This window comes from Alexandromys fortis, unplaced genomic scaffold (genome assembly GCF_014885135.2).
Source record: "Alexandromys fortis isolate MF-2015 unplaced genomic scaffold, M_Fortis_MF-2015_v1.1 scaffold_162, whole genome shotgun sequence".
NCBI classification, from domain to species: Eukaryota; Metazoa; Chordata; class Mammalia; order Rodentia; family Cricetidae; genus Alexandromys; species Alexandromys fortis.
The window spans coordinates 1,771,874-1,915,541 of record NW_026068033.1 but is presented as its reverse complement, the minus strand read 5'-3'; the positions used below and the strand labels follow the sequence as shown (position 1 = coordinate 1,915,541).

General features: G+C 47.1%; 2 protein-coding genes and 1 non-coding gene across 5 annotated transcripts; 1 reads left to right on the top strand and 2 right to left on the bottom strand.

Annotated features, from left to right (window-relative positions):
• Nucleotides 1-38,262: 38,262 nt before the first annotated feature.
• Nucleotides 38,263-59,599, bottom strand: Il10rb (interleukin 10 receptor subunit beta). Of its 2 annotated transcripts, XM_050164825.1 has the most exons (7): nucleotides 59,400-59,590; nucleotides 57,990-58,113; nucleotides 54,583-54,740; nucleotides 51,718-51,884; nucleotides 47,410-47,557; nucleotides 44,232-44,389; nucleotides 38,263-39,075 (listed from the first exon to the last, which is right to left on the bottom strand). In XM_050164825.1, exons 1-7 carry the CDS (start codon nucleotides 59,452-59,454, stop codon nucleotides 38,848-38,850), a joined length of 1,038 nt encoding a protein of 345 aa, XP_050020782.1. In that variant the 5' UTR covers nucleotides 59,455-59,590; the 3' UTR covers nucleotides 38,263-38,847. The 2 variants fall into 2 exon arrangements, with proteins under 2 accessions (XP_050020782.1, XP_050020783.1); XM_050164826.1 differs by lacking the exon at nucleotides 44,232-44,389 and having other exon boundaries at nucleotides 59,400-59,599.
• On the top strand, nucleotides 47,787-47,921 carry LOC126515292 (small nucleolar RNA SNORA70). Its single transcript, XR_007595814.1, has one exon. It is a non-coding gene; the product is annotated as a small nucleolar RNA SNORA70 (small nucleolar RNA).
• A 596-nt stretch (nucleotides 59,600-60,195) lies between the features above and the next one.
• Nucleotides 60,196-117,736, bottom strand: Ifnar2 (interferon alpha and beta receptor subunit 2). 2 transcript variants are annotated; one of them, XM_050164820.1, is made up of 10 exons: nucleotides 117,584-117,736; nucleotides 81,819-81,910; nucleotides 80,701-80,742; nucleotides 80,525-80,557; nucleotides 79,569-79,692; nucleotides 77,445-77,614; nucleotides 74,209-74,375; nucleotides 72,597-72,762; nucleotides 66,449-66,576; nucleotides 60,196-62,661 (listed from the first exon to the last, which is right to left on the bottom strand). In XM_050164820.1, exons 2-10 carry the CDS (start codon nucleotides 81,871-81,873, stop codon nucleotides 61,936-61,938), a joined length of 1,611 nt encoding a protein of 536 aa, XP_050020777.1. In that variant the 5' UTR covers nucleotides 81,874-81,910; nucleotides 117,584-117,736; the 3' UTR covers nucleotides 60,196-61,935. The 2 variants fall into 2 exon arrangements, with proteins under 2 accessions (XP_050020777.1, XP_050020776.1); XM_050164819.1 differs by lacking the exon at nucleotides 117,584-117,736 and adding an exon at nucleotides 99,111-99,408.
• Between the last annotated feature and the right edge of the window lie 25,932 nt (nucleotides 117,737-143,668).

Genomic DNA, 143,668 nt, shown 5'->3' with positions numbered 1-143,668 from the left:
AGCCCAGAGCACTTTGATCCACATGTTCCCTGCAGGAAAACATCACACCCCTGCAACTTCAGTCCTTATTCCGTGCTGTTTGCGGAGCCCAGTAATGTGAGATGTTCCAGGTGTGCCAGGATAGCCTTGTGACCAAAGTCATTTAAAGGAAGTAAAACAACCCTATGCACCATAGAAAACAATCGTGGTTCTCTACAATAATTTCTTCCAAGTCTAAGGACCTCCAACAAACAGATGTCACTTTCTAATGTTACCCTGGATACGGTGAAGCACAGCGATTTCATTCTAACGCTAACCCTGGATACAATGGTGGACTTGATTCCACTACAGTAGATCTCACGGACCCGGAGTGGCTCTCCCCTGGAGGATCCAAGTTTGAATCCCAACCCACATAGAAAGCTAAGCATAGCAGTGTATGCCTGTAACCTAGCCCTGGGGAATGGGTGTAGACAGATCCCAAGGGCTCACTGGCCCAGGCAGCTTCCCAGTCAGTAAAAGTTGACTCAAGACAGCCAGATGAAAGAGGACACTCCATGTCGTAGTCAGGGTTTCTATTGCTGCAATGAAACCCTGTGACCAAAATCAAGTTGGAGAGTATGGTGGTTTGAAAGAAAATGGCCAGGGGGCTGGAGAGATGGCTCATTGCCTGCTCTTCCAAAGGTCCTGAATTCAATTCCCAGCAACCACATGGTGGCTCACAACCATCTGTAATGAGGCCTAGTGCCCTCTTCAGGCATGCACACAGACAGAATATTGTATACATAATAAATAAATAAATAAATAAATAAATAAATAAATAAATAAATCTAAATGTCGGGGGGAAAAAAATGGCCCCCAAAGGGAGCAGCGCAACTAGGCAGTGTGGCCTTGTTATGGTTGGTGTGATTTCATTGGAGGAAGTGTGTCACTATGAAGGCGGGCTTTGAGATCTCATGCTCAAGATGCCACCCAGTGCTGGAGACCACTTCCTGTGGCCTGCAAGATGTAGAACTCTCAGCTCTGCTTCTCCAGCACCCTGTGTGCCCATGTGCCGCCATGCTCCCCACCATGAGTGAAATGGTTTCCTTTATAAGAGCTGCCATAGTCATGGTGTCTCTTCGCAGCAATAGAAACCCTCACTAAGACACAAGGGAAGGGTTTATTCAGCTGACACTTCGACACTGCTGTTCATCACCAGAGGAAGTCAGGACAGGAAATGAAGCAGGGTAGGAATCTGGAGGCAGGAGCTGATGCAGGGGCCATGGAGGAGTGCTGCTTACTGGCTTGCTTCCCATGGCTTCCTCAGCCGGCTTTCTGATGGTCCACCTGCCTAGGGATGACACTCCTTACACACAAAGGGCTGGGCCTTCCCCCATCAATCACTAATTAAGAAAATGCCCTGCAGCTGGATCTCATGGGGGGCATTTCTTAACTGAGGCTCCTTGCTCTCTGATGACTCTAGCTTGTGCCAGGTTGAGACACAAAACCAGCCAGTACACTCGATGTCCACAGGAAGTGGTCTCCAGCACTGGGTGGCATCTTGAGCATGGCCTCCTCCTGGAGGTGCCTGGGTGCGCACACCCACACAGTCATATGAAAGCAACATGCACATACACACGCCTACCCACATACAGAGTCATGTGAAAGCAACACACACACACACGCACACGCACGCACACACACACACAGTCAGATGAAAGCATCACACATGCACATACACAGTTGATATGAAAGCAACAGACCCCCCCCCCACCAAATTTGTGTCTATGGCTCCCAGGGCAGGAAACGTTAGCAGGTTGTAATTTGCACTATGTTGGTCAATTGTCATGTACTATTTGAGTTCACTGAGAAGATGGCTTTGGTAGTGAGCTTTCCCCTCACCATTTCAGACCAAACTATGTCTCCAGGTGTCCTTCAAGGCCCCTTGTGTGGAGGGGTCGCCGCCTAACCCTCCCATCCTCCTTGATGGTGAGCAAAGAGAATGGATGCTACAACAATTAGCCATTAAAATCGTGTGCCTTTTGAGGACAGCTAGAAGGCAAATCACTTCCAATAGAAGTTGCTATTGTAACCTATAATGTATATTGTATCCTATAATGCAGGATGCCCGCAGTGAGAGAGACCAGGGTTCAGCCTGGGAAAGCTGAGAACTCCAGATGGCTGCCTCAGTTTCCTCAGGCAGTTTCTGCGGGATGTTGCGGGGGCCCGATTTGGTAGCTATGGGTTGCTAGCTGTTCTTTTCCTTGGGAACCTCACCCGAAGAGACACCTGCTTCTGCCTGAGGTGCTGGTTGACTTAATGGGGTTTCTTTGGTTGGTTTCTGATGGATGTCTTATAAGCCCCCAGTATGATGACATTACCTTCTTACTGTTTTTTTCTCCTTTTTCTTTTCTTTTCTTTTCTTTTTTTTCTTTTTTGCTGATTGTTTTGTTTCTTTCAAAATAGGGGTTTTCTATGTAGCCCTGGCTGTCCTGGAACTCACTCTGTAGACCAGGCTGGCCTTGAACTCAGAGAACCACCGCCTCTGCCTCCCAAATGCTGGAATTTAGGGTTCGTGCTTGCACACCTGACTCTTGTTATTTATTCTTTTCCTTTGTCTTTTTATCTCCTTAATAATCTCACTTTGTTCAAACACTGAAAGTGTGGCTGTCAGATTATTCTCTGGACTCTACAGAACACTGTGGCTGTCAACTTTGGTTCTGAATGGACTCAGCTGTGCCAGGGGTCTGGGCTGACTGTCTTTGTGATTGTTGTAGTGTGGCATGGTCTTCCTGGGCTTGGGCTGCTGTGTGTCTGGCAGTTGGGCCAGCATAGGTGCCTGTGGGTATGATCAGCTACTGGCTCCACGGTGGGTGGGGTTGTTATCTGACTTACTGTCTGGGCTTGGGTGTGCCTGGGAGCTGAGGGCCGCGTGGCTGTGCAGCTGAGCGGCCACCTGGCTGACAGTTGGACGAGGTAGAGGAGGGCCAAGGTTGGTGTTCAGCTTGCTCTCCAAAGAGGAGGGAAGGTTACCCATTTTTAGGCTCTTCTGTCTCATTTGAGTGTGGTACATTGTGGTCTGGTCAGGTGTGTGATGGTTTCCTTGGGTAGGAGGCAGCGACTTCTGGCTAACTGTGGGGCTGGCCACAAAGACACATGGGCGTGTCAGGCTGCTGGCTGTGTGTCTGTCACCTTCCTTTCTGTGCAAGTCTGCTGAAGGCTAGGAGGCCACACTGTCAGTCTGAGGTTGCCTTCTTCCTGCTGGACGTGAGCTCTGAGCAGCCGGGATTGTGGTCCTCTGGTCACCTGTTTGAACATGGTGGAGTAACTGTGGAGTCTCCAGAAAAGAAAGCCACTGTGGGATCCCAGTCCTCAGGGCAGGACAGGTTCTACCTGGGTCTGGCTTCAAGATGGCACTGAACCATAGTGGCTTAGATATCAGTGGCTAAATGTGGGCTTCCACTCTGAGGCAGCTCTGCTGTGGACTCTGGGCAGCTCTCCCAAGTGTGGGGCCCATGAGGACTTCAGGGGCTCATTTGAATTGTCTCAAGTGGTCACGGAGGCCATTTGGGTATGGCAATGTCTTCAGCCCTCCTTTTTCTTGGAAGAAGGTTGTCTTGGGGCTGGGTGATCCTGGTAGGAGACCACAAAGGTGAGGCGAGGTGAACTGTCCCTTTGTGGTGCTGCCTTAGGTTTTTGTGTCTGCTGGGATCCCGCCACCTCCCTGGCACTCTCCAGCTGAGACTCTCTGTCAGTGGGGCTGCAATGTAGCTGTTTATAGAACACGATTCTCCCTTCTTTCGCCATGAAAGACCAGTGACTCTATTCAGATCTCGCTAACCTCATTCTCTTCAATTTCCCCACTATGTCACGGAAGAGCAAGCTCTCTTTCAGCTTGGCTCCTTGGACCTGCTGCCTGGAGTATGAGGCTCATTCCCTACCTGGAGCCTTCTGGGGGTTCCAGGTTCCCACAGGCGGCACTCCTTTAAAGGGCTTTCAGGGTCTCTACTCCAGGACTGGTTTTTTTAAGTTGACTTTTCAGAAGCCACATATATGCTGACATCTCTTGTCTGTTGCTCTCCCAGGAACATTGTATGTGTGGTTACATTTTGAATACCACTGTGATGTGAGCTGGGTGGCTTCCAATAGGACCTCGGGGTCTCATGATGGGTTAAGGCATTTCCTCAAGACAGCCAGTTGAAAGTTGAATCAGCTGAATTTGATTTGAGGGGGGAAAAGCACAAAAGGGTGAGGCAAAATAAAAAGGGGAAATTAAGGCAATACGGGCAGAAAAGGGAGCTACTCAGCCCAGAATGCTAGCAGAGTCAAGCAACTTTAGCAAATCTGGCAAGATCGGGACCGTGGGGAGGATGGTTAGCACAGAGGCTTCTGAGCAATGATTCAAGCGGGAATTAGACGGCCGAGAAGCTGCCCACAGCACAACACCCATGACCTTTCCATTTGATCTCATGGGCTTTTCTCTCTCGTCCCTGAAACTCACTCACGCCACCAACCGTTTCACAATTTCCTTTGCAAACAAGCTATTTCTGACAAGACTGTACCAACTATACCAACGTGCTGGCCCAACTAAACGCACAAGCCTGGCTTTGCCTCTTAGTGACTCTTACCTCAGCCTCTCCTTGAGCCCCTTTGAACAATGTAACTTCAAAAGCCATGAGCTGTGCTTGGGGTGCTTGGGGTGCTTGGGACTCCCCTTTCCTGCTCCCTCTCCTACATCTCCTGTCCTTCCTCTTCCCCTCCCTCCCCAGTCACACACAGCTCTACACAGATACATTTTCTTTTATCTCTCTTAGTGACTCAGCTTGTCTTCCTACCAGTGTGTCCTAAAATTCTTCTCTGTGGCGAAAGTCAAGATCATAGCCACCCTTCAGATGAAGTCCCTACGGCCACACAAGTCTGCTTGCCATGACGGCGGACCTGGAGCTGGACAAGGACATCTGTGGCCTCGATGTCACATGGGGCTTTGTACCACAATAGATCACTTCTTGTTTCCAGAGTGTTTTGTAGTCCAGATTGGTGTTCAAACTTGTCAAGTAGCTGAGACTGACTTTGAAACCCCTATCCTGCTGCCTCTGCATCCTAACTCCGGGGATTACAGGCATATGATTCCTTGCCTGCCTCTCCTCTTCTCAAAAACTATGAAGCATGACCTAAAGATACACAAGAGATAATCTAGTCATGGAGCAACTGCCTCTTACTAGCATACAACTTAAAGTCAGAAAACGGAGCATCCTGTGGAGGAGCTGAACTTCACAGCAACTGTTGGGTCCATGGAGTTGTGCAATCATGGCGACCGACCACCAAAGTCTAGAAAACCAGAAGCAAACTTTATTCCAGGAAAAAATTTAAAAAATCAATCTCCACGGGGCACCAAAAGATTATCAGCTAGCTGAGACCACAGCCAGAGATGAACTTGTAAGGCTGTTGCAATGGGCTGTTTTCTAACTCCCATTTTTATAGTAAGAAGCAAGCATTAGGCATGAACAAAAGAATATTTTACAATCTCGAGGTAAAACTCAGTTACAAATTGCCTTTTATACAATTTCCATTAACAGGTTTTTTGTTTTTTTTTTTGGTTAAACTAGTGTTTGTATTTAGGCTGTTGTCTTCGTCTGGCATTTCTGATGGTGTTTACCCTTCACTCCCCTGAGTCTGCCAGTTTCATGTAGCAAGGACAATGTTTAACTCAGCTCACATCAGTTGCCGGTCACAGTGGCCAGGGGGGTTTCTAAAAGCTGACCCTCAGTTTGCAGAGGGCCGCTTCAGCCTTGCAGACAGAGCTGTGGGTTGTAAAGCGAAGGAACCACTGTTAACAGTTAACTGTTTAGCTGTGGAGAAGCTGCTGACAGCCTGCTTCTGTTCTCCCAGGCTTACAACTTGTATTTCTTTATTTCTACATTCTTACTTCTGGAATCTGCATTTCTGTCACGGCAAAGGCACCACCATTGAGTACTTTAGAACTTGCCACTCCACCGAGAGTGCAATCCTTTGTATTTTTGCACATCGTCCTCTTTCAGCTCCTTCTGGCCTTCTGCTCAGATGTGTCCTTTTCACCTGGAAGGAAGCTGTGTCTGCAGACTGCTCGGGTGAGAAGGAATACAGTACTAGGGAGTACTAGAGAGACTGGACTGTCACAGGCCCAAAGGCCAATTACCTTAGCTGGGGCTTCTTCAAGGCAGCGGCCTCTCAGCCATTCCTTGCTCACCTCTGTGCCGATTCTGACATTCTGTGCCTGTCAGATTAAAAACTTTCGGAATCTATTAACTTAGATAGCATCTGATACGTATAGAAACATGTCCCCTATCTTGCTGTGCCTATTTCTCTGGTGTGGCCACTGACGTATTTTAAACCTGCCTTGATGTATGACTCCCTTTGTAATCTATAAAACTTCATGAGACTGCTTCCACATTGGAACGAGAAATTCAGGATAACTTAAATCCTTGTTCCTGGGCCATGGTCACTCAAAATGACTCTGGAATAAATTCTCTCTTGTTCCTTTTGAGGTGAGAACTGCGGCTTTTGAGTCAGTATTACCAAGTCATTGATGCTTTCTGCTTTCAGAATGTTGGAAAGTGTTTTTGCCTTTTCCATCTTTCATGTTTGTCATGTGCATGTTTTACATGTGTGTGGGCATGCATGTGTGTGTGTATCTGTGCGCATGCTACCCAGTTGTGCTGGTTAGTTTTTTTTTTTTTTTTTTATCAGCTTGACACAAGCTAGAGTCACTTGGGAGGAGGGAACTTAACTGAGGAACTGAGAAAATGCCTCCATCAGATTGGCCATAGGCATGTCTCTGTGGCACTTTCTTGAGTGCTGATTGATGTGGGAGGAGCCAGTTCACTGTGGGCGGTGCCACAAGCTGAATAGGAGCCTGGAGAGCAAGCCAGTCAGCAGCTTCCCCCATGGTTCTTGCCTCTGCTCCCCCTTGATCCTGCCCTGACCTCTCTCAATGATCAACTGAGTTTGGAGATTGCAATCCAAATAAACCCTTTCCTTCTCAAACTGGTTTTGGGCAGTGTTTAAGGTACCAGTGTTCCCCGGTGTCTTAACTTCAGGTATACCACTGTCTCCATTGAAGAGAGAATTCAGACATGTGTTGTGGATAACCTTTGTTCACTGTGAGGATGTGTCTCTGCCTAAGGCCCCTTCTGATTGGTTTAACAAAGAGCGGGATGGCTGGTAGTTAGGCAGGAGAGAATAAGCAGGACTCTGGGGAGAGAGAGGAACTCGAGAAGAATCTGAGGCCTGCAGGATTAAGCCAGCGAGACAGGGAAGGAGCAGACGTGCAGTAGAGAGGAGAGGTAATGAGCCACATGTCAGAATATAGATTAATATAAATGACTTAATGTAAGTTATCAGAGTTTGTTGGGAACAAGTCTAAGCTACGTCAAGCATTCATAATAAGTCTCCAAGTCATTATTTGGGAGTTGGTGGTTCAAAGAAAGTCTGACTCAGAGGTGAGACAAAATGGGAAAGGAAGTTTTATCAAAGCAAAAGCACGCACGAGGGATCACAGACGTCTGAAGAGGGTCCCGCCGTATGGACCTAAGAGGATCCCACCGTATGGATCTGTGTTGGTGGTTTTGTGCCAAAGCTGAGAGGTGTGGCACAGTGTTATAGAGGCTCTTTTTTTTAAATTTAATTTTTCCTTACATTTATTTATTGAGTCCGTACCCACTAAGCCATCTTTCCTCCCCAGTGTTGGTAATTTTCTATGAGGCCAATTTTCTAAGTAATAGTTCTTTTCTTAGTCATAGCACACATAGGTTAGAAGGGCTGACATGGTGTCTATCGTTGAAGTTGTTTTCCTTTAACACAAAGCTCAGCAGGATCCCCAGTCTAGACAGGGCACAATGCAGACTTCGTCCCTGTTTGTCCTTCAGTCCTCCCGTTGACTCCCTTCTTGCTACCTTGTCAGTGTCTGTGGTGGCAGTTCCCACCACAGTCTGATGTATGCTGTGTTTACATGCTGGCCTGCTTCTCCCTTCATTAAAATAAAGACCCCTGGGGACAAGCACTCTGCGTTCCACTCTCTGTTGCATCTAGGAAAAAAGGAAGAATGAAAGAAAAAGAGAGAAAGAAAGGGAAAAAGACACTCTCTAGAACCTTACCTTTCAGTAAACAGTGTTGAGCAATTGCATGGAACAAATCCATCTCTCACTTAACTAACGAAGGACTTGGGGTTCAGAGATGGTACTTGGTCATCAAGTCAGTGACCAGGCAGGGACTCATGCCAGTGGGGGAATGTATTAGTTTGGTGTTGGAGGTCCTTCTGTCTATGTGTTGCTTTCATTGGTTAATAAATAAACTGCCTTGACCTGTTGATAGGACAGAACATAAGTAGGCAGGGGAAACTAAATGGTGTGCTGGGAGAAAGGAGGCAGAGTTAGGAAGAAGCCATGGAGCCACAGGAGACAGATGCTGGGAATTTTACTCGGTAAGCCACAGCCATGTGGCGATATACAGAAATGGGTTAAATTAATATAAGAGTTAGTCAATAAGAAGTTAGAGCTAATGGGCTAAGCAGTGTTTCAATGGATACAATTTCTGTGTGGTTATTTCAGGGCTAATCTAGCTGGGTGGCTGGGATGAACAAGCGGGCCCGTCTCCTACATTAGTGTCTATTGCTGTGTAACCATTATCCCCAAACTTCTCTCAAACAGCAATTATTTATTAGCATTCAGCTCGGGGTGGGTGCAGGAATCCAGAGATGGTTAACTAGTTCCTCAGGTTTAAGTCTTACCCAAGGCTGTGATCAAGGCGCTGGCCAAGGTAAGGATGCCCCTATTTCTAAACTCCCATGCCTATTGGTAGAAGTCAGTTCCTTGAGGGTCAGACTGAGGACCTCAGTTCTTAGGCTCTTGACTGGAGGCATCTTCAAGTTCTTGCCCTGTGGGCCTCTTCAACATGGTTGCATGATTTGCTGGGGTATTATCTGAGGAGGGAATTGAGAGTTGTCTAGTGAGGTGAAATTCATAGTCATATGCACCCTAAATCAATACGTGGTGCCCCATCATGTTTGACTTAGTCCACAGGTGGGAGCAAGTTCAAGAGAGGGGATTACTTGAAAGTTGCACCTCTCAGGATGTAGAGATCTTGATGGTCATCTTTGAGTCTTCTTGTTGTATATTCTGTAGCATTGGCTCCATCATTCTTGCCTGTGTGATCCTTGGTAAAGTCCTTAGCCTTTCTGTGCCTTTATTTCCTTCTTTAAAAATCAATGAAAGCAATAGCATCTGCTCTTTCTGAGTTGATGTGAAAATAAGCAAAATTGCTTAGAATAATAATGGTTGACTATATTGCAAAGACTGCTTGTTCATTTTCCTGCTGCCTGGACATGAATAATCACACAGAAACTTTATTAATTACAACACTGTTTGGCCAATAGCTTAGGCATATTTCTAGCTAACTGACATTTTAAATTAACCCATTTCTACTAATCTGTGTATTGTCATGAGGCTGTGGTCTACTGGTAAGGTTCTGGCTGGCATCTTGTGTCTTTCTCTTGTAGAGGGGAATCCCACATCGGTTGACAATTGTCGTGCCCTTGCTCTCAACGACACAGAAACAAGTGTGCAAAGAATGGCTCAAGGACATATTCCTAGCATGGCAGACTCCATCAAAAGATAGACCCAGGAGTCTGTAGCTGCCTTATGCTTGCTGTTTTCATTGAGTGGTTTGCCGATTTAAAAACTGCCTTTCCAAGTTACCATGTAGCATGTCTATTGGTGGTGTCTTTGTGTAAACACACACACACACACACCACACACGCACACATACACACACACACACACACACACCCACGCACACCACCATCACCACCAAAAATTAAAGGAAAAGAGGCCAATTTGAATTTGAAAGAGAGCAAGGTGGGAGAGTTACATGAACAGTTTGGAGGAAGTAAATGGGAGGCGGAGAATAATGATTATATTATTATAGTAATATATATTATTATTATTGTTATTACCTCTTGTAGCCAGCCTGGTCTACAAGAGCTAGTTCCAGGACAGGCTCCAAAGCTACAGAGAAACCCCATCTTGCAAAACCAAATAAATAAATAAGTAAATAGTAGGCTGGGCAGTGGTGGTACACACCTTTAATCCATCACTCGGGAGACAGAGACATGTGGATCTCTCTGAGTCTGAGACCAGCCTGGTCTACAGAACGAGTTCCAGGACAGGCTCCAAAGCTATACAGAGAAACACTGTCTCACCAGGTGGTGGTGGCACATGCCTTTAATCCTAGCACTCAGGAGACAGAGGCAGGAGGATCTATCTCTGTGAGCTCGAGGCTAGCTTGGTCTGCAGGGAGAGTTCCAGGACAGGCTCCAAAGCTACACAGGAAAACCTGTGTCTTGAAAGAAAACAAATAATAAGGGGCTGGAGAGATGGCTCAGCGGTTAAGAGCACTGGCTGTTCTCACAGAGGTCCTGAGTTTAATTCCCAGCAACCACATGGTGGCTCTCAGCCATCTATAATGGGATCAGATTCCATCTTCTGTCATTCAGGTATACATGCAGACAGAATACACACACACACACATATAACATAAATAAATCTTTAAAAAAAGAACATTGATAGTAATAAAGTCTGTTTTTGTCATGCCCCCTCCCCCAGCTTATAAATACTATCCTTGTATGTCTATCTGGCAATGTTTTCATTTAACACCAACAGCAGCAAATCTGGCCTCATAAAATGCCAGCCTATTAGTTGGTGACTGCTTAAGACTGAGGAGCACGGAGACAAAAGCATGATGTCATGTCTGCTTGGCCCACCAAGTGGGTTAGGAGCCAGGACTCAGACCCGCGAACTTGACTGAAGCCTCTTTCATCTGTTTCATGATAGATTTAAAACAACAGCAGAAAACGCTGTGTTGTTTACAGACCTGGGTGGACTTGTGCATTCTCTGAAGCAGGAGTCAGGAAAAGAGACCAAGCCACACGCAGAGGACAGGATGGCTCGGGTTCCTGTCCAGGGGACGGAAACAATCACCCACCCCTTTCTTCTGTTTCAGACCCTCGGAAGAGGCTAGACCGGGCTGTGAGAACACAGAGAATGTTTTCATTGCTACTTAAGTTTCTCAGTGGTTTAAAACAACAGAAGTTCGTTCTATCAGCTTCCGATAGGAAGTCCCAAGTTTGGCAGGGCCTCAGTGTCACCATGCCATCCTGCTCCTACCCCAAGATGCCCTCAAACCCCTTTCACAGAAAGTCCTATTCTGAGGAACTGAATAGACAAGATGGTTTGGGGGTACAAATACCGAACATTTTCTCATTTTCACTTTTACTAATTGTTTTGTTTTTAACTGGTTATCATGCTGGATCTAAAGACCTTGGGAATGTGGAGCAGTAAGGAACATATTGTGACCAGTTCTAGCATGTATTTTTATTTTTATTTTATTTTTCAGATGAGGTTTCAGTATGTAGCACAGGATGAACTCAAATACGAAATCCCCCTGCCTCAGTCCTGGGGCCACATGGGTGTGCCACCACGCAAGGCTTGTGTTTCACTCTTGGACATGTTGGTCTGCAGCAGTGCGGCTGTCCCGTCACACCCCTGAGAATAGAGTTGGGAGCAGAGAGTGTGCCTGCCACCCTCTCCTTTTTCTTCTAAATCTGAAGCATAGCTCTAACTGGAAGATAGGAAAGGGGAGAAGGAAGAGAGGTACCACTCTAGGGCTGAGGCATGCTCTGAGGTGCACACCCCTGTTTCATGTCACTCCTAGTATGACGTTAAAGTCCCCAGAGATCCAGAGATGCGGACAACTATGTCCAAGGTCAAGTTCAAGTTCAATTTCTGTTAGAATTGTTACTTTTTAAGATTTGCCTTTATTTATGTGTATGTGAGTGTATGTTATGTGTTGTTGGAGGGAGCTGCTTATTGGTTTCCGGCTGCCCAGAACCAAAATAGCCACACAGAAACTATATTAATTAAATCACTGCTTGGCCCATTAGCTCTAGCTTCTTATTGTCTAACTCTTACATATTAATTTAACCCATTTCTATTAATCTATGTATTACCATGAGGTCGCAGCCTACCAGCAAAGTTTCAGCATTTTTATTTCTATTAGTGGCTCCATGGTGCCTCTCTCTGACTCTGCCCCTCTTCATCCCAGCAGACAGCCTAGCTTTCCCCGCCTAGTTCTGTTCTTCCCTGCCATAGGCTCAAAGCCGTTCTTTATTCATTAACCAATAAAAGCAACACATAGACAAAAGGACCTCACACACCAGTTATATGTGTGTTGCCCACGGAGGCCAGAAGAGGGCTTCAGAGCCCTTGGAACTGGAGTTAAAGATGGTTGTGGACTGCTTGATGTGGGCATGAGGAACTGAACTCAGGTCCTCGGGAAGAGCAGGAAGCATTCATAACTGCCAGCCGCTCCAGTCCAAGGGTTGCTCCTTGAGCAGAACAGAAGAATCTTGATTCTTCTCCAGTAATCTACTAGAAGAACCAGGAGAGTTCTGCCTTTTTTTGCTGTAGACTAATTCATCTAGCTCACCCCGTTTCTAGTATGTAGCACATTCCATGGTGACCCTGGGACCCTGCACATTCCGCAGTGGCCCTGGGACCCTGCACATTCCCCGGTGGCCCAAGGATCCTGCACACTCCATGGTGACCTGAGGACCCTGCACATTCCATGGTAATCTGAGAACCCTGCACATTCCACGGTGGCCTGAGGACCCTGCACATTCCTTGGTGGCCCAAGGATCCTGCACTCTCCACGGTGGCCCGAGGACCCTGCACCCTGCAAGGGTTTTGGTGCTTTTGCTCCTTTGCATTGTCAACTTTTCTGTTTTGAAATCATTTAAGTCTGCTTCAGGAAACCCCTTGACACCTTTCACACCCAGATGTGCCTGCATGCTCCTGGTATCTTAGAAACTAGACGGGGTCCATGCCCTCACATCCTGCAGGCAGACATACTGAAAACACAGGTTTGGCTCCCAGAGCTGGCCAGAAGAGCTGTCAGCCCAGGCACACCGTGGGGCTGGCTCATCTTCCACCACAGCGTCTCTGGCCTCCTGTCAACCTGTCTCATGTGACCTCAGTTCAGTGAGGAACATCTAAGACTATCTTGTTAGGTAGTCTACCATGGCCTCCCAAACTAAATATAACAAAGAGGGCAATAATAAGAGGAAATGTGTTCCTTTGTTTCATTGCTGTTCTTCCTCCTCCCTTCCTTGCTTTTTTTTTTTTTTGAGACAGTCTCACTCTGGAGCCCAGGTGGGCCTCGAACTCCCCAGAAACCCTGTATCTCGACCTCCTCGGTGCTCATATTGCAGGCATGCGCCACCCCGTCCAGTCTGACAGTATCTCTCCCAACAACATCTGTAAGCATTACTCAGAAAAGATGCATCCTAAAGATTGAAAGTGAGCACACGACCGTTGCTTCAGAACATCCAGAGTGGTCTATCAAAACCGCAGCCCAGATGAACCAGCAATTGTGTGTATCGTTTTATTTAGGTATTAGCTGTACGTATCAAGGGAGGTTCACTATGAGAGCTACGAATGTGCACACAGCGTGCTGAAGTGTTGCAAAGCCCGATTTCAGCCAGGAGAACAAAGGGCACAGGCCTTTTGCTTTGGGGAGGTGTTTTGAGAACTGGGAGCCAGGAGGAAACTCTTGACTTGCTGTTTTTGCTTCTGACTTCCTCTTCTAGGAGACAATTCAGAAAGAAACAGACAGCAAGAATAACCATGCTGATGGGTAGCTCACAGCCAAGGCATAAGAGAAGAAGCTGGTGGAAAAAGCCACCTCTGCCTGGGCCAGAAGACCTGGGCTGACCTGAGGAGTAAGGGCTGTGGTGCTGACGACCCCTGAAGAACCAGGAGGGCCAGAAAGGGGGGGCACCTCATCACTTCTCCTAGCTTGACTCTTGATGTGTAGACTGTATTAACCACAGCCCGGAAAATAATTTTAACTTAGAGATACAGGTGGGAGAGGGAGATTTGGGTTGAAAGAGCTACAGAGAACTTTATCAAACATTTGATATGCTGTGGTTTCAAACGGGCTGCTCAGCTTCTCTCTCTCTCTCTCTCTCTCTCTCTCTCTCTCTCTCTCTCTCTCTCCCTCCTCTCTCACATCACACTTACATACACTCCCAAGTGCTGGGGTGACAGGCTTGAGTCACCACACTCAGCCCTAGAAGTATATCTAGCTCTTGAATCTGCTGAGTTGGATCCTGGGCAGTTCCCTCCCTATTTGCCTGAGGAAGTCTGGACTCAGATACTCTGAATTTGGATCTCATACGTTTCTCAAAGACCCATGAGTCAAAGACCTGGTTCTAGCTTGGTACTTTCAGGAGCGGCGGGGCTTAGTGACGGGCTTTGAGTTTTAGTGACTTGCTCTCAAAGTGGACTGAGTCTCTTCGTTTCCTTCTCCCACTCACCCCAGACACGAGGTGAACATCCTGGTCCCCTTATATTTCCACTCCGCTCTGCTTGTAATGGGCCCAGTAGCAATGTGACTAATTGATCATGGGCTGGAGGAACTGAACTCTTCACAAGCATGAGCCAAAACAAGCCAGTTTTCTCTTTCATGCTAACTGTCCCAGGCATTTGTGATGGTCCCTGAAAACTGGCTACTTTTCAACCCCCACCTCCCACCTCTCTGCTCCTCATGTGAAAAGCAGGCAGGCGAAAATGCGTAGCCAGGCAGGGGACCCCTGACAGCCAAAGGCCTGTTTGCAGAGGGGGCTCACCAGGGAACTGGTAACCCAGTTTGGCTTGGGCAGGATTATCAGTTTCTCAGATCTTAACAAGGAATGTGCTTCTACTTTCCAGTGAGCATCCAGGTCATGAGCAGACTAAGGAAGAACGACGAACTTGAAAACAGAAGCCGTCTCAGCAAACGTATTAGCACCTTTGCTGTTTCCAGTTGGAGCAGACCCGGGCAAGACTGCCGTGAGCTCCGGCTGCTGTAAGGGGTAACCATGGGGAGAGGTCCTTGGAAGGACAGCGTTTGAAGGGCACAGCGGCTGTTGATAGTTCTTAAACTGCTAAGCATAAAATTATCACATGAGCCACACCTTCCAGTCCCAGATACACACATGCTCATGAGAAATGAGAACACGAATCTGCATATGGATCTATACACGGGCATGCTGGGGGTGTCGCTAGTGGTACAGCCCTTGCTGGGCACGGACGGAGACCGCCAGAATTCTTCCCCGGCTCATCATGACCTTTGTCAACATCCACCTAGCAGTCGGTCGATGAATGAAACAAGGTTTGTCCGCAAACTGTGATCAAGACAAATCATTTGAGACACGTTCCAGAGTCACAGAAGTCACACACAAAGGGGCACATTCTCCTTTGCTCCACTCGCATGAACTTTCCAGAAGTGAAATCACTGAAGCGGAAAGCAGCGTGGGGTTGCTGGAGCTGGGGAGGGCTGGGCAGGGTGTAGAGAGGGCTGGCAACGGCTAGGGGCTTCTTCTGGGGCTGGGAAAGTGGATTGCAGCAAGTGAAGTTAAAGCTTACTAACTAGATTAAAAACTTTGCATGGCTGAGACATAAGGTTTTTGGTCCATTTCCCATCAAAACTGATTTTTTTTTTTAAAAAAAGAAATGAAACTGTATTTGTTAGGGATGTACAGGCAGGTCTGAGGATGGTAACTAAGGTACCTTGAGGGTTGGTTTGCCGCGAGCTTCCTGAGTTCACAGTATTGTCACCTTGATTCTTTGAGTAGCTTCCTGGACACAGTGATGTCTGCCATGTGCAAGGGTATTTTGAGACATTGTGATCAGCTTCAAGGCTAGGTACCATACAAGGATGAGGGTTCCATCACTTGGTTTAACAAGAGCAATTTGTTGCTATTGTTTTAAATGATGTTTTCTAGCTAGGAGTTCTGTGAGTCTGGAAGAAAGGAAGGAATGGGCTGATTTTCAAAATCTCTCTGTAGGATTGGATCTGCCCGTGTGGCTTGCTTCCTCCTTCTTTGTCTTTGGTGGGAATGAAGCAGCAACAGATGCCTTTTCTGGGGCCTCTGAGGGACTCAGAACACTGTCTTTGCAAGAACTCTGAAAACTGTTATCTGAGCAGAAACCACATTGGGGACAGAGGAACTCCTTAATTTTGGAAGACATGGTCTCAAGAAGCTTAGGTCTACAGAGTTGAGAATGGCCCTGAACCTCTGATCTTCCTGCCTCTCTCTCCAATTGCTGGGATGCCAGGCATGCACCACCACGCCTAGTGTACGGGCTGCTAGGGATCAAATACAGGGTCTCAGACTTGGTGGGTGAGCACTCTGAGCTACACCACCCTTAATTCCTACATCCGTCTCTGACAGAGGTCAGACACCGCAAACTTCTGATCAAATACTGAGTCTAGAGTTATTTGAGGAGCCCAAATGCTAAACTTTTAAAGTTTATTTGTTACCAAGCTCCAAGATGGCTTTTAAGGATAAAACAAAGTTTGCCGCTATGGGTGTAATTTTAAAACTACTGTTCTGTTAACTAAGACAAGGACTATATTTTAGCAATATGAAAAGTATCAAAATATTTTTATATTTTCACATGCTATATTTTACATAGATGCTGCAAAATGCTGGATGTCTTGACACACACAATGGAAATTGAGAACCAGCTATAATGCAGCTTTGGGAAGTCAGGGGTCTGTATGCCCAGGGTATTATAACACAATACCATAGGCTGGGTCATTTTTTTTAATTAATTAATTTATTTATTGAAGATTTCTGTCTCTTCCCCACCACTGCCTCCCATTTCCCTCCCCCTCCCCAAACAAGTCCCCCTCCCTCGTCAGCCCAAAGATCAATCAGGGTCCCACTGCTTTGTGGGAGCCTAGGCAGTTTGGATGCTCACTTTACTAGACTTGGATGGAGGTGGGTGGTCCTAGGCTGGGTCATTTTTAAACAACAGAAATTTTTGGTCTCAGTGTTGCAGGCTTGGGTTGTCTTAAGATGGAGGTGCAAGCCTACTGGATGCCAGATGCGGACCTGTCCTATAGATGGCGCCTTCCGTTTGTCCTTGGATGGTTGGAGGAAGCGGTCCCTTGTTAGGAAGACTGGTCCCAGCAGGAGGGCTCCATCCCTTTGATTTAGTCACAGTTCACAGGTAAGCACCTCTTACTACACCGGACTGGATTTCAACACCTAGATCACAGCATCAAGATAACCTGCACAGACACAGTTTTCTTTTATCTGGAATAGTTTTTTTTTTAAAATTAGTTTTGTTTTTCTCTTGCACACATGTTTTGGTTAGCTATAGCTTTTTATTTGATCTGTATGAATCAGTGGCTCTACTCTGCATGCTGACTTGTGCCAAGAAGGCTTCAGTTTGCAAAAAAAAAAAAAATCCCTGATGAGTTGTCATTCTGAGTAATAGCTGTATACATCGGGCCATGCCAGGGGCTAGCACACAGGGAGGAGTTGCGACATGGAGAACCTCTTTCCAGGAAAAACTGAGGGGGCCCGGGGAGAAAGGCATTGCTCAGAGGTGATGATGATCCACTGAAACGAACCAGAACTGAGTATCCAGTGATTGCAGCTTGTAGCACGAATTCTAGTTGGTCTTAATAATAAAAACTCGAGTCAGATATCAGGGGGAGTTGAGAGATCAGAGAAGCAGATAGATGGTCACTGGTAGACATGCAGCTATTACTCAGAATGACAACTCATGAGGGATTTTTTTTGCATGGTTTATCTTAAGCCAATATCAGAGATGACGGCACATTCCTATATTGACCGTGCCAGGGTCAGTTGGTTGTAAAGCTCAGCCTATGCTCCCATGGTTTTTCATCTGTGGCTTATTGGGGAACTATGCAAGGAAAACTGACTGGGGTTTCTCTCATGTAGTCATGCTAGAATTGACCATGATGGCTGTGGTCAGACCAAACTGAACTTCTCCAGATCCCTTGAATACAATAAAGACATGCTGAAGTCCCCATGACCTACCATGTCTGTTCAGTACAGCTAGGGGTCTCCACCTTGGTTGCCTATTGGAATCATCTGGGGAACTTAAAAAACAAACAAAAAAAAAAACCCGGTGTTGAAATGGAAGCCAGCTGTGGTAGCACAGGCCTGGAGAAGCAGAGGCAGGAGAATTAGGAATTCAAGGGCAGCCTCAGCTCCATTAGGTCCTATTGCAGCAAACAAACCAACAACCGTAAAACAAAAACAAGAACCAGAGAGATGACTCTGTGGGAAGAGTGTGTGCAAGCGTTGGGAGCTTAGTTTGAAGCCCCAGTGCCCATGTTTAAAGCCACGCATGTGCATGCCTGCGCCTCCAGCACTGGGAGGCAGAGGCAGGCGGATCCCACGAGCTCACTGGCCAGCCAACATAGAAAGGGCAATCTTCTGTTTAGGTGAGAGACCTGTTCTCAAAGCAGGAAGGCAGAGAGTGATGGAAGACGAACTCCAGCATCCAGCTGTGGTCTTCACACAGGTGCACACAAGTACATTTACCCACACACTCCAGTGCACACATCACACATACATACAGACCACATACGCAAACATAATCCAGTACCTGTATCCTCCACATGTGCACAACCCTCGTGTACACATTCCAGTGCACACATCACACATACATACAGACCACATACGCAAACATACTCCAGTACCTGTATCCTCCACATGTGCACAACCCCCGTATACACATTCCAGTGCAAACATCACACAGACATACATAAACACACACACTTCCCACATACATATCACACATACATACACAAACACACACACACAACACTCAGTGCATATATCAAGCATAAGTACATACACACACACACAGCCCCCTGCCAACAACAGCAATAACCGAACAAAACAAACAGTGATGCTAGACGCCCACCCCAGAGACCAGAATGAACCGGTCATGGTAAGGGAGGGCATTTCCACGAACCCACCCCAAACCCCGTGGCTGCAAAGCTGAGACTCATAGTTGCAGAAGAACAGGGTTCTTTGAAGTGAATCCAGACACTGGAGCAGGGGCCTGTGAGGAAGTGCACTGAGAGCCTGCCAAGCCTGGGCTGGCAGGAAGAGCCAGCGTAGGAGGTGGAGGAAGAGAACGGTGGTATCTTGGGGGCCTTCTGCGAACAGGACACATGGTTTTGGACGTCATCTTACTGCTATCCTGGAAGACACCTGCTGAGGCTCCTCAGGCCCCAGGGTGCTCAGACATTGCTTTGATGACCAGTTTCTTCCTCCCTTCACTTCCGGGCTGTGTCTTGCCAGTTTTGACACCTGCTTGCCCACATCCTCTAAGCACAGCTATGCCGCTCATCAGCACAAACTCTGTGACTCCAAGGCCACCTCGCTGATTGGTGTAATATGTGGGGAATTCCTGTAGAAGGATAAACAAGATCATGTACGCAGCTTGTTTACCTCAAGGCTGGGCAAATAGCAAGTGTTCGGTACAGGTGCTTTTTATCAGTATCGTTAAACAATAAGGCAGGGTGTGATGGTCCAGGCCTTTTATTCCGGCTCTTAGGAGGCTGAGGCAGGAAGTAATGAGTTCAAGCCAACCTGTGCTACACGGCAAGACTCCGCCTCAAAAGGAAGAGAAGGAAGGAAAAAAAAAATCCAAACACATCTCTGAGGAAGGCAACCATTGCCTTCAATTCCCAGACCTTAGGGAGCCTCTTGGTGTGGAAAGAGATTTTGACTTTGAGAGGAGGCATCTGGGAAACCCCTGGGCAGAGTCAACAAAATACAGATGAAGGTGTCAGTGCACAGAAGGCTAGCTCAGGCTCCCAGTGGACCAGCTCTGACTAGGATTCTTCTCCATCCCCTGGTTCTGGAGACTTCGCTGGCTCACTCATTCTCTTGAATCTCTCCCTGTGAGCCCCACGGAGGCTCACCAGGGATTGTGGGCTCAGGCCACACATCAGCTATTGCAGATAACGTCTCAGTTGTTAGGGGCTGCCTCTCAGCACAGGCAGAGGTCCCCCCACCACTTGCCACTAAGTGGGTGACCCCCGATGGCACCCTTCCTGTCATCTGGACTGGAAATGTTACCCATCAGAAAAACACTGAGACAAAGAGATTGCTGAGACCATCTAGCAACACCAACTGGCAAAGCCTGAATATTTATTCCTGTTTTATCTGGATGCACGGATGGGCGCCACATGCATGCCTGGTGCCCAAGGAGCTCAGAAGAGGGCATCAGATCCCTGGGGCAGCTGGAGGCACAAGTAGTTGTGAGCTGCCGTGTGAGGGCTGGGAACTGGGCCTAAGTCCTCTGCATACGCGCTTAACTGCTGGGCCATCTCTCCAGGCCCAAGTTATCTAAAAGAATAAAAACCCACTGCATGCTTGGAATCCATGTAAGAATAAAACTCACTTTGGGATGAGATTATCTGAAAACATTTGTAGTTTGATTACATTTTTCTCCTAATTTTCATTTAAAAAAAATTTGTGTAGATCAACATTGGCACTCTGACATATTTCTCTGACATATTTGCTTTCTTTCTCTCTATTTGCACATGAGGGTTATATGTGTTCATGTACACACACACACACACACACCACTGATGTTTAGATGTATTTCCATGTTGGTGGTGAGGAATATATTAGCAACAGCCCTCACTCAGTGGTTCAAGCACTAATAACCTATTTTATCTTATTTTATTTTATTTTTTTTGGTTTTTCGAGACAGGGTTTCTCTGTGGTTTTGGAGCCTGTCCTGGAACTAGCTCTCGTACACCAGGCTGGTCTCGAACTCACAGAGATCCGCCTGCCTCTGCCTCCCAAGTGCTGGGATTAAAGGCGTGCGCCACCACCGCCCGGCTAATAACCTATTTTATAGTTGATAACTTTCACTCAAAAGACAACAGAACGCTCAGACAGGGCTGGGCTCATTGTTAGTGCCACACAAATTTCAGTTATTATTACCACAGTGATAATAGCTTTTTTCCTCATGATCTTTTATCCCTCTTTTATTTCCATTTTCTCTGTATCTTCTTGTATTGTGTGAGTCTTTTGAAAACTGTTAAAACTTTACCAACATTTAAAAGCCACGGTCTTGCTGGGAATTGGTGGCATGTGATTTTAATCCCAGCACTCAGGGGGCAGAGGCAGGCAGATCTCTGAGTCTGAGGCCAGGTTGGTCTACAGAGCTAATTCCAGGACAACCAGGGCTACACAAAGAAACCATGCCTCAAAAATAAAATAAATAAAATAAAAATAAAAGCCATGGACCCTGGGATGGAGAGATGGCTCAGTCTTAATAGCATGGGCTGCTCTTCTAGAGACCCAGCTTCAGTTCCCAGCACCCACGGTGGCTCACAACTCTCTAAAACTCCAGTTCCAGGGGACTGGATGCCCTCTTCGGAGATATTTGTAAGAACCACACAAGAAATTGGTGTGCAGAAATACATATAGTCAAAACACCCAGACACGTTAAGACAAACAAGCAAAAGTGGTCTGACAACTTCGTCTCTTGGCTCATATAGTCCTTTCGGTTTCAGACTTCCTGACATTGTGTGTGTTTTCCTTTGTCCTGCCTTTTTTAGGTTTACCGTTTCTCCCTTCACCGAATAATTATTTTTAGTCCACTTTCTCCTGTAGAACAGGGTTTCAACCTCTATGCTGTGGCCATCTCAGGCCTAGCAATGTGTGTGTGTGTGTGTGTGTGTGTGTGTGCGCGCGCGCGCGTGTGCGCGTGCATGTCGGGGAGCTGCTTGTATAATTTGGTAACTTGTGTGCATCAGGGGGCTGCTTGTATAATTTGGTAACTTATGTGTGTGTGTGGGGGGGAGATGCTTGTATAATTTGGTAATTTATAACATTGCCAGCTCTATTCTCTAGGTACCAGCAATGGTCTATTCAGCTGAAACAGTATGTTTCCAGACACTGCCAGATCAGACGTCCCCTGGAGACAAAGCCACCTCCCACTGAGGAACACTTCTCTGGTGGTGACCCTGCTCTAGAAATTTACCATATTTAACTCGTGTGCGTTTCACTGTAGAGAGACCACTGTAATTCTCCGTTCCTCCCGGACAACGAGAACACAAGAGATGCTTGGATTTCAGACTTTCCCCTTCTGAAAGCCTGTCAGGCCTCAGCCCACACAGAGCAGCCGAGGCCAGCTGACAGTGGGGGAAGTGGTTTTCCCCAGCAAGGAGCACACCAATGGCTACCCAGTACCCTGAAACCACACATTCACGTAACGTTATACAGACTGAGCAGGTTGTATTTAGGAATATATGTGCATACATATTTATATGCATACATAGATACATGCAACAACATTTTCTTTTTGAAAAAGAGACAATGAATTTGGAAGAGAGCAAGGTGAGGTATACAGGAGGGTTTAGAGAGAGGGAAAGGAAGGGAGAATAATCATAATCTCAAAAATAAAAGAAGAAAGGAGATGGGGTAATATGTAAAAAAAATCTTTCCCTGTTTTAGTTATTTTTAAAAACTATAGTTGTTTAAAAAACAAACTATTACTGTAGACAGGTGCCATTATGTAGCCCAGGCTGGCCTCAAGCTCACGGTGTAGCTCAGGCTGATCCGTAATCTTGTTTCACCTCCCTGAGTGTCTCCTGGGTAGGAATGGGTGAGCCACCATGCCTGGCTTTTATTTATATTTAATTGCAAAACTTGTTTCTATTGTGTAAAACATGACATTTTGAAATATGTTTGCATTGGGAAATGACTAACATATATAGACAAGATTTTTTTTTTAATGTTGAGATAACTTAAAGTTTTTTTTTTTTTTTTTTTCCGTTAGCTCCGGTTCCAGAAGTCTCTCCGCAGCTGTGTACAACAGAGAGCTTGTTTGAACTGGTGCTGTTTGATATGATAAGTCAGTATTTGCTTTGATTAACCAGTGTATGTCCCTGACTTTTCCTGCTTTTTAAAACGGTACCACTCCCCTCTGAGATCAGTTTCTTTTTTCCCAAAATAATCCCTAAGATCATGAAAAAGATCTCCCGATATCTAACTCTCTGACTTTGCCGAGTCGTTATTGTATCTCTCTTCCTGATACTTTGTGCAGTAAAGCTCCCGACAGATGACTGCGTATTCGTGTAAACAAGTCCAGGCAGAGCAGGCTTTGGTGCACCCGGAAGGCGTCCCACCCCTCCCGGCATCAGTTCGACCGGTTCCTCTCCGGAACACCTGCCATCCTGGTCTCCGCGTCCTGCAGCTTCGCTCTCATGCGGTTTCTCCACTTTTGGAGCAAATTGGGGTTTGAGATTTCTAACTTGTAGATGGAGTCTTTTATCGGCCGTCTTCTTTTTAGACATTCAGACGTGGCCTGTGCTGGACTATCCGACATATAACAGAGCGCTCCTCTCTTCCGTTATCGCTTACGGAAACTGCCCACACTCTCTGTCTCTTTGCTTTTCTCTACTCTGCTCTGGAAAACCATTTGTTTAAAAGTAAGATGTCCTCAGTGTCTGTGCTACTGGTGTTATATTTAGGAAGTGGTATGTAAAATGAAAAAAAGGTAGTTTTTTAAAAAAAATTTTAAAAATTAAAAGTAAAAAAAGTAAGATGCCGTTTTTACAGACAAGGTGCTTTTTGCCTAAAGAATTCTAAAATTTTACAATAAAGCTATTTAGCTTAACGAGGTTCTTAAGGTACAATCTTAGGAGAACTGCATTTCTCTAAATACACAGTCTAGGAAAAGCTAGTCCCTGATACTGTGAAAGTATTTTTTTTAAGGTAGGATTAAAACCATAAGATCTGGGCAGAGTAGTTTACTCTAGAATGTGATGGGCCTCGTCCGAATTAAAATGTAAAAGGAGGTATATTTAAGGGATTAGCGGCTCCGCCTGTTCCTACGGGAGCCAGAAGCCAGGTAGCAACATGATTGACGGGGTACTGGAGTATTGCCTGAGTCTGGGGGCCCGGTAGGTGTGGCTTGAGTCCAGTGGTCACTTTGGAATCCGGAACTAAGTGTCGCACAGGCTTTTGTAAGTACCGGTGCTGGTGGGAATCTTTGTCGGTTGAAGACTTCTACCCATACCAGCTTCTAGATGTGGGGCGGGGCTGGCTGATCTTTCTGTCCCCAAACCTCCAGCCAATAAGTAGGAGAAAAGATATGCGCTCCCCTGGCTCCCAGACTGCCTTCGGACTTGAATGGAAAAGTCTTCCAGGGAGAAGGCTCAGTGGGTAAAAGCACCTGTCACGGGAGCCTGACACCTTCAGCTCAATCCCCAGATCCCATGGTAGCATCCAACAACCATCTTTGTAAAGTGGTCCTCTGGCCTTCACACACAGGCTGTGGCACTCACAATCAACAAAAGTGGTGTTGACCACAATCACAAATACACACATTACACAGTACAACAACAACAACAGCAATGATAATTGTAAGTAGCAACAAAAGAAATTTGTTAAAAAAAAAAAACCCTCACCATCCAATCACGTAGTGGTGGCGCACACCTTTAATCCCAACTCTCAGGAAGCAGAGGAAGGTGGATCTCTGTGAGTTTGAGGACAGTCTGGTCTACAAAGCAAGTTCCAGGACAGCCAGGGCTGTTACACAGAGAGACCTTGTCTCAAAAAAACAACAACAACAAAGTGGAGGGTGAGGACAGACACCTGAGCTGTCCTCTGACTTTCACTCTTGTGCCATGACACGTCTGTACTCACATGTACACATCATATACACATTTACACACGCTCATAGCACAATGAAAAAATTACTCATTCCCACCTGGTCGCTGCACTATGAGCAGCTGTTGCCCAGGGAGGAATCCACTTCCTCATTTCCTTCACACTGGCCTTGGCCATTTCCTGCCCCCAGGGGCTCTGGGCAGAGGGCTGGACTGTCAGCAGAAGCAACCAGTTGCCGTGGGAACTGACTCAGCTTCCCTTTTGTGTCCTTCAGAGTAGATTTTGGCACCTGGCTGTAGAGACTGAGTCCTTTTCCAGCTGCTTGGAGCATGAGTGAGAAACAGCCTTTGCTGTAAAGCTCCATGGAAAATTGGGGTCCATGTCTGGGTCACCTCCTGGGCTCCCCTCACGCTGCCAGGGCCGTCTTCCGTGCGAATGAACCAAACACCCACATCAGCTGTTCTTATTCTGCTCTCCGTTGGCACCTTGCTGGGTCTGGCTTGGTAGCTGGTCATTGCTCCCGCTGGCTCTAGTTAGTTGGAGAACCCTTTTTGGGTTTTGTGATCTTCAGGGGTTGACCACCTAGATAGGGTGATTTGGGACTGCGACCCACCACGAGGACAGCTATGAGGTTAGAACTTCTCAGGAAAGATAGAGTTTGGCTTCATCACTCAGAAACCAAGCCAAACACCAAAGCAAACCAAAATGTTTTCCTCGTAGTTAAGGTAAGGTATGCAAACCAAAATGGTTTTCTTGTAGTTAAGACAGGTATGCAGGGCTGGAGAGATGGCTCAGTGGTTAAGAACACCGCCTGCTCTTCCAAAGGTCCTGAGTTCATTTCCCAGCAACCACATGGTGGCTCACAACCATCTGTAATGAGATCTGTGCCCTCTTCTGGCCTGCAGGCAGAGTACTGAGAATACTGTATACATAATAAATAAATAAATCTTTTAAAAAAAAAAAAGACAGGTATGCAATGGCCCCCAGTGATGAGCTCTGAGATCATCAGATCCTTGTCCTTGGCACTTGTGACTGTTGTCAGGGTGCCCTTTGCAAATGTGACTAGGAATATTGAGATGGGAGGTTGTCTTGGATTGCAAACCAGACTCAGCAGCTACAGAGCCCTTAGAAGACAGAGGGAAGGAACAGGTGTGGCCACCAGCCAAAGAATAATAAGGGTTGGAAGAGGCAAGGAATGGAGTCTCTTCAGAGCCATTGGAGGCTCTGATCTCATCCCAGTGATTCTGGAGTCTCTAACTCTGAAAACTAATTCTGCCGTCTGAACTACCGAGCGTGTGGGGATATTGCACTAGTCACGGGACACTGGCATGGAGGAGAAGGACTCATTCGTTCCCAGTTCACCAAGGGTCTCAGTCTTTGGGGCATTGCACAAATACTAGAAACCCAGAGATAGATATTGGGGTTCAAGTTGAAGATCAGAAAAGCAAAGCAGCCAACCACTAGAGAGACCTTTTACCTCTACCAAATCTGCAGACCAAAAAGGTGAGATCCTGTCTCCATGAGTCCTCAGACTCCACACTCCAGTGAGTTTCTTTCTCTTCCCCTTTATATTCCTCTCTCTGTCCAGCCTTATCGCTCCTGTCTTCACCTCCCTAGTGCTGGAGTAAAGGTGTGTGACTCCCAAATACTAAGATTAAAGGTGTGAGCCACCACCACCTGGATCTGTTTCTGGATTGATTTCACATAGCCCAGGGTAGCCTTGAACTCACAGAAATCCGTCTGCGCGTGTCTCCTGAGTCCTGGGATTAAAGGTGTGAGCCACCACTGACTGCCTGCTCTGTATGGCTGGCTAGTGTATGGCTTGTCCTCTGATCTTCAGGCAAGCTTGATTTATTAAAACACAAATAATAGACCACTATATTGGGGTCTCCTTTAGGCTCCATTCAGGTGATTGTGGGCTCCTCTATCATGGGAGCTCTTAGGAGAGGCTAAAACCTAAAATGCCTTTGAGGCGGGAGGTGGCATTGATGATCTCTTTGGGTTTTGTTGGCTTCTGAGTTTTCTTTCTGTCCTTGCTAAGGAACCCTTTAAAGGGTGTTTGTTGGGCTGGGAGGCAGCTCAGTTGGTAAAGGGCTTGCCTTGCTAGCACAAGCAACCCGAGTGCCTAGGACCCATATAAAAATTCAGGGTGTGGCTCGGCAGTGGTGGTGCACGCCTTTAATCCCAGCACTTGGGAGGCAGAGACAGGTGGACTGCAGCCTGTGAGCCATTCTAATAAATTCCCTCCTTTTCTTTCTTTCTTTCTTTCTTTCTTTCTTTCTTTCTTTCTTTCTTTCTTTCTTTCTTCCTTCCTTCCTTCCTTCCTTCCTTCCTTCCTTCCTTCTTTCCTTCCTTCCCTTTCTTTCTTTCTTTCTTTCTTTCTTTCTTTCTTTCTTTCTTTCTTTCTTTCTTTCTTTTTCTTTCCCTTCCTTCCTTCCTTCCTTTCTTCCTCCCTCCCTCCCTCCCTCCCTCCCTCCCTTCCTTCTTTCCTTTCCTTTCTTCCTGAAGGGACCAAGAATAAGAAAATAAAAATGTAGATTCCAGAAAGAGGAATGTAGAAATAGAGAAATGTAAAGTTGGAAGCCTAGGAGAATGAGAGCAGACTGTCAGCAGCTTTCTCAGCAGCTTGAGGATTAACTATTAACAGTGGGTTACTCCGCTTTACAACCCATAGCTCTGTTTACAAGGCCAAAGCATCTCTGCAAACTGAGAGCTAGCCTATGGATATGAGCTGAGCCAACTTTTAGGAGATAGATACATGACCTCTGGGTTATGCGTTTTCCCTGCTATGTGAAACTGGCAGCATCTAAGGGGAGACCACAGGGTTTCAGAAACACCTGGAAGTACCAAGAAAGACAATAGATTAAGTACAAACTCTAGTTTAACTGAAAAACTCTGTTAATGGAGATTGTAAAGTAAGGCAATCTGTATATTAGTTTTACCTTGAGATTGTAAAATTTCCTTTGTTCAGACCGAATGCTTAGTGCCCCTGCTATAAAAAGGTGGGTTCAGAAACCAGACTTTACCACAGCCTTAAAATCCATCTCTGGCTGTGGTCTCAGCTAGCCAATAAGCTTTTTGTGCTCCATGGAGATTTTATTTTATTTTTTCATGGAATCTGGTTTCTAGAATAAAGTTTGTTTCTGGTTTATTATACTTTGGTGGTCTGTCCTCATCTTTGCACGACACCCCTGGACCCAACACTTTCCTCTTTCTTTCTTTCTTTCTTTCTTTCTTTCTTTCTTTCTTTCTTTCTTTCTGTCTGTCTGTCTGTCTGTCTGTCTTTCTTTCTTCTCTCTCTCTCTCTTTCTCTCTCTCTTTCCTCTTTCCTTCCCTCCTTTTGTCCGTCCGTCCCTCTGTCCGTCCGTCCCTCTGTCCCTCCATCCCTCCGTCCCTCCCTCCGTCCCTCCGTCCCTTCCTTCTTTTCTTCCTCCTTTCTTTTCTGTTTATCTACTCATTACATAAGTTCTGTTCCTCTAGAGAACCCTAACTAATACAGCTTTTCAGTCACCCAGAGCCACTGAGAGATGGCATCCAGGAGCAACATGTAGGTCTGGACAAGATGCCAATCCCACCAACAAGGACTGGGTACTCCTCATGGGATTAAAGTTTTAGTGACCCTCACTGGGTCATTTGAGGTGGGGAGACCTGTTCTAAATCTGCGCCACACCTTTTAGAAGACATCTGATCATCAAGTGGCCTTCTCCACCAGAGGCTTCCTTAGGAGAGCCATCGAGAGCTTAGGGTCTCATTGGGGGCCTTTTCTGGAAGACCATCAGTCAGGTACCTCTCCGAGAGGCTAAGAAATGGGAGGGAAGCATAACGTCAGATAAACGTGCAGCCTGCTGTGGTACGGATGCTCTCCTTTGTAGCTCCATGGCTACGGTGCCCCTGAGGACCTCCTGTGGCTACAGAGTTCTCCAGGGCTTGTTTGAAATCCCGTGGTGAACATATATGACTTTAGGTTGGAACGAGAGGTTTCAAGCCACAGTTCAGATTTCATCATGAGTAAGCATTGCCAAGGGTCCTGCATGGGACACGACAGAGGGGATTCGAGTGTCCTCTTCCTCAGAGGACACGCCCCTTCCTTCTGGGCTTTGCTCCACAGTGCAGGGAGGCGTGTACACAAGCTGGGCACTCCGAGGGTAGATTCTGAATGTCTGCTGTAGTACTTAGGGAAAGTGTCCCCCAGGAGGTCAGCTGCCTGTCCTGTTAGACCCTCAGGGTGACACGCTTTACTGTGGACTCTGTTATCCCTGAAGCCCGCAGGCCTGGCAGCTGTCTCGTCCTTTCTCTTTGAGTATTTTATTTTTTAAAATATGCTTCTGTAGATCTATTTATTTTGTCTTATGTAGATGAGTATTTTGCCTGCATGTATGTGTGTGCACCATGTGTGTGCCTAGTGCCCTCTGAGGTCAGAAGAGGTCCATGGATTTCCCTGGACCTGGAGTCACAGGTGGCGGTGATCCACCATGTGGGTGCTGGGAACCAAACCCTGGTCCTCTGTAAGAGCAACAAGTGCTCTCAACCCCTGAGCTACCTCTCCAGCCCCTGAAAATACATTTTAAATGGAAATAGAATTCCGTCACTTTCCCTCCAACCCCTCCCACCCCCACTCTCAGTTGATAGTCTCTTTTTTCTTTGATTGGTGTGTGTGTGTGTGTTTCTATGTACACATCCACACAACACAACCTGCTGAGCTAGTCCACTTTTGCTTGTTTGTCCATGGGTGGCCATAAGAGGGCTCTTCCCTGGGATGGTCTAATTCTGCTTCTCCCCACTCTTGCCTGTAGTGCTTTGTCTAGGGAGGGACTCTGTGAGGCTTTCCTCCTTTGACACTGTCCCCTGATATCACCTTCTTTCCAGGCTGGACTCTGCAGCCATTTCTAGGAGAGCCTCTCTCTCGGCAGCCGTCCTGGTATTCCAGCCCTCACACCCTTTGTGTTCCCTCTTTCTTGATGTTCCCTGAGTCATAGATGCAGGATCTGTGATAGAGATGTATCTCCCGGGGCTGGCACCCTCGATTCATTGATCTTTGCAATGTGTTCAGCTGAGGTTTTCTATAATTTAACTCTTGAATAGCCCCAGGGACCATGTTACTCAGACATTATACTTAGTCATATGTTGTTTAACAACTATTTTTCACGGGTAATTCTCTTCCTGACAAAGAAAATACTACCTGGATATAGGACATCATATCTCTGTTTCAATTCAACATTGCAGGGCCTACCTGTACCCAAGAAGGCCAGGCTCTCGTGATAATTTTGATTGCTCCAGTATAAAGTGAGGACACGATCACTTCAAAATGTGGTTGAGGGGAAGGTTTTTTATTGTAGATATGAAGGAGAGCGTAGCCAGGAGCATCTGGAAGAGTCCAGAGCAGGGAGAGAAAGTAGTACACTAAACATGCCAGCAGAGTGAACTGGCTCATGGGGGGCAGGAGGAGAGCAAGAAGAGGGGGCCAAGAGGGCGCATGGAAGCCCATGAGCTAGAGAGCGCTAGGGTAGGGTGTAGGCAGAGGCTGTTTGTTCATTTCCTGCCTGCCCAGACCTGAAATAATCACACAGAAACAATATTAATTACAACACTGCTTGGCCAATAGCTTAGGCTTCTTGTTAACTAACTCTTACATCTTAAATTAACCCATTTCTATTATTCTGTGTATTGCCACAAGGCTGTGGCTTACTGGGTAAAGTTCCAGCATCTGTCTCCTCTGGCAGCTACATGGTGTCTCCCTGACTCCACCTTCTTTTCTCTATCTCTGTGTGGAATTACCGCCTTGCTCTATTCTGCCCTGCCATAGGCCCAAACAGCTTCTTTATCCACTAACCAATAAAAGCAGCACGTATACAGAAGGGCCTCCCACACCAGTAAGGGTGGGGTGAGAAGGGTGGAGCACCAAAGAGAAGGGTGGAGCACCAAAGAGAAGGGTGGAGCACCAAAGAGAAGGGTGGAGCACCAAAACTGAGTGAGCTGGAGGCCAGCAGACACTTTGCTATGCTGATAGGAACTGCAGTCAGCCACTTGTCCTGAGTTTCTTTTGGACCTGACATCTCCCAAGGCTGTTAAAGTTGAAGGTGGCTCTCTCTGGATTTGCCACACTGGGAGCTAGAAGGCAAAAGAGCCCCAAGAGTAAGAGACTTGGCCGGCTAGAGCTCTCCCAAGACAATGTTCTCTGGGTCACACTCCAGGGACAACAAGGAATGGTCCTCGGGGGCCCAAATAGGGGAACTCTGTGAACTTTTTTCTTTTTGTTTTTTTGAGACAGGGTTTCTCTGTAGCTTTGGAGCCTGTCCTGGAACTCGCTCAGTAGACCAGGCTGGCCTCGAACTCACAGAGATCCATCTACCTCTGCCTTCCAAGTGCTGGGATTAAAGGCGTGCACCTGCCCCCACCTGGCTTGACCTCTGTGAATTTTATACAGCAAGTGCTAAACAGCTTGGTTTGTGTCCTCGGCAGGGCCTCCTCTCCAACTACTCTCAGGTCTGTTGTTTGGACCTTGTGCCTTGGATTGTGCGGCTCGACTCGTTCTGTCGTGTGCAGGGGCTGTGAAGCTACAGGTGGCCCTAGCTTCCGAACCTCACCTCATAACAATAATGGGCCGAGCCTCTGAACCCTAGGGCAGCCACCATGAAATGTTCCTTTGTAAGAGTTGCCGTGACCGTGGTATCTCTTCACAGCAATAAAGCCCTAACAAGACAGCTGTCCAGACAATGTCATGCTGCCCATCCTGCTTCTGCTTGCGAGGAAAGCATCCGCATACCTGCTAAAAGTCTGTTGTTATTTGCAAATGCTTGTATCTTAGTGCCCACCCAATGTTTCCACATTGTAATTGCTGCCTGAAAAGTATGTACCTACAAAACTGTCCCCACAATTTTTGCTACTATAGGTATCCTTAACTAAAGTCCCTTGAATGATTGAAGGGCTCACAGATCGCTCCAGGATGATAACAAAGATGATGCTGCCTGACCTGTGAAAGGCTCTAAGAAACTGTAGGGCCTGCTGGGCCTTTCAAAGTATCGTCTTGGTTTCAAGCCCACACATGACAAAGAGTTTCTTCCTCCGCTGAGTGTGTGGTTGACTTCTTGCCAGTTTGACTTTTCCCCTAACACTGTCATGGGAACCTGATCAAAGTGCTGCCACTTTGGAACATGGTTTCGGGGCAACCAAATCCATTAGTCAGATCATACTTGGCTCCAGTCTGTTTTTTCCTTTGATGTAAGAACTGTGTTTTTTTTTAATTATTAAAAATTTTACATACTAGCCCCAGTTCCCTTCTCTCCCCTTTTTCCACTCCTCCCATCTCCTCCCATTCCACTCCCATCCACTCCTCAGAAGAGAGTGAGGCCTCCCTTGGGGAGCTGACAAGGTCTGGTATACCACGTTGAGGAAGACTCAAGCCCCTCACCCTTGTGTCAAGGCTGAACAAGATACCCCACCATAGGGAATGGGCTCCAAAACGTAGTTGATGTACCCAGGATATTTTCTGGTCCCACTGCCAGAGGTCTCCCCAACAGACCAAGCCACATGACTGTCACCCACATTCAGAGGGCCTAGAAGAACTGTGTTTTTATATCTGCATGTTTTGACCACCAAATGTGGGCCCCTAAACACCAATCAGCTTCTCCTTGGCAGAATCAGCGGGATTGGGACCAGGTGCCAGCATCATCCCGCACTGTCTCATTGCCCCAGATGCTGATGAGTTTTTCGCAGGCTTGCCCCACCCTCCAGATTTGGTTTGTGCTACATTGGTTTATTCTGATTTTTTAAAAAGTTCTTTTCATTTGATTTAGTTTATTTGTTGGTTGATTGAGGGGTTTGGCTTAAGGCACCAGTTTTGTTTGCTTGCTCAGAATATAGGTTTCTGGCTGCTCAGTTGGGTCTTATTGTTCTCACAGCATTTGGCTTAGTGATTTGCTAGGACTCAGACTTTGTCTCTTGAAAATCCTGGTGTCTAAATCTGTATTTGTCTATGGCTTCTCTTGGTTGTTGAAACCCCTGAGGATGTTAATAAAATGGATACTGATGCTACAAATGCTGTCATGAGTTAGGAAACTGCCTCTGTGCTGGGATAGCAAAATTACCCCACAAATTTACCTGGCCAAAATGCAGCCATGTAAGCTAAGGCCAGAGGAAATCATGTCTGACCTTTATGTCAGATTTGCAAAATAATTTAATCATCACTTATGAACCCCCACTTCAGAGCGATGAGGGTCACAGACGTGATGTCTTGTTAAATTATATATTTCTGTAAGGGCTGGAAAAAGATTTGGCCATGTTGTTCAGAAATAATCCAGTGTGGGCCTTGCTTCTCATGGTGCCTGTGTGACTCTACTGACCAACTTTTAAGACCAGCCACTGGAAAGGAAGACATTGCTACCCAAATTATGAGTTACAATTAAACAGTTAGGTTCCCTCCTCCCTCCTTTCTCTCTCGAGAGATGAAGTTGTTTCTAACTACTATGAAAGACGTAGCTCTTTCAAAAGGGATTGTGGGAAAACAAAGCAGTTGCTCTCCCAGAAGGGGCAGCAGGTCTCTGAGAGAGGCCTTGAAAGAAAAACAGGGGAAAACCAGAAAGTTTTCCCTTACCTCAGGAGAAACAGAAATGATTATTGGTCAGCAGGAAGCAAAGGCCTTGGTAACTACTTAAGACAAACCCTATGACAGCACTATTGGGAGAAACTGTAGGTATCACATCTCTCTGGTGGCGAGAAACTGTAGGTATCACATCTCTCTGGTGGTGAGAAACTGTAGGTATCACAGCTCTCTGCTGGTCAGTTGCACTCTTGTCCATTTGTTAGGACATGATCTTTTTAGCAAAACAAAATGCTCATGTCCCCTCTTCTCAAAACAGAGAGATGGCCTTAAATGTAGTGGGCCCTGGGAACTATGGTTTCCCCATTTTCTCCATGGCACTTGTGGAGGAATTATGAGGGGAAAACTCTCAACAGACATAATGACTGATAATGTTCCCTCCACAATCGTATACAATGCCATAATTTAGCAGAAATGGCTTACATGATCCTTTATGGCACCTTGTGAGGGAGAAAGAGTGGTGTCGTGCCCGGATGTGGCGTTGCAGAGATGCTGGAAGTTCCCTGCACAGCTTCTCAACTTGCACAGCTCTGACTTGCAGGGTGTACCATTTTAAGAGGAGGGAAAGGGATGGGAAACTCTTCTAAAGAAGAAAGATGTGTCACGGGAACAGGTTGAAAGCACTAGGCAAACCATACCGAACTGTTCCCAGACTCAGAGGTGAGTAGGGACCTGTAATTCAGCTCGGCAGGGACTGTAGATAATGTTAATAGATGGAGTCTGAGGTCACCGCGGGGCTGTGGCCAACACTTCTAATGCAGAGGCTAGGGCTAATGAGCTGTGGAAATTGTATAGAAAATCTCAGCTATGGAAAAGAATACACAGGATTTGTGATTTGAGCCCCAGTCTTTTAAGAACCTGTGCTTCCGACTTAGATGCATTTTCAAGGTGTTCCGTAGTACAGCTAGCTGGCGTTGGAAACACCCTGAAGAATATCTGTGGTCTCTCACTGGGAAACAGGTGGGCAATATCACAAAAATGGCATCTATTGGAGTGCCACGCCCCTCTCTGACTGTGAATGAGAAGTAAGATTTGGTTGCAACCTTAAAACCGATAGAAGTCCGACGTCCCCCAGGTTTTGCCTCTTGTCTTAACCCGTCATGAGTGATATTTGGTACACGGGGAAAGGGTGAGTCTGTCGGGTGGGGATTTAAAATGTCACCTGTGTTCTGTTCCTTCTCATATGTGACTGTCCATTTACTTCCTCAAAGTGGAGCTTGATGACAGGGCAGATCAAGTTCTTTGTTACCTATAAATAATTTAGATATGGAAGACTTTCCTAGATTTAGAGCTAGCCACTCCTCATGGGATTGTAGCTGTGGAGCCAAACTTGTCATAAGAACAAAGGATAATTGATTATTTCAAATATTCCAAACAGTAAATCAAGTTTGTACGAATGACTGTAGACACAGGGGAAGAATACATCACCCACCCAGGTAAGGAGTGTGGTGACAGGTGCTGAATTATGGGTCGCTTAGGCTGCCTGCTTCCTTTGTTTGCTATGTTTACTTCATTTGGCCAGACTTGCTCTTGATTGTCTTCGTGGTAAATACAATACTCCCATCACACGTGGCATGTAAATGTCGTAGTGTGTGCAGAGGACAAAGCCATCAAGTCGGGTTCACGATGGGTAACAGGTTCGGTATGACCTTGTTGAGGCGACGGGCTGTTCCTCCATCCCGAAGACAGCTTTCCTGTTTACTCGGCCTCATCCTTATGAGATCCTCGGGAAGAGCCTTCCCAGCAACGTGAGGCAGTATGTGTTTAATGAGATAACATCTGTCCCCCACCTGCATAGAATGGGACGTTTGGCCAGCATGAGGAACCATGAACCCAGGTTTCTGCGACGAAGTCGTGACTACAAAGGCCGATTGGTTCGAACTTCAGTGGCGTAAGAGGATGGAATGGCACAAGTCCAGAGACAAATTACGCCGGGCTATATTTGCCCTCACCTTCGTCAAGTCTTGCTCACCTCTGTGTGGTATAGCATCCTTGTGACTGTCAGGTAAATCCTTTGGAATGCATGAACAGACCCCTTACCAACTTCAAACATTCTTATCAGCTAAGGAAAGTTGTCGGTGTCTACGGTCTGTAATTACAAAACTGCTGCTGGGTCAAAGCCTGGTACTGGGGGCAGCCTGAGTCTCTGCTCTCCAGCCATGGCCACTCATACTTAGCTCCAGAATAAAACAGCTTTGTTCTTTAGGTGTGAGAGCTGTTTTCATGTTCACAGGTCCTAAGGGTTATAACTTCTGTGGGAAGTCCATGCTTGGTGTGCTGACCCAGAGGTGGGCCTCACCTTCAGTAGATATGACCCACCTACCAGTTCTGATTGACAGCTTGACTGCCCACCTCCCAGTTCTGATTGCTTGAGTTCACAACCAAATGTGTGTGTTTCTAATTTTGTCCCATGATTTCTATAAATAGAGACAATGCTGTGGGCAAGAGAGAAATAGATTGAGTTTTCTTCTGTCCCAAATTCCAGCTGAAAGTAAATCTATCTTTCCTTATCAATTCCGGTCTCTTATATAAATTGTAATATAGATTCCCGTGTCACACGCAGTGGTATGCCTAAGGGGATTTTCTTTCACAGATTGTAGTCAATCAAACAGCCTTCTGTTTGTTCAAGTGTGAGTTTGAATGTAGAATAACTCTTTAATAAAAGCATTGGCTTTTCTGGATGAGCTTCAACCCAGGTTCTTCCGAGTGGTAGCTTGTTGTAGGAGGCTGCTTGTTCATTCCTGGCTGCCTAGACCACAAAATAACCACTCAGAAACTGTTTCAGCCAGTGGCTTAGCAGAATAGGGCAAGGCAGGAGTTCCAAGTAGACAGAGGAGGAGAGAGAAGGCAGAGTCAAAGAGAAGCCATGTAGCCCCACCAGAGACAGACGCTGGACAGAGCTTTACCGGATAAGTCACAGCCACGTGGCAATACACAGATGAATGGAAATAGCTATAGGAGCTAGCTAGCAATACACTCAAGGGGTTGGCCAAGCAGCGATTTAAGTAATATAGTTTTGGAAAGGAGGCCTCCTACAAAGGCTGATGAAAACTTGAACGATTGTGGGGCATTCCAGGGGGAAAGTCTAATCATAGCTTATATAATAGCTTCTCTCTGGTTATTTTAGTCTTGGACAGCCTCCTGTCCACATGTGTGCAGACCTGAGGTTCTGACGAGCAGATACCTGTCCACATGTGTGTAGACCTGAGGTTCTGACGAGGTGATACCTGTCCTCATGTGTGCAGACCTGACGTCCTGATGAGCAGATAAAACCTTTGGAATGCGTTGTCCTAACACAATCCCATCTTCCACCAAGGGAAGGGCTAGGAACAGTATCAGATAGTGTCTGCGGCCCATAGCTGAGATTTCCTCTATGCATTCTCAAATGTTTTGATTTATAGCTTTCTTTGCTCTGTTACATTAAATCTCTACAGAACCACTCCCATGCTGGAATAACATATTTGAGAGACCCCAACTCTGTGTTCTGAGCCCTGGCCACTCATAATTAGCTCCAGAACAAACTCGCTCTTATTCCCGTAGAGTCGAACATTGTGGTTTTGTGTGGAGTCCCTCACAGCTTTGGCTTCTCAGAAGAGAGCAAGAGGCACAGTGATTGCTGGCAGGTCAGCAGAGTGAGGTTGTCCCCATTGAGAACTGGAAACAACTGGGGTCACGAAGGAGTGTTTATCTCATAAACCATGGTCTCTTTCTGTTTTTGTTTTTAAAATGGTGTGTGTGTGTGTGTGTGTGTGTGTGTGTGTGAGCTTTCTGTCATCTTGGTTCAGGTCATCTGAGTCATCTGAGTTGAGAGAATCCCAGTCAATAAAATGCCCCCATCACACTGGCTGTGGACAAGCATATGGGGAATTTTCTTGATTGATGTGGGAGGTCCCAGCTCGCTGGGGGAGGTGCTGTCTATGAAAAGCCAAACTAAACAAGCCAAGAGGCAGCAATTCCTCGATGGTCTCTGCTTCAGTTCCTGCCCTCAGCTTTCTGCCCCGGCTTCCCCTGATGAGGGACAGTTAAGCTGTAAGACACACAAACCCTTTCCTTTCCAAGTTGCTTTTGATGGTGGCACCGCCATAGAGACCTGACTGAAACGGGGTGGCGGTGGTGGTCAGGGCCTTGCCCATGCTAGACAAGGGCCTTGCCACCGAGCTACATCCACAGCCCAGTCTCAAACAATTCAAAGTTTCTTCTCCTCTTTGGGGACCTTTGATGGATCATCTTTATTGGTCTGTCTGGCACAGAATGGGGGATGTTTGTTATTGGTCACACCTACTGGATGACATGGATTATGAATGGACACTGTCTATCAAGGGACTATTTGTGCTGATCCTGTGGTAGCCACTTTCTACATTTGTATCTTTAATCATTGTCTTCTCAACCCCACAGACAGGTCAAGCAGAGAGGCCACAGGCTAGGAAATGTCTGAGTGGATAAAGCCCAGGACTTTCCTGTTTTTGGAGACATCCTAGACAGAGATTCATCCCTACTGAATAAGATTACGAGCTCAACGTCAACAAGTGCTGGCCGTCTGGACAGGGGCAAAGGGGGCCTCTTCCATGCATATTTTAACAATTGCACTAATGTGGTACCTAATTCTCCTATGGCTTAGATCTTCAGTGTCCCCAATCCCGTAGCTAAACAATGAGATGTGGGGACAATGGTGGCCAGCTTGTGGTGCTGTTGGGAAGTAGTGCAATCGTAAGAAGTAGAGCCTGGAAGGAGGAAGTTAGGTCATGGGAAGATTGCCCTGAAGAGGTTTCGGAGGACCCTGACCCTCCCCACACCTTTCCTTGTCCTGGCTACCATGAGGTGGACAGGGTCTAGCACACATTCCCCTGCGGTGTAATGCACCGGAATACAGCCCCAAAACAAAGGGGCAGAGAGACCAGGAACAGAGACCTCTGATGTCATGACACGACACTACAAAACACCTTTCTTCCTTTTAAATAGTTTATGTCAGGTATTTAGTTACAACAGCGGAAAGCAAGAAAACACAAATAAACAAATATAGAATATTCATAGAACACCAGTAATATACAAAAAACACAGGTAGGAAGGAACTCTCTTTGATCCTTGAGAATCCAAAACATCCATGTCTGTCCAGCATAGGGCCAACCACTTCTGAGATGAGGGCCGTCTACAGACATTCTTACGGTAGTGTTTCCAGTTTTGTCCCTTATTTCTGCTTGTCACAATTTAAATGTGGTTCTAGCTTCAGTGAGCACAAAGGGCTCAAATTACATTCAGTGGTCGTTCAAAAAATAATTATTTAAGACTCTCTCTCTCTTCTTCCTTTTTAGACAGGGTCTCCAGTCCAGCTTGGCCCTGAGCTCCTGCCCCTCCTGCCCCTCCTGCCTCTACCTCCCAAGGGTTGTGCTTAAAGGCAGTCACCGCTATTCCTAGCTTATATGGTGTTGGGGATTGAAGCTAGGACTTTATGTATGTTGGGTAAGCATTCTATCAGCGGAGCTACACCCTCAGCCCCTAAACTATTAGTTTTTATAAAGCTGCAAACTTCCAAACGGAGTATTTTTCTCACTGGGGCTTTGAAAACCTGGCTCTTTGGTTGTCTGTACAAGTCCAACAGCTGAGCTTCACCCTCAGTCGCTAAACTATTAGCTTTTGTAAAGCTGCGAACTTCCAAATGGAGGATTTTTTCTCATCGGGGCTTTAAAAACCTGGCTCTTGGGTTGTCTGTACAAGTCCAACACCAGTCCCTACTGGCCATCAGCCCTTCTGATCACACTTCTGAGGTGGACGTGAGCAGCAAGGGCTCCTCCTGTGCCCGTGAGGATCCCAGCTCTTGAGGTCCTGGCTCACACAGGGTCCTCAGGGCACAGCTGTCTCCGGGATTGTGCCTGCTGCCTTTAGACACTTCAGTGACGATACTCAGTCTGTCGAACACCTCGGTCTCGTCCGAGAGCGGGGAAAACAGCAGGAACGTGCTGTGGTGAGGATGGCCCAGAAACTGCGGAAAAGTTAAAGACCGTTACTTAAGAACCAAATCCTCCCCATCCCCGTTCTTCCTCCTTTCTCTGGGCTGACAAGGATTGTATGCAAAATTTTAGGGCTAGAGGATGCAACTTTAGAATGCAACAGTAGGGGGGGGGGGGGGGGGGGTGGCTCCTTGAAAACATGATCACATGACCTAGCAATTCCACTCACAGGTATGTTCTCAAGGGAAAGGAAGGCTGAAGAGACTCACTTAACTGCGAACAGCCGGGACCGCAGAGCAAAGACAAGCGTCACCCAGGGATGAACACACAAAAGACGCAAACACGCCATGCGCGGGTACTTCAGTGGCAAAGGTGCTTTCCATGCACCCCTGGTGCCCTGAGTGTGACCCCCACCTCCATGGCAGGCCAGAACCAGCTCCTGAGAGCTGTCCTCTGTCCTATACTAGGTGTAGCTCAGCTAACAGACGATTGTCCAGCAGAGGACAACTGGGCAGGTAGGTACACGTCCACGGTCCTGATCCCAGCATGTGGGAGGTGGAAGCAGGGGGATCAGAAGTTCAGTCATTCCTGGCTACGTCACGAGTTTGGGGCCAGCCTGGCTATATGAGGCCCAGTCTTTAAAAAGAGAAAGACAGGCAGATAACCAGCGTGTGGGGTTGCAGTTACGGGAGGGATCAAGAGTGATCCAGAAGATGTTAGGATGGTGACTGTCAGGAAGGAGCACCAGGGGCCGTTCAGCGGGATGAGTTCCTGCCATGCATGTGGAGAGGGCTCTGGGGGTGCGTGGTAGCGCTGGCGGCGTTGGCGGCTTAATGCCACTGAACTACATTCCGAAGTGTGGTGAAGGTAGGGGTGCTGCCTGCGTTTTACCATGGTGAAGAGGCCGGACAAGAACTGGCGCTTGTCCACAGAATGCTCAGCTGTCACTCTCCAATAGTTCTTCCGGAAAACAAGGTGCACTCTTAGCCTGATCTCCAGGCAGTAAGACACACGCCTGGCTGCCATTTCCTCTAGGAAGCGGGGTGTGTGTGGGGGGATGGGGTGACGGTGGGGGGTGTACAGGCCATGGACGGACTCATGGTGTATCTCAAGTGTCTCGGGTCAAGTTCACCAGCATCTTCTCTGGCGCTCCATCTTGACCTTTAACCTGGTAATGTCCAGTCCAGTAGCCGAGGACCACGTGTGGCTACTGGCCACTTGACAGGTGCCTGGTTTGAACTGAGATGTGTGAGCGTGAACTAGACGTGTAATAGTGAAGATTTTGTATAAAAAATGTAAAAATATTTTAAAAACTTAAAACATACTGGTTGAATATTGAAATGATGTTTTAAGATTTCCTGTGTTTCATAAAATACTGCAATGCTGGAACATCCGCGGGTTCCGCAGCGCCAGGCTGAGACCTCCTCCCAGCATCCCCAGGTCAGCATCCCTGACTGACCACGCCAAGTTAGCATGCACGGTGTGTCATGAGTCGAACAGCGGCGATGTGGGGGTGTTAGTTCCTTTGCCTTCACTGTCTAGCTCCTCTCCACGCCCCCACTGCCCTCCCAGCGACTGTGAGGCCTGCCGGCCTTGGAGGTGGGAGCTTGGTCAGACTGGCCCCTTGAATGCACTTGCCTAGCTTTGATCCATCCATCTCCCTGTCTGGCCAGTTTCTTTTAGATGGTGAAGCCAAGCAGCAAAAACACTGCGGGGGGGGGGGGGGGAAGGGGGGAAAGAGTTTAGTTCCTTCCTGGTTCTCAGGCAACAAAACGTCTTCCACCCAGAACCAAGGCCTGCCCCTCTTTGTTCTTGCTCCAACTAGGTTCACACCGGCTCAGCCCCTGAGATTCTCAGCTGTGTTGCTGCAGGGCTTGCTCGCTCGCCTTCTGCTCAGAAACGCTATGGCCACAGGTCTTGCTTCCTAGCCTTGGAGGGGGGTGCTGTCCTGCGGTACCCAGAGCCCTTTCAAAGTGTCCCTGGCTTCTAGGAATTCTGGCAGCTGGAACTGTTCATCGCTGGGTCCCTTTCTGGGACCAACACTCATAGCATAGACCGGTGTCCTCCTCTGCAATCATTCACGCCGATCTTTGGTATGGGAACACCGGCTGTCACGGTACATTAAGGGACTGGTGGTGACCATGGCATCGTTAAAGCTGGACTGAGTGGGGGATCTTCCCTAGGAAGAACCGGAGACCTAGTGCATCAGACAAGTTTGAGGAGCCTCAGGGAGCAGGCACACCAAAGAAGGCCAACAACAGATCATCCATGCCATACTGAGAAGGAAGTACTTCTCGCTGCTTGACCAGCAGATTCCACTCGTGGGAATACGGCACACTGCGTTCATCCCGAGGCTGCTGGCACTCGGAGGGGCATAGACTGGAAAAGGGCCCTGCAGCGTGGATGAGCTGTGGAGCAGGCAGTCTTGCTTAGGCCTCAGGCTGGCGTGTGACTCAGTGACTACATGCTAACCGAGCCTGGCACATGTGTGACCCTGCAGATCTGTCAAGTGTGCAATGGGGAAACACCGGATGGACTTCACGGTCAACTACACGAGGAGAATTGCAACGCAGACAGTGGAGCTATGAGTTCAGGCTGACCCATGCACCGCAGCGCAGTGTGGCCTGTGAGGACCTGGTGAAGATGGAGTCTCTGACTGAGGGAGACTAGGCAAATACACAGCCCCAAAGTGGCCACTGTGCACAGCACCAGCTCTATGTCAAAGCCAGACAAAACAGGGCCATGAGGTCACATAGGAAGGGGCTTCCTGTGCAATCTGTCCTATGACCCCAGCTGTGGCAAGACGCAATCTGTCCTATGACCCCAGCTGTGGCAAGACGCTCCACTGAACCACAACCTCAGACAAAGGCCACCTCTGCAAGGACATTCACCCAAGTGGTTGTGGTTGCTTTTCTCAAAATATTGAGCCAGCATCAATGTTGCTACTGACATTTCAGACAAGGGTTGTTGTTTCAAAACTACTAGTGAACTTTGCCTCAGTTTACCCTTAAATATGTTTTCCCTTACTTCCCTAAGTATACCAGATCACCAACACCACCACCCCTCCCCCGCCCTTCCTCTATTCACGACATGTACCCTGGAATTGCAAATTTCCCTGTCCCATCTTGAATAAAACGACTAAAAAAAAAAGAGCGCTTCTGTTATTACACAGAGTGACATTACTGTATGGCTGTTAGGCCCGTCCTGTCTTATATGAGGTTAGAGGTTGCCAGTCAACCACACACATGGGTGGTACAGTTTCCCAGCCCCCTGTCTCAGTTCTACTTATGTTCATACTGTGACCACATCAGGAGCCCCATCCTCATGATCAGATGTAGGCAGGAAGGCCGACGTTGCTCTCCAGGGAGGGGGACATAGTCTCTGGGCATCCTATCATGGGAACAAGCCCTCCACAGGTTGGGCTTCAGCCTGGGCATGTGACCAGCCTCTTGGTGTATAAATAAGAATCCCAAGACCAGGGTTGCCATGGAATCACTGGAGAACCTTACTGGCTATGCTGGTGGTCAGGGGACTAGCAGGAAGCGGGCTGGGATGTCAGGGACCTCTGCCATCACCTCCAGACCGTCTGTCTATACCACCCAACATAGTGCAAATGCCATATGAAAAGTTTTCTTGGTTATTTTTTGCAAGTATGCACTCAGTACAGCTTCATTTTGATATCTGAATAATACATTTGATATTTTGTTTGTGATCTAACAAATAAAGCTTGCCTGAAGATCAGAGCTATTAGTTAGCCATAGAGGCCAGGCAGTGGTGGCTCACACCTTTAATCCCAGAACTCAGGAGGCAGAGGCAGACTGTTCTCTGTGGGTTCAAGGCTACCTTGGGCTACACTGGATTAATCCAGTCTCAAAGAGAAACAGAGCCAGGCAGTGATGGCTCACACCTTTAATCCTAGTACTTGGGAGTCACATGCCTTTAATCCCGACACTAGGGAGGTGGAGACAGGAAGGGATATGACTGGGCAGAGAGAGGAATACAAGGTGGGAGGAGACAGGAGTGTAAGGCATTTATTCAGTCTGAGGATTTGTGGAGACAGGATCTTGCCCACTTTAGTCTGTGAATTCGGTAGTGGTAAAAGGTCTCTCTAATGGCTGCCTTCTTTACCTCTCTGTTCTCTGCTCTTTCAGCATTTACCCTGATAACTGACTCTGGTTTTTATTATTAAGACCAAATAGAATTTGTGCCACACACTACCAGGGATTGAACTCAGGACCTTACCCACACTGGTTGGCTTTTGTAAACTTGACAAGAAGCCAGACATACCTAGAGGGGACCTGAACTGAGGGGCTGCCTCCATCAGATTGGCCTGTAGGCGTGTCTCTGGGGTGTTTTCTTGATTGCTGATTGATGTAAGGGCCCGGAGCACTGTGGGTGGTGCCACCCCTAGACAAATAGGCCTGGGCTATATGGAAAGCAGGCTGAGAAGGCCAGGGGAAGAAAGCTGGTAAGCAGCGTCCAGACTGCTTCAGCTTCTGGCTTTCCTCTATGGTGGCCTGTAATCTGTAAGCCAAATAAACCCTTGCCTCTCCATGTTGCTGTAGATCATGGTGTTTATAAGAGCAACAGATAAGGCTACTTAGGACACGGGCCAAGTGCTCTACTCCTGAGCTGCGGACCTCAGCAGTTATAGACACAGTTAAAAAAAAAATATATGTGGTCTGCGTTTGTTTGAATCAACATACGGAGAAGCCACTCACACAGAAGGCTGGCTGTAGCACACACAGAAGAACGAGTCAGCCTTACAGCCTTTAGCCATACACTCCTGTTCCTCCTCTCTAAACCTCCAAAAACAGCCCTCCTTCCATGACACACACCCCAGGACATCAATCATGGTGACGTTCCCGGATGAAAACACAGTCCCCGTCCCCCTCCCTCCTCTCTCCTTTCACCAGTGTTCAGCCTGGAGCATTCTGTTCTGTCCCATCTCACAGTGAATTCTGCTCTCCCCTGCCAGAACCATCACCTTTGAACCCAAGGACTCGATGATCTGGGCAGTGAAGAAGGAACAACCCAGGTCCAGAAGGAATTCTGGAACAAACCTTTGTTGCCTTGGCACATGGGAATGGGCCAGCACATGGGCATGTAGCATGCTCTTTAGAACATGTTGCCCCGCGCTGGGCAGCCTCGACCTGAGAGACGCAGCCCCTCACCACATCCTGCCTACCTCCTTCAGGTGCTGTGGAATTGACGTCCCAGAACGGAAGGTGTGCTTGGCCTTCTTATATATGAACCACAGCAAGAAAAAGCAGCCAAGGAGGAAGAGGAAGGCCACGACGACGGAGGCCACCAGGATGATGGCCACCTTCCAGGAAGGGGTCGTTTCTGTTGGGGACAGTGGAGCAGGTTAGACTCTTGGCACACACACACACAGGGTGAGTCACAGGGATCACGCACCCATTCCAAGCACTGTGGTCAAAACAGGCCCATCTGGCTGGGCGGTGGTGGTGCACGCCTTTAATCCCAGCACTCGGGAGGCAGAGGCAGGTGGATCTCTGTGAATTTGAGACCGGCCTGGTCTACAGAGCAAGTTTCAGGACAAAGAGATCTCATCTTGAAAAAACAGAAAAACAAAACAAAGCCAGGTCCATCTGGTCACAATGGCCCAGAAACATGGCAGCTGGCTGCAGGGTCTTGGTGTTTACAACGAGTTGTTTCACCTCTTTCCTCAACCCTCTTTATAGCATGTCACACAGAAGAACAAGAAGGAAGGATCCTGGTCTACTTTCCTATTTGTAACTATGTGCTGGATATTCTGCTCTGACACCGCACATGGGCCCCCAGGGAGGCACAGGCCCCGTGAGAGCAGAAAACAGCTCCCCAAGAGGAGCACACACAAACCCAAGTGACCATCACCTTGTCCCTGGGACCGTTCATTCTTCCTGGAGTTCCTGACCAGTGCGTGGGCTGTTGTCAGCAGTGGCCACATGCCTCTGATGACTTGCAGCGAGGTTTTCTAGCAAGGCCTTCCACCCTGAGACCTCCTCTGCCTATCTGGACCATACTCAGGGTGCTGTGACCCGGATAACCACTTCTGTGATGCCAACAGGAAGCATGTCTCTACAGGAGATCGGTAGGTTTTGATAAATGCCAGCGGGCAGACCCAGATGGTGAGTGGTGATGGCACCGAACTCAGTTGGTATGTTTTTGCTCCTCTGCTTGGCTCCCCCCTCTCCACTTTCTCCCTTTTGGATGCCTCTCTGCACAGATGGAGGTTGGCAGTCACTGAATCAGTGCATCTGCTTCAGTCAATCCTGCTGGGTTATGGGGCAGCGTCCAGGAGGTCACCCTGGTCAGCTGTGGTCCCAACTTCCGGCCCTCACACCAGTCCCTTCTCCAGTTGGCCTCCCTCTACCCAGCCCTTGCCAGCCAGCATCACCTTCATGAGCAAGGGCATGCGCATCTGGTACCGAGGGCAACTGAGAGAACACCCGAGAGGGACTGTCTGTGCGGAGAACACCAACTGTCACCTACATACAGAAGACCAGAGAACGCTGACCAGGATGGTGGTCCCAGTATCCCATTGACTGTAGGCATCTGCTGGTATTTGAGCAAACTTGTCATGGGGCCTGGCTCTTTAAATGTCCGTGAATAAATACATGGATGGATATATGGATGGACAGACAGAAGGACGGATGGATGGAGACAGACAGATGGGCAGATGGAGTATTTCTATGGGTGAGAGACTGGGAAGAAACCGTCACCTCTTCAGTCTCCCTCCTTCACTCTCTGGTCTAGTGTCCACACGCACTCAACTCCTGACCGTCCTACCGCCTTACACCTTGCCGGACTGGAAGAACTACATCCCAGTCCCAGGGTCTTGTTTCACGCTGAACAGCCCTTTGCCTCGTTGGCCATGTTTTTTTTCCCCGATAAATGGAGGGTCCAGAGGGCTGGCTGGAGTGGTTCCTAGGAGGAATCTGGAAATATGAGGTCATCCTATCTCAGAAACTTTCCTGAGGAAGTTTCAGGCTTTCCTTATTATCATCCATGCAAGCTTTCACCCCAGTGTGGCAGGGTGCGCCAGTGTTCCAGGCTCTCTCAGGTGGGGCGGTGGGTGATAACAGCTAGTTTCCCGGTATTTTAGATAAGGCCACACCTGGCTGACAGTGACATTTGTGTATTTCTCAGGAAGAGTGCAGAGGTTGAGGTGGGAGGTGCCTTCGAAAGGCTGTGAACTGCAGGGTAACCTGCCTCTCCACGCGCTCGGCTGGTTCTTCCCCTGCCTGCAGACATATTTGAGTATATTATCAGCAGATCATGTTTCTTGGACTTACTTTAAGGATCTGGTGCCTCAGTTTACCTTTGGAATTAGTCTGTAGGCAATGAGGTAAAGAGAACACAACAGGGCTGTGTTTACACAGGGCCTTTTTGTTCAGTTCTCTTTGTCCTTCGCTAGCTGAGAGTGACTTTGGGCATTTCTCCTTTAAAAAAAAAGTTTGGATCGTGTCAGGAGACAACTTTATTCTGTGGCCTCAGTCAGCCTGCAGCTCACTGCACAGTCCAACAAGGCCTCATGGTGACTCTTAGGTCTCAACTGTGGGAATTACAGGCTTGAGCCACCACACCAGGCTTGAAGAAGTATTTTTAGATCAAAGTGTGTCTCTTACATCAGATTTCATGGCACCGGCAGCTCTACAGGTGTCTGCCTTTCATGCTCCCAGATTACTGCATCTTGACAGTTCTTTGGCCGCTCCCCTCCCCTCCTTTTCTCCCTCACCCTTGCCCAGCACATATATGTGTGTATTGGGGGACGTTTGTGCTGGGACAGAATCCAGGCCACACATGCTAGATAAGCATACTTTATCACGGAACAACCCCCTGACCATTGTTCTGTTAATACACAGTGTCAGAGCGCCCTGCTGGATGCCACTGTGCCCTGGCTCCATATTTTACAAGGGACCTCAAGATATAACGGTACTAGCTGAGATGCTGATATGTGCTCCAGGTCCCCAAAGTCAGAGATGTGGGGAAGGAAAAACAAGCTGTGGCAGGGCTCAGTCTGCTGGGTGTCTGAATGAGCAGGGCTCAGTCTGCTGGGTGACTGTATGAGGACCAGTTAACCTACTTCAGAGAGCTGACAGGGCAATGGAATGCAGTGAAGGGCATTCATTGAGGCAGACCTCAGCCCAGCAGGCTGGTGAGGGACAGCCAGTTTCCTCAGAATGGGGCATCTCGTTTATAGCATGAAGCAGAGCCATCGGGGTCTGGGGACCATGCAGATGATGGGGAGGCTGATCTCTAACCTGCGGTGGTATGTGAGCTGACTGTCACGATGTGGACTCATGGGTGGGGTCTACGTGCCTCTGGGGAGGCAGTTACAGGCTGCACGTGTCCACACTCACCATCGTTGGTTGTCTGCTCACAGATAGGTTTGCTCCATTCTCCCGTTCTGTTTTGATCAAGAAGAAATCCTTGAACTTGAATGCAGTAAGTTGTCCATGGCTCCAGGCCTCTGAGGACCTCGGAGTCGTACCGAGAAATGATTTGGAACTATAAAGGAGACACACACAGTGTGAAGGGACACCATCTCTCTCTTATCTCCCTCTCATAAACTGTGCTTCAGAAGGAGCCACCGGCTGGAACTCCTTCCAGCTCCCTACACATGTGACATCCTAAAGAATGTGACAAGACCAACCGTGAGGCCGGAAAACCTTTATCTCATTGCCTCAGTTCTGTAACATATGTGGCATCTAAACCATCACACTTCCTTTAAAAAATACTGTAGCCAGTTAAGGCAACAAGGTTCCTTTCCTCATGGGGGCCCAGTGTGCAGCGCCTGCAAGTAGCAGCCCCCTTGGGAGCATGCGCAGCCTGCTGCTTGTATGCATTGCTCTAAGGGCCCCTGGAGACAATTTCCTGTAGATCTTCATACCCTGCTATCCCTACTCCAGGCTCTAGACAGGTCTCTGAGGAGCCTTGGGGATGCCCCGGTGCGCACTGGCTGGGATCTGCTCTGGCCAGGCCTTTACACATGCAGCAGCAGCAGCAGCAGAAGCAGCAGCAGCAGCAGCAGCAGCAGCAGCAGCAGCAGCAGCAGCAGCAGCAGCAGACACACGTGGCTGAGACTCTCTGCAGGGCCAAGTTCGAGTTCCACATCTCAAGTGGAGCTTTGCCGAGTTGAAGGCAGATAAATTGCAGAGAAGCAGCTCATCCTGATGGCTGTAGGTTAACTATTCCCCAACCGTGGTCCACTGGACAAGTGGTGAGCCGTGCCCTCATGAGGGTTTCCATGGCGCTGTTCACTAACTAATACGTTCAGTGAATATATATATATATATACATATATATATATATATGAGTTGAACTGCATACATAAAATTTCATGTATTTGTACCTATAAATGTGACCTTATTTGGATGTAGCTCCTTTAAAATGTAAACTTATCGCTGGGCATGGTGCTGCATGCCTTTAATCCCAACACACACCACACCACACACACACGCACACATACACACTCTAAAATAAACCTTTAAAAATGATATTTTTCAAAGGATAGAAATTAGGGCAGGTCATATAGGCAGGCATCCAGGGAGAAAGCCATGTACAGAAACAACCAAGACCTGAAGATGCTCCCTGAAGCCAAAGAGAGCCAAACAATTGCCGGCAAGCCTGCAAGAGCTGGGGAGGACGAGGGGGCGAATCCCACATCTTCAGGAGAGAGGCCCTGAAGACATGTTGATCTTCAACTCTGAGGCTCCAGAAATGTTAGACAATAACATTATAATAAGTTAATAATAATAAGTTAGTTGAAGCTACTAACTTAGCTAGCTAACAGGAGTCAGGCATGGTGAGACTCTGGGTGCTCCCACCCTGCCCCCAGGTTCACAGCAGATATGTGATCCTTGGTGTGGACTCCCCTTGTACGGGGCCTGGGTGGGCTCTGACACCCAGGTCTTTGTTCTCCTCAGGATACTCCTGCTTCCGTTTCTGGTGGCTGCAGTCCCGGACTAATGCCATTTGAATTCAAATACAAGAACATCATTATTAACGATACGCTTCTGAGTTTGAGAAACCAAGAGTTCCTCAGCAAAAAAGAGGGGGGGGGGAGGAGCTGTTGCCAGCTTGTCAGTATTGATGGCAGGAACCAGATTACAGCTGTGGAATCCAAGAAGAGACAGACACCGCCCCCAAATAAACAAAGCACCACCAGCAACAACAATGAAAGACTTAAAAGAAAACATAACAAATGCTAGATTTTACTTCTAATAATTCAGTGCCTCTAACCCCTGTCATGCGATTTCTGAAGCGCAGGCACTGGGAAGTGAATGGTCCCTCTGAAATCTCCTTCAGGGCTTCCTCTTGCCTTTTATTTCGGGGTTATTCTGCTCTCATCCCCTTTTCCCCATCAAGACAGTGGAACTTCTTTCCAAAAGCCCTTCACGCCCACCCGCCGTTAGTATAGGGAACTGCCCCCCCCACCCCTGCAGCATTGGAGGGAGGTTGGCACTTTAGGATGCTACACAGTGGTGTGAGGCAGGAAGGAGGGAGCAGGTGAACTTTCTAGCATTGGCACTAGCAAAGTGACGCTAGAAGATGGAAACGCCAGCACTGCGGGCGTGTTCTAGATAAGCAAATATGAGGGGTTTGGTGCGTCACGCTTGGTGAGGGAGGCACTCGGTCATGGCGACTACGGAACTGGGTCCTTCATTAGAATACACCGGTGATCTCTGGAGAGTAGTGAATGAAAGGTCTTATCTCTGGGTTGCTGGGCTTAGCAGAGATATTATACCGACTAATGATTATGAAACGAGATATTTTGTAGGCATGCACTCACTTCCTGGAGTCTTGGCTGTGAGCAAAACCACCTCTTGCAAAGGCAGACGTCCTGTGGTTTAATGTATGTGTTTTATGATGCCACTTAAACACCATATTAAAAGGGAAGGCCAGGCTGTCGAGATAGCTTAATGTGTAAAGGTGTCTGCCACCAAGCCTGACGACCTGAGTTCAATCTGGGACCTACATAGGTGTAAAGGAGAGAGCCAACTCCTATGAACTGTCTTCTGACCTTCTGACACACACACACACACACACACACTGAAGAGCCAAACACAAATCTCAAGTTAATTTTTTTCACCCAAAAAAATCTTCCCCAGACTGGATCTGTGCTGTAGTCTGCTCCCACGCTATAATAAAGTGGGCAGTTTATAAATGAAGATTCTAGATCAGAGGAGTCCAAGATCAGGACACAGTGGCAGGCCCGAGTCTCCTGAAGACTAGCTCCCTCTGTTACCCAGGTAACGTGAGAGGACGCATCCTTTGATGACCAAGGTGGAGGTCAGAGCAGTGGCCAGCTCCCTGGCCCCTTTTGTAAGATCATTAATGGCATTCACGAGGGCTCCTGCTGGTCATCTCCCGAAGACCACAACCTAAAAACTTTTTTAAAAGATTTAATTTAAATTTTCTTCGTGTGTGTGTGTGTGTGTGTGTGTGTGTTTAATTATATCATCCTAAGCCTCTCAGGCTCTTGGGAAGAAGCGGATGAACATTTATTGGAATTCGTTTGCACAGCACATATGTCAGTCCAGGAGCACAAACGGTATTATCGCAGACGCACTGTCTGACTAATAATGAATAAACATGTCCGCAAAAAGAGAAGAGAGACTCCTACTTTTGCAGATAATGGGAAACATTTGGCCTTTGTCAGCAAACCCCGTAACCGTTCTACACACTGGGCTTTTCTTCCTGTTTTGGGAGTGAAGTTGGTTGTTGTGCCCGTTGTTAGAGCTGAGGAAGCTGAGGTCATGTGACCGGCAACACAGTGACAGAAGCAATATTCCAACCAGACTTTGGGGCTTCATTTGAAAAGAACTGTCCCCCAAGCTGTGAAGTGACCCAGCCATAAAGGCCTGATCCGGGATCTCCGGGACTGCAGCATGCCCCATAGCATAAAGAAACACATTTCTTTGGAAAGAATGTGTCCTAAAGAGAGCAACGGGGAAATACTGGATAGGAAGGGTTAAAAATGACACTGTGCTTAAACATGTCAGCAGTCGGGAGGTGTTCTTAGCATAAAGTGACTGTGGTTTGTGGGGGACGGCGGGGGTGCAGCTGACTCCAGCTTCCCCTGGTCAAATGCTGACGATGCCCTGTGTCTCCTGAAACTTCCTTTCAAGGAGAGGAAGTCTGCTGTGTGGCTCACCCTGAGAGTCTGCCCCATGTGTGTCCCTTGATGGACGGGAGTCCAGGAGCTTTTGGCTTGTAAAGGGCCAGGCTTTAGACTCCCTGGGCACCAGGTGCTGCCCACTCTGCAAGACTCAGCTTGGTCACGTGTCTCCGTGCATGCACAGGCGAGTGTGTATGGGAGCCAGATTGGCATCAGGTGTCCTCCTCTGTCTCTGCTCCCCTTGTTTTTGAGACAGGATCTCTTCCCGATTCTGGGGCTCACCCGCGGACTAAGCCAGCAGGCCAGTGGGTACCCAGCATTCTCCTGTCCCCATCTCGCACTGTGATTACAGCTGGGCACCGTCATGCCTGGCTTTTCACTTGGGTGTTGGGGAATCCAGATTCTGGTTGTCACATTTGCACAGCAAGCCCTTCCCCCACGGATACATCACCCAAGCCTCTGCGTGGCTTTTCCTGTTATCGTGGCCTACTGAACCAAGCAGAACATGGGTACCTACATCTGAAACGCGCTCAACAGCCAAGCTCACCTTCTCGCTAGTCCCGTTTTTCCAGTATTGCACTCGATAAGCCCACGAGTTATACAAGTTCTTCATGGTCCACTTCTCAGGTTCATTTTCAATTTTGGGGGCTGAGAAACGCATATGCAGAGAATCAGCAAGAGATTCTATATGCATCTCAGGAGGTCCAATGACGGCTAAGTGTAAGAACACAATAAAATGACAATCAGAACCAAATCACATTTTAAACACTTCACTTGAACAGCAGTTTTACATGTGTGCAACAAGCTACTGAGGATAACCCTGGTCTCTGCAGGCCACTGTTACAGCGCCGAGTGAGGTTGCTAAGGGAGATGGACGGATTTTTTTTTCCTATTTAAAAAGATTCGATTACCTTTGTCCTTATTAATCAAATTTAATCCATTCGTGTTCACAGTGATATATTTAGGATTATATTTAGGATTATTTCAATTATATTGTTGCATTGTTTGTAAAAATGGCTTTTTTTTTTTTTTTGCGGAGTAGGGGCTGCCCCTGTACATAGCTCACGTTAGCTCAAACGTGTGCCCAAGCCTTCTCAGTTCTGCTGCTACAGGCAGGACCACCATTCTTACAGTGATACCTAACATATTTAGGATTGTTTCAACTAGATTGTTTGTAAAAATAGCTTTTTTTTTTTGCAGGGTGGGGGCTGCCCTTGTACATATCTCGTGTTAGCTCAAACGTGTACCTAAGCCTTCTCAGTTCTGTTGCTATAGACAGGACCACCATGCTTGACAAAAAGTCTAATTTTAAATTTCTAATTGTATTAGCTTCTTCTCTTTGTTTTCTTACTTCTCCTGGCTTGAATTTTCTTCTGTTTTCTGGCCTTAAAGCTACAAATGAGATTTCTACTATTGTAGAGATTACTCATATTTATTATCTATAAGTATATGTATTTGACAGCTTTTCTGTCACTAGCTGTGCATGTGGCTAGGCTCGTCACTCCGCCTGGATCGCCATTCAAGCTTCTCTCCTGGGGCGCAGGTATATTGCGGCGCTATGGGAAGAGAGGCGTCCCTTCCTCCCTTTCCACTGTGAGCATCAAAGGCACACCGAGTCCTGAACTAGCCACGTGCTGGGTCACTGTCAGTCATCCTATGAGCCTATTATACTCCACGAGGGCAACACTGTTCCTGCTTGTTGCCGTAGTTTCAAAACTAAGACCATGCTGAGCACACAGTAGGTGCTCAGAAATAACCACAGAAGGAATAACAAAGGACTCTGGGAAAGCATGCTGAGTTATGTCCCGTGTCCTCCTCTTTGACTGCTGCTACTTTTGGGGGGCTGCTGCTAAGAAGCCATAGGGGCCTGAGTCAGCATCTTTGCTCTCTCACCTTTACATGCGTGACCGTGGGTCATGCTCCTGGATCTGTGTCTACAGGGAACTGGCCTCGATGGGATGGATGTAACGTAGGATTTAGAAACAGCCAGGCCCGGCTAGACGTACAGGAGCAGAAGCCTGTATATCAAATGGTCCCCAATGTACAATGGTTTGGCTTATGGTATGAACGAAACCAACATTAAACAGGGGCTGTACTTCTGCCTCTGATTGCAGTAGCCCTCGAGCTAAGGACCCGTGTTTCGATTTCCTTCTCAATGCAGGCAGATGGCTGTGAGCCACCACCTCCCCTTCAGTCCTGGGATCAAGAGAGAAAAAGCAGTCTTCCACTGCGTGCTGTGTCGGTGAGCTAGGGTGTGGCGGACTAGGCCTGTCAAACGCATGTTTGACTTCTGATATCTTCAGTTTATGATGGGTTTGCGGGAACGTAACAGCACTGAAGAGAGTTTAGTTTTGGAGCATGGCGGACAATGAGCTGTGTTTTTTTTTTTTTAACATTTGTTTCCTTTGTTCTTTTGAAAAGAAAATTAACTCTGAGCCTTTCCAGCTGCAGAGATAAGAGTTTTGTTCTTGTCCTAGGATAGAAGTGGGAAGAGAATGGGCTTCAGTCTCACACTGTCTGAGGGTGGCTCTCACTGTGGAAGTGGCAGAGCCCACTTGTAATAACGTGTTTATGGGCAATCCCAGGGACACGGTTCTTCCCTCTGATGCGCCTGCCAGGGCCTCATGTGTGCTTTCTTCCTGACGTCCCGTGACCTCTGACCTCTCTGCTCTCCCAGTTGCTGTATGGTGATTTGACTGGTTTCCAAACCCGATACTCTGGACACGTTCGTCCCCACAGCCCTCACTTCTGACCAGGGTGTGTTCCTTCGGCGGCTGAGCAGCCAGCCTCAGCCAGTTCTTCCACCTTCGCCAGGCAACTGCTCCTTGCACTGAGCCTTCTCTCCCTGCATCTACCTCTAACCGCTTGTCTTCTATCACATTTTAAAAATTAATTTGTATTTGACTTTAATTTCGTGTGTACGGTGTCTTGCTTGCAGGTATGTTCTATGTACTAGGTGCCCAGAGGCCAGAACTGCTGTTGGGTCCCATGAGGCTGGAATGTCACACTGTTCTGAACTGACATGTGGGTGCTGGGACTTGAACCTGAGCTCTCTGGAAGAGCAGCCAGTGCTCTTAACCACCGAGTCACCTCTCCAGGCTCATATTTCTTGGTTTAACGCCTAATTCCACAGCGACTTTCTTCCAGCAAATAGTCCCAGCTCTCCGTTTCCTCTCTTTGGAGTGCTGGCCCTAACTCATTCACACCCGGGAGGTAGTCAAGTCTATTCTTTTCCTGCTTCGCCCGTGGATTCTTTGAGGGCGCAGCTTCTTTGCTATACCCCGAGCTCCCTGGTATGGCATAAGGCATCCCTCTGAGGCATGCTAACAGTCCTTACTGCTGGACCACCACTGTGGACAGAAGCATGGAAAAAAACGACTGCGGCTAACGAAACAAAGAACAAACGGCTTACTGTCATCCATGGGGCAGAAGGTGACTCGGACCCACTCAGAGTGCTCCTCTGCAGACTCTGCCCTGACTCTCACCGTGTGGTCACCATACTTAGACAGAAGTGAGAAGTCGCACTGGGTCGAGGCAGTGTTCTTGCACTGATCTTGGAAAGACCGGTAACTACACAATCAGAGAGACAAGAGCAGGAAAGTTTGGTCTCTGGGCTGATGCTCGCGCTCTTCCCCGCGACACCAAAGACGGATGTAGGGTGGTGACGGCGAAGGGAAGATGCACGCCTCTGTTTGTTTGCTTGGTTCTGTTTCATGCTTTTAGAGAGAGTCTCCCCGGCTGGCCTCTAACTTAAGATCCTCCTGCCTCAACACCCCAAATGCTGGGGTTTCAGGTGTGTACCACTATGCCTGGAAAATTCACTAATTTGGATAAATGGTATGCACAAGGAAATTAATATTCCTCAGACTGCATGTTTCCTGAAATCTTAATGATCCCCGAGGAATCACAAGGCATATCAATACAGTCTATCCTATAGCCAAAAAATCTGTGGAGAAATTGAATTAAACAAAAATAGACATCTTGGGAACAGAGGTTCCAATAGCCCAACAAGCATTTATGGCTCCAACCCCCAGGCTGAGCATTCAGCACACGGGACTGAGAACGCTTCCTCCCTGGAGTGTGCATTTTGGAAAGCACCGGCCTACGATCTGTGAGAGGCCGACACATAGATTAGTAAATAATTAGATAACTTCGAATAATGTCCCAAGAATGAGTCACAATGCGATGTTTCTGGAAAGATTACAAAACAACTCATCCATCCTCAGGATGACAGCAACAGCAGCAACCACAGCGAGAGGGTGGCAAGTGGAAATCAGCCCCGGGGGTGTAATTAGCTGCCCCCCACCCAAGAAAACACGAGCTCCCTCCCAGCTCCCTCCCAGCTCCCTCCCGGTAAGCACAGAGCTGTCTGACTGGTTCCCATCACACCTGCATGTCTAGGTGTGAGAGCCCATTGGGCCAGCCATCCTCGTTGTCTGTTCTGGTTAGTTATCCTGTAGCTATGATAGAATATTCTGACAAAATCAGTTTAAGGCAGAAAGTTTATCCTAGCCCATGGGGGCAGATTTCAGTCCCTCACCACAGGGAAGTCAAGGCATCTGGGCAGAGAACACATGTGTGTGTGTGTTCGGCTCACTTTCACGCCTTTCAAAAGGGTTTATTTTCTTTTTATTTATGTGTATGTGCGTGTGCGTAAACTCCTGGAGGCCAGAAATGGACACTGAATCCCCTGCAGCTGGAGGTACAGGTACTTGCGAGCTGTTTCTCTCAGGTGCTGGGAGCCGAACTCCGATCCTCTGCAAGATCAGCAAGGGGCCTTAACACATGCTCTGTTGATGTCAGGGTTCTAAGGAGTACATCACAGCTCACTGCATCGTGACTGAGACCCAGAGCTTTGGAAAAGTAGGTAGGGACTGCTGAGATCATAGTATTCTACAACCTGCCTTTCCCACGTCACAAACATCTTGCCAACCGACCAGCTGCTCATGGCTACCAACCTTACGGTCTATAATGGCAAAGTCCAGGGGTCATTTCATTAAGGAGTTCTCTCTTCCTTGGCCATTTTGTTCAGCTAATACATCAGGTGGCTGACACACGTATTTCTAAGGTCATTCTGTAGTGACTCCTCTGTCCTTTTTGCCACCGATGAGCACTTTTGCTGGCAAATGTGTAACATGACTAAGTGCTGGTGGCTTTATTAAAGAGAAAGCAGTACCAGCACATGCTTGCATGCTTTCTGTCACTCGCCCGTGACATCCCCGCTGCACTGCTTTGTGTCTCTGCCACCAAGGCCATCAACAGCTAGAGACCTGTGGCCCAGCTCAGGTATTTCATTCCAGCAACAACTCCAGCTGATAGAAGAGGAAGCTAACTTTCCACAATGAAATTGCTATGTCTTTCCAGACCAGGGAGATGCAATGAGAAAAGCCGCCTCACTAGAGACGCCGCAGGCCTTCCGTCTATCCCTGGACTCTGGACCATAGATAACCATCCTGCGGTGGGAAAGAACAGCCTGTTCTTATGAAGTGCACACGGAAACGCAGGTGCGCACGGTGGTGATTTTTCAATTTTGCAGGAAGGTTGGACACATCCTGGATGCCTGGGTGTGAGCAGTGCTTTCTCAGGAACTGAGGCCTCAGACTCAGTTCCGAGGGAGCAGCTTTCTCTCCGCTTCCTGACTGGAGAGTCTGTGTGGGACAGGCACGGTCCCCGCGGTGATGGGCTGTACCCCCAAACCAAGGCCCCCACAACCTTTCCCACCTCGTGTCGCTTTGTCAGATGTCAGAGCAACAGGAGAAGAAAGGAATAGAGTAGGGCAGAGAGTTCAGGGAGGAAAAATATAGCAAATACTAAAAACCGATAAATCCCAATGTAGGTGCTCTCGTTTTACTACTGTACTTAAAATGCTGAAGTGTGCTGGGTGGTGTTGGCGGCACACACCTTTAACCCCAGCACTATGGAGGCAGAGGCAGGCGGATCTCTGTGAGTTTGAGGTCAGCCTGGTCTACAGGGTGAGTTTCAGGACAGCCAGGACTGTTACACAGAGAAACCCTGTCTTGAAAAACAAAACCAACCAACCAACCAAACAACCAAAGTTGAAATGTTCAGTTTGTATGAAATTATTTCAAACTAAGAAAAACATTAAAAACCCAGCGTGTAGGCATGGGTCACTTTATTCTCCTTTCTGTTCCTTCTTGAACTTTGCCACCCTTTAGTGTGTGTGTGTGTGTGTGTGTGTAATGACAGCTGCATGGAAAAGAGGGCGGGGCCACGGAGCTCTGGGCGGAATGCTCTCCTGTCTCGCTGAAGGGCCTGTCTGTCTCTGACGGTTCTGAGTCACTGTGCTGGCTGACCCTTGGGCGTCCTGCGCTATTGGTGTGTTACCTGTCATCCAGCCTATGGCAGTGACCAAGGGCGGGCTGTTAGGGAAGGCTGGCCCATACTCTTCACCAGGTGCAGGGACCTGCTGACAGACAGACAAGTAGAGGAGCCTGCAGTGGTCGAGGCCCATGCTGGAATGTTCTAGGAGGCCTGCAGTGAAGGGTAGGTGGCGGAAAGCAAGCGCCTTCCTGATTGTTCCGTCCACCTGGGATTTCCAGGCAGCATCCACTGCACACTGCTGACTTTTCACTGTTGGCTGTGTAACTGGGAATGACAGCAGAGCAAGACCTGGAGTCGGTGGGAGGGGCAGAGAGTGTGGACTACAGTATTTTCCTTCAGAGAAAGAAAAGGGCCAGCAGAATGACTGCCCCGGGCTGTCACAGCCACACAGGTGGAAGCGGTTAGACTCTCTCCCTCCGACTTCCAGCCTAGGGTCACAGTCCCCCACGCCTTCACATAAACAACCACCAGCCCTACCTTTCATACTGAGCTGTGAACGTCAGATTCTCCATGGGGAAAGCGGGTGACTCCCATTGTAGAATGTTCTTGAAGTTAATTGAATTCATCTTAACATTCTTAGGAGGTGGAATCATTCCTAGAGCTGAAAAAAAAAATAAATAAAGGGGCGGTGGGGAAAGACTGCAATGTTTTCCTCAAAAAGGAGACCAGCAAAATGACTACAGCCAGTATTAGCCTCCCTGAGCCCCACCTTCAAATGTGGTGTGGGGGTGTGGGGGGCGGTATTAGCTAAGCTGAGGAGGCTATGTTTTGTCTGAAGCAATAAGGAGAAGAAATTTTTAGGTAGACGATAGTTGGGGACAGATGATGGTGGCCGAAATTTGAGTGGTAGGAATGGATAAGGGGTCAGGTGATCTCAGATCCAGTTTTATAAATATACACTCCATATAGACCTGATGGGGACCCGTCGGGGCTAATGGCCTTTTCTGGCTGATGGCCCTGGAGCCCTGGTTGGGGTGGGGGTGCACAGGCATAGCAGGGAGCCCAGGAGTCTCAAATCAGCTGCAATAGACTGGATCCACCATGGAGACTCAAGAAGGGTTATCAGGGAGACGTTTGAGTGAGTGAGCCTGAGGTCGCAAAGAGTATAGCCTTGGGCTATGGTCAGACATTATTATTATTATTATTATTATTATTATTATTATTATTATTATTATTTTAGTTTTTACTAGAAAATTCTAAACCACTTATCCTGGAGTCATCAGAGATGAAGTGTGGCAGTAACTATTCAACACCAGTCTGCCATGGACTCTCAAAGTCTCATGATAAGGAAGGAGAGAAGAAAGAGGACCTCAAGCAGAACTCCGCTGAGGATGGGGAATCCCGAGAGCGCAGCGCCCAGAGAGACACACGCTGCTGAGAGTCTCCAGAAGTTATTTGGGGGAGCTGAGGGGCAGAATTCAGATTTCAAGATGTGGAGGTGTGACGAGGAAGGCGTGGAGACGGGGAGCTGGCCCGGCAGAGGAGGGGGCAGAGGGAGGGTGCGGGCGGCTGGGGAGGACTCAGGGTTAGTCCCCGAGGATCGGGACAGACACCGCGGAGTGTCTGGGTCTTTCTGTTAGTAATCTCGGGAGTCGGGGGGAGGTCTGACAGCAGCTGTGCCCGCATCCCGCTTCAGTTTCCCGGCTGGACAGCCTGTAACCCGGCTGCGGGCTGGGGGTGATGGTGGTCCACCCAGGATCCAGACAGCGCAACCCCGCGTGTGCGCGTGTGCGCCTCCCGCCGCGGCGAGGGGGTTACCTGCCAGTGCTCCCTGCCGCACAGGGTCCCTTTCGGGGCGCCCACGGGACCGAGACTTGAGGACGCCCCGCCACTGAGTTCCCAAGCCAGGAAAGCTGCCCGCCCGGGACCCCTGCCCACCGAGCTCACCTGGCAGCAGCAGGAAGCCGCCCAGCCAGCCCACCACACTCCGTGCCCAGGCCATGGCCCCGCGTCGCAGCCCCGCAGCCGGCAGCCGGCAGCCGGCAGCCGCCGGGGCCCTTCCGGGAACCTCCGCCGCGCCGCCAGGCCACACCCCTCGGCTCCCTCCGCCCGCAGCCTGCCGCGGCCAGAGCTGCGCAGGTGGCCTGAAGCTAAAGGCACTAAGAAGCCAGTCCGGGGTTACAGGGTCGTCCCCGCACCCGCCCTCATCCTCCTGTTCCCTCCCCACTTGAGTTTCTTTCCTTTCCTCAGGTAGACGGAATCCGAAGCGATCCACCTGTCTCAGCTTCCCTAGTGCCGGGCACTTTCTTTTCTTAGTATCGCTTAGTGATTTTCCCTACCGAAGCATCACTTCTCCAAAGTCCTGTCCCCCAAACAAAAGGTGAATCAGAGCACCCCTCAGCACAGTTTCGGAATGCTTTAGCGCCCCTCCCCACCCCAAGGAGATGGCGCAAGGCCAAGTTGTTCACTTTTTGGTAACATGTTTCTTACACAAGATTGCTGAGAAAGCTTTAATTTCCTCTTCTTAAACAGACCAGGTCGGTGAGGTGGGAAAATGCACAGAAGGCTGGCTGTCTACGTGTTGAGGAACACGTCACGTGGGGGGGGGCATCCCAGCAGGCCACCGCAGACTTAGAGAAAGACGGTATAATCCTGATAGGCCAGCAGAACCACAAATATGCTAAAGAAATACATTCCAGGCTGAGACACATTCTATAGAGAAATGACTCAAAAGACCACAGGCTGCTATGAAAAAGTATTTTTTTATTGCCTCTGACAATCTTCAAACATACAAAATTAAAAAAATAAGTGCAAGCATTAAAAACTGTTTTCCAGCAATTATGCAAAGCTTCAAAGAAAAGCTGGGCAGTGAAGAAGGCTGGGTAAGAAGACAGATGTACTCAGAGTGCAGAGAGATGGCTTGTGTATAGGGTCTCTCTCTCCTGTGAGATTTTATTAGGTCTTCTTTTGAGTTGCTTTAGAAGAAGTCACATGAGTTACATCAGAAGCCTTTGAGATTGGACCCATGTAGTTTTCTTTTTCTGAATAGAAGGAAGATGTGAAAAACTGGCTTTTGGGGTGAGGAGCAAGATGGGAGGGCCCCATCCTGGATGCCTCTGAGGCTCATCACCTCCAAGGGTCTTTATCCCCTTCTTTCCAGCATTGGTCCCAGGCTTCTGGGACGGTGGAGATGACTTGACCCAGTCCCTTGACTTCATAAATAAAGAAACGGGCCAGGCGGTGGTGGCGCACGCCTTTAATCCTAGCACCCAGGAGGCATAGGCAGGCGGATCTCTGTGAGTTCGAGGCCAGCCTGGTCTACAAGAGCTAGTTCCAGGACAGGAACCATAAAAGTTACGGAGAAACTCTGTCTCGAAAATTAAAAAAAAGAAAGAAAGAAAGAAAGAAAGAAAGAAAGAAAGAAAGAAAGAAAGAAACGGAAGCTCAAAGAAGTGAAGCAAAAATACCAGGGGGGCTGGCAGGGTGCTCGCCTGGCCTGCAGGCCGCCCTGGGTTGAACCTTACGACAGTGCATTCCCGTAACCACAGTGCTGGCGAGGTGCAGGCAGGAGAATCAAAAGATCATCCCATATGAGAGACCTTGTCCAAATAAAACAAAATAAAATAAAAACCATACAGGAACCCCAAAGCCATCCACTGGCTCCCCCTCCGTGGCATTTAGAACTTTGATCACTGCGACTGTGGCTCCCAGCGACTGTCATCCAAATCTATACAAAGTACTTTACAAACTGCAAAGTGCGCCCCTAACACTCGTATCCCCTGTTTGTTCTGAAGGCCTTGAAATGCTCGCTTTTGTTCTTAAAAACAAAAACCTTAAAATACGGTGGGCACTGAGATTTGCCCCTCACCCTCCACTTCGCCAGATGGCTTTCTCTGGAGTCATCTGTAGGATCCTGGAATTAGTCACGTGGCTTTCCCCACCCCACTTTACCGTGGAGGGCTTTATGGGTGGACGTGAATGACCGTCTCAGAGTGGACGAAACAGGCCGTGGCATCTGAGAAGGGTCCAGACCTTGCTGGCTTCCTTTGCGTATATCCCCCCTTTCTCCTCACTGATGGCGTGCCCTCCCTCCTTCCCTTTTGCCTGCTTTCAGGCTCATTCCTGAGCCCGGCTAAACACTTCTTGACCCGTTTTTCTTTCCTTTCCTCTTCCCCAGTTTAATCATTTCCTAGAAATGACACAGGAATGGGAGGCCTTGGCTGCCTCTGAAAGCTGCACTCAACACTGTTTCCTGGGAAACGTAACACAGTCCCTCCAATAGCATCGCTGAACAGGGCGTGGGCGGGTCATGCTCATGACCCATGTAAACAATATGGACCCCCAAATTGGGAATATGCACAGAGAACAAGAACCACAAGGGTCTCCAGTTTCCTTGTCCCTCCCTCGCGGACACAGGGATCAAGGCAGGCCTTCATGAGAAGCCGGCAGGTGTTCAGATCAAGCCAACCAGCCGCTTCTGAAATTATCTCATGATATAACCATCCCCTAGGTCAGCATCAGAATCTGAGCTCTCAGTTGTTCCAGAAGACTCATCTTCGGTCCACAGAACCTGGGAAGAGATGCCGGGTTGGGGCAGCTGTGTGCTGTCGCTGCCGGCCATCAGAAGGCCTGACTCTGTCCTGTGGGGAGCCTCGTCTAGGTGCCCTGTATCTTCTGCAAGAGATAGGACCTCGGAGGCTTCCTCAGGGTCGTCGTGGAGAGCTCTCAAAAACACAGAGTTTAAGTTCACATTGAAGATAACTTTGTCCCCCGGCCCATTCACGGAGCTCCTGTCATCCCCGGGGAAAGAGGCCTGGATCCCCCTCTCTTTCCTCTCATAGGGGCCGCTCGGGTCTTCTGAGGGCCTGAGACCTGACCCCACCTCAGCCTCTGTGGGGAGTTCCGCCATAGCACCAGCGCTAGCTCCAGCTTCGTCGGATTCCTCGGCAGCAGAGTCCTCTTCAGGCTGGGCCTCCTGAGGCTTGGCTGAGGAGTCTGAGGCCCGGTGCGGAAGCCTGCCCATCAGTCCGTGCGTGGTGTAACCCGTGGCGCTGGCTTTGGGCACCTCCTCCTCATCGCTGTCGCTTTCATCTCCGTAACCGTAGTTCCACACTTTCTTCTTTTTGTTTGTAGGAATGATCTCCAGCTTGTCCACTGCTTCGGATGGAGGCACTTCAGGGAAGATCCAGTATAAAATGTTATGGAGATTCTAGAAGGGGGAGGGCACGGGGGAGGGAGAGAGGAGAGAGAAAGGCCTTCACTCGTATTAGCTCTTCAACAGATAAAGCTTAGCATTAGCTGTGAAGGGATGTGGATGTGGGCATATAATAACAGAAGCTGACGGTCATGCCGCACTTGCTAGTTGCTGGGCCCCACTCCTGTGTTTCCAAACCCACATGAAATGTCACAGCGTTTGCGTGTCTACTCTGCGCTCCCTCCTGGACACTTTCAGCCACCTCGAGATTGCTTAGAGAACTCAGTACGACACCAAAGCTGTGTGAATGAAGAGAGCATTGCTGAGTGAGGGAACACTGCCAAGAAAGAGTCCGGTTAGATGCCCTGTGTATGCTTGGGTGAAGCCTGGGGATGCTTCATTCTCTAAGTCCCTTTGCCTCACACGGAGATTGACCTCAGGGCTCTTTGCATGCTAAGCATACCCCGTGCTACTGGACACCCAGCCTCTAGACTTTCACACATTTAACTGTGTGTGGTATGGGGTAGAGAGGGATCCCATAGAGTTCCTCTAGCACAGCTAACACCATCAGCAGCCATGGTTCCCCCAGCACATTGCACAGCTGACTGTCACACAGCAGGCTTCTGTGTTAGGACCCGTGTTTCTGAGCTTCTCCTCTGACAGGCTTTTGTTTCTCTTTTCAGTAAGACTGGATCCTTTCCTGTGTGATGGTTATGCATGCTGTTTATTCGATTTATTTCTTAAATTAAAAAAATGCTGTTCCTGGAATTCTATGGATGGTAGGGCTATCGATAATGATACTCCATTCCTGTAAATATAAAAGCCAGGAAAACAATTTATGTCACTGGTAATCTGGTTTAATCTTAGTGAGCACTGGTGCTTTGGCAGGTGGCAAGAGAGAGAATTCTGGGAGAGCTGGCTTTTTTTCTTTTCTTGATCTGGGCTTAAGTTACACGGTTGTTTGGGTTGTGCAAGATCCAGTGGGCTTTACACAGTGGTTTGTGTACTCTTTTTCCTCTGAGGTTGAAAACAGCTTCACCCTTATCTTCTAATTAAACACCCAATTTAAGCATGCAATGACTTTGCAAAACCTTTTGATTTTTTTCTTTGAGACTGTCTCCCTGTGTGCCCTTGCTGGCCCTGTTTCACTACGTAGGACAGATTAGACATAAAAATTTAGCTCCAGAGTAATGTAAACTTTTGTACCTAATATTCTTATTCGTAAATTATTATTGTCTGCCCTACTCTTCATACTAAGCCCCATGGGCGGGGCTTTTGTTTGCCTTGCTCTGCCCCATGGGCGGGGTTTTGGTTCGCCTTGTCCCACCCCATGGGCGGGGCTTTCATTTGCCCTGTCCCACATACCAACACTTGGAATGCGTTGTAATCAGTAGTAAGTCAACAAGGATTTGTCAAATTCAAAACAGAAAGCATTTAAAATTTTTACTAGAATGTTCAAGACCCCGAGTTTGATTCCCCCTAAACTGAACTTTCTGGTAAATATGCATTACAAACACACTAGGCCTACAGGGTCATAGTTTCCTTTTTCTGGTGGATTTGCTTAAATGGAGAGCAATAATTTTTAACAGAGAAACAGAAGACAGACCCACGGTGACACTAGAACAAGTGACTAAAACTCTCAGCTCTGAAGGGACAGCGGCTGCCGGGAGAACAGAATCAGGCAGATGAGCTACCCCAGGGGAAAACGAGGTCACAAAGGCGATGTGAAAGGGACCATCTGATAGAAGAAAGGACAATTGGCCAGGGACGGCCGCTGAGTGAAAACACGGGACGTTTAGAAAGAGGAGACCAACACTCAGAGCCTGCCGGACCCGAGCTCCAAGCAGAAGCAGAAGGGAGCTAAGCAAACGGCTGTCTTCACCAACGGAAGCAGCAGGCAAGACCAAGTGTGAGCAGCCACTGAGTACAGGACAGCGGACAGAGCAGAACAGAGCACAACAAACCAGCTCGTCACGACATTTTATACGATAAATCTATTGTGTGTGTGTGTGTGTGTGTGTGTGTGTGGTCCATTCAAGTAATCTAAAAGGAACAGGTGACCCACATAAAAATTTCCATTGTACTATTCCTAACTGGAAAGAGAAAAAGAGAAGAAAGTCAACCCAAATGCCCTACAGCTTTGAAAAAACAATGCCTTGATAATAATGTCATTCCATGATCATTAAATATAATAGGTGGGGGCCGAGAGGGCCCGTTCAGCAACATGCCTGTAAGGACTCTTACTGAATTCAGTAACTGTTACGTGAGGCTGGAGTTCTGATCCCAGAACTCAGGGTGGGGGGGAGGGCGGGGCGCTGGGTGGGAGGAGGGCGTGGAGCTGGTTCAATAGCCTTAGTTTGTGATCCCAGCATGGAAGGGGAGGGATAGAGACTAGAGAGGTGGAACCTGAAGCTCTTTGTCAGCCGGCCTAGCTGAACGGATGACCTCCAGGTTCAATGAGAGACCTTCTAAAAAGATAAAGGGGAAACGTACCCCACCCTTAAGGTTTGGGGGACATTGCAGAAGAGGGGGCAAAAAGGCTGTAGGAGTCAGATGACCAGGAGTCTGCTGTGAGATTGTGTCTCCTTGCAAGGGCAGAAGCTACACCTGTAATGTCTCAGGAATATGACTGCCTAAACAGGAGCTGAACAAGGATGACATCAATAGACATGCAAAGTAGACCGGGGACCAGGAAGCCCTGGAGGCCTCGACCTCAAAGAGCTAAAGGCAGCTAAGGACAGCTGGGAGTTGGAGCTGGAGAAATAGTCTTCCCCAGGGAAGGGCACATTGGTTATTCAGTACCAAATGGTCTGCCCTGAAAACACACATAAAAGTACCATTATTCAGACTGAGCAGGTCATACCTTATGTATTCAGGAATACACACATATATGTATATACACACACAAATATATATGTGTGTGTGTAATACAATGCCTATGTATATAATACTAATTGATGAGAAAAAGAGCCATGAATTTGAGAGGGAGCAAGGGGGAGTATATGGGAAGGTTTGGTGGGAGGGAGGAGGAGGGGGAAACGATTTAGCTATAATCTCAAAAAACATAAAATTTTAAAAGTTTACAAAAAGCAACCATTAGCTTGTTTTGGAAAAGTTGTGCGGTTGAATAGAAAAATCAATTAAGCTTAATAAACAGAAAGAATGTTTTATACATGTTAAAAAACAAAAAAAAATTAAGTGGAAAAGGTGAAGACGGCTTGGCAGGTGAAAGCCCTTGAAATCAGGACGTCAAGACTGGCCACCTGAGCTCCATCCGGGACCTGAGAGAGGAAAGAGAGCCGACCCCTCCTTACATTGTCCTCTGACTTCATACGAATGCCATGGAATGTGCCCTTTCCGGAGAACAAATAAATAAATAAATGTTAATTTAGTTATTTTGTTTCCTTTTAAGAGAGAAGACCATGAAGTTGGGTGGGTAGAATCTGGGAGGAGTTGGGACCCAGGAAAGAACATGAAAAAAGATACTGTATGGAATTTTCAAAGACTGAATTAGAAATATTTACACAAAAATAAGCTGGGGAGCCACTGAGAAAGACACCATGAACAAGTACCTATGGGGGGAGGAGAGATGGAAGAGAGAGAGAGAGGAAAAAGGAGAGGGAGAGAGAGAGAGAGAGAGAGAGAGAGTAAGGGAGAGAGAATGAATGCAGGAATGACAAAGGATTTAGAATGACCAAGATGACTGATGTTTTTAGAAGATGAGATTTTTTTCCTGCAAACATATTACATCTATAATAAAATTATTAAATTAAATAATAAGTAAAGATAAAAAACTACATACCAAAGCATTGGGGAAACTATTTTTTAAGCATATACAACCAATCCGTTTCAGCAATATCATGAAGCTTATGGTGCTCATCGTTATGAAACACACAGCAATTATTCCTACTGTGGTAGATTCTGACAATCCTGTTGATGAAAAGATACATGACTTTATTCAGGAGAAATTGAACGCATGGTCACAGGTGGGGTATACTCACATTGGTTTGGTGTCAGAAGTTAATGCGGAGGAAACAAAAGTTTGAAAAAGATTTCTACCTCTGCCTTGAGAGCAGCTGCTTCCCCTAAGGACAACTGGACCAAGGTGCAGTGAGTCACCACAGGTGACGTTCTCTTAGATTTCCAGAAAGGATCTATATTAGTATGAACTCTGTATCAGAGCTTCAAGGAAAAACAGGCAGAAGAGGTCTAAGGGACTGAAAATGGACCACGTACTTCAAGTCTTTGAAAAGGTGAATTAATGAATGGCTAGCTCAGTGAAGACCCCGGGCATTGGGAGTTAGCCCTGACTTCCAAATGCAGGCCCATGAAGAGGGTAGATGGTGGAGGATCCTCAGACCTGGCCTCAGAGGCACGATATGAGGATTTCGACTCACAGATGATTCACGGACCTACCCAACTTTCTAAAGAGTGTACACAAGAGCAGTGCAGTAAACTCAACCCACAAGCACATTAGGCAAACTGTAGTCAGTAGCAGCTAGAGCAATGCTTCTCACAGGGCCATGTGGCATCAGTCCCAAGGGTCTTCACGACTTGAAGGTTCTGTGTTTGATTTTAGCTTAGTGGTGAGGTAAAATACAATCTCTTGGGTTGCGGCCAATTATGCGTGTATGTTATCATCATAGACTGTTTTCCTAAAAGAGGGTTAGAATAGCTCATTTTGGGAAGCAGAGGCCAGATTTATATCTTCAAATCTTGGCCTTGGATGTGTCTTGTCTTTCTTTTAAAACCTAAGAGGCCTGGGTGGCAAGGATAGTGTTTTATAAATGTCGTTCTCTGTAGTAGACTGATGATGTAGCAGACTGATGTAGCGGGTGATTTAGTGGATGATGTAATGGATGATGTTGTAGATGATGTAGCAGATGATGTAGCAATGATGTAATGGATGATGTAGTGGATGATGTAGTGGATGATGTAGCAATGATGTAATGGATGATGTAGTGAATGATGTAGTGGATGATGTAGCAATGATGTAGTGGATGATGTAGCAATGATGTGATGGATGATGTAATGGATGATGTAGAGGATGATGTAGCGGATGATATAGAGGATGATGTAGCAGATGATGTAATGGATGATGTAGAGGATGATATAGCAGGTGATGTAGCAGATGATGTAGTAGCTGATGCTTCTTGGAGTTCTTCCCTGCTGGTTTCTCTGGATGAGAACCACTTAGATCATTGCAGAGCCTGGCAGGGAGCCACTTGGATCTCCCACTTTGTGGCACACCACTGTCCTTTTTTTTAAGTCAGATCTGCTCAAGTCCCCCTGGGGTCCTCATCCCTTCTAATGTCTTTTAAAGACTTACACCATCTTGAGTCTCACCCCCTCTGACGTAAACCAGTACTGTCCCTCTTTGCTCTCTTCACTCCAAGTCAGCGTGCCTGAGGCCCTTAGTCAGCATCCGCTGGACTCATCATATGGAATTCCCCCCTGCTAGGTCTCCTAGACATGTTTGCTTTGTTCCTGTGGTCTAGCCTACAGAAGCAAGGTGGCAAAACCCGGCTCAACTCAGATTGGCATACAATTCCTATGTTAGATGTTCTAATTGAGTTTCGCTGGGATAAAGACCAGGGTGTTTGCGGGATGGCATCGGAGATCCATGCCCAAGCCTTTCTCTGCTTTGCAGAGCTCTCTTCCGTTCTCAGAGCCAGCAGACCAGCGGCTCTCAGTCTCTCACTATCCGATCTTTGCTTCCATTGTCACTGTCCTCTGTGCTCCCAGGAGGCCCACATAGGTGGCCCGGGATAATCTATCTCCATTCTGAATTTATCAGGAAGCACCCAGTCTTTTTGGCCACAGGTCTCAAGATACAGGTGTCTTGAGATACAGATGTCTGTACGTGGCTGTTACTCTGTCTACCACACATCCCCGGGGTCCTCATCCAGGAACCACTCACTTCAGTCATCTGTGGCGGATGCTGTAGGTGTCCCACCCACATTCCTTACCCATCAGTGAGGCGTGGGTGCTTTGGTGCAGGCTAACAGCCAAGCGTGAGATGCTTCTGAAGGACTTGACCTGACCGAGACAAAGTTGCTCCCACCTGGAGGTCACACCACCCGGGACTATTAATCACCCCAGTGACTGAGGGTGACAGGTTTCTGAGTAAGCCCCTGGGATTGGGCTGCTGAGCCAAGGATGCCCATGCCAAGGGTACCCATTAGTTTTGTCCTTGCTGGCCCACACTTTCTCCTTCATCCCCTTTCTGGGGTTCGTTCACCTCCATACAAATCACAAGTGAATAGGAATCGAAGGGTATGTGCACCCAGACGGCCACATTTGAAGCAATGACTGCCCACCCCTCCCCTAGACACTTCGTTGCCGACCTTCTTTCTGCCCCACCCCCCATGGTTCTTACTGTTGCTTTATTTCTACATTTTAATCTCACTATTCTGTGTCCCACTGCTGTGGGAGTCCTACAACACCAGAGACTTCTATTTCTGTCACTGCTGTATTTGTTACAGGGTTTGCTAGGAGCCAATTGATGGATTTAGGAATTAACAAGGGGAAGATGCCTCACCATATCTCTGGGCTAACGTCCTCCTGTGGCCCCCACCCTAAGAGTAAGCCCTGGTCTCAGCTGTCTGTCAAGATGTATCTGCTGACCGCTGCTTTTGCTGATTAAGAGCAGCTCAGATGGTAGCTGGACAGCGGGAGGGGTCTTACTATCTGAATCTGTGCTTGCTGAGTGCCAGACAAGAAAGCACAAGTGTCAGGATAGTTGTAGACGTGAGATGTCTCAGTTAAAGACGGAAGGGAGGCCGCCGACACATTAAATGATGTGTTAACACCGGATCATGATGGGATGAACCCACAGTATGCTATTGCAAGACCAGGCCTTATCGGGTGGAGCACCGGGTGGGGAGAAGGGACAAGAGGTCAATTTTCAGAGAAGGGCCAGCTGCTGGGTAAATGACTCTGGGTCGCAGTAAACCCTCCTCTGTGACTTTACTAATTTTTTTTTTTTACTAAATTTGTGTGTGTGTGTGTGTGCATGCACATGCCACAGTGTGCATGTGGAGGTTTCAAGACAACCTTCCGGAGTTCGTTATTTTCTCCCACTGTGTGGGCTCTGGGATCAAATGTGGCAGCAAGCACCTTTACCCCCTGAGCCATCTCATCCACCCGAATTATTGCTTGTGAGAGTTTTATCTGTATATAAGATCATGATGTTTCCTGTACCTGTATATATACATATGTTCATATTCTCTCTCTCTCTCTCTCTCTCTCTCTCTCTCTCTCTCTCTCTCTCTCTCTCTCTCTCTCCCTCTCTTCCTACCCCCCTCCCTTTTCCTGGTTCTAGGCACAAGGCTTCAGACCTCATGAAATTCCCTGACCGAAAGCCGCTCTTTTTAACAAGCACTATTTGAGGCCTGCTATGGTGCCCACTGAGAAGAGAGGGGGGTGTTAGGAAGGACTTGGGTCATGAGACTCTGCCCTCAGTTGTGGAGTAATGCTGTCATTAGGGGAATGGGCGATCATAAAACAGCTTGCTACTTCCCCTCCACGGCATGTGACACCTACAGATTCAGAAAGGAACCCTTCCCATTTTGCATTTCCCAGCCCACAGTCTACTAGGAGAAATAAATATTTCTATTTTTCTATCTCTCTTTTTAAAGATTTATTTATTTACTTTATGTATGAGTGCACTGTCTACATGGACAATTTCATGCCAGAAGAGGGCATCAGATCCCACTTTAGATGGCTGTGAGCCACCATGTGGGTGCTGGGAATTGAATTCAGGACCTCTGTAAGAACAGCCAGTGCACTTAACCTCTGAGCCATCGCGCCAGCCCCCTAAATGTCTTTTCTTTGTATAAAGTTATCCACTTGGGTTATTTCATTACAGCAACAGTAAAGAGACTAAGTTAGCAACCATATTTAAGTCTATGCTAATGAGGTAACCTCCTGGAGAGAAGGGAGCCATCGCCAGGATGAGGTCTGATTTGTAGAGGAAAGAACTGGTATGACCAGGGAGGTGTATTCCTCCTCCCTTTAGGAGACTACGTCTAATGCTGCAGCCGACGACTTCCTTAGACCCAGCTCAGTCCCTGAATGTGGGATAGTGGACATGCTGGCGTTCTGGGGAGGCTGCGCCACAGGAGGAGAAGCTGCTGTGTTGGCTCTTCCATCCCCTGTGCTGGGAGTCTAACGTCTTCACTAGACTCGGGTAGAACTTTTATCCCAACTAGTCACGCAAGTCCCAGGAGTTCTGGGAGGCATGTCATCAAACTACTGGATCTGAGAGGAATTTTGGGGAGTTTTTGATTTTGTAGCCCAGTTGGACAGGAGTCCAAGTGCTATGAAGACCTTGAACTTGTGGCTTGCATTTGAAGCTGGGACGTCCTGTGACAACAGGTACTTATCCTGCCTGCTCTGACTGGGTAGTGGGTCAGAAGAGAGCTAGAGTATTGGCTGTCTACTTGGAGTTAAGAGGTCTGGTGTCAGACACGAACAGGCTGACTTGCTCGGGGCCTACGTTAATCGTTTTGTAGGAGTAAGCGACAGACATTGGAACTCAGCTTAAGGTAAGGGTTGGCCTTTGCCTTTAGTATCAATCAGTCTGTGTATCTTCCGGCTTTGAGGAACGCTAGATCATGAAGTCACACTGCTACCAGACCACCTAGTGCCAGGCCTTACCTAGTGAGTCCCCAAATAGCTGAGTCACTTGTAATAGTTACCTTGGCAACATTGTGGCCGACTGCCTGACAGAAGAAATGTGAGGGGCAGGATTGGCTCATGGTTTCGGAGAGTGTGTCCATCCTGTCAGGGAAGGAGGGCAGAGGTGATGGGCTTGGTGGCAGGAGTGTGGACTGGAAGCCATTCAGATGGTGGACGAGGAGGCAGAGAACATGCCGCAGGCAGGGCCAGAGGTGGGTATGACCTTCAAAGGCCAGCCAGTCCCAGTGACCTACTCTGGTCAGTTAGGGCCAACCTCCCAAAGTTTTCCAGAAAGACCCCAAATGGTGCCATCAGCTGGAGGTCAAGAGCTCAGACCATGAGTCCATCCGTGGGAGACATTTACCATTCGAACCATCTCCTGGTTCCCTTGCAAATAGTCTTTTACTCTGCTGGGCAACAGTGCTGAGGAGGCTGTCTTTGGGGCTGAGGTGATTTCAAAACAACTCTGGGCGGGGCAGAGGGTGGGGGAGGGCAGGAGATGGCGTGGGGGGGGGGCGGCGGCGGATTTTCAGAACCTTTTTCTTTCAGTGAGATGCCGGAGAGCTGGTGACCGTCCTAGACAAGAGGGAGGGGGGTGCCTAAACTCAACCGCTCTGATCGCTGTTCTTTTTTTGAGGCAAGGTCTTGCTACATAACCCAGGCTGGCTTGAAACTCACTGTGGAGCACAGGATGACCTCAAGCTCACCATCTTCCCTCCTCTCCAGAAGGTCAGAGTACAGGTAAGCACCACCACATCCCATGCTCCCTACCGCTGTTCCCCTGTTCTGGCCGCTCAGCTTCTCAGGTAAAGAAAGGTTGGGGTCACAGTACTGGCTGTTCAAGGGTCTGTAATAGGAAGGCTTCTTGACCTCGCCAGGGGCTGTATCCTCTCTGTGGAGAAGCTTCCCTCATATTCTTAGGACTCACACCCAAGGCCTCGGTTTCCATCCTGTACCTTTTTAGGCGTCCAATGCCAGGGCTTCAAGCCACTTCCAGTCTTCTAGCACTAGGCACAAACAATGGCCAAAGGGCACACAGCGCTGGGTTAAACCCAGAATTCCTTAAAGTGCCAGAGAGGATATGACCTCCTCAAGCAGACATTTGGTTATTCTTCCGGCAGACATTAGAGACGGACCAGTAGTAACAGCTCCGTGACATGCATTTATTGGAAGAAGTACATTTAGCACATTAGAACTGGAGATTTTTTTTTTCATCCAGCAGATTTTCCATCAAAACAAAAGTACAAATTTTAAAAGCCTAACCATACCTGCTTCCTGGCCAGGCGGAAGAAGAGTGCACTTAAAGGGGGACTTAATAGTGTCTTCCATCTTTTCAGCTTTAAAATAAACGGACACACAGTAATTTGTCTTTGGAAGTAAGTCTCGGAGGATATAGGTGAAGTTCATCGTGGTGTTATCCATTTGGGGATTGTGCTGTAAAAAGAAACACAGACACAGACACACACAAACACACATACAGAGAGACAGAGAGTGAGAGAGAGATCAATCAGTTAAGACCTTGGTGAGAGCTCTGAGCTCTAAAGGTCCCATTTTCAAATTGTAAACAGGTTTAAAAACATCATAGGATTGTGAAAAGGGTTATAAGTCTCTAGAAGCAAGCAATTTATCGCCAAACCACATGTTTATACATAGCATACATATTTTAAAAACTCATCTGGCCTATCAACTCCTTTTCTGGATGAGGAAAAAAAGTACTAAAGGGAATGAAGATTCCTGTGATATCCTTTCTGCAATATTACCATTTTCCCTTAGCCCCACTTCTACTCCAAATACTAACTCTGTAAAAAGTCTTATTTTGCAATTCCTCAAGGGCACTCTCAGTAGCAATTTCTTAAGTTGGGACTTATAGTTATACAAGTCTTCAGTAAGACCGCATCTCTACCAGCTTCTCCTGAGCAGGAGGGGTTACTAAACAAAGAGGCAGACGGCTCAACAAAACACAAGCTCATACACGGAGGGGAGTCATGGAAAAGACGGTAGGGCAGGGTGGACGCGGTGCAGCAGCGAAGCCAGCACCTCCCAGGGGAAGGAAATAAAACAGGCTCCCAAGGTCCTGAGTGCCCATGACCGTAGCTGGCCATTTCCCCAGCCTACAGAGCATTCCTTCCCTTTAAAAGAGAAACTCCAGAGGAGAGCGAGCTCTGCCATGTTTTTCGGGAAGGAGCCCATTCCAGTCAGGCTCTGTCCCACGACTCACCAGAGGCACCCTTATCAAAGGACTCTCCCTTCACTCCAGACATGGGACCCGCCTGCCACAGCCTCCTGCTGAACACCATCTTGGCATCTCCCATTTAACAAAACCTAACTGAGCTTCAGCCAGAGTCCTCATTACTTCCGCTAGTGGCAACTGTAACATGCTGTGGCCTTAACTTTTCCCTTTTTTCCACCATACCCTAGAGTCCCTTTATAAACTACACTGTAGCCCTGGAAGGTCCCATGGCCAACTGGTCCAGGCTACTCCCACCTGTTGCCTGGGTTACACCAATGGCCTCTTTTATTCCAAGATTTAATTTGATTTAAAGAGGATTTTTCTTTAGTAAAGAAGAGACCTGCTGCCTATAGTTTTCATCCCACAGTGTCGTTATTATCCTAGTCAACACACTTCACTTCTGAAACAGTCTAAAATGCTGCAGTTCGTGGTATGAACACGAGGAAGCATGGCTGAAATGTAACAGCAGATGCTACAACGTCTTTCCCCTTCCTACCCCTGTCCCAGCTCTCTCTGCAATGCGGAGTGTCGAACACGAACACGACAGAAACATGGCCCTCCCCTGGCTTTACACAGCTCTTGAAGAGATAGTGAGGAACATCCACAGCCCGCTTCGCATCGCTTTGATCTGAACCCGAGGAAGGACTTACCATCTTCATGTTCTTGCCCGCCCGCTCTTCGATGAAAAACGACTTAGAGCCTAGTACTTCCCATATGCTCTCCCCGAATATCTTGGAGGTGACAGGTGGGAATTTCACTGTCACGTTGATGTGATCCACGAAGCCAATAACCTCAAATTCTGGCGGCTCAGGTCTAACTGTGTGGGAAAGAGAACGAGAGTGAGCTCCAGTCGGTGTTTTGGTACGCAAGCCTCCTAAGAAAGGCTCATTCTGTGGGCTTCTAATTCTAGCTGGATAGCATTGTTTGGATTTACTGGTGAAAAGCAGAGAATACAAAAGTAAAACGATTCATGAGACTTCCTATGGCACATTGAGGCAGATTTGAGACGGACATCAACAGAGTTCCAGTTCTCACGCTGTGTTCTACATACAAAATTTAAAGGGACTTGTCTTCATAACTCAACATAAATATATAGCAATAATATACACTTGCAGAAAATACAGGTGGGAATTTCCTTTGAGTATAATTAACTTCCATGATGTATGTATATGAAAAAATACGTGTTCACAAGTATTAACTGGGGCATATAACTGTCATACATGTGTATGTATGTTCATAGATATACACACGGAAATTAAATCCTTCTAACCCACATTTTTTATGCCACTTCACTACTTAAAAAACAGACAAACAAAACAACCCATATTTTCCCTTCATAGCCTGGCTGACCTTGAACTCACAGTTCTCTCCTTCTGGTTCTTCAGTACCGGGATTACAAGCACGAGTCATCATTCCTGGCTCACTTAACTATAATTCATAAACGTATTTATCTACCCCAAGGGCTAGAAAACCATGTCTCATGGGTTAGACGCTGGCACAACCTACAATTTCAGATCTTTTTCTTTTGGATGATTTTGCATTTTTTGGGGGGTAGGAATCTCAAAGGAAAACATGAAGGACAACCCAAGAGAGCCTGTATTCTGTATATGGGCCACGAAGTCTAACGTGTTCTTCTCTGGCCTTCATGAGGAGCACTGACCCCCAACTCACCGCGTGTGTAACTTTCCAGGATGAATTTAAAACCTTGTGTTCTAGACCCCAACTGACTCACTGTTTTGAACAAATTGATTATCCTTAATATTTATGAAAAGAACCAATGTGTCATTCAGTGTTCTTGAGCTGAATCTTTGCATTTGTCCTTTGCTATTTCTTTCTCTCTGTGTTGTCTTCTTTTTTTTCTGAGACAGGGTTTCTCTGTGTAACAGCTCTGGCTATCCTGAGATTCACTTTGTAGACCAGACTGATCTCAAATTCAGAGACCCACCTGCCTCTGCCTCCGAGTGCTGGAATTAAAGGCATGTGCCACCACTGCCAGGATCTTTTTCCTTTTAAAAGTGCTTTTAGGGGCTGGAGAGATGGCTCAGAGGTTAAGAGCACTGACTGCTCTTCCGAAGGTCCTGAGTTCAATTCCCAACAACCCACATGGTGGATCACAACCATCTGTAATGAGATCTGGTGCCCTCTTCTGGCCTGCAGGCATACATGGAGGTTGAACACTGTGTACATAATAAATAAATCTTTTTTTAACTATTTATTTATTTATTTATTTATTTAGTATACAATATCCTTTCTGCGTATATGCCTGAAGGCCAGAAGAGGGCACTAGACCTCATTACAGATGGTTGTGAGCCACCATGTGGTTGCTGGGAATTGAACTCAGGACCTTTGGAAGAGCAGGCAATGCTCTTAACCGCTGAGCCATCTCTCCAGCCCCCTTGGCCATTTTTTAATAACAAATTAGCAATAGGGAATTCTTGGTTAGAGTCGTCACATGTTTAAGGTTTTTTGTTTTATATATTCTCTCCATATTTGATAGAAATACATCTACTATTTTAAGTTTTTAATTTACTTTATTTGTGTGTGTGCATGCATATGTGTGTGGGCACATGCATCATAGCACAAGTGTGAAGGTCAGAGGACAACTTTTGGGAACTGCTCTGTCTCTACCATGTGGGTAGAGACTGACCAGATCATTGGGTTTGAGGACAAATGCCTTTACTCACTGAGCCATCTTGCTGGCTTACGTTATTTGTTTTTGTTTTTTTGTTTTTTAAATACGCGTTGCTGAATCTGTTCAGAAGAACGGGGTTATTAAAGCAGGAGGTCTGTGTTGCTTTTCTAGTCCTGGGGATTTGGTTTTGTTTGTTTGACAAAGGGCCTGACTATGTAGCCCTGACTGACTTCCTATATTCTATGCAGCCTAAGCTGACCTCAAACCTGCAGTAATCCTCCTGTCTCAGGCTCTTGGGGGCTGGAATTAAATGTGTGCACCACCATACTTGGCGATCTTAGGTTTTAGTATCCTTTTCATATTTATTATTTGGATCATGAAAAATACTTATTACTTGAATACATATTCCTTATCATGATCTATAAATTATTCTCCAATCTCTTTTCTGTGAGTCTATGCAGATATAAATGGTGATCCAAAGCCTGCATACCATTGCAGTGGTCTTATGCCTCGTAAGATCTGAATCATGGGTCATGGTAGCCACATTATCATTTGCCAAGTATGTCTGTGCACAGACACACACACACACACACACACACACACACACGCACACACACACACACCTACTCGATCTGTAAGAGCATGCCAAAACCAAATCATGACTTTGGAAACCAGTTATAAAGGAGCTGGAACCACTAACACAAGTGCCCAGGAGGTGGCCCTCAGACACAGGGAAAGAGAGAAAGGGTCACTCCACCCTGTGATCTGAGGGTCCTAGGGCTCACATATGCAGCTTTATTGGGTTATAGTCTCAGACAGGCTGTGGTAGTCAGGAAGACACTGGCCTAAACTGACATAACAGCTTAGAAACATACAAACCCTCTTCCCCACTTCCTGTCAGGCTCCTCCTCATTTCCTGCCAGGCTCCTCCCTACTTCCTGCCAGGCTCCTCCCCACTTCCTGCCAGGCTCCTCCCTACTTCCTGCCAGACCCCTCCCCACTTCCTATCAGGCTCTTCCCCACTTCCTGCCAGGCTGCAAAGAGATCAGGAAAACAGCTGTAGCTACTGCTGAAAACCTGCCAATAATCTGAGAAGACGAGGTTACGGACCCACTTTTCAGATCAGAAAGCTGAGGCTCTGAGCAACCAATGACCACACAAGGCAGGGCCAAGAGTCAACCCAGCTCTGAAGTCAAACACCTTTGCGGACCTTTCTCTATGTAACAAACCACGGAGAGAGAGAGGCATGCTCACTGTCTGTGTTCGAGACAGAGGAATCACAATAGCTCGGCATGGAGTCTCCTCTGTAAATGACGATGATGGGAACATAGACCGAATGCGAGTCATTCCACTTGTCTGTCACGTCGCACGATGGTTCTGTGATATTTCTACAGTTCTCAAGCACCTTCGGATCTTCTGATTTGCTTTGTGGGTGGGGGAGAAGATGAAAAAGGAAAAGCTGAGCATATGTGTTCTGAGAGTCCACTCTCTGGGCCTCATTCATTCCTTCAGGGCTCTGACCAGATATTCCACACTTACTTTATCTTAAAATTGGACATGTTAAACTCTACCTGGCCCCACACTTTCACTCTCTTTTGGATTTTTTTCCCTTGAGGCTTAATTATATCTTTATTTGCTTAATAATGTCCCCAGCTTCTTTCTAAATATCTGTGCCTAGAGGAAAGGGCTTTATTTCATGGATGCAATTTGCTGCATGAAGGGAGGGAGGGAGGGAGGGAGGGAGGGAGGGAGGGAGGGAGGGAGGGAGGGAGGAAGGGAGGGAAGGAGGCTTTCCTGGCCTTGGCCTCAGACCTCCTGCTCACTCTCAGATAGTTATGACTGCTTTACCAAGACCTCCCTCTCTGTCTGAAGGTCATACAGCATAGTCTTAAGTCAGAACTGTGTTAGTTTAGGGACAACATGGACATCTGGTCTACCAAGCTTGGGGTAGAAAGGGAAAGTGTTGGTTAGCTTTAACTGTCAACAGGAGGGAGGGAGGAGAACCTAGGGCTGAAGAATTATCTGGATTGAGTTTGCCCATGGACAAGTTTGTAGGTGATTATCTTGATTGTTAATTGACGTTGGAAGCACCCTGAAGGTGGGTGACCCTGCTTCCTGGCCTGGGTGCTGAACTGTATGAGTATAAAAAGGTAGCTGAGGGACTAGCTTAAGCCGAGCGAGCAAGGATCCATGGATCTGTTCCTCTGATCATGACCGTGATGTGACACTTGAAGTTCCTGCCTTGATTTCCCTCAACAGTGGACTGTAGCCTGGAATTGTAATCCAAATAAACCCCTTTCTTCCTCAAGTTCCTGTTGGCCAGGGTGTTTTATCACAGTGGCAGAAACTAGACCGGGTAGGCTAACAGCATGCGTGATCATCGAGAAGATAAAAACAGACTTGTCAGGAGAAAGGGAGATTCACAAGAGACCTTTGCCTTCTCCTGGCCAGTTTAACAGTTGGACATCAGGTACATAGTTAAGAAAAGGACATTTAGGGCCAGGTCACAGAGCTTACATATACAATACTCTCTCCTCAAAGAGCTACTTGGTCGTAACAAGGATGCAGGAAAGATGAGCGTGGGAGAAAGAGGGCCAAGGTAGTCTCCATCAACTCCATCTTTCCTCCTTGTAGCAATCCTTAAGCAGAGACAAAACGCTCTGGACTAAGTATCAAGCTTGTCAGTGGCAAAATGACATTGGACCCAAGCTTGCAGAGCTTCTAGAATCTAACCTGTCTCCATGAGTAAAGAAACATGGACGGAAAGCATCATATGGTCAACAGACTTTGAGCCCCATGGGAAGTGAGACCCTTAAATGTCAGAGTGACTGAAAACAGATCACTGTGAACCACAAGAATCTGGCTTTGGTTATGAACACAAACGTTGCCCTCAAATAGCTTTGGGTTATTAAAGATTTCAAATTAATTAAGAAAGGATCAGTGTTTTGACTTTGACCCTTTAAGGCTCTGAATTTAAAAAAGAGAAATCCAAGACAAAGAGTTGGGAAGAGATGGCTGAGTCAGTGAAGTGGTTGCCCAGAAGGCATGAGGATCTGTGTTCGATCCCCAGCCATCACACGGAGGCAGCACCTAGCCCTGGGGAGACAGACTGGAGGATCCCTGGGGGCTTACTGGCCAGCCAACCTAGCAAAAGCCTCAAGCCCCTCCCTCAAAACTTAAGGTGGACAGTGGATGAGGCAAACATATAATGTCAACCAACCTCTGGCCTCAGCAAACACATGCACATGTTCCCCACACACACATAAATTAACTTTAAAAAGTCTGGGACCAGAAGTGTGTATATTGAGGGGAAAAATCGCCCAATTTGAAAGAAAGGTAACACATTTAGCAAGAGAAGAAAATGAAACACCAACCAACCTCATGACTGTGCTCCAAAATGTAAAGTGAGTGGGTGGGAGCGACTTGTTCTCTAATTCCAACGATAAAACTAGCCGGAAGTTTCGTAATATCAGGTTCACAGTGCAAGATTCTTTTGGGTACTCTGGAGGGAATGGGAGGTGAAAAGAAAGAAAACAAAACAAACAAACAAAAAATGAAATCTGAAATTCAGGATTGCTCTCCCGCTTGGGAGCTCAGACCCAACGTCCCCCAGAGAAGCCCAAGAACAATGGCATCCGGAACGTGCAGGAAGTCTGCTGGACGTGGGAAATGAAGTAATTCAGCTAGCTAGCGACAACATACTGTCAGAGGAGCAAAGTTCACAGACAGGAACCAGCACCCTGTAAACAGACTTGGACAAAGGGTTCCCAAATAATCACGCTCCTTCCGGACCAGGGGCTTCTTCCACAACCTCCTCATCCTCTTTGCTCCACTGGTACACAAATCGCTCCGCCCACTTTAGACTTTCCCTCTCTCTATCTCCCTGTCTTTCTCCCTCCCTCCCTTTCCCCAGCTCAGTTCCCCATTGTACTTTAATTCCCCTGGTCACAAAAAGGGGGAAGAATTCTAGTTTTAAAAATGTATTTTCCTTTACCTGAAACCAGTATGTAGAAGATGAGATATTAAAGAGAAACTATGTCTGCATCATATTTTCTGTCTTCATTCTTTTATTAGTGAGAGATTAAAACTTCAGTGTTTCTGTAAGAGGGTGTCTTAGTGATTGCTAGTGTTTCTTTCCTTATGATGGTTTTAGGAGACTGTAAATGGAGACTGTGCTTTCATTTCCCGGCTACCCAGACCCGAATAATCACACAGAAACTGTATTAATTACAACACTGCTTGGACAATGGCTCAGGCATATTCCTAACTAGCTCTTACATCTTAAATTAACCCATTTCTATTAATCTACGTGTCACCACAAGGCTGTGACTTACCAAAAATGGTCTCGTATGTTTCTTCTGCGGCAGCTATAGGAGACAGATAATGAAAACTTCAGTTAGACAATCCTAGCTCCTCTTCTGGACAAAGGATTCCTATAAGCTTTCCCTGTCTGTTAGCCCGACACTTTGACCCTTACATTAAATATAGCCAAACTCAGAATAATTCTTACCAACAAAAGCAGATGGTGACCCAAATTGTAGAATCATGCACACTAGGAAGAAGAAAAACAAGTTACAGAGACGTTTATTCTGGGCTCAGATTATCAGCATCACGCTAAATTTACGAGCCTTTGACACGTGTGTACTCACCAACATTTACGAGCCTTTGACACACGCACACTCACCAACATTTACGAGCCTTTGACACGCGTGCACTCACAAACACTGAGATTTGCTTTTGCTAACAAAAATACTGTGAAGAACAGAAATGTTCCTGGCCAACGCTGGCACCACCGACACTTGTGGCAATCAGGGCAGAAGCAAGGCGAGGCCTCTGGGACCCGACACAGCGAGGACTGGGTAGGAAGAGAGTCTGAGGAGCAGCTGTGCATACGAAACATTTCTCGGCATAGAAATCATCACGCTGTCCACTAATACACTTTATAGATAAAGATGTTTACCCAGGGCGGACGGTGAGGAGAGGGCTTTGGGATGGGAACTAGGAGTACTGTCCCCCTGGAGCAGGCTTCCGTTAAGGGGGGCATTTATTTCCAGATCTGGTAAAGACGTAAGGGGAGTGGGATTCCCGGCATTTTACAGAAGGTGGAGTCCATGGGTGGTTACACATTATCCATGGGTACCTACACTGGGACAACTGTCACACTCAGGAGTCCCTAAAGACAAACGAAGGGACAGATGATCTGTCAGTGAAACAGTCAGGAGGAAGAAGGAGAAGGGGTGGGACAAAATAGAACTGTAGTGAAGAAAAGGGCTAAAAATAAATAAATAAACAAACAAATTGCATAACCCCAAGTTCAGGGCTGGATTTCCAATTTTGTGTCCATGGAAAGAGATAGAGGGTTGTCCTCTCCACTCCACTGTGGTTAGACTTAGAGCAACCACCCTTCAGTTAGAAACAAGGGTGTTTCCCTAATATGATTGTAGCTTACATTATTCTGGCTTAACTCAAATTAACAGGCAGAAAAGCACAGGGTGCCTGATACCGGTCACGCCGATCTGGGTCCTCCAGCCATGGACATTGGTTTGCCAAACCACATCAGGGCTCTGTGTGATGACATGGACACAGGCTTGCTCCTCTAACAGCTGTTAGATGAACAGTAACACTTACCCCCAAGACACAGGTTACGGAAACTGACAGCAGAGAAGGCGTGGTTGGAAAGCATCCTGCTGAGTCTGTAAGTCCTTCCTCTGCTCTCACATCTGAAAGATATGATAGTGGGGTGATCAAAAATTCAGAAGCACCCAATTACATTGTCACACACACCACACACGCAATAATGAAAGGCAAGTACGAACTGGCGGAATTCGAGCTACGGATGTGGTTCTGTTGGTAGACCCGGACTGTTCTCCAGCCTGGCATAGACCCAGTGTGCTGGGGTACATCTGTCATCTAAGCACTCGGAGAGATGGGGAGAGAATCAGAAGTTCAAGGTCATCCTCAGCTACATAGGGAGTTTGAAGCCAGCAGGGACAAGGCAGCCAAATTCCTGGTTTTATCTTCCCTAGTTCCTTGGGATTGGACCATTGATTTGCTTAGCTCTTCTTCCAGCTTGCGGTACCAATCCCTAGCTAAGGAGATTTTTTTTTAAAGCTTAAATGTTTGAATAGACAATGAGTATTGGGTTAAATTATTTTTAATTATTAAAAAATTAAATTAACAAATCTGACCGTGTCTGTGTGTGGGTATGTGAGCAGGGGCACCTGGGGAGGCCCAAGGAGCTGGAGTTACAGGCGGTTATGAGCCTCCCTTCGTGGGTGCCGAGGATTGAGTCTGAATCTTCTGTAAGCCCTAACTGCTGAGACATCTCTCTAGCACCTCTGTTATTACTATGTGACACAGGCTGGCTTGAACTCGAACAAGCCTCCTGGCTCAGTCTCCCAAGTGCTAAGATTACAGCCAGGCACCACCATCCTGGCTAAATGAATTTCCCTTTCTTGCAGACAAGAGGTAGAATATTCAACCATTTCCTATTTAATTTTTTTCTCCTAAAAAATAAATTTGACAGGTCTTCCCACCAGAGAAAATGCTCTTGTTTTTAAAATATAGTTGTTCAGTATGTCTCCGTGGACACACTATCACTTAGGAAGTTTCTCCACCCATCGCTGGTTCTGCCAAGTGTTCCCCGCCATGATGGATTAGCCTCTCAAAGTGTGAGCCAACACAATCCTCTCCTTCTGACCAGGTATTTGGTTACAGCAGCGAGAAAAGTAACTAAAACAGAACACTAGTAACAAGACTAGCCATTGCTGTTACAACCTTGAGAGAAAAGTAACTAAAACAGAACACTAGTAACAAGACTAGCCATTGCTGTTACAACCTTGACCATGCGGTTCCTAAGTCTTGGGGAGGGTTTTCCGGAGGAATGTGGAAGACTTTGGAGCTGTTGGCGACAGAAGCTTTTAAATGCCTATTAAGTGCTTAAAGCTTTAATAGGGATTTGGAAAGCCAAAATGCTCTCAGATACACAAGGAGCAGAGACTCTACTCTATGGTTTCAGAGAGGAAAAAGGACTCTCCAGGGAATCTGGCTAAAGGTCATTTGTGCTGCAGTCTGGCAAAGACTCCGCCTGTGGCCTGAGGAGGCTGAGCTGGAAGTCACGGGCTGATTTGTTTGAAGGACTATGTCTTAATTAAAGATGGGATGCACACGCAGGCTGCCATGGTTACTGCTCACCGCTCTTATCCAGGTCTGTGCTGAAAGAGAGCAACAGGTGATGCTGAAAACGGAGAAACACGAAGCCTGGCAAGGAAGGCAGCGCATTGAAAGCTGCTTGCAGGCAAGGTGGGTGTGGGTGACACTGGCAACTGTTAAAGATGTTAGCGCCACTAAAGAGAAGCCAGGGAGTTTGCACTTGGCTAGGATCATAAGAAAGTTATCCCAAAGGCAAGACGCCACCCACTGAGCGCTCCGGGCTATAACAATGCATTCCACTGGGAAAAGAAGGCCACTGGAGAGGTAGACAGAATCCACTGGTATCCGCTCCCCTCCTCCGTGCCTTATTGCAAAACAGCTGCCTAGGACAGCAGCTGAGGCACAGGGAGGCCACCCTGCACCTCAAGGTGGCAGCAGATCTTGGTGTTCTGTGTGGTGCTGTTTTTGCAGGAATGCAAGACCCAAGAATGCGTGGATTAAAGGAGTCTTCTACCAGTTCTGAGAGGGGGGGTATAGCATGTGTTTCTAGCATTCATCTCCTGAATAGGCTGTGTGTGAAGCTGGGGGGGGGGGTCAAGCCCACACTGTAATAGAGGCTTAGGTATCGAAGACATCAAAAATGTGGGATGTTCACCAAGGAAAGCTGCAGGTGGCAAGTTGGAGCTGGTCCAAGGAGAAGGTCATGAGTACCACAGGCAGAACTGGAGGGGCCGGGCTGCCCAAGACTGTAATAGCTCAAGTGGACCCCAACTATAGCTCCAGGACCCTAGATGCCAGAGGTGGAACTTTAGGATTTGGTATTGGGATTTGGCCTTGCTTTGGTCCAGTCCTTCCTGCTGTGGCTGTGATACTGGATTTCCCAGTGTTCAGACTTGTAAGCCAAACAAACCTCTGCTTATTAAAAATTTCCCAGTCTGTGCTGTTCTATTAGTCTAGCAGAAAATGAGTGAAGACCGTGGTATATGGCTATTAGGTTATTACAGGGAACAACACAGGAAGAATTTAATACCGTCTAGTTACACACATGTGAACAAGGTGTACACCCGCCAGCAGGGAACATTCAGGGCCTTCGGCTAGCAACAGGGGAGGCATTACTGCTCGGACACTGAAGTAAAAACACAAGTCCAGCAGGAGCATGTACAGAGAATCCCATCTGAAGAGTATGACAGACAACGAAATGACACCTCCAGGCCACAGAGGCTTCAGGGTGGGACTGGACACATGGCTTTCATTACGTCATTATATCACATGCCCAAACTCAGCTAGGGCGGTGGCCTGTGCCTGCAGGACAGGAGCCTAGGGGAAGACCGTAAAAGCTGGGCCTGGGGGACAAACAGTAGCCCCTAGGTGAGGGGGCTAAACATTCTAACTTTGACAGAAATTGTCTTGCCGCTGGCCTTTACGGCTGTACCAATTCACAGAGGTGTTTGCCCTCCACGCCCTCTCCACAGCATCCAAACCTTGGTTTTATTTTTTATCAAATTTATAAATAAAAACCCTCTTTCCTTATATTAGTTCTTCTCTCTTATTCTGGGTGGGAGTTAGGTATCTTTCCACACATTTGAAGGCTACGCACCATTCTTTTATGTCAACTCTTTCTTCCACTTCTATTGATGTTTTTCTCTTTTTGGCGGGGACTTTCTAATTATGAGAACCTGACAATTCACGGTATGAATCACATTCTTTTTTCTTTTTCTATAGAGTTCCCTGCCTGCTTTTGATTGCAAGTGTTGGCATGCGCATTCACATGTGTGTGTGTGTGTGTGTGTGTGTGTGTGTGTACACGTGTGTGTATGTGTGTGTAGATCATTTGGGAGCTCCTGGTGTTCATGCTTCCACATGGAAAGGTACAATTGTTCCTCCTTATCCATGGATTCAGCATTAGTGGATTTGACCAGTTGTGGATCAAAAATACCAGAAAAAGAATTGTCTGTATTGAGTTGGTACAAACAATTGTTTTTCTTTTCATTATTCCCTAAACAATACAATGGAACTGTTTACATATCATTTGAATTGTACTAGGTAGTACATGTAATTTAGAAATGATTTTTTTCTTTGCTTTCATTTTATTTAGAAACTTCTGCCTGCGTAGCCACACATACCTTGTTTCCCTTGTAGTTCAGTTCCCTGCGGAGATGATCTTGAACTCTGAGGATTTTGCCTACAGATTTTGCCCAGCCTCCTTTCCCTTTCTGCCTAGTCCCTGTCCCTCTCCCTACATCTTCGATTTCCTGCTCCCTTTTTCTTCTTTCCTTGCCCCCTTTATTGATTTTATTGAGCTGTACATTTTCTCTGCTCCACTCCCTGCCTCCCCACTCCCCTTCAACCCTCTCTCAGGGTCCCCATGCTCCCAATTTACTCACGAGATCTTCTTCTTTTTTTTTTTCTACTTCCCATGTAGTTTAGACTCAAGTATGTCTCTTTTAGGGTCCTCATTGTTGTCTGGGTTCCCTGGGATTGTGATTTGTAGGCCAGTTTTCTTTGTTTTATGTCTAAAAGCCACTGATCAGTGAGTACATATGATGTTTGTCTTTCTGGGTCTGGGTTACCTCACTCAATATGATATTTTCTAGCTCCATCCATTTGCCTGCAAATTTCAAGATGTAATTGTTTTTTTTCTGCATAAATGTACCACATTTTTCTTTTTTTAAATTTATTTATTTATTAAAGATTTCTGTCTTTTCCCCACCACCTCCTCCCATTTCCTTCCCCCTCCCCCAATCAAGTCCCCCTCCCTCTTCAGCCCAAAGAGCAATCAGGGTTCCCTGCCCTGTGGGAAGTCCAAGGACCACCCACCTCCATCCAGGTCTAGTAAGGTGAGCATCCAAACTGCCTAGGCTCCCACAAAGCCAGTACGTGCAGTGGCAATGGGTTTTTGATCCTACCACATTTTTCTTATCCATTCTTTAGTCGAGGGGATTTAGGTTGTTTCCAGGTTCTGGCTGTGACAAACAATTCTGCTATAAACATAGTTGAGCACATTTCCTTGTGGCACAATTGAGTATCATTTGGGTATATACCCAAAAGTGATATTGCTGGGTCCTGAGAAGGCTGTTTCCTAATTTTCTGAGAAATCACCATACTGATATTCAAAGGGGCTGTACCAGCTTGCACTCCCACCAGCAATGGAGGAGTGTTCCCTTTCCCCCACAACTTCTCCAGCATAAGTTGTCATCAGTGTTTTTGATTTTGGCCATTCTGTCAGGTGTAAGATGGAATCTCAGAGTTGTTATGATTTGCATTTCTCTGATGAATAAGGATGTTGAGCATTTCCTTAATTGCCTTTCAGCCATTTTAGATTCCTCTGTTGAAAGTTCTCTATTTAGGTCTGTACTCCATTTTTTTTATTGGATTATTTGTTCTTTTGATGACCAAATTCTTGAGTTTTTTTGTATATTTTGGAGATCAGCCCTCTGTCTGATGTGGGGTTGGTAAAGATCTTTTCCCATTCTGTAGGCTGCTGTTTGCCTTGTTGACCGTGTCCATTGCTTACAGAAGCTTTTCAGTTTCAGGAGGTCCCATTTATTTATTTATTTATTTATTTATTTATTTATTTAAATACACCACTATTTTATTTAGGAGGTCCCATTTATTAATTGTTTCTCTCAGTGTCTGTGCTACTGGGGTTATACTTAGGAAGTATATATATTTATTAATTTCCTGTGTCAATGTGTTCAAGTGTACTTCCCAGTTTCTCTTCTATGAGATTCATGAGGTCTTTGATCCATTTGGACTTGAGTTTTGTGCATGGCAATAGATATGGATCTATTTTCATTCTTCTACATGTTGATATCCAGTTATGCCAGCACCATTTGTTAAATATGCTTTCTTTTTTCCATTTTATAGTTTTTGCTTCTTTGTCAAAAATCAGGTTTTCGAAGATATGTGGATTGATATCTGGGTCTTCTGTTTGGTTCCATTGGTCCTCCTGTCTGTTTTTATGCCAGTACCAGGCTGTTTTCAGTATTGTAGTTCAGTAGTAGAGTTTGAAGTCAGGGATTGTGATGCTTTCAGAAGGTCCATTATTATACAGGGTTGTTTTGGCTTTCCTGGGTTTTTCACTTTTCCATATGAAATTGAGTACTGGTCTTTTGAGGTCTGTGAAGAATTTTGCTGGGATTTTGATGGGCATTACACTGAATCTGTAGATTGCGTTTGGTAAGACTGTCATTTTTACTATGTTAATTCCCCTTACTCAAGAGCATGAGAGATCTTTCCATTTTCTGGTGTCTTCTTCAATTTCTTTCTTCGAAGATTTAAAATTCTTATCATGCATGTCTTCACTTGTTTGGTTAGAGTTACTCCGAGATATTTTATGCTATTTGTGGCTATTGTGAAGGGTGATATTTCTCTGATTTCTTTTTCAGACCATTTATCATCTGTGTAAGGGAGGGCTACTGATTTTTTTTTTTGAGTTAATCTTGTATCCTGCTACATTACTGAAGGTGCTTATGAGTTGTAGAAGTTCCTTGGTAGAATTTTTGGGGTCGCTTATGTAAACTATCATATAATCGGCAAACAGAGTTTGACTTCTTTTTCCAATTTGTATTCCCTTGATCTCCTTTTGTTTTATTATTGCTCTAGCTAGAACCTCAAGAAGTATATTGAATAGATATGAAGAGAGTGGACAACCTTGTCTTATTCCTGATTTCAGTGGAATCGCTGGGACTTTCTCTCCATTTAGTTTGATGTTGGCTCGTGGCTTGCTGTATATTGCTTTATTACATTTAGGTTTGTTCCTTGTACCCCTGCTCTCTCCAAGACCTTTATCATGAAGGAATGTTATATTTTGTTGAAAGCTTTTTCAGCATCTAATATCTTCTGGTTTTATTTTTCAGTTTGTTTATATGGTGGAACATGTTGACCAATTTTTGTCTGTTGAACCATTCCTGCATCTCTGGGATGAAGTCAACTTGGTCATGGTGGATGATGATTCTGATGTGTTCTTGGATTCAATTTGCCAGTATTTTTATTGAGTATTTTTGCATAAATGTTCATGAGTGAGATTGGTCTGTAATTCTCTTTCTTAGTGATGTCTTTCTGTGGTTTGGGTGTGAGGGTAATTGTAGTCTGATAAAAAGAGTTTGGCAATGTTCCTTCTCTTTCTATTGTGTGGAACAATTTGAGGAGTATTGGTATTAGCTCTTCTTTGAAAATCTTGTCGAACTCTGAGCTGAAACCATCTGGTCCTGGGCTTTTTTTTTGCTTGGAAGATTTTTAATGACTGTTTCTATTTCTTTAGCAGTTGTAGGGCTATTTACTTTGCTTATCTTGTCTTGATTTAATTTTAATAAGTGATATTTATCCAGAAAGTTGTCCATTTCCTTTAAGTTTTCCAATTTTGTAGAATGCAGGTTTTCAAAATATGATCTAATGATTCTCTGAAGTTCCTTCATGTCTCATGTCTGTTGTTATATCCCCCTTTTCATTTCTGATTTTGTTAACTTAGATATTCTCTCTCTGCCTTTTGGTTATAAAGGTTTGTCTGTTTTGTTGATTTTTCTTGAAGAACCAACTCTTTGTCTCATTGATTCTTTGTATTGTTTTCTTTGTTTTCATTTTGTTGATCTCACCTCTCAATTGAGATTATTTCCTGCCGTCTAGTTCTCCTGGATGTTTGGGGTTTTTTGTTCTAAAGTTTTCAAATGTTCTGTTAATTCACTAGTGTGGGATTTTTCCAGATCCTTTATGTAGGTTTTTAGTGCAAGAACTTTCCTCTTAACACTGCTTTTATTGTGTCCCCTAAATTTGGACATGTTGTGTGGTCATTTTCATTGAATTTTAGGAACTCTTTAATTTCTCGCTTTGTTTCTTCCTTGACCCATTGATGCTTCAGGTAAGCACCGTTTAATTTCCATGTGTTTGTGAGCTTTCTGGAATTAGTGTTGCTGTTGAATTCTAATTTTAAGCCATGATGATTTGATAAGATACATGGGGTTATTCCAGTTTTTTTTTTTTTTTTTATCTGTTGAGGGTTGTTTTGTTACCTAGTATGTGGTCATTTTTTTTTTTGAGAAGGTTTCATGAAGTGCTGTGAATAAGGTATAATCTTTTATGTTTGGATGGAATGTTCTATAGATGTCTGTTAAGTCCATTTGAGTTATAACATCTGTTAGTTCCCTTATTTCTCTGTTAATTTTCTGTCTGACTGACTGTCCAGTAGTGAGAGTGGAGTGTTGCTAGTGTATGGGGTTTAATGTTTGATTTAAGCTTTAGAAGTGATTCGTTTACATATGAAGGTGCCCTTATATTTGGGGGATAGATGTTCAGTATTGTGATTTCCTCTTGATGGATTTTTCCTGTGATTAATATGAAATGTCCTTCTTTGTCTCTTTTGATTGATTTTGGTTTGAAGTCTATTTCATTATATATTAGGTTAGCTAAACCAGTTTCTTATGTCCATTTGATTGGAAATTTTTTTACCAACCCTTTACTCTGAGTCAATGTCTGTCTTTGAGTTTGAGGTGTGTTTCTTGTATGCAGAAGGAGGATGGATTCTGTTTTTGTATCCAATCTATTAGTCTGTGTCTTTTTATAGGTGAGTTGAGTCCATTTACACTAAGGGATATTACTGACCAGTGATTGCTATCTTCTGTTAATTTAGTTTTTGTTGTTGGTTACGCTAATTTGTGTGTTTTTCCCATCGCCCTCCCCACTCTCCTGTGGAAGCATCGTTCGGGAGAGCCTTGTGATGTGTCTCATTACTTCCCATCACAACTCCACGGGAGAACGTGCATGGCTAGGAGCATTCCTGGATGCAGGGGACACTTTCATGGTCTCATCTGAGATGACTCATTGCACCTGGACACCTGCCTGTACCCTTGGTCTTCTTGTTTTTCTGATGGTGATGGGTCTTTGTTTTCATGATGTATTTCAATCAAGACTCAGTTGCTTCAGTAGTGGGATCACAGACACACACACATGCACACATACACACATGCACAAATGCCCATGTGTGTGCAAGCACACACTCACACACGCATACACACACACACTCACATACGCATACACACACACACACACTCTTCTCCTTCTGGGCCAAGAAAAATCTTCTCCCTTGCTTTGTTCCAGGCAAACCAGGCTCCGTTTCATACCAGATGGTTTCTAACTAAATCCTTCTTTGTTGACTCTAGTTTCCAGTGCTGGAGTCCTGCCTGAATTCTTAACCGAGACCCCTGAAAAGTCTACCTGACCCCAAACAGCTCGGTCTTCCTAAAACAGAGCTCTTATTGTCTCCTCTCTGGAGTCAGCCCCTGTCAGTCTCATTGCCTTGGATGTAGAAGACTCCACACTTGGTTTCACATTCTCCTGTCTTAAGATTCCTAAGGTACCGTTGACTATGGTTTTTTTTAGCCCCCCCCTCTAATGGGGGGGTGCATTCAGGGCATAAAGCCCCAGTTCTTATCTGAGCTCTTTTCTCTTCCCAAAGCAAGATGGGCTAACCAGGACTCAGGAATGCTACTGCTCCATGTTTGGGTGCCAACTAGGTCACAGCAGCGGGGTCTCATTGTTCCACTGAAGCCCTCCAGAGGCAAGCGCCAGGAGGTCAGGGTGGGGTGGTTCAGCCCAGAGATGGATGGATTGGGACCATTTGTTCTTTTACTAATGGGAAACTGGCTGGAGTCTGGGTGGGAACAAGTTGATAACCTCCCCCCGCCCCCAGACACTAGCAGACTTACAACAGAGGTCTGCAGATACCTCAACATGGCCAGAAGGCTACAGGACATGGCCAGTTGGCTACAGGAGGGTGGGTCCTTAGAAAAGGAAACGAGGGAGCTAACGGGAAGGAATAAAGTAGGTCAGGCCTATATTCACTCATGCTGAGAGTCCTCACTGAGGCAGAACCCACACTTTACACCTGTGGGGACCTGAAGTACCCCCAGTGCACTCCCCCAATGCCCTTCCCACCTCCCATCTCTCCAATGCAATCCCCCCCTCCCCGCACCTCCTCACCCCTAGGATCCTCTTTGCATCCTTTGGTATGGAAAAAAATAAAAACATGGAAAAAATAAAAATGGCTACAAAAACGGTCACAAGAAGACCACACATCCTTTTCTGAACCTTGGAGATTTTTCCGCAGAGGTAAGTTGCTACTTAGATCCAGATATTAATAGGTCAGTAACTTAATCTTCCCAACAAACCATCATCAGGAGTCTCACAACACCTTTTGAGGCTTGAGAAATACTGGAATGGCTGGTTTTTCTTGGTTTGAGTGCAGGTGTGATCAGGTTTGTGTGCGCTGCTATGTGCAGGCCAGAGGCCCATGCGTGTGTGGATGTGTGTGCAAGCCAGAGGTCGATGTGTATGTGGATGCGTGTGGAGGCCAAAGGTCAATGCGTGTGTGGATGCGTGTGGGGGTCAGAGGTCAATGCGTGTGTGGATGCGTGTGAAGGCCGGAAGTCGATATGGGGTGTCTTTCTCCATCACTCTTTCACTTTGTTTATTTTTGGCAAGCAGCAAGAAATCTTATTTAAAGAGACTCCACAGGAGCGGCGGGCTCCTAGAGCCAGACCGCTCAAGGGCAGCCTCACCTCACTTTGCTGAGGCAGAGTCTCCCACTGGGAGCCTGGCGCCTACAGATAGGGCTGCTTTGGCTGCCCAGGGTGCCACACACACCCCCCCCCCCCCCCCGTGTCAATCACCCAGAGCTAGGATTACAGGGCTGTGCCACCTTTTTTTTAAAAACTGGGTTCTAGGGGATTGAACACCAACCCCTGCTTGAGTGACAAGTGACCCATGGAGCCACCTCCCCAGCCTGAAGTTTTGCTTTCTGACCGGAACAGTCTGCCTGAGGACCATCTTGGTTTGTGTCACTTTCCGGCCACCAGACTTGATCCTGCTTATCCCCCCCCCCCCCCGCCCCCACCCCACCTCCATGCATGGCCACCGAAGGCTCAGTGAGGGCCCAGCAGAGCGCTCTCCTGGCTTCTAAGCCGACCTGTGCCCGAGCCACTCTGTCCTGCACTGAGATAAAACTGCCCAAGCTTTCCTCCTGACCTTGTTCATGATTTCCACTTGTCTCCACTTTTATTATCTAGTTTGTTGCCCCCTCTCACTGGCCTTTCATATTTGAGGTCTGACCTTTGACTTTCAACCTGCATGGCCCGCTCAGCAGACAAGGCTTCCCCCCACCCCCACCCCCTTGTGTCCTTCAGAGCCACTGATTCTGGCAAAGTCTGGGGACAGTTGGGCTTTTTGGTTCGTTTGTTTTGGTTTTTCCTCCTTTACTTTTTCTTCCTGCATCCTAACTAGTTCTTTTTCATGGAAGGGAATCCTTTCTGGCCTCTTGAGCTGAGCGGTCATGCCATTCTTTTAGAACATGGCTAGTTTATAATATGTTCATGCCAGCAGGCCTTTGTCTTTGCCCCAGTGGTATTTCCTTTGTGCTATTTTCGTGTGCACTTTTTGTTGTACTTGTGACTTTCGCTGTATGAAGGATTCCAACTATTCTAAGCATGTGACTGTACTCTGTCTTCTAGGAGAGTCTTCTAATTGATTTATCTTTGTGTCTTTCCGCTGCTTTCATTTGGGTTTAAATCAAGTCTTTCTAGAGTTAAAATATTTTTATTTGAGCCGGGTAGTGATGGCACACGCCTTTAATCCCAGCACTCTGGAGGTAGAGGCAAGGCGGATCTCTATGAGTTTGAAGGTAGCCTGGTCTACAAGAGCTACTTTCAGGATAGTTAGGATTGCCAGGACTGTTATACAGAGAGAACCTAACTCTAAAAATCAAAAAACAAACAAACAAAAAAAACATATTTGGGGGTTGGAGAGAAGACTCAACAGTAACAACAGAGGCCTTGTTACTCTTGCAGAGAACCCGGGTTCTAATCCCACATGGTCGCTCATAACCATCTGTAACTCCAGTTCTAGAGGATCTGACTCCCTCTTCTGACCTCTGTGGGAATTAACCATGCACATAGCGCAATGCATATATGCAGGCAAAATACACACAAAATAAAATGAATAAATCTAATTTTAAAAATGAAATATATACATTCATTTTGTCACTGTTTCCCATGCTCTACCCTGACTGTGTCCCTGTGGTCTTCCACTCACAGGTAGTCTCCTGCATCCGGTCTCGCTTCTCATGTCCATTTCCTCACCTTTGAGTTTGTTGTAGTGATTTAAAATGCTGATGCAGTATTTTTATTTCAAAGCTTTATATATGCATATGATGCATTTTGATTACTAGGAAGCTGATCTCTCAGACCCACATCCCTCCCCAACTCCACGACTAATCTCACAACAGCTTTTTTTTTTTTTTAATAACTTATTGGGTTCAATACAAGAATGGCTGTGGGGCCGTCTGCTGGTGCATAGCCAACCTCCCCGAGGCCACTCTCATGAAGAAAACAATTTCTTTTCTAGCAGGGATGAAAGGCTGTTCTCCTTCTGCTACATAGACACAGAATCAAAGTGTCTCTCTACCACAGATGAGCGCAGCCTTGGTCCTCAGGGGAGCATCTCTGAGCAGCGGCCTGGGGAGGGTGACGGTTAACACACACTCACAGCTGGCCACGGCACAGAGTAAGCGGGACATCTGGATCATGTGTCCTCCTCCCAAGGTTCAGGGACATGGAAGGGAGCCAGGGGCAGGAGGACTAGGGAAAACTCTTTTACACAGGACAGACGCACTGCAGTTGTGAGCTCACTATGGGTACCTGAACAAGAGCAGGCTAGTCAATATTCCAGCGTGAATTCCATTTTATTAACTTGTAAGGAAATTCTTCAGCTCCAAGATATAAATATATATCAGCCAAAAGCTACCATACACACACACACACACACACATTAAACCTATGCCTGTGTATCTGAGATAAGGTCTCATATACCATGACATGGACAAGGATAGGCGTGTCACCAGGGAGATGGGATGAAACCTAGCAGGCCTCATGCATACTAGGCCAGCACTCTACCAAGGGAGCTACAGCCCAGTCCCTTATAGATATTTTAAAGTAAGACTCCTTGCATGCTACCCTATCTTTCCTCGGCCTCCAAGCCCTCTCTGCTGCACGGGGCTGGCTTCCATTACTGCTATTGTGAAGAAGTGCGTTGGAATCTCATATAGAATCTCATGGCTTCTTTTCTCATATATCTCAGCCTGATTCTGCTTGGACGGAGAGCAAGGGCAGCTTCATGTCCCTGAAGGAGGAGCTCGTACTAGAGCCAGGGAGAAGGCACACAAGAGAGCGTGGCCTGCTCCAGAGCTCTGTGCGTGTTTTCTCCACAGAGACTCGTGTCTGGTAAGTTGCTCACTGCCAGGAGGGGAGAGGCAAATGATGTCAACCATTCAACCTGGGTTGGTCTCCAGCTAGGGCAGAACCTTGGAGCACCTGTCCCCTCTTGCTGGTCTCTGCGCACACAAAAGACTACTGCTCCTCTGTGAGAAAAAGAAAAAGCCACGTCTGCCCACCTGCTTCTTTCATAGTGATTATAAAATAAAATGTTCAAGAGTTTTGTTGACTTGTAAAACAGTTTCTAGTGCTCAGAGTATGGTTAAATCTTAAACAATAAGAAATTTTGAAGAATATCTGAATTAAAAATAAACAAACAAAAACTAAGATAAAGTTTAAGGATATCCAGTTTATAAACTGGCTTCTAGGCCAACTAGTGTGTTCATCTTCCTGTTGGTTCCAGAAATAAAAATTTCCAATCCACCTCTTCCTGAACCCCATCCCCACCCCCAATTCCTCACCCTTGGTCTACTGTCAGGAGCGTTTTTCGGGAGCTACTGTGGCCATGACGCAACTACAGCTTATAGTAATTGATGGTTCAGATGTCAATTCACCCGAGAAATTACTCTCAGATGGAGGAAGCCTGCCTGGCAGAGCCGGCAGGGCCCTGACTCTGAGAACCGCTGCGTTCATCTGGAATTTGTTTGTACAATAACAGCTATGATAGTCCCCACTCCCATGCATTTTCATGTAACATGCACATGTAATCTCATGAATACATCTCAAGTTTACAGATACACATTTTGAGATGGTCAGAAAGATGACTTCTCTCTACACTATGTTCTCCACAGCACGGTGAGAAACTCAGAAGCCTGTTTTCTGTCATTAGCCTCCCTGACAGAGCCTGACATTAGTCTGCCAGAAGTGTGCCCTGGATCACAAATGGAACTTTCAAGATTTTACTTATGAAATTGCAGGTGTCTGGTCCTGCAGAATCTAAGGCCCTCAGTGGATTTATGATAAATTAGGGCTGTATTGCAGGTGTCTGTCCTTGTTCTATCTTAGTCCTTCAAGAGATCAATAGCTCCCAACTGACTGGCTGTGTCTAGATATTATTAATCACATTTTAGACATGTAAAATAATGCACGCATTCTTTGTCTCTTCTTTAGATCTCTCAATGGTTTGATTTTCTCCCTTTGTAACCTGTAGCAGTCCCTTTAAAGTTCTGCCTGACCCCCTCACAGCTGCTGCCGCCCTTAGCTACAAACTAGCTGATTTGTTTTGCTACATATCTTCAAAGAATACCCGTGTCCCTGTGAATTTTCCTTGCAGTTTTTTGTATTACAAACAAGTTGCTAATGAATGTATATATACGTATACACACACACACACACACACACACACATATACACATGTACACTTGGGAATTTCTAAGGAGATAGAGATTGAGAAGAAATAAGATGGAGGAGGAGGAGAGAATGCAGAGTAATTAGAACAAGAATGAATTGGAGCAGAGATCTGTAACAGAGACTGGAATTAGAGTTGACACAGAGAATTAGAGTTAAGAAATTACAGACAATTAGGACAGAAGACAGTAGAGGCTGTAGAATAAAGAGCACACGAACAGAAGACCCTGTGAGAGAAGATTCTTTTCCTGCGGCCATCAGACTTGAGCTCCTACGGCTTATCACGGTTTCTCTTTCTGAACCCTGGATGAGCGCCTTCTAGGCAGGCCCTTGAAGGCTCTCCATGGTCGATTTGCCTCTCACTGTTCCTAAGTCGTCAGCCTCCCCTCATAGGACATGCTTCTCATTTATTCTTTTCTGGATTGCACACCAGTAGTTCATTCTGGTTTTGTGGTTTGTTCCTTTTTGCTTCTTACTATGTAGCGCCACATGGCTTGCTTACAGTTTCAATCTCTCATAGGTTACTATCCGGTTCATTACTACCATGACGGGGAGCCTCGTGGCATGCAGGCAGGTTCTGGAACAGTAGCAGAAAGTAGAGACAAAGAGAGGGAGACTGGCTCTGGAGTGCGCTTCTGAAAGCTCAAAGCCCGCCCCTAGTGACACACCTCCCCAACAGTATCATGCCTCCTAACCCTTCTCTGCCGGTTTATCAAAATGGGACAAAGCGTGACAATACCTGAGCCTGCGGGTATTGTCATTCAAACAACCACACTGTTCTGTGTAAGGGATAATGACATGAAGACAGCTCACACATGAGTATGGGCCCCTGCTCAACCTGCAGTCATGATGGCTGCAGATAAGAAGCGCTGTCAAAGTTATGTGTGGTGGTGCACACCTTTAATCCCAGCACTCAGGAGACAGGAGCAGATAGATCTCTGTGAGTTCAAGGCCAACCTGGTCTATAGAGTGAGTTCCAGGACAGCCAGGGCTGTTACACAGAGAAACCCTGTCTCAACCCCCCCCCCAAAAAAAACACAAAAAGGACTGGCAAGCACCCGTGTCCACGCACTGAGATTTCCTGATGACAGAGTACACCTTTGACATTCCTGGAATGAGGCATGCTGGCATGAATGACTTCATACTTGGTTACACACTTTTAAGGTAATCTTAAAATCAATGACATTTTAATATGTGTGGTAAACAACAATCAAAGAATATATTTGTGTCACTGAATCTTCAACAGTTTGAAGGCCTTGAGACGTAACAGGAAATGAGTCCGGCGAGGCTTTGTGTGGGCAGGAGGGAAGGACAGAATTATTTTGGCATTTGGGAATTTTTTTATTTCTCTCCCTTCTCTCTCTCTCTCTCTCTCTCTCTCTCTCTCTCTCTCTCTCTCTCTCTCTCTGAGCTAAGATCTCACCATGCAGACTACACCAGCCTCAAACACAAACTCCTCTTGCCTTAGTCTCTTGAGTTTTGAGTGAACTTACAGGCTGCAGGTTCCACGGTGAACTGCCATACCCGGCAACTGAAATGTGTGTGTGTGTGTGTGTGTGTGTGTGTGTGTCTGTGTGTGTATCCGTGTGTCTGTGTGTAGATGCAAATGTAGGTAGGTATGTATGTTTTACTTCTGGGCTGGAGATGTGGCTCAGCGATAGAGTATCTGTTATTCATCAGATATGGTTTCAGTCCCCACTACCATCTAACAAACCAACAAACCATCAAAAAAAAAAAAAAAAAAACAGAAAGAGAAAAAGTAGCTTATTTCTAAAGCTACCTCTTCTGGTTTTCTCTCAGCCAGGCCATCACACTTTGTTAAGTTACCCAAACCAAACCCGAGGTGGATCTTCTTTAACTCAACAGTAAATAATTAAATTTGCAGCCCTAGGAATACAATCTAGGGCTTTCAAGACTACCAGGAAAGGCCTCTATCACTAACTTAATCGCCAGCTCCTTTTTAATGTTTAAATAATAAACAGGGGGGAAAACACCCTTTTAAGTCACATCTAGGTTTTTCTTTTTATGACTTAAAATTGAAAGACCGCTTGTGACACAACAGCCATTTCCTGAGACAAACTGGTGGGCCTCAGCCGACATGCCTGTCTCTAGCGTGTTGGTGAATTCGATGAGGACACTTTCGGTGAGCTCTGTTACGGCACCATCTCCACCCCACCTCAGGCTGCCGAGAAGGACCGATGATAGCCAAGGGCCTGGCATGATGGGGTAGACTCAGCCTCTGGTTCTAGTCCCAGCACCTTTCTTAGATGACTCTCAGGCTGTTTCGTAAGACCTCTTGCCAAGCAAAACAAGGACATCAAACAAACATTAAAACGTAAAAGTTCATAGGTTATCCCAAGTTTCCCAGTGAAGCCCTGTTCACCAAATAAATGGGTCGACGGGGCCAACTGTTTACAGCAAGCAACTACTGGCCTGCTTGGAATAGAAAGACAAGCTACCAATAATCCTAGTATTCTTCACCCAGTGCCTTTCCAACGTCCCATCCCTGTCTACCTTCTGCCTCTGTGGCCGTGACCCCTCGCCTCCGATCTCCCACTTTCCCAGGGGTGCATCGGTCGGGATGCAGGGCACTCCAATGCCTGCTGCTGTGACCTCGAGTGCTCGCGAGCAAATAATCCTGGGGTTTCTGCTGCGGGGGGGGGGGGGGCAATCATGCCGCAGACCCGGACCCAGAGGCTGGAGAGGGTAATCTAGCTTGGCAAGGCGGAGTGGATCCCGAGGAACGTCGACCCTCTAGGATCTGGCAGTGGCTAGTGCTGAGGTGTCCCGTGCACACTCAGGGTGAGGCGACGCGGGTTGGGTGAAGGCAGATGGAGAGCCCACAAAAACCAGGATTCACCGCGGGAGCGATGAAAAAAGGCGCTGGTGCAGGGTGAGCCGCCGCGTGGAGACGGCCCCGGGGTCGCAGCCCGTGGGGTGCGGGGTCGCAGCCCGTGGGGTGCGGGGTCGCAGCCCGTGGGGTGCGCGCTAGCAGGAGCCAGAGTCCCCAGAACCTCCAGGGAACACAGGCAGGAAGAGGCGGAGTCCCGAGGAGGAGAAATGAAAGGGGGGATTCCGGGAACTGGCAGCGGGGAGGCGGCCTTTGCCCTACAATCGGCGAGGCCTGAGGTCCCCACCCACGTTCCCGCGGTCCCCGCAGTACCTGGACAGCTGCATCTCGCAGATTCCCTCGGAGATGTCCCTGGGGCCACCTCGGAGCTGCCCTGGGCAGCAGGCGCCAATGCGCACGGCCGGCGAGCAGTGGCGGCCGGCGAGAGCCGACCCAGGCCGAAAGCGGGAGACCGCGGGGTGGTGGCCGGGGCTCCGCGACCCGGAGAGTCTCCGCTAGCAGCAGGGCTTCCCCGAGTCTGGAGTTAGACCCGGGCGGCGCTAGCGCGGGCGCCTCAGGATCCAGGCCGCTAAACCAGCGGCGACTGGGAACGAGGCGCTAGGCGGGGCCGGGGGCGGAGTGAGGCCGGGGCAAGGCCACCAGATTGGGCACTTTCTTATCCATTAGAGTGCCGCATCCCCACCCACTTCAAGTACAATCTAGGGAGCCAGAGATAACGGAGGGGGGGGGCTGTTTTATTATCTTGGCCTCCTCATGGGGCTAGGTTAGTGTCTAGCGATAACTCGATACAAATATACAGGATGCAGACCCAGTGGTGCGGGTATGTGCGCCCAGCTCCGAGCAAGGCCGGGACGATAGGATCTCAAATTCAGTGCCTTCCTGGGATACAGAGCAAAATCAAGGCCAGCCTGGGCAGTACAGTGAGACCCTGGCTCAAAACACAAAGGAAAAGGGGATTGGGGTGTCACTGAGTGTCAGAACACTTGCTGAGCGTGGACTAGGTCCTAGGTCCGATCAACGAAGGCACGGACGAATGAACCCTCTCTCCTGGGTCCCGCCCTTACCTGTTTATAAACGCTTCTGATTGTCACTTTTCACCCAGGGTATAAGCAAAAATTATAAATACCAAAACCCAACCCCTGCTTCTCCTTGGGTCTTTGCTTAATATGCCCCAGCTCTCACTCCCCAAGAAATAGAGAACAACCCTTCCTTACATACTTAGGTGCTGACTGTTTGGAAGCCCCTGGCCTGGGAGTTGCCCCAGTCGGTTGCCAAGTGCTGACTCCTCCAAGTGCTGACTCCTCCCAGGGTCAGGACCACTCCCACAGGTTTTTCTCCCTGCCTTGCTCTCTAGGTCCACCACTGAGTGCCGCATTTATTTAAAAAAAAAAATGAGCATTTTAATTTGGTCTAACCTCGTTTGATTGGAGTTTCTTGCATCCGTGGAGAGGCTTTTATTAAGATTAAACCAAGCACTGATATTCTTTGTCTACCAAAATAGAATCTGGGCACCTTTCAGTGGCGTGTGGCTAGTCTAAACACGAATGTTACCGAGAAGGAAATGTCAGTGGCAATCCCAGACAAGGTGTCAGGCTGACTACACTTTCAGCCTGATTTGAGCACCGAATCTCACTTTCAGGGCTCTTGGGGAGGTGAGTAATGCACAGTTTTTGTGGAGGGATTATTTTCCCATAAAAATGTTCTTTTTTTCTTTAAAGACAAGATTTCTTTATGTGTCCAACTGACTTGAAACTTGAGATCTCCCTCCTCCACCCACCAAGTGCTGGAATGACTATGGAGAGCCTCCACACTCAGCTTCAAGGAACTTTTTCATCGACGAGGTATCATTTGTGGGGCGCCTCTTCGTGGGCTGGTCGTGAAGAGGTGTCACAGGCCTACCTCTTGTGTTCCCTGGGGCAGAATTCCTATCAGTCCCACAAATTTGAAAGGCTCTTATCTGGGGTCCTGGCTCTCTACCAAACAAATATTTCAGCCACAGTTTCAAAGAAGCTGCAGAAAAGGTTCCAGCAGATGGGGTAAAGCTGATACAAAACTGTGTGCTGAGTGCCTCCATTTGAGCGTTAAAAGTATAATATATGCATTAAAAGTAGAATTAGCGCAGAAAATGGGCGAGGCTGGAGCTCATTATGTTCAGCAAAATAAACCAAACTCAGACCAATAGTATGTTTCCCTCATATATGGAATGCAGATTTAAATATATATAAATATGCAAATTTCAATGTAGGTGATGAAAATAAGAAGACGTCTATGAGAGTGGAAGAAGAGTTCTAAAGGGAGGGAGGGGTGGAGACCAGAGAGGATAATGAATATTCATGTCATGAAAGCAGAATAGGGCTTATTTGGGAGGAAGAGGGGGAGGGGATGACCAGGGCAACAAGGGCACACACATACATACACAACACATATGTATAGACACAGATACACACACATATATACACACACATATACACACATTACACACACGTATATACACACACATGTTGCACGGAGCGGGGGCCCTTTGTTTGTCCCAGCCACCTGGCTAGCTTACACCTGCAGTAATCACACAGAAACTGTATTCATTTAAACACTGCCCGGCCCATTAGCTCTAACTTCTTATTGGCTAACTCTTACATCTCAATTTAACCCGTTTCTATTAATCTGTGTATTGCCACATGACTGTGGCTTACCAGCAAGATTCTAACCAGCGTCTGTCTCAGGCAGGAGATCCATGGTGTCTTCCACTCTGCCCTTCTTCCCAGCATTCAGTTCTGTCTTCTCTGCCTACCTAAGTTCTGTACTATCAGCTAGGCCAAGGTAGTTTCTTTATTCAACTAATGAAAGCAACACATAAACAGAAGGACCTCCTACACAAAACACACACACATATATGTATATAACACACACATACACACACATACATACACACATATACACATACATATATACACACATATGTATACATATATACACACACATATATGGGATTATTGAAATTTCCATTTATACCCTTGGGGAAAAAAGTATCATTGTTCTAATCATTTTTTAAAAATCCAAATGTTAACTATGATCAATTGTATTTGAGTGTTCAATCTTACTTTCAGGTCAAACAGATCAGTTAGACAAGCAGCCTAGTAAAAGAACCACACATGACCCACTGGCAGACAGTTCCCTAGAAGGAAGACAGTCTTTCCAACCAAGCGCTTACTCGAGTTTGTATGATGTATCCCAGGGTGCCTGGCTCTCATCTTGGCTCTCCTGAAAAGCCATGCAACCCCTAAGAAGAAGAGCCCTTTGGGAGACCCCATTCATTAATAGTGTGTTCTGGAAGGGACTGTGGGAGTCAGAACTCTTAATTTTCCTCTTTCATGTCCTGTGTTCCTTGCCTTGGCTTATTGCTTTTGTCTATATCATATTCTTCATTGAATGTATATTTATATGAATGATGTTTAAGTTTTCCATGATGAACATAGATTTTCCTGCACATCCTTTTCCTGCAGTAATCTTTGAAGCTTCTAGGAAGAAGATGGGGCCCCACAGCAAGAACTCCACCTAGTTGAGAAGACAACATGATGCTGACAGTGCCACTCTAAGACTGGTGTTTTGGGGGGTACCAGCTGCTGAAATGGTGTACCTTCTCATGGATAATTTACATTGGTATAGTTTTTGTATATTGATACAAGTTCAAATTATATGTTATTTTTGTTTACATTATTTGTACACCTATGCAAAGTTATTCTGTCATGTTTCTACCTCTGTTTAGGACATTTTTTATATTGATACAACTTTTAGGATATATTTTCATATTGCATTATATATCACTCCTACCTCTGATCAAGATACTTATAGATTGTTTACATTTTGAGGTCATTGTCCTCTTTTGTTTACACATTTGTTTACAGTTGATTTAATATTCTTATGTGAAGTTTTAGTCTTTAAGGTACACAGGTATTAATTATTATAGGTCAATAGTTCATGTTTGTTGTACTTACAGTCAGATCAATTAGGTTCTTTAGAGACTTAGAGGTTGTATTCTGTCTAGATAGGTAATCTTCAACCACTTCAAGGATCTGTAGAACATGGCATTTAAATAACTTAGGGTTCTGTTGACATGAGACATGATTGCTCCTGAGAGAATGTTGAGCACCAAAGACACTCCACTAGAAGTTTGTTTTCTTCTTGGCACCATTGGCCTTTGGGCAAGGAACTGCTCATACCTCATCTACTGACAAAGTGCATGGTATCTGGAAATAGATAAGCAGGACAGTCAGATCTTACCAAGACAAGGTAAGACAATTCTGAAAAATTTCCTTCCTCTGAAAATGGTCTGTCAGTTATGCTAGGCCTTAGTCAAAGTTGATTGCTTCTACGTTGCAAAATGCAACGTTGCAAAAAACGTTGAGTGATTGCTCGGATATCTAATTGTCTCCGTCATATACTGCTTGCTTTGGAAGCTACTTGATGTACTTCCTGCCTGCTCATGCCTTCAATGGGATTGAAGATTAGATCGTTATAGTTACTGTGCTCTTATGATCTAGCCAAGCCATTTCCTATAAAAGACTTAGACTCCTTAGGATAGGATGTTTACTAAAACATTTAGCATACGTTCCTTGTTTAATATTGTTTATGCTGGTTATAATTCTAATTATATTTGATATCTATTCCTAGTGGATATAGTTTTGTATTGGGTTTGGAACCCTCTTATTTAAGCAAAAGGCAGAGGTGCTGTGGGAGCACATTCTGCTCCTTCAGCCAATAGCCTTTAAGATACCAGCCCACTTGGATGTGGTCTCTTATGCTGTAAATGTGTGCCCACTCTCTTGCTTCTGGCTCCTGCTTCTGGCTGCTAGACAAGGTGGTTCACTCTTTCCATTTCTATTCAGTATACTTCTTGAGGTTCTAGCTAGAGCAATAATAAAACAAAAGGAGGTCAAGGGGATACAGATTGGAAAAGAAGAAGTCAAACTCTCAGTATATAAGGTGATATGCTAGTTCACATAAGTGACCCCAAAAATTCTACCAAGGAACTTCTACAACTCATTAACACTTTCAGTAATGTAGCAGGATACAAGGTTAAATTAAAAAAAATCAGTAGCCCTCCTGTATACAGATGGTAAATGGGCCGAGAAAAAAATCAGAGAAACATCACCCTTCACAATAGCCACAAATAGCATAAAATATCTTGAAATAATCTAACAAAACAAGTGAAGACCTGCATGACAAGAATTTTAAATCTCTGAAGAAAGAAATTGGAGAGGACACCAGGAAATGGAAAGATCTCCCATGCTCTTGGGTAGGAAGAATTAACATAGTAAAAATGGCAATCTTACCAAAAGCAATCTACAGATTCAATGCAATTTCCATCAAAATCCCAGCAAAATTTTTCACAGACCTCAAAAGACTGGTACTCAATTTCATATGGAAAAGCAAAAAACCCAGGATATCCTAAACAATCCTGTACAATAAAGGAACTCCTAGAAACATCACAATCCCTGACTTGAATTCTACTATAGAGCTATAGTACTAAAAACAGCCTGGTATTGGCATGAGAACAGTCAGGAGGACCAATGGAACCAAACCAAAAACTCTGATATCAATTGACACACCTACGAACACCTGATATTTGTCAAAGAAGCAAAAAAATTAAAAAATGGAAAAAGAAAGCATATTTAACAAATGGTGCTGGCATAACTGGATATCAACATGTAGAAGAATGAAAATAGACCCATATCTATCACCATTCACAAAACTCAAGTCCATATGGATCAAAGACCTCAACATAAAGCCAGCCAAACTGAACCTTATAGAAGAGAAAGTGGGAAGTACACTTGAACGCATGGGCACAGGAGACAACTTCCTAAATATAACCCCAGTAGCACAGACACTGAGAGAAACAATAATTGGGACCTTCTGAAACTGAGAAGCAAAGGACACAGTCAACAAGACAAAACAGCAGCCTACAGAATGGGAAAAAATCTTCACCAACCCCACATCAGACAGTGAGCTGATCTTCAAAATATACAAAGATAAAGAAACTGGATGTCAAAAGGACAAATAATCCAATAAGAAAAACGGAATACAGACCTAAACAGAGAACTCTCAATAGAAGACTCTAAAATGGCTGAAAGGCACTTAAGGAAATGCTCAACATTTTTAGCCATCAGAGAAATGCAAATCAAACAACTCTGACATTCCATCTTCCACCAGTAAGAATGGCCAAGATCAAAAAACACTGATGACAACTTATGCTGGAGAAGTTGTGGGGAAAAGGGAACACTCCTCTATTGCTGGTGGGTGTTCCAGCCGGTACAGCCCCTTTGGATATCAGTATGGCAATTTCTCAGAAAATTAGGAAACAACCTACTTCAAGACCCAGCAATACCACTTTAGGGTATATATCCAAAGGATACTCAATCATACCACAAGGACATGTGCTCAACTATGTTCATAGCAGCATTGTTTGTCATAGCCAGAACCTGGAAACAACCTAAATGCCCTTCGACTGAAGAATGGATGAGGAAAATTTGGTACATTTACACAATGGAGCACTACACAGTAGAAAAAATTATCTTGAAATTTGCAGGCAAATGGGATGGATCTAGAAAACATCATATTGAGTGAGGTAACCCAGACCCAGAAAGACAAACATCATATGTACTCACTCATAAGTGGCTTTTAGACATAAAGAAAAGAAAAACCAGCCTATAATTCACAACCCAGAGAACCTAGACAACTATGAGGACCCCAAGAAAGACATATGTGGATCTAAACTACATGCACCATAGAAAAAGACAAGATCTCCTGAGTAAATTGGGAGCATGGGGACCATGGGAGAGGGTAGAAGTGGAGGGGAGAGGAGAAAAATATATAGCTCAGTAAAAAAACAATAATAAATAAAATAAAAGAGACAAAAAGTGGATATCATTATCCAAAAGCACATATATATACTATTCAAGCTTCCTGAAAGGGGCTATAACCAGCTGAGGCACCTGGAAAGAATGCTCTCCAACCATGGAGCTGCCTGCAGGCTGTGCAGTGTACTCCAGGTTCCCAGCTTTGTGAGCTGTCACCCAGGCTGGGGTGGGTTCTGGTCATGTGTTAGATTCTCTTCTGCTCCTGTAAGTGACCCCTCACCCACATTTCTGTGAGCAATCCCTCACTCACATTCCTGTAGGTAACCCCTCAACTACATTCCTGTAGGTAACCCCTTCCCCACACTCCTGTGAGTAACACCTCATCCATGTTCCTGTAGGTAACCTTTTACCCATGCTCCTGTTGGTAACCCCTCTCTCACACTCCTGTAGGTAACCCCTCACCTATGTTTCTGTAGGTAATCCCTTACCCACGTTCCTGTGAGTAACCCTTTGCCCACATCCTGTAAGTTACTCCCACCCACGTTCTTGTAGGTAACCCCCCAAGCACGTTCCTGTAGGTAACCCCTCACCCATGTTCCTGTGAGTAACCCCCACCCACGTTCTTGTGAGTGACACCTCATCCACGTTCCTGTAGGTAACCTGTCCCCCATGCTCCTATAGGTAACCCCTCACCTAGGTTCCTGTGAGTAACCCCCATAAAACTCATTGGTTCACCCAGGTGGGCTTTGGTGGTGTTTATACTCTGTTCTGTCATGGGCTCCCTCTCTTGAGTGAGTAGGCGTGTGTGTTGTGTCTCCCCAGGAAAACTCTGTCATACAACAACCATTCGAAAAGATGTTCCATTGTCTAAAGTGGTGTTTGGAAGATGGAGGATTGTTGGCCATGAGCATAGCCTGTTGGGAATGACCCTAGAGAGAGGGATCCATTGGCAAAGGGAGATGAAGGCAAGACGGAAGTGTTTGAGAGAGGGTGAGAGTCCAGGAACACAGAGAAGGCCTTGGTTAGCATCCTTTGTAAAGGAGGAAATGAAGGTAGGCCGTATGTGGACTTGGAGGAAGAAGCCCCAGTGACAGCTTCTGCTTTTTACAGGAAGTGTGGGGCAGTGTTTTCTTGCAGAGAAGGCCTGTAACAAGAGCCGAGAGAGAGAACTGTGGAGAAAGCATATTCTAGATATGGAATGTGTGCGTGTGTCAGAGGCTTCACGGAAAAGAGAATTCAGTGAAGTTCTCTGAGCTGCAGCAACGTAGGTCTCGTCCTTCTCTTTCCTGCGCTTTGTACCCAGAAACTTCCTGTTCTTCCAGGGCAACAGAGAGAGCCCCAAATAACGTGCCTGGGGGACCGGAGCTCGTCCCGCATCTAGTGTAAACACACCCTGGGTCAAATTTACATTTGAGGCCAAATTCTGGACTTTAGCATTCTCTTGGCAGATCCTGGCTGGCATTCTAGATGGTTGTGCCCCTTGGCAGGTCATGAACTTCCCTCAAATCTGCACGTGTGAGATGGGTGGGAGCCAGTTCCTCAGTCTCTAGGCTGAGAAGCCCAAACCCCACTTGCTCACACGTAGCCTCAACCCAGCAGATGGAGGAAGTGGAGCAGGGGCTGCAAGAGATCTGCTCAGGGGGTGTTGAGACTGTGGTGAGCGGGACATTCCACCTTGCTTGACAGGGCAAGAGGCAGCTGCCACCGCTGCCCCAACCTCTCTATTCCAACCTCAACCCGAGTACTTGGCTAAGATGCACGTGACCTTCCCCCACCTCAGAGTCTTAAAATGACTCATTTCCTTCTTTCACTGGTCTTCAGGGTCAGCACCACACTCTGAGGTCTGCCCCTCACCTGCCAGCCGCCTTCCTGTCACCGAGCCAGCGCTCCTCCAGCCGAGCAGATCTACATGGAGCTTACGGTGTTGCCCTCATGTTTAGAGACTATAGTTATCCACACGGTGTCTTTCCAGAGGGACAGTGGCTCAGTTTCCCCTGGGAGATGCTTCTCCCTCCTCTTTCCCTCTAATCTGACACCCCACCTTTCCATATGGTTCTCTAAATTCTCTTAAAATTATCTACTTATTTGCGTGTGTGTGAATGCACACATGTATATATGTGTGTGTGAATGCACACATGTATATATGTATGGGCATATGTGAGTGGAGATCAGAGGACAACCCTGAGTGTCATCCTTTGCCACCCACATTCTTTGAGACTTGGTCTCTCATCGGCCTGGCAGTCACCAATAGGCTAGAATGCTGGCTGGCCGAGCAGCCCCAGGGATCCTTCTGTCTCTGCCTCTCTAGTGTTAGGTGGGATTACAAGTGTGCACTGCCACACCCACATTTTCACATGGGTTCTAGGATTTCACTCAGGTCTTTATGTTTGCAAGGCAGGTGCTTGACTTGATGGAGCTATTTCCTCAGAAAGGTATTCTAGAGTCGAAAGAGAGACATCCTGATGCTCAGATTGCAGTTCCCCGTGGTGGGGGAGACACGGCTGTGTTAGCGATGGTGGGGGAGACACGGCTGTGTTAGCGATGGAGGGGGAGACAAGGCCGTGTTAGAACAGCAGGAATGTCTAGTGGAGAACACTTACCTGGAGAGAGCTCCAAAGCCGAGAGCTTGTTTGGAACTTAGGCTGGGTCATCCCAGGTGATCTGGGGAGCTGAACTTGGGTCTTAAAGCTTGCCTGGCAAATACTTTACCCGCTATACTGTCTCCCCAGTTGCTTCCCTGAATATTTTAAATAGAAGGCTGGTTGAGTCTGTAGATTTAGAACCTGAAGACACAGAAGGCTTTGGGGGAATTCGTGCAAAACTGTAAAGGTATAGATAGCCCTGGCTCTGGACCTCAAGGAACTGCAGTGCTAGCAAAGGAAGAACCGAGACTCCTGCTCCCAGGAATCCTCTGAAGGAATCCTAGAAGGGCAGCACCCAGCACAATCTCCAGGGTTATTTTGTTGTCTACATCCTTCCTGTCTCTCTCTTGAGCAGTGTGGCCAAGAAAAGTGAGGATTGCATTTGTTTGTAAGTGATAGTTTTGGGGTTCAAAATCTTGATTCATTCATTGATCAGAGACTGAGAAGGACTTCCCACTGGGGGTGAGAAACAGGAAGGAGAGAATTGTGAAATAATAAAGCCAGAAAAAGAACGTGAGTCGGCAAGAATGCTGGCTTTTGTGGAGTGGGGTTTGAGGTAAATGGCTGTGGTGGGCCTGCTGAGGTCCCAACATGGGGAGGGGAAAGAGGGGAGGAGTCTCGGCCAAGGCAATGAGATCAGGGGTTGGGGGGCTAGTGTGGGGTGTGAACTCCAGAGCAGAGTTCTCCTTAGGGAAAATCACATTCACTGTTGATAAAGAGACATATGAATTTGGATACATGTATATCTTAGTATATGACTATAGAGTCAAGTACAAAAAATATATAGTTAGATGTAAAACAGAAATGGGTTCTAAGCTTGAATAATTTACAAACAGGAATTTCCCTTATGGATCTAGCCATGAACGCATCATGGAGGACAGTTGTGAAATTACACAGTGGTCAGCATCCTTGACCCCTGCTCATGGAACGGTGGTTAACACTCACCCCAATAACATGATACCAGAGCTGCTTTCCTAACGTTCTACAATGTCCCCTAGGAATGACCTCTGCCCATCCAGAATGATAGTAATACAGAGTTAGTTAAGGGGTTAGACGTGGGTAGGCCGATGGTGCTAGAATATGGTGCTAGACTGTCCCTGCGGCAAGCGTTACGTAAGGGAAACGAACTTAACTCCCAGCACCCTGAATTCGGTATCTGCTAATAACAGAAAGGACGTTAAGTTAGATGGTGATACTATTTCCGAAGGTGGGGTGTTGATTAGCTTCAACTATTGAACCACCCGGGAAGAGAATCTTAAAGAGGAATTATCTAGTTCAGGTTGGTCTGTAGGCGTGACGGGGGGCAGTTGTCTAGATTATTGATGGTGTCAGAGGATCCAGCCCACTGTGGGCAGCCCCATTCCGTAGGCTGGGGCCCTGAGCTGTGTAAGAATGGTGAAAGCTAGCAAGCAAAAGAGTAGAAAGTGTGGGTGCGTTTTTCTCTGTGTTCTTGGCCGTGGGTGTGATTTGACTAACTGCTTGACGGAGTTATGAGTCAAATAAACCCTATCCTCCCTGGGTTTCTTTTTTGTCAGCGTGTTTTCTCGCAGGCCCTAGGATGCACTAAGGTGGAAGGAGAGATAGCTAATTTCACCCGTCAGTTTGGCTAGGACGTACTTGGACGAACGCCAGCCTAGATGTTTCTGGGGAGATAATGTTAAGAAGAGTGAGCACCATGCCAGTAACCCTTGAGTGAAGCGGACTGTGTTCTGTGGTAGGTGTGGGAATTCTGCCTCCTGGATCCAGCTGCAGCTGACGCCTTCCCTGGCCCTCCAGCTTGCAAAGCCATGGCTTCTCATCCATACGGGGACAAGAACCAAGTCCTTTAGGAGAGAAAATCACCCACGGCTGAGGCCTCAGCTCTTTGCCAAGAAGTGGACTTGTTTGCAGCAGGAAGGATGATCATCCGACTGGACACTCGCCAGGAAAAACAACGATGGAGACAACAAATGCCTTGGCCTGGCAGGGTTAACCATTGGCAGTGGGCCTCCGATTTTTATCTTTTTGCTAATTTCTGGGGTTGCTCCATTCTGTACTTCTGTGTCTGAATCATGAACATGACCTTTTCTCTCTGCCTCGTATTTAGGGCTTCATCTATTCTGTAGCTTGCTTGACAGCTGCAGAAACTTTAAAATCCATTGATACCCACCCCTCTCGCATCAGAACTTAGCCTTACTGTGTGCTCTGTTCTATTCGGTTCTGTCCCAGCAGGCATAGCTCATCTCATTTCACTTCCCTGTCTTCTAACGCTGTCTGAAATCCGCCCCACGCTCCCACCCGTGTCTGTGGAGAACTGTCTGCAGGGTTCCTGTCTCTCTACCCAGCTCCACAGAGGCCCAAGCTCTGTATACATAAGGCCTGCCCCTCTTCTGTGTATTAAGCCACCTCTACACCCCTCTAATACCCACTCCCACGGAAATGCTACGTCAGTCCTTGCTCTACTGTGCTGTGGAGGGGACATTGGCGAGGAGCGTCTGTCCATGTTTGTAACAGACCCCGTGCTTTTTCCTAAATGTCTGGTGCCTGATATTGGTTAAGTCCAGGAATCTGGAACGTGAAGATGCCAAGCGCTGACTAAACAGAGTTTATGACTCAGCTGTCCTTTGGAAAACAATGATTCAGAAAATAGTAAAGAAACACTCAAGGTGTTGGGAAATGAAGAGGTAACGCCGAAATCGTGAGGGTGTTTCCAGGGAGAAGGCAGCTGTGTATACTTTTGGGGATCCCTCCCACATGCCCACTGGCAAGCTGCCCGACTCGGCCTCTCTTGTCCTTGGCAGCTGCCAGTATGAGGAACCCTCAGCTTTAGCAGGAGCCTCAGGCCCGGGCTCCAACCAGGAGCTCCACTTACAGTTCAAGGGCAGACCACAGACCAAAGATCCCCTTCACAGAGGCCTGTGGATTTCCTCTGTCTCCCTCGAAGTCCCGGTTCGCCAGGCTTCTGCTCAGGATCATGAAATTAATTTAGCAAGCCTCAGATACAGAACAGGGGGTGCGGAGAGAACAGAATTGTGTGAGACACGTGTGGACTTGCTTTGCCTATGTGCGGAGTATCTGGCATCTGTGTATAGGGATCTGAGCATGTCTGTTTTGTGGTACGTAGTATATATGTTCATGGCGGGGAGAGTGTGTCTAGGAGTACTAGTGTTGCTTGTGGGCTTAAGACAGAACAGAAAGGGAGATTGAGGAGACCCAGGAAGGAACAGAAGCCCCTCCCCTCTGTACCTGGTTTGCTTTTATTGCTGGCTGAGCCAGGAGGGTATCAGTGCAGTCAACAGCTAGGAAACCGTGAAGCTTGCCTACAGCAAGCCAGCACCTGCCTTTCTAAGGGACTTTAAATGGAAGAGTGAAAACAGGAAGTGAGACAAGCTTGCCTTAGACCGAAAGGGTTGGAGGTCTCTGACCTTTGACATTAACCTTGTCAGTTTTCCCCCCTCACATCCCTAATCTTGAAAAATAACTTTTGTAAATCACCTCACAATTTCACTTACAAAAGGAAATTATTAGAGGTACGAGAGATAAGTAAGACTGCTCATATTTATAACTCATATTTATAAAATAGTTACTTAGCTTCTGAACCTGGTTGTCAACGCTCTTTTGGGAGAGTGTAGTTTTAGAAAACCACAGAATAACGTTAAGACCCGTAGACACCACCCTCCTTGCTTAAATCTAAAGCATGTACTATCTATTTCCCTTTCTTTACTTAATAACCCAACTTTGTTTCAACTGATTCATGCTGGACTTAATTCCTGTTAAATAATTACGATCCCAGCCATACCTCAGTTTCCTAAGTGGAATACACTTCAGATTTTAGCCTACAGCTCCGTCTCCTGGGGATACTGGGTGTATGTGTTGTATGTCTAGGTGAGGTTCGTTGTGGCGTGTGAGTGTGTGTGTCTGTGTGTGCGTGTGAATGTGTGCATGTGAGTGTGTGTGTCTGTGTGTGCGTGTGAATGTGTGCGTGTGAGTGTCTGTGTGTGAGAGTGTGTGTCTCTGTGTGTGTGCGTGTGAGTCTCTGTGCGTGTGAGTGTGTGTCTCTGTGTGTATGTGTGTGTGTCTGCATGTATATTCCTATCATCAGTGCTGTGATGAGAAGTGGCTTACTCAGAGGCTAACGGAACACCAGCTCTTTGTAAAGCTCTGGACCTAACTATATTTCTTAAATATATTTAAATTTCTGTACCTAAATATATTTCTTAAAGACTTATTTTACCTTATTAATGTGTCTCTCTGTGTATGTGCAAATGTGTGTAAGTATCTTTAGAGGCCAGAAGAGAGTGTTGGGTGTCCTGGAGCTGGAGTTGTAGGTGACTGTGAGCTGTCATGTGGGTGCTGGGAACTGAACCTGGATCCCCTCAAGAGCAGCCAGAGCTCTTAACTGCAGAGCCATCTCTTCAGCCTCCTAATTTGGTTATTGAATATTACGTCATTGCATTCTTTTTCTTAAATTAGGGGTATAGTATTAGCTTTCCACCACACTGTGCGATGTTAGTAACAAGCAGCTTACAATGAGGTCAGGTTTATTTCGGGCTCAGGATTCTGGAATGCAGTGGCTTTGGAACTGAGGGTAGCATGTCATGGCAAGCATGCGCCAGAGCAAAATCCACTCCAGAAGCAGGAGGGAGGGGAGACTGACATGATCCCTTTTGGGAGCGTGCCCAGTGACCAAAGAACCTCTCACAGGGCACACGTCCTAAAAGTTCTACCCCTTTCAACAACAACATCCTAAGGGCTAAGCCCTCACCATGACAACTGGCCATGGTGACCCTCATACAAGCCTCAGAAACGGGCAAGTGTCCACTTAGAATGTGGCCCATGTTTGTACTGGACCGTGCTTTGTTTCCTGTGGGTCATATCCAAGCATGCAGAGCCTTGAAACCCCATGGTTTCCCCTACTTTCCCCATTCCAGGCAGACCAGCTTCCTAATGCAAACAGATGATCTTGCTCAATTCTCCCCAGGCTTCCACAGCGTGCGGGATACCATGTGATTCCCACTAAGACGACCAGGGCTCCCCGCCCTTGCACAGGCTTCCCACCCCAATCCTCTTTATTAAGATTCACTCGGCAGCGTCTCCGCCAACCCAGCATCTACCTTGAGATGTTTGCTCTGCACACAAACCCTGTGCCCTTCTGTCTCTTTCTTGGTTCCCTCCTTCCCTCCTGGAATCAGCTCAACTGTCCTCGAGGTGCAGATGCAGGCCAGGCACCTTGGAGGACTGCGCTGCCCGTGTGTGAAGTGGTTGGGAAGAGAGATTCTGCATGGCTGCTGTTGCAACCTGTTGTCCTTAACACCTTCAACTCCCCCATTCGGTGTCTCAGGAACCTTTGGGCCTCTGCGGAGGGTGCCAACCACCTGTTTCTGCCCTGTTTAGCCTTCCTTCTGTATCTTTAGGTAGGTCACCTCCCAAGGTCTGCCAAAGGGGGGGGGCAGATCTCACTTCCAATCTCTGTGAACACACACTGATGAAATTCAGTAGGAAGTTTTTACACCATCGAATCATTGAGAGACTCAAAACCATGCAGGTTATGTAATTCTAGAAAAACGGGGCTCGTGATAACTCAGCCTATAAAGTTCTTACTTTGAAAGCATGAGAATCAGACTTCAGAATCCACATTTAAAAAAAAAAAAGCTGGGTGTGGTCATATGCATAGGTAACCTTGGCATTGTGGGGGTGGAGCTGGGCAGATGGAGCTGGGCTTGTTGTCCAACCAGGCTATACTAATTAAAGAGCTTCAGGCCAGCCGAAGATGCTATCTCAAAACAAACCAGCAAATCAACTACTGAAAAACCAAGAAAGCAACAAGGAAGGTTGAACTCTGGGTTCCACACAAACCAATATCTATATGAGCACTCACCTCTCTCTCTCTCTCTCTCTCTCTCTCTCTCTCTCTCTCTCTCTCTCTCTCTCTCTCACACACACACACACACACACACACACACCATACAAAAAGGAAACAAAAGACTATTTGACATGCAGATATCTTTTGCTCGTTTCCTTCTATGTTGAAAATACAGGAAGCAGCAAGGAAATGTGTTGACTGCGGCCAACCTACCGGACACCCCAGCTTTGCACCAGGCAGAATCAGTGGCTCCACTCTTGACCACTGGGCCCACTGGGAGCTGTGACCACTGACGCTGTCCAGCAGCATGGAGAGAGACCGAAAGCCTAGGAAAAGAGTCAAATGCCAGACCCGCTGTGCAGTCGCGCAGGTTCCCGTCCTTGCAAGGCCAGGCAACTGCTGCAGCTTAGGGATGTCAGTCCATGTCCTTAAAAATGTTGACAACGCCGGAAACAGAGAAGCTTGTGTGTCGAGTCATGTCCCAACCCCCATTCACATGCTGGTGTTGCAACCTGCCGTAATCTTAGAAATACGACTGTATTTGGATATATAACCTTTAAAAAGGTTAAATGAGGTTATTAGTCTGGGTTCTAATTAATATGACATTTTAAAAAAAGGATTTGTTTATTTTGATGGTATGTGCACCTGTGCTTTGCCCGTATTTAGGTACCATGACCATGCCTGGTACCCAAGGAGACTGGAAGAGGATGCTGGGTCCCCTAGACCCAGAGTTACAGGATGTTTAACCCCATGTGGTGCTGGACCAGAGTCTTTTGCGAGACTTATACCACTGAGACATCTTTCCAGTTCAGGACACAAGCACAGGAGGGACTGTGTGAAGATGCAAAAAGACTCCAGCCAGTGAGGTCTTAGGTTAAGAAACCAACCCTGTGCATACATTAATGCTAGTTTCAGTATCCAGATTGTGAGCAAAGGTATTTCTGTTGTATGAGGCTGAGGCTCTTTGTTAGAGCAGCCCTAGGAAAACACCCTGTGGCCATCTTTTGGGTCCCATAGCTCCTTTCCTGTTAGGAAACAGTGCTCCCTGCTGGTTCTTTATGTTAGGGACTCAGAACTCATGAATTCCATGTGTGAACTGCTGGGTATTTAAATGTTCTTTACAGACCTCTTTATGGGCATGCATAAACAATATAAAGTTTTATGGAATTATTTTTATATTTATTTATCTTCTTTTTTTTTGGAGCTAGGGTCTCACTATAATAGCCTTGGCTACTCTGATGCTTGCTACACAGACCAGGCTGGCCTCACACTCGGAAATCTGTCTGAAGGCATATACCAACAGCCCAGCTATTTATTCAGGATCGATCTGGTGTTAAAATACAATTGTTCCTCCTCTCCTGGGTTCCACAATGACCAGTTTAACAAGTCACAGGCGAAGATATTTGAAAAGAAATTGCATCTGGGGTTGGGGAGACGGCACAGTGTAAGGCGCTTGCTGTGTGGGCTAAGGGTCAGAGTTCAGGGCCTCAGCACCCCTGTGAAAGCAGGGCTGGAGCACACATCCGTGACCCCAAACCTGGGATGGGGGACAGAGACAGGCAGGTCCCTGGAGCCCACCGACTGTGCCCTCTAAGTAGACCACCGAGTTCAAGGTTCACCAGGAGACCCTGTCTCAAAAAAAAAAAAAAAAACCATGAAGAGTGATTGAGGGGAGATGCTGGAACACTGACCTCTGACCTCCACACTCATGTACATTCATCCCACTTCCAAACAAACAAAAGATATTTTCCTAAAATTTTATTGTAAAACTGTGGTCTTTAACCTTGTCTGTTGTTCCAAGGTTTTCTCCATGAGTGCTCTGCTTCCAAGAAGAAAATGCTGTCTAGTTGTGGTTTATCATCACAAACCTGTATCCCGCCCTGTGCCCCCAGAGGTCAGGGATCATTGTGAAGCTTATGGGCAAAGCCAGAGTTCAAACTCTAACGCATTTAGGTTAGACCATTCAACTGTCCTCCAGCGCCAGCCTCCGAGCTGCTGGTGTGAGTCGCAAGCAACCAAAACAACTCCTTTTCCAAAAACTTATGGTGGAAAAGGGAGACTTAGCCTCTTGGCTAGGGCTAGGCATGAGCAACATATCCTTTTGGCTTTTTTTTTTTTTTTTTAGTAGCGATAAAACAAAATGAAAGGGGAAATCTCACAGCTGGGTTCCAGTTGTGGATGCCATTCAACGGTTCCAACAACCTTTACAAAATGCTCGGTTTGTCTCTCAGTCTGGGTTAGGAGTGGCGCGTTTTCTTAGGGAGCAAAGAATGCCTTTTCCTGGATGCGCAAGAGAAATCTAACTGGAGTAATGAGGTTAGTCTGTCCAGCCTTAGCCTGAGCAGGGACAGCGCTTATACAGGGAAAGTCTTGGCACAGCCGGCTGCTCAGAGCGGAGGCAGTGTGGTCCCTGTTCCCTTTAGGAGAACAAGGCAGCTCCCAGTGGCTGCTCACTTGAACTTCTCGTTAACTCCAAGACTGTGAGTTAACCCAGAGACAGATATTGGGGTTCAAGCTGAAGATCGGAAAAGCAGAACAGTCAAGTCACTTGAGAAGTCTCACCTCTACCAAGGCTGGGCTACCGCAGACTGAGCCCCGAGCCTCCGTCTCCTCCTGTTTTATATTCCCCTCTAGTGCTGGGATTAAAGGCACTTGACTCCCCAGTACTGGGATTAAAGGTGTCAGCCACCTTCTCTTAGATCTGTTTCTGCATGATCTTGTGGTAGCCCAAGTGGCCTTGAACTCACAGAGGTCCATCTGTCTCTGCCTCCCAGATCCTGGGATTAAGGTGGGGGGCACCACCGCCACTCTCTAGTGGCTTAGTTTTACCCTCTGATTTTCAGGAAAGCTTTATTTATTTAAAACATAAATAAAACATTGCCATAGTCATCTTAGGCACACGTCACGGCATCTTGTGCACATGTCACGCGCAGGGGGATTGGACAGAGAACTGGAAGTCACAGACACTGCTCTCCTATGCACCTCCTTGCACACTTACTATGCACACACTACATCTGGACAGAGCAATGACCCTGGCTAAGCGAAGTCTTAACGGTAGGAAAGCATGAGATTTTAAATCCTTTGGATCCAGTTAGATACTCATCTGCTTTCAAGGAAATGCATAGTTGGGCGAATCTGCTCTGAAATGAGGGAGCGCTTTCTGAGAACACCCCGCAGAGCAGAGCACGGTGGACTTCGCTCTTGACACCACAGAACCCATGTGGCGAGCAGCCCCGGCTTTGTAACTCCTGTGTAAACAACCATTACGTTTGATGCTCTGTTGTCTCAGTCTCCTATAGATTAGGCACCGCAGAGGGGAGGCCTGGCTAGTTGAAGGTGGGGATAAAGAAGGGAAAGAAGTGGCTAGTGGGGTAGGGATACGCGTGACCTTGACAACAGGCCGTGCGAATCGAATGCCATCGTTTTCGGCCTCGAGAAAGCTCTTACCGGCTGTAGTTAGCGCTGGCTCTGCCGCCTCCGCGGAGGGTTTGCTGCTGGAGCTCTCAATGCCCTGTAGACGGTTCTGCTTTTCTTCCCTGTTTCATTCTCTGTGACTGCTCTGTGGCAAGACCTGTGTCCCCCTTCCCTTCCTTCTTCTTTTTCCTGTTCTGAGACACCACAGAGCTGACACGACAGTTCTGATTATGTGCAACACCGACTAACAACGGCCAGGTTTCCTCATGAGATCGGGATTGGTTGCAGTTTAGCAATCATTTGGCCTTGAGCAACAGTTTCCTCTGAGCATAAAAATGCTCGCAATTGAGGTATATACTGCTCTATGTAATATATCATCATCATTCTCCTCCTCCTCCTCCTCATCGTTTTGAGACAGGATCTCACGTAACCTGGGATGGCCTGGAAGTCTGTGTAGCCAAAGATGGCCTTGAACTCCTGATCCTCCTGCCTCCACCTACGTAAGTGTGCCACCACTCCTGGTTTATGTGGCCCTGTGGATCGATAGCAAGGCCTCATACATGCCAGGCAAACACACAGCCCACAGAGCTGCATCCCAACCCTATGCAATGTGTTATTATTCTTGTCCTCTGTTCTGCCTTGTGGGTCACATGCAATATCTTAACTTCTCCTTCCCCAAAGGGTCAAGTCATCCTGGTGTCTTGTTCAATCTGGTCTTTTCCTGTCTCCACAAAAGGTCTCCAGCACTTCCCCTTGTGAGCAGTTTCTTGGAGAGGTCTGTATTCCAGAGTGATTTAACTACCATCTCTGATATATCTACTCTCCAATTTATGAAGTTCTTGTTTTATGTATGTAATATATGCATTCCCCCTTTGGCTTCTATTGCTGAAATAAAACCAAGAAGAAAAGCAGCATGGGGAGGAAAGGATTAATTTCAGCTTTCAGTCCTGTGCCACAGTCCATCAGTGAGGGAAGTCAGGACAGGATCTCACAGAGGGCAGGAACCCGAAGGCTGGTGCAGAGGCCGTGGAGGGGTACCGTTTGCTGGTTTGCTCTTAATAGCTTGCTCAGCCTACTTTCTTATATACCCTGGGACCACTGCTCCGGGTGGCCCCACCCACAATAGCTTGGGCCCTCCCACATCAATCACCCAATCAAGAAGATGCACCAGAGGCTTGTCTCCAAGTCAGTCTGGTGGGGGCATTTTCTCAGTTGGGGTTTCCTCTTCCAAAATTACTCTCAATGGACATAAAATCATCCAACACTCTGTCTGTCTATCTATCTATCTATCTATCTATCTATCTATCTATCTATCTATCTATCATCTATCTATCATCTGTCTGTCTATCATCTATCTATCTATCTATCTATCTATCTATCTATCTATCTATCTATCTGCATTTACTTTTCTTTGTTGTTGAGAATTTCACACAGATATGTACTGAAATGTGATCATATTTACTTCCAGCTCCCCTATCTCCAATTCCTGCCATATTCTCCCCGGCAGTTCTCACTCCAGTTTCATGTTCTGTTTCATAATCCACCAAGTCCAGTTAGTGCTGCACACATGTGCATGGACGTGGGGCCATTGACACCCTAGAGGAGGGGAACCCTACCAGTGGCCACATCCTCAAAAGAGAACCTCACTTCTCCAGCATCTATCAACTGCCATTAGCTCCTCAGTAAGTGGTGGGGCCTGGGGATTGTCTACCCCTCTGTCCTGGCTGGTTTAATAACACAAGCTAGAGCTATCCAAAAGGAATAGTTGAAAAAAAATACCTCCACAAAATTGGGCTGTGTGCAAGCCTGTGGGGAGTTGTCTTAATTAGTGACTGATGTAGGAAGACCCAGACCATTTTGGATGGGGACACTTTTGGGCTGGTGGTCCAGGCTTCTATAAGAAGGCAGACTGAACAACCCATGCAGAGCAAGCCAGTAAGCAGCATCCCTCCATGGCCTCTGCATCAGCTCTGGTCTCCAGGTTCCTGCCATGTCTGAGTTTCTGCCTTGGTTTCTCTCAATGGATTGTGTGTGATTCAGGATATGTAGGCCAAATAAACCCTTTCCTCCCCAAGATGCTTTTGGTCACAGTGTTTCATTGTTGCGATAGAAACTGTAACTACGAGGCCACCTATGCTGGGATTTTGGCTGGCTTGGTGTTACCTAGGACACATACAGGTAACTAGAGCTGCATGAGTTCATTGGATAGCCATCTCATGTCTAGGTTACAGTGTTTTGCATCCCTCCTTCACACCCTCCAGACCTCCGTTTTTTCCACGTTCCCTTTTGAGATGTTCCCTGATCCTCGGTGTGTGTAGATGGCGGTGTAACTAAGTGTCTAATTTGGGGTTAAATACCCAGTCTATAGTCTCAACACTTTGACCAGTTATGCACCTCTCTACTGAATGAGGAGCTTCTATGACCAAGGTTGAGAGCAGCCCAGGTCTACGGACACAGTAAGTATTCAGAGGGCAGTTTGACAATATGAACATGTAGTAAACTGGAAACAGTAGGTTCTTCCTAGGGAATCTAACATCTCTAGCCATGGGCCTTTGACCAGGATCATAGTACCAGACATGAAATTTCCTTCTGTCTAAGAGAGAAGCTTTCTGTTGCTGTTTCTCAGCCTCTAGTGGTCTGGTACAGTCTTTGCTTCCTTTAAAACCCTGTTCTGCAGGAAAGTGTTACTAACTGTGATGATGGGGCCAGGGTGACAGCCTGGGTCTGTAGCCATGACCGTGGATCCTAATCCAGGGGAAGACTCACAAGTGTGTGAACATATACCAAAGGACACATTGGGAAATATGGCTGCTTCAGAGCAAATCGCTCCTGTAGTAGTTTCCATGATAAACACCACTCCCTAAGTAACTCAGTGAGGAAAAGGTTTATTTAGCTTATAGTTTACCTTCCATCATCAGGGGATGCCAAGGGCAGGAACTCCAGGCAGAAACCTGGAGGCAGGAACTGAAGCAGAAGCCATGGAGGAGTGCAGTTTACTGGCTCGCTGCTGCCCGCGGCATGTTCGGTTTGCTTTCTTCTATAGCCCAGGACCACCTGCTCAAGGATGGTTATCATTCATGATGGGCTGATCTGTCCCATATCAATCATCAATTAAGAGAATGTCCCCTAGACTTGCCCACAGGCTAATCTGATATAAGCAATCCCTCTGCTAAGGTTTCCCCTTCCCAAGGGCTCTAACTTCTGTTGAGTTAGTCAAACTTTTCCACTGACAGATGTTATGGCCGCTCTCACCAGAAGGTGGCGCCATTTCTCAAGGAAAAGGGAGGAAGCCAGCAAAGTGGCTGTGAGTTCATTTCAGTGGGTGAAATGACTGTAACAGGAGGTGGCTCATCCTTACATTTTCCTGACAAGACGCGGAGATCCAAAGACCGAAAGGTAAATGCAAACCAAATACTCTTGCACAAAGTCACACTACAGATTTATAATGGAGGCAAAGCCAGACACAGGAGTCCTGGTTCGCAAGTTCTGCAATTTTCCCCACAGTAAGTATTCTGATTGTAAATGCTAAATGTTCTCTCCCTCTCTCTCTCTCTCTCTCTCTCTCTCTCTCTCTCTCTCTCTCTCTCTCTCTCTCTCTCTCTCTCCCCCCCACACCCACACCCACCCCTTTCATACATACAGATACACAAACACACACCTATACTCCATTGAGACAGAGACACACACACACACACACACACACACATGCATGCGTACACACCACACTACCCCAACCAAATAACAGCTTGAAAACAGAGTGAATCATTTGATAGCTAAACTGGTGATATTTCCAAAGCTTGAAGCTACTGATTTTCTCACCGTTTCCAATGTCTATTATTCTCAATTACAAGCCAGGATTGAGCTGCAATTTATTATAAGCCATTTTAATATATTTATGATAATCTACTCATATTTTCCCACATTTAAATGAAGAAAAACAATCACAATGGATGACATTAAACACTGTATTGTCTTCCTTGAAATGCAGGTGAAGTTAAAATACTTCGTGTAAAGACGCACGCCGTGGTTACACACTTTAGAAGGGGCTCACGGTGACAGAGCGGCCCTCAGTCACCATCCTTGACCTCGCTCTTCAGAGCGAAGCCGCTAGGAACGGGCAGAGCTGGTGCCGTTCCACAGGTGAGCAGATTCTGAAATTGTCTTTTAGGAGCTGCCTACTCTGATGTCCTCGATAGTTTCTCATCAACTTGACAGAAGCTGGAGTCCTCTGGGAAGAGTGGACCCCGGCTGAACAGAGGCCCCCATCCCACCAGCCTGTAGGCAGGTCTGTGGGGGCGTTTTCATGATTGATGTGGGGGGCCCAGTCTGCTGTGGGTGGTGCCGTCCCTGGGATGGTGGCCCTGGGATCGATAGGAAAGCAGGCTGAGCTCACAAGCCTTTGGGGAGCACGCCAGAGAACAGCACCCCTCTGTGGTTTCTGTATCAGCTCCTGCCTCCAGGATCCTGCCCTGACTTCCCTCAGGGATGGATTGTGTGGTGATGTGGGAGCTATATATTTTCTTTCCTCTTTGAGCTGCTTTTCATCACATCTACAGAAAACACATGAGAACTTCCAGAACAAGTGGTTTGTCTTTATTTCAAAAGTTGGGGGGGGGAAGTTGGGGAGCACTGCAGAGTCAGGAATGGCTCTACTTTCTCTTGTGGAGCTGGGATGCTGTGAGCATGGCCGGGAGGCGGTGTCTTAGAGAGTCCCAGCTCAGCAGAAGTGGAGGACTTGCCTCTGCATGGCACTGGACGCCTTTCTGGAGACGCCGGTCACACCACAGACACCATCGCAGGCCTGGGTTCATTCATTCCTTGTTCTTGTGTTGTTCCCCTCAGAGCTAAGGGAGATTTGTGAGAACGGATCATTTCTGGAATAGGTTTTCAGTATGTGCATTGTGGCATTTGGGGCATATTTATGTCAAGAGAGTGGCTGTTATGTGTCCTCTTTTCTATCTGGTGAACTCTGGTGTGACCAGGGCTTCTAGACTAGGCCACTGCAACGGAAATGTTCTCAGAGGGAGAACCCTTTCTTTCCCTTCTTGGTGGCCACAAGAGGGAGGGGCTCGGTGTCAGTGGCCACCTGCGGCTTTATTACCTTTCTCCTTCAGAGACGGCTGGATTCTGATCCTGTGCACCTATCTCCCTACTTCCAAATTAAACAACCTTGGAAAGGCTTTTCTAGGGAAGCTCCCCAGGTGCTCACAGCAGGGTGGAGGGGTCACATGTAGCTCGCCCTGCAAAGCCCTGCTGGATATTCCTGAAGAGAAACCTCAGTGTGCTGTCCTAAGCCACATGCACTGTTTTGATGCGCGGCCTCTTCCTCCTCTTCCCCATGGAACCCACAGCGACGTCTGCATACTGAGCTTAGAGTCAAGCCATGCACCTCCCAAATGTGAATGAGAGAAGGCCCTGCTCCTCTGCTGCATTACTGATTATTATCTAATATTCCTTTGTGGGCGTGAAGATGGAAGCCAGGGCCTCCCACTGCCAGGCCAGAGCTCCACCACGAAGCTGTGTCCACGCCCTCCTTCTCTAGGTTTCCTTTTAGGCCACACCTAAAGCAAGATAGTGATGGCAGAAAGAACACGGGCCAGAAAGAACACGGGTCAGAAAGAACATGGGCCAGAAAGAACATGCATCACGCCCATTTGGGGGAATACCTCTGGTAACTCCCAAGCTCAACAGATTGCACTAGATCACCAAGTCTTCGTGTTTTCTGAGCAGAGAAATGATGGTTTTACTGCACTGGACTTAGCCGAAGTTGTCCTGTAGGTAGGGCTGCCATCTTCCCTTCTGCTCCCGATAACAACTTAAAAAACTCCAGTGACTGATGACAATTTATGCTGGAGAAGTTGTGGGGAAAAGGGAACACTTCTGCATTGCTGGTGGGTGTGCAAGCTGGTACAGCCCCTTCGGATGTCAGTGTGGCGATTTCTCAGAAAATTAGGAAACAACCTTCCTCAAGACCCAGTAATACCACTTTTGGGTATATATCCAAAGGATGCTCAATTGTGCCACAAGGACATGTGCTCAACTATGTTCATAACAGCATTGTTTGTCATAGCCAGAACCTGGAAACAACCTAAATGCCCTTCGACTGAAGAATGGATGAGGAAAATGTGGTACATTTACACAATGGAGCACTACACAGCAGAAAAAATAACAACATCTTGAAATTTGCGGGCAAATGGATGAATCTAGAAAACATCATATTGAGTGAGGTAACCCAGACACAGAAAGACAAATATCAAATGTACTCACTCAAAAGTGGTTTTTAGACATAAAGAAAAAAAAGCCTACAATTCACAATCCCAGAGAACCTAGACAACAATGAGGACCCTAAGAGAGACATACGTGGATCTAATCTACATGGGAAGTAGAAAAAGACAAGATCTGAGTAAATTGGGAGCATGGGGACCGTGGGAGAGGGCTGAAGGGGAGGGGAGAGGCAGGAAGGGGAGCAAAGAAAAAATGTATAAAGCTCAATAAAATCAATAAAAAAAGAAAAAAAGTGACACCCAAAGCAAGTGGTGGCCGCATTTACTAACTACAGGACACCCCAGTGGGAGGCTACAGCTGGCTTGAGGGATCCAGCGTCCTCTTTGATGTCTGGGGACCTCTCTATGTGGCTGCGGCAGCAGCAGAGACCGCCAGCCTGCTATAACAGCTGTGGTCTCTGTAGTGACCGTATGGCCCATTTTTAGGGTGGCACTGGAGTGGACCAAATAAGAAAATAACTTCTTCAGAAAAAACATCGCAAGCCCAATGGACACTGTGGCCACGGCTCCGGACTGTTTCATTTCCGCCCGCGGTGGGGCTCACACCTGCGGTCCCAGCACTGGAGGGCTAAATAGGATGATTGCCGTGACTTCATGCTAACCTAGGCTACATTGTGTGCTCCAGGTCAGCCTGATCTACAGGATGAGATCTCGTCTGAAACAGCAGCGCAAGCAGAACCACGCCCTCATCTTAGTCTTGAAACACTTTATTTTTCATTATTAAAAAAATTCCCCCTCTATCAAATCGTTGTCAGTCGACAAAAAACGCACAGCCTTCGGGCCCTGACAGGTACGACGTGTTGACCCACATCGACACTGTAAAAATGACGCAAACTTCAAGATAGGCATGCTGCAACTGATCCGGAGTTACCTTGCTGCTCACTGGGTCTCGAGACCAAGCGGTCCCAAACACATTGATCCTAAAATATCCCCGCCACTAACAATTTTAGTCCCAGGGAATTAGCCACACACTTTGTCTTTGTCCCTTAGACCTTATTTTCAGTAAAAAAGCAACAAAGCCTATTTGACAACACATGAAATGGCTATGCAGATTAACTCGTGGCTCACACAGAGACAACTACGATTCCAGGAAGACACTTCCCACCGCCTTTCTGCTCTGTTCCGGTCTGGTACAGGCATGGTCGCTCTACTGGTTGGGTCAAAGTTTTAAGAACTATTTTGAAAATTCAGGCAATGAAACAAATTATAGCGTATATTGCATTTGCAATCCCATATATGTGCGCTGGCTCATTAGTTATGGTTCATATTTATGTTATTGATTCTGTTTTAGAAACCTCAGATGATTAATAATAATAGTCCCTCATTTCAAAGTGCAAATTAGCAAGAAACCAGAGCAGCCATATCTGAATATCCCCCGGAGGCTTTAGGGTGAACTTGCAGAAGCTGGACAGGAAAGTGAATTCTTTAAACACAGACTGTAAAGGTGAACGTTAAAGTTGGCATTATTTTCATTTGTTTATTGACTTCCCACTTTACGATACAAGGGGAGTTGTGTATATAATTTACATGTGAGGGATAGAAGTTGTGCTATTTATTTTTAGCAGTTGTGTTTTTTTAAAAAAAATACTTGATTGCAATTCTTGTTACCAAACCTAACTGTGCATGCTGCTGCAGGTTTGCGGCACGGAGGTAAGCCAGAGAAAATAAAAATCCCAGGCTGCAAGACAGAGGGCTGTGCACTCTCTACCTCGACTGCTTTTCTTTCTTATAGATTTTTAAAAATGTATCACTTAGCTTTTGTTTTTTAAATGATCATTAGGGGAACCTAGGTTAAGAGGAAGGAAGCAGAGCTTCTGCAAGGACTGTGACACCAGTGCCCACACAAAGGACTTCTGGGTACAGGAGAAGCAGAACTGAAATGATCTTCAGTGGCTTTTAACCGTGTCAGGGAAACAGCCCGGATTCCCTGGAAGCTTCATCACAGAGGGTCGTGTGCATGAGAGAGAGAGAGAGAGAGAGAGAGAGAGAGAGAGAGAGAGAGAGAGAGAGAGAGAGAGAGAGAGAGACTTAAAAACACCCTTCCGGGTGACTCGAGTCCAAGTGGAATCAGCTTCTTTCTTTGAGTTGTGATTGATTTCAGCACAGTTTGGAATTTTTTATCTCTGTCATGTGTGATCTTTGCAGCCCGTATTAGCACATTTCCCTCTCTGGGACTCAAGTCCAAATGCAAACTCTTAAGCCTGACCCCTCCTCTGAGGGCAGAACTCAGCTGACAACTGACTTCATTCCACACCAGGGCTGAGGCCATGCAGGAGCTGGCATAGGTCCCAAATCAGCTTAAAAGTCAATGTCCAGCCAAAGGAGAGAGACAATCTCTGGAAACCACGGGAACGTGAAATGCCAGGTAACAAATATACCCAGCTTCCTTTTCAGAGAGTTTCCAGGGGAGCCTGGAGCCAGCCTGAAAGCAGAAAGAACAAAAATAGCTATGTCGTGCTCAGGGCGGTGTTACCATATTGTGCTCAACGTGAGGTTATTAATTTCACAGTTTTCACAGATAAGTTTAAACATAGGAACATGGCACAAATAAGCCTCGGTCTCAAGGAGGCAGCTTCAACTGGGAATTAACAGTCTGCAGTTCTTGAATTCAGCCGAGTCCCCAAGGGCCAATCAATATTGGTGACAATTATTCTTAGCACAGGGCCCAAATGCAGTGGGTGTGTTTTTGTCCGTGGTATCAAGGTGGGAGAGTGTGATAGAGGAATAAGCAAGTTCCCCAGGGGCCCCGCGGTGGCTCCCGACAGCTGCGGCGGGCGGGCGAGTCCGCTGCGGGTCTCTCTGGCGTGTTTCTCCGAATAGTCCCATAATGACCCCATTATTTTAACCCTTGAGCATGAGCAATGTTTGATAGCTAGCTAGAAAAAGCCTAGTGTCAAACAAAGAGAGTACAGTGGGGGGAAAAAAAGTAAACAAACCGGAATGCTCTTTGGAAGCAGCTGCGGGGAGCGTGGCGCAAACACAGGTTTATTTACCAGCTCCGGTTTCTAAGCCGCAGCCTCTCAGGGGCCAGTGCTGGGGACACAGGTATGTCCTCGTGAGGCAGAGGCCGTTTACATTCTACAAGGAGAGGAAATAAAACTATTTTTTTCTCCCGCCATTATTTTTTTTTTCTGAAGAAAGATACTGGCTTATGCAAACCGATCAAATTTTGTTTTCTTTGAAGTTTTGCTTAAACATATTTTTTGTTGTTATTTGCTGTATTTTTGAGGGAGTTGAGAAAGAGTGAAAGTGGGGAACAAAGAATAGAAAACCAGAGGTGGATCAGAGCTCAAAATAGCAGGTCTCGTTCCTTTACTTGGTGGGGCCCAGGTTTAAGAGATTTGGCCCTAACCTTGAGGGATTTGTTGGCCACACGAACAGAGCTGGAATTAGTTGGGGGCAGAAGGGTTAAACAGAGCACACAGACACAACAAATTAGAAAAGACACACGTTGAGTTTTCTGGTCCTCGCTGGAGAGTCTCCTTTTGTCTTTCTCTGGAACCCGATTCTGGCTTCCCACCTACTTTCACGTGCAGCTAATTGGTCATTTAAATGTCACATTGTCCGCTATGTTCAGCGAGTCCGGTTTTATCCCAGGCTTTTTCAGACCCAGGCCAGCTGGCCTTGGTGAGTTCCCAAATAGAACATCCCCATTGTCTCAGTGTGTGGGTGCACCCCTCGCGGTTCAGAGTTCCTTGCTCGTGCTCTCTCTCCTTCTGCTCCTGATTTGGACCTTGAGATTTCAGTCCGGTGCTCCAATGTGGGTCTCTGTCTCTGTCTCCTTTCATCGCCTGATGAAGTTTAATATTCAGGAGGATGCCTATATGTTTTTCTTTGGGTTCACCTTCTTATTTACAATGAGGACTACTGAGAACTCAAGAACAATGGCAATGGGGTTTTGATCCTACTGCACATACTGGCTTTGTGGGAGCCTAGGCAGTTTGGATGCTCACCTTACTAGACCTGGATGGAGGTGGGTGGTCCTTGGACTTCCCACAGGGCAGGGAACCCTGATTGCTCTTTGGGCTGACGAGAGAGGGGGACTTGGTTGGGGGAGGGGGAGGGAAATGGGAGGCGGTGGCGGGCAAGAGGCAGAAATCTTTAATAAATAAATAAATAATAAAAAAAAATAAAAATAAATCAATATAAATAAAAATAAAAAAAATGTCACATTGCTGGGGAGGTAAAACGATCTAACGCCATGTCGTAGTGAAGAACAGCAACACACAGCTGCTCAGTGCTGCGCTCTGCTTCCATTGTGTTTTCTGAAATAAACACCACAGACAGAGAAGGTTCTAGAACAGAAACAAGGGGAAAGCAGAAAGTCCCCTGATTAAAAAAAAACAGCCTCTTGGATTTGTTAGTTAACCGTGCAGCAGCCATCTTGGAACTAGGGATTTTGCTTGAAGACTTTAGCAGTTTTCCCACTTCGAAAGGAAAACTGGACCGAAGCGAGGGAAATACTGGAAGACGTTTTGGGTCATCAGAGTCAGCTTGCTTCTTCGAGGGTTCCAGGTTCCTGTGGCTCCTCATCAATGAGAGAAGAATGAGAACCAATTTTAGGATGGCTTTATTGATGTCTTGCTTAACACAGTCTGGAGTCCTGTGCAGTGGCACAGACCTCTGGCCCCAGCTCTTGGGAAGAGGATCGAGAGTTTGAAGTCAGCCTGGGATACACAGCAAGTCTAAGACCAAGCTGATGAAGCTACATAGCAATAGACTCTCTCCCAAACAGAGGCACCTGGTAGGGCAGGTAGCTCTTTGTGCAAAATTGGCAATTTTTAAACCTCACAGCCAGAGTTTGAGCCCTGGGTCTCAGCCAAGAGCCAGAAGAAATGGCATTTCTCCATGGCTCCAGCTCTCCCAACCTGAGATACAAGACAGACCAGGAGAACTGGGTAGAAGCTTGAAGGCTCGCCTGAAGTCCGGAGCTCAGAGACTGAAACAAGAGAGACCCTGCTAAAAAAGGAGAGGATGGATTCCTAAAAATTGCTTCCTGAGCCAGGTGGTGGTGGTGCACGCCTTTAATCCTAGCACTCTGGAAGCAGAGGCAGGTTGATTTCTGTGAGTTCAAGTTCAGCCTGATCTACAAGAGTTAGTTTCAGGGTAGGTGCCAAACTACACAGACAAACCCTGTCTTGAAAACAAAAATCCTTCTCTGACCTGCACATTGGAGTGAGGCACGTGGGTGCACATACGTGCACTCACAATAACTAGGTAATAAATCAGTAGGAAAGTAAGCAAGTACGTGGGGTGTTGAGGGAGTGGGGAGATGGCTGGAGAACCCTTGGGGGCTCTCTGCCCTCCCAGGCCAGCTTACTTGGTGATGTCCAGGTCCTGGAGAGACCTCGTTTTACTAAGTAAGTGGTGGGCTCCGGAGGAACGGCACTTGGGGCTTCCTCCAGCTCCACATTCAGACATATGTACAGCCGCACACGCGCGCATGGAAAGGGAAGGAGGCGTGGATGAAGCATCCATTCAGTTAGATTCTACACTGCCTGTGATTACTGTCCTTTCCTTTCCTTGACACTGTGGGTCAAAGTCGCCTGAGGCTGGTGGCTGAACGTCAGCATGTGAAAGCTTACACACACGTTGTCCTCTGTTTCCAAGCAAGTGCAGGTAACGGTTCCCAAGCGCCATGACAACTCGTGGTTTAATATCATTAGGCTTCTGGTTTGCATTGTGGCTGCTAATTAGTTTCTGTCCTTAACTTTTTCCAATTAAAGCCCCGAGTCCTTGGTGCTAAACACCTGGGCAGATTACCTAATTAGACGGCAGAAACATACCCAGTCAGTCACAGGTAATTATTTTAACTTTTGCTGCCGGCCTCTGGCGAAGGGAGGGTCGACTGCCTCAGTGGTCCTGGCTCCGGTGTGAGGAAGCTGATGCCAGTTCTGCCCTCCACATGGCTTTGAGACCTTTTCTTATGTTCAGAAGTGTGGAAGGTCATACATCGCCTTTCTTCCCTCTGGAGAGGGAAGACACAGGCCAGTCCGTCCTGCTCTGCCCAAGTGTTCCTCTCGGGAGCCAGCAGAACTCATTTTGTTCTGGCCAAAGAGTGTTCTGGAGCGTTCTGCTGACCCGCCGTTTGTCCTTCTTCCCTGGACACTGAAGGTGGGATGGGGAGTCTCATGGTTCTGAAGGCGGGGTGTCTCTTCTCTACAATTCAGAATTGTGAATCCAGTCTCTATACTTCATATTCTTTGAAAGAAAAGGAAAATAGTCAAAGCCCTTGGCACTCCTTTAGTCGCCGAGGTGATGGCATGGACCAGCCCCACTCACAGGGGAGCACATGGCTGTCGGTGCCTGGAGGGAATTAGAATCTGCCCAGGACTTGGGGACTAAGTGCACGCAGCTCATGGTGTCAGTGGTTCCGTCGGTCAGGGTCGTTTCAGGTCTATCCAGTCTCTGAAGACTGCAGAAGCATCCTGGCCACTTCCTGAGCACACTCCAGCCTCGGTTCACACTCACACACTCCAGCCTCAGTTCATACTCACACGCTCCAGCCTTGGCTCACACTCACACGCTCCAACCTTGGCTCACACACTCCAGCCTTGGTTTACATGCTCCAGCCTTGGCTCACACACTTCAGCCTTGGTTCACACTCACACACTCCAGCCTTGGCTCACACACTTCAGGCTTGGTTCACACTCACACGCTCCAGCCTTGGCTCACACTCACACGCTCCAACCTTGGCTCACACACTCCAGCCTTGGTTTACATGCGCCAGCCTTGGCTCACACACTCCAGCCTTGGTTCACACTCACACACTCCAGCCTTGGCTCACACACTTCAGGCTTGGTTCACACTCACACACTCCAGTCTTGGTTCATAGTCACACACTCTAGCCTTGGCTTACATGCTCCAGCCTTGGTTCACACTCACACACTCTATCCTTGGCTCATATGCTCCAGCCTAGGTTTATACTCACATACTCCAGCCTTGGTTCACACTCACATGCTGCAGCCTTGGTTCATACTTACATGCTCCAATCTTGGTTCACACTCACACGCTTCAGCCTTGGTTCACACTCACATGCTCCAGCCTTGCTTCACATTCACACACTCAAGTCTTGGTTCACACTCTCACGCTATGACCTTGGTTCAACTCACATGCTTCAGCCTTGGTTCACACTCACATGCTCTAGCCTTGGTTCACACTCACACGCACCAGCCTTGGTTCACACTCACATACTCCAGCCTTGATTCATACTGATTCTCCTTCAGTCACATCCCCCACCATGTTGCCATCCTCTTCTCCTCTTCAACCTCTCCTAGAAGGAGAGCCCCATAACTCTGCAGGAATGCCTCTGTGAGCGCCCCTGTCCACTGTCCGGTCTCAGCTCTGAGAGTATGATAATGTTTTCACATAGTGTCACTGACTGGTGACTCTGAAGATTCACTGACAATGAGCAAATGCCCTTCATCCATCCAGCTTCCCACCCAGCCAGAAGGAGGGCATACGGCCTATCAGCAAAGGCATAAGCACATTGGAAGCAATGGCATAATACCAGCAGTGAGGGGCAGATCAAGTAAGTACGAGGAAGCCAATACAAAAAATTCCGAGCCCTCTGTGCCCATCACTCCTAGTCGCATACCCGAGCCTCCCCGTCATGAGTTAGGTATCGCCTGTGAGTGGTTCTCACTTTAGAGGAGTTGGAGTGTGGGCTGGTCAGCAGGGCACACACCAGGGCGCGTCCTTCTAGCTGGCCTCGTCACCTCTCTTCCTCCTCCTCAGGGCTCTAACAGTGGCTGGGAGGCACAGAGCAGATAAATGCTAGAAGGTTCAAAGAAGGCCAGCATGACTGACGTGTGAGTCTAGATCAGGAGCCCAGAGCCTAGAGGAGAACCCACGAGTGACAGCCAAACTCATGGACAAAGGACCACCATGGAAAGCTCATGGAGACAGCCAGAGTCCTGGGGAATGACAGTTATGTGATGTCTGCAGGGACTGAGACCCAGGTTGGGGGGTGAGAACGAGTCTTTAGGACACTTGATGAAACCGTGAAACAGGTCCCCCAGGCAAGTCTCAGCAGATTTTGGCTCAGCAAATTGTCCTCAGGTTGCTGTGAAAATTGAATATTATAATCTTGCAACACTTAGCTTTGTGCCTGGACATGCCATACATTAAATTATTGTTATCATTATTACTATTTGCTTTTGAGATAGGGTCTTGGTTTATTGCTCTGGCTCACTTGGAATTTGTTGGCCTCAGACTCAGAGGTCTGCTTGCCTCTGACCCCCCACGCCCAGGTCAAAAGTGTGAGCCATTACACTTGGCATAGTGCACGGTCTTTATCAACATTATTGAGCCACTTAAACTCACTCATCTTGTCACAGAGAAATCAAGTTTATATAGTGCTTGACTTAAATGTTTGTGTCCCTTCAGAAGTTGTCATTGGAGTGTGTGTGTGTGTGTGTGTGTGTGAGAGAGAGAGAGAGAAAGAGAGAGAGAGAGAGAGAGAGAGAGAGAGAGAGAGAGAGAGAGAGAGAGAGAGGATCCTACAAGGCCCTACAGTCCACTAGAGAATGTAGGATGTAGGGCTGTGGTGGGGAGACCCTGCAGAACCCTGAAGCACAGTGAAGACCTGGGTTTGACTTGAATGCAGTGGAGGAGTCAGGAGAGCTGGGACACCAGACATGGTCTGACTTAGGCTTTGCTAAGGACTGGTTTGCTGCTGGGTTAAAACAACTTCCTGGTGAGGCTTGCGACCCAGGAGGGCACCGCGAGAACCACAGCAGTGGCCCAAGGAGGCAGTGGAGCAGGAGAAGTTTTCATATTCTCCATAGGAGTTTCTAAGAGATGGGTTATGTGGTGAGAGAGGGTGGAGTCCAAGGTGCTGGCTCACCATCGTTGATGTGTCACCTGCTGCTCCTACCATGTCACAACCTGTCTGTCTACTCACAGATCGGCTGATGTTCTTCATTTCTTCTAAAGTGGCCCTGTGTGTCCCAGCATTGGCCAAACTTCCCACTGTGAGTCCTGACTTTAATTTTTAAGAAAGAGTATTTTTATTTTGTACATGTGGGTGTTTTGCCCGCATTTTATCTGCACACCTGGGAACTGGGGCTCTGGATGTCTGTGAGCTGCCATGTGGGTGCTGGGAGTCAAACCGTGTCCTCTGGAAGAGCAGCGAATACTCCTAGGCTCTGAGCCATCTCTCCAGTCCCCCTGACCTGAAGCTTACAGTCCTCACAGACAACAGCTGACTGCACACTCAGGGTGGCCATGTGTTGCCACATGCATAAGCTCTCTGGAATGATTTCTATAGTTACCCTGACCAGCAAATTATATCCCATAATTACTTTGTGTGTATGAGGATGGTGTGAGGAGGAGAACCCTTAAGATGCGTTCTCACAAGTTTGAGCATGTATTTCGCTTTTCTTGACTGTGGTCACAGTGTCATACATTAGGGCTGGAATGGGTTCATCTTGTCACCACAAGTTTTCACTCTAACCAGTGTTCTGTTTCCTCCAGCCCCAAACCCTGCAAAACCACTCCTGTGTTCTCTTCTTCGTGTCTATGTTCCAGACTGCTTCCTGCTTCGACACAGAAGAGGGACCACCGGGTATTTTCATAGGAATGTCTGAATTGCTCCAGCTACCCCAAAATCCCACAGCTTTGCAAATGTCAAGAACCCTTTGTTTGCTTGTTTGTTTGTTTTGAGTCAGGGTTTTACTATGTGGCCCTGGCTGGCCTAGAACTCACTAGACCAAGGTGTCTTAGAATTCATAGATATTGCCTGCCTCTGCCTCTAGTGTTGGCATTAGAGGCATATGCCACCTGCCCAGCCAACATGTCCGTTTTTAAAGGTGGAAGGACGGTGTATTGCATATAATGTAAAATCAAACATCAAATTACCAGAGAGCAGGAATGCTCTTCATGTCTCAGGCCCATCCTTTGGAGCCAAGCCCTCTCTTTTCCTCCCACTTCTGTCTTAGGGATCCAACACATGAATAGGCTGTTTTCTCCTGAGTCCAGCTATTCCCCTTCAAAAGTGCCAAGGTCGTCTGGGAGCCCCTTAGAAATCCAGCCTCAGCATTTCCGGTCATGCTCGCTCAGGTCCCAGGCTGGGGACAGTTGTTTCAGTGCAGTATGTCCCCTTGGTCACCTACAGATGATCTCTTTGATGGGCAATCTGGTCTTCTGGCTAGCACTGCTGAGCCCAAATACACCGGCTCATTTTACCGCCAGGAGAATAGTGCTTTCTGGACTATTGTTTAGATAGTAAATACTTAACTGCTTGGGTAGCTTTGAATTTGGAACCAAGGGTTAAAACCTAAGAACTGTAAATCATTTTACAACTGGATTTCCAAAGTGCATAGAATACACAGAACCAAAAGGGCTTTTTTTTTGTACCACCTGCACACATGTGGTATAAGTAAACTCTCTCTCCCTTCCTCTTTCTCTGCCTCTCTCTCTCTCTCTCTCTCTCTCTCTCTCTCTCTCTCTCTCTCTCTCNTCTCTCTCTCTCTCTCTCTCTCTCTCTCTCTCTCTCTCTCTCTCTCTCTCTCTCTCTCTCTCTCACACACACACACACACACACACACTCACATGCACACACACATCAATATAGAATAAATGGTTTGTGGAGAGGACCTAATTCCAGAATGATTTTGTCTCTGTGACTTGCTGCTTGGGAGCTGTATGTCCAGCAGAACAGGGTTGTCAGATGGCTCAGATGGTAAACTGAGGCCGGAAAAGCTGAGTTCAACCCCCCAGTACCTATGCAAAGGCTGGGCATGTGTGCCTGTCATCCTAGTGCTGGGGAAGTGGGCACAGGGCGATCCCTGGGTCTTCCTGGACAAATGGCCTAGTCAGATTGGTGAGCTACAGGGTAAAGTAGAATGATATTGAAGAAGACAGATGTTAACCTCTGGTATCCACATGCATTATACATACTTACATGTGTGCCCACACATTCATGTGCACACATGAATACATACACACACGCATACAAAATGGCATATATATGTGTCTATATACATATATATATATATGTCAGTTTCTATGTGGTTTCGGATTGTATTTGAAAAAATAACTGATTTATTCGGCAAATATTTGTAATATTTCAAGCCAGGAACCCGACGTACACGGAGTTTTCAGAGATAAAGCACTCCACATTGGGAGAGAGCCAGCGACCTTAGCCTTGGTCAAACACAGACACAAACACAGGAGCTGGAGCTCAGGAGGGTAGTCCTTCCCTAGCATGTTCAAGACCCAGGGAACGATTGTGCAAAACAAGCACACGCACTCAGATGCAAATGCTGCTGGAGCCCTCTGTGGCACAGGCGTGCACAGTTGGTTTGTGTCAGGAACCCGCTGGTAACTTCTCGCTTCTAATTTAAAAAGTGTAGCCCAGTGGCAGAGTGCTTGTCTGTTGTGGTTCCATCTCTAGCATCACACGCACACAGTCAGTGGCACACACACCCTCTGACACTCACATCACACACACGTGTGTGCACATACACACAGACATGCCAGCATGGGCATATACCCTCCGACACTCACACCACACAGACGTGTGTGCACATACACACACATGCATGCGTGCGCACATACCTTCCAACACTCACATCACATACACGTGTGTGCACATACACGTGTGTGCACATACACACACAGACACACATGCATGTGCACGCAATACCCTCTGACACTCACACCACACAGACGTGTGTGCACACACACATGCATGCGTGTGCACATACCCTCCGACACTCACACCACACACGTGTGTGCACATACACACACACACAATCTGAGAATTTCACAGGTATCACCTAGGGTCAGTCCTATTGTCCCCTGGGGCAGTGAGGAGGCAGCCATCTTCTTGTGTGGAGTTCTTCATCCGTTCCCTTCTTTTCCTTGGATCCCCCGTAGGGTCCTGCACCCCGCAGCTGACTGCTCAGAGGGAATTAGAAGCTGCTGCTCCTTGATGGCAGTTTCTGGGCCCAAGATGGAGACAAGGTAGTCCTGCAATGGCCCCTCTCCCTCCGTCCTTCTTTCAGAGCTGAGCTCTATGGTTTAGACTGCCAGTCTGGGAACCCGGTGTGCAGCCATGTGTGCTCAGCCCCTGGAGGCTGTGGGCACTATCTGGGGCCCAGGCCCTGAGCCGCTGGGCTTCTTAATTAGCCCTGGTGCCCACGAAGCCCCATCTGTCCCAACACTCCGTGTTGCTCCAGCTCCCCACCTCCCTGCCGCCCAGACCAGGCAGGCTTCTCCTCCTCCCTGTCTTCCCTGGAGATGGTCCTTCCCTGAGAGCCTTGTCATGAAGCCACAAGCCAGTTGTCACAGGTCTAGAGAAATCCTGTTTGCTCACCCTGCTTGACAGACAGACAGGGACAGATGGCCGAGAAGAGAGGGCCCGGGGCAGCTTCTGCGTTACTGGTGGACTTGCTTTCACTGGCCACATAGCCTGGAGCTGCTCTCCTCCTTCGTCTAGGACGGGCTAAGCTCCCTGACCCAGATAATCCTAGTATACTAGAAAGTTTCTGGTGCTGCATGCTTATCAACCCTGGTACCCTGGGAGTGGAGGCAGGAGGAGCAGAAATTCTAAGTCATCCTTAGCGGCATAGCGAGTTCCGTCTAGCCTGGGCTACACGACAATCTGCCTGGAGAAAAGGAAAGCAGAGCAAGTTCTTCTGCTGGTCGGTCTGTTGTGGTGAGGGGAGCCGCCTTCCTTCTGATGACTTTCATAGGGTCAAATGTTTCCCTTTGTGACCCTGGAGCTGGGAGGCCTCTCCTCAGACCTGCCAAGTGCTGTTGAGGGGTAAGCCATAAAGTACTGTTCCTTTTGCTATAGCTTAGCAATATTGGCGGATGTGTGGCTGTATACCCAACAACCCTTTCTTCCTATTTTCTTGATGGGGAAACTGAGGCTCTGAAAAGACCTCCAGGGCCCAGGAAATAACAAAGCTAGGAGTCTGCATTTGTGGTTTCTATACCGAAGCCTCCCCAGGATCCCTTAGGAGCGAAACCCTCAGGGATTCTGACAGGTCCTCAGGACTCTCCTGTAATTCCTGGATGCTGGTGACAATCTGGAGGCCCTACAGAGCTGAGGGCAGCTCACTCTCTTGCTCTGAGGCTTGATTAACTGCCAGCACCAGCAAGAACAGACTTAAAAATGCAGGATGGTTGGGGCCCTCCGCTATGGGACACGCATGCATACCACTCGGCGAAGTCAAGCCCCTGCTACATGGAGGCTCACAGGAGTTTGGGAAAGATAATGCCTTCTGGAGAGGACACAGGCCACCCACCCCCAACTCCACCCTGTTTCCTGAAGGTCTCTCTGCAGTTGTCACAATGGAGAGAGACCCCACTCTGAAATTTTCTTTGTTCACGGGAGGTGAGGGAGAATAGCTGTGGCTGACTGGGCTGACAAGAGCGATTGGCAGATCCACGGCTGAGGAGGGGTGGAGAAGTCTTGGGGAAGTCTCCATATGCGGGCAGTTTCTGAAAAGACTCGGACCTAGCTTGTTCCTTGCTGATCCAAGAGGTCTCAAGTGGCCCATAAAATTTTTACTCCATTTTGTCCGCCCGTGGATACCATGACCTAACGTGACCCAGTCAGAAAGCTGTTTGGCAACGTTTTCAGAGGAGACTCAAATGGCCTGGGCTCTGACAGTGTTTGCTTTACTCGGGATGATGGCTTCTGGTGGGAGTCGGAGGCAGGTGGTGCAGGGAGCCGGTGACCTTTGTCACAGCGCAGTGACGTCTGTAAAATTCACAGCAGTTCCTTCCAGCCCTTTCGGACAAGCAGGAGGGACAACAAATGTCTGGTGGGCAGCAAGGAATGATGAGAATCATGTCTTATTTTTAGGCTTGAACTCAGGCAGGGACGTGTATATGGTGAAGCAGGGTTTACTGTGGTTGTCTGAGAATATTTTACTCTGCTATTTTGGTTGAGTAACTCGGATAAATAGATGGAAATAAACGAAAATGATAGTTTCCTTTTGCTTTTGTTGCTCTAACAGTGTGTGAGACTGAACAACTGATAAAGAAGAGAGGTGATTTTGGCAGATCGTTGTAGAGCCTGAAAAGTTCAAGGTCTGTTAGCCGCCTCTCACGAGGGCTTCATGTTGCTTTAGACAACGGTGTGAGAGCAAAGGCCGTATGCAAACAGAGGAGAGGGGGCTGACTCCTGCTCTGCCTTGGTCAGAACTGGAGAAAATCATGACTGTGTTATAACACTCCACCTGGGCGACTTAACCACCTCCCACCAGACCTCTCCTCCCAACACGCTGCAATAAGGGATTAAAGCTCAGAATAGGCCCGGGTGGGGGTCAGCTGTGTCCATGGCACAGCAGCCCAGATTTTCCAGACTCGAAAAGCCCTTTCCCCTCAGATACTCGCCACTTTCTGAAGGTTCCAGAATTTTCCCAAATAGCACCACCAGCTGGGACCCAAGTGGGAAACATTTGGTAGTCAAGCAATAAAATGAATAAACAGTAGACATTATAAAATTAATGTTTTTACACTCTTTTATACGGAGATTTCTCTTCTAGGCAGAAAGTCACAGAGCCAATGATTCCTAGGAGGTGATAGATACATACAGAGGGGTTAGGAATCAGAGCAAGGGAGGGCCCTTCTGCTTGCCATCTACTGGGTAAGAACTTGGCTGTTCCTGTCTTTACTCCTTCACCGGCACGCAGATGTGGAAATGAAGGTGATAGAGACAAGGAGCTCCTAGCACCAGAGACCTGACAAAGATGGAGGATCCAGACCTTTGTTTAGCTTGAAGTTTGGATAAAAAGAAAGGGAGAATGTTTTGAAAGCTGATAATGTATAAATCCCCAAAGAGATACTCTTTCAAAAGCCTGCTGGTTAAGACATTTATTAAAGGGGGGAAATGTCTTAGCAGAGATATGGAGCAAGTCTAGCTATAAATCTGCTTCCTAGTGTTTGGGCACAACTTAGAAGAGGGTGCAGTCGGTAGGACAGAGTTCCTGACTAATGACCTTCAGGCGGGTCCCCCACCCTGACAGAGCTTGGCCTGATCATCTACAAAATAAGGAGCGTGTGCAGTCAGCATTCCTGGAGGCTCCAGATGGGTCATCTGTGCCTTTTATTATATTACAAATGAAAACTTTTCAGCTAGTCTTTTATGGCTTATCTTTAATATAATAATAAACTTCATATTTTGTCTGTTTACGTGTGTACATGGAGATGTCAGAGGACAGCTTGCATGAACCAGGTCTTTTGTGCCTGGGACTAAACTCAACCTGTCAGACTTGGTAGCAAGTGTCTTCACCAGCTGAGTCAGACTCACCAGCCCTGTTTGACCTTCACCGGAATGGAGTGAGGGTAGCAGGGCCCAGAGTGGGAGGTGTCCTTGGTGCTGAACCATGTGCCGTGTGTTGTATGATATATCTTTGATGCTATGCGCACACACAGGAGGAGGGAGTTGGGAGCAAGAGAATGATTGGAATTCTTGGGTTGTTGTTTGCCTTGTCTTTGGAGACATACATTCGGTTGTCCTGAGCAGAGAAACCCCAGAAATACAATATTACTAAAGCAGCAGCAGCAGCAGCAGCAGCAGCAGCAGCAGCAGCAGCAGCAGCAGCAGCAGCAGCAGCAGCCGCCCAGGGGACAGACATTGTCTGGAAAGACCCAAGGCTTTGTGGTGTTGACATGGCATTGAGTGGTCTACACGCATCCCTGTTTTGTTATCACCTGATAACATGATATAGAGTATATATAGCCTTGTATCATTGCTTATAGTGTGCTGTATCATCATATGTATCAGATCATATCATACTGGTTTGTATAAACTCAAATCTACTAACCCAAATGCTTTTTTATTAGTTCACTCAGAGTGCTTACTGGGTGCTTTTTGTGTACTGAGGAACGATAAACATTATTTCTAAATTTGGAGTATTGATACAATGGTCACCCTGAATCTTGTCGCATACACGTTGGTCCCAGGGAATCATGAAGGACTAAATATAACGAATTGTTTTTCTGTGTTTGACATTTATATTTAGCGAACTGCCAGATTATAGAAGCGCTGTTTTTTGAAGCCTCATTTGTTAAATCGCCATGAGGCTTCTGCTGTAAATTTCTCAATAAAAATGTCATCACACCTAGGGGAAGGGAATGAAGTCTTCTTCATTTGTCTCTGTTACCCAGAGCCATGTGTGGCTTGTAGCGTGTGCTCAGTGGTGGAGAGGATCACAGTTTCCATTTCCTCTTTACAAACAGCCCCCTCTCCCCTCTGGCGCATTTCTCCGAAGCATCTCTGGCTCAAACACAACTTGACCCCAGCCACAATCTCGGACTCCTCCTCTGTAGCCCCATCCGGAAAAGCTCAGTTACTATGTTAACCAATCTTTAGCTGATCTCATCCCGTGCACTTAGCACAGTGTATTGCTATGGCTGGTGAAGGCTTCCCTGCCTCCCTGCTATTGTGTGCTCTCCTCAGCTGCTTGCTTGCCCGTCTCTCATACCCATCCCAGTGTGTTTGGTACAGCTCTGGGCCAGCCTAGAAGTGAATCTCCATAGAGTCATGGTGACACACTAGTCCCCAGCGAGAACAACCTGTGGCATGTGAGAGACAGTTGTCACCTGGGCACCCGGACAGAGCTTTTCAGTGGAAACCACCTTGTTCCCTTTGGCCAAATGTGTGGTGCTTGCAAGTCCCAGAATGGTGGGCGGAATCACAGAATTGTGGGCGGAGTCGAAGAGCAGTGGGTGGGGCCAGCACTGTGAGATTTCCTGCCAGTAGCTGTGGGACTCTGGAGAGTGCACAAGGCAGCCACTGGCCCTTCCTGGACAAATGACCAGTCCTGGACAAATGAGACTAGGCACAAGTGCCTTTACAGACTGAGCTTTCGCTTTCCTGACCTGCAGGGATGTCAGAGAGAAAAGATGCTGTTTCCAGGAAGATGTACTTAAAATTCAAAACCCAAATCCATGTTGAAGTCAACACGGATGATAGTGAGCTGCTGGCTTGGCTCCTCTATCTCCCAGCCTCCAAACTTCCACAAAACGGGTCAACCCACTAAGGAGGTTAAGTGCATAGCCTTTAAACTTCGTTCTCTAATGCCAATATTCTCAACGACCACTGTGACATTTAAACAGGAGTTTGGTGGGGGACAGAGAGCAGCCCGTGCTGCTGGCCTCCTGGCCCCATCTTTGAGCACTCTTTGTTGTTTTGCATGTGGCAGGAATCAAATGCTCCCTGGTTAGCATTTTATTCTACCTGGCTCCTTCGGGTCAAACTTTAAGAACTATCTCCTCTGCTTGTGGAGAGGTGCGGCGACAGAGAGGGACGGAGGGAGGAATGTGCGGAAGGGGCAGGCTGTGGAGGCAGATGATGTCCAGTGACGGGTGGCCGGGCTGTGTCTTACGGCCGCGTGTCCGGCAGAAGGCCGGGAGGAGAGCAGAATCAACAGAGGCATCTGGTCCCCCAGCATGGAGCAGCGGCCGTGAACCGTGGCAGATGCAACCTCAGCTGTGATTGGGCACGAGGCATCAATGTCCAAGCCCGGGTCACGCGCCGGGCCCATTTTAACTGTGACAGTGCGGTGTCAAACTGCCATTCTTTCTTTCCTGTTTTTTTTTTTTTTTCCTCTGAAATCTGCCAGCTCTTGGAATCAGCCTAGACCAGGCCCCTCGGGTTCCCATGCTAGAGGAAGCAAGCAGGGAAGGTGTTGAGTGACATCCAGAGAAGGACAGACACAGAGGAGGGGGACTCAGAGATCTGGGAGCCTCTGGGCAGGATGTGAGGAGAGGAGCTTTGGGGCTGACTTCCTGAGACACAGGTGCAGCATGAGGCTGCTCGGGGCATGCTAACGCTGCTTGGCTGCGTGGACAGCAAGCATATACAGGATCTCCCGAAAGCTTGGGAGATTCTTCAAAGAAACTTCAAAGAAAACTGGTGGTGTCAAGTGTTTTTAAAAACTTGTTTCACTGTGGAAGAAACTCTAAGAATATGTATGCAGTGTGGGAGGCGCAGTGCCTGGCAGAAGAGGACTTGGTTCTCCCGCGTACAGCTGCCCTCCCCTCTGGCACGTTTGTGGTGAGCTGGTGGGACAGGCACAATTCTGGAGCTGGTGACATGGGTCTGGCTGGTAACAGCCCCTTTCTCTCCCTTTCTGTGGGTATAGGGCCCTGACACTGTGTCTTAGAGAAGACATCCTGTATTTACATCGCGGTCTCCCCAGCTCTTCAATGCAATGGTCCTTCTCCCGGCCCCCATCCTTTTCTGGGTGTTTGGCTTTCTTCCTGGGAGTAGTTCTGTAATTTCTCCTCTGCCTCCCTCTCTAGCCTTTTTCTTCTCCAACAAGGTGGGGGCCACTGCCTTTACATCCCAGCCTTTCTTGGTCAAACACACATATGGCCTGCACTCTTGCACGAATATGCAAACCATACCGGTACACTGTGCATGCAGTCCGGGCTCAGACTCTATCCGAGGAAGGCTTTGTGTTCCCGATTCACAGAGCAAGACGGATGTTAGCCCAAGGTGCCTTTCTTCTCCAAACCTCCGGCCTCTGTTAACTGCCACCACACCCAATGCTTCCAGAAGCCCGATTCCCGCACTATCCCGGGGCCCGCACGGACTTGGGAGGACCTGTTCTCAAGTTGTTGCGGGGATCTACCGTATGATGACAATTAGGGGCAGTTAGTGTGCAGATGAGGCCCGCGAGTGGCAGGTGGCAGGAGCGGGCCTCAATTAACTAACAGACACCAAATCCCCTCCTAATGAGGCTGGGCCACCCAGATGAACCAGGAAGCATGTGTCACTGACAGCAGCGAGGTTTTGTGCTGGAGGGGGTGGGGGAGAAAGGCCGGTCAACAGGTACCTGGGGCAGCTACAGAGATGGCCCCTTCTGCTTCGTTTGGCAGCCACAGAGGTCAGCCGATGGCAGACAGCAGGATCCTGGGGCCAGAGGGGTGTGGGTGTCAGTTCCATGACTCTGAGTGGTTGGCTCCCTTTGGCCAGTTGTCTCAATGTCTTTTGGTGAGTTAGAATTGTTTTAAGGATACGCGGTCCTTGGGATGCGGCCAGCCAGAAGGCAAGGTAGTGAGCGTCAGAAGTGTAACAAAGGGCTGTTGTCTTGGGGAGAAGTGAATTCCAAATCAGACACAGAAATGATGCTACATGTTGGACTCTGTAGTTAAGAGCCAGTGGCCATTTCCATTGCGAATTTCCTGTGAGGGGGGATCTTTGTGTAAATTCATCACTTGTATAGCTTTGTGTGTGTGTGTGTGTGTGTGTGAGAGAGAGAGAGAGAGAGAGAGAGAGAGAGAGAGAGAGAGAGAGAGAGAGAGAGAGGAGAGTTTAAAAAGTGAAATGTTGCCATCTATAGGAACTTTGCATTTTTTGATTCCTTTATTCCAAATGGCGCACCGAAACAGTTTGACGCTTACAGGAGCCAGAAGCACCACATAGATTCTCCTAGTAGCTGAAACAGATCAGAACACAGGCGCTTCACTCCTCATCTTACCGATGTGTGAACGGTAGACTCAACACCCGCTCTTTCTGGGGTGCAGCTCTGTGCTGTGCAGAGCCCCTAATTATAAAGCCATATTATATTTGATATGTGAGTTGGGGCTGTGGCCAAAGCTGGTTCTCTGCCATCGCCACCCTGCGCTCTGCTTCTTCACTCTTCTCTTGGGGCACAAAAATGACATGGAAGAAGTTCAGTGCTTTAAAATGAGGCACAGAACCAAGACTGGGGATATGGCTGCCCCTTTGTCCACCTATGATGGTGTTTGGATAATATTACATACCATATGTGGAGGGCTATGGAGCCCAGAAACAATGGAGTAAGCCAAGAAGCCACCAGGGACCATGCACAGCTTCCCTTGCCTTTTTCACCCAAGGAGT

Coding starts and splice junctions, on each gene's coding strand:
- Il10rb (XM_050164825.1), bottom strand. CDS start 59,454: ATGGCCTGGGCACGGAGTGTGGTGGGCTGGCTGGGCGGCTTCCTGCTG. Junction 58,114..59,399: donor CGGCTTCCTGCTGCTGCCAG/GTGAGCTCGGTG, acceptor TTTTTTTTTCAG/CTCTAGGAATGATTCCACCT. Junction 44,390..47,409: donor TGAGCAGACAACCAACGATG/GTGAGTGTGGAC, acceptor TGTCCCCAACAG/AAACGACCCCTTCCTGGAAG.
- Ifnar2 (XM_050164819.1), bottom strand. Junction 80,558..80,700: donor GTCACCATCTGCTTTTGTTG/GTAAGAATTATT, acceptor TGTCTCCTATAG/CTGCCGCAGAAGAAACATAC. Junction 79,693..80,524: donor AACATACGAGACCATTTTTG/GTAAGTCACAGC, acceptor CATTCCCTCCAG/AGTACCCAAAAGAATCTTGC.